Source organism: Sodiomyces alcalophilus (genome assembly GCF_042370955.1).
Source record: "Sodiomyces alcalophilus JCM 7366 unplaced genomic scaffold ACRALscaffold_7, whole genome shotgun sequence".
In the NCBI taxonomy this organism is placed as follows: Eukaryota; Fungi; Ascomycota; class Sordariomycetes; order Glomerellales; family Plectosphaerellaceae; genus Sodiomyces; species Sodiomyces alcalophilus.
In genome coordinates, this window is record NW_027263538.1 from 1,525,316 (window position 1) to 1,662,924 (window position 137,609).

Consider the following 137,609-nt stretch of genomic DNA (forward strand, 5'->3'; position numbering starts at 1 on the left):
TACTATGCCTTCTATAATAGCGTAGATATCGTCCTCCTATAAGAGCCCTGGTACTTACTTAATAGAATAACTAATATTATAAAAACACACCCCTTATACGATTACCTATCCCCGGTCTAATCCTAGGACTCTATAGGTATATAACCCCGAGTACTTATATACGTAAAGAAAGGACCCGCCACCCCCGAGTCCTTTAACCTTTATAATATACCCTACTAAGATATACTCGGTATTAAAGTATATAGCTTCTATATTATTAACGTCTATAGGGATAGCGACGAACTCTATATATTAGATATCCTGGATAACTAGGAACCACTATAAAGGACCCTCGTTATAAGAGACTTTAACGCCTACTACTATACCTAGTAACTAGGTATAACCCCTAATAGAGGAGCCGCCTAGCTCGCTAACTAAATAAAGGACCGAGCCCTCGCCCTCCTTAACACCCTAGGAACCCCGATACACGACGCGGGTAATACCCTTAATCTCGCTTTCTTTAATATCCCGCTAGCCTCGGTATAAATAATAGACTATCTATATACCGGATCCGATCACTATACGATTATAATCCTGCTCCCGGACCCTCTACGCCCCCTACCGGCGATAGAGCGCTATCGCCTACCCCTAGATAAGATCCTAGTATTCGCCGCCGAAATCTAATAGAATATATAACTACTACCTAATACCCTTAACACGATAAAGGACCTAGACCACGCCGCTAAGGCTATCTCGACGCTTTTAACTAGCTCCCTACGGCTAGTAGGCTAACGCTACCGACTAACCTATAGGGCCGTGACCTAGTGGACCGACGACTATACCTAAGCTAGGCGCCGGTACTACTATGCCCGGAGAAAAGACCCTACCTCCCCCCACACTATAGCAGCCAGGGCTGCCCTAAGGTCCTTAGTCCGCTCGGCTAAAGCAAGCTTCTAGCGCGAATAGATAGAAGGTATTAGAGAAGATAAGGACTTATATAGGATTATAGGCTAGCACGCCCCTAGGACCTAGCTATAGTCGCCCCCTTTCTAGGACGGTAATAGGATAATCACTATACCTAATAAGAAGGTAGCCTCTTTACGAAGGAGGTTACTAGAAAGGACGTTATTATTTAATAATATCCTATCGCTTACCCCGACCTACCCCCGGCAGACCCTTCCCTGGCAGGATAAGATCCACCCCGAGGAGGTCCGGAGAGCGGTGCTATTTATTAGGAATACCTTTTTAGGCGCCGATAAAATCACTATAATAATACTACGGGCTATATAGCCGGTAATCTAAGCCCCTGTTATAAGACTCTACTAGGCCTGCCTTTAATTTAGCTACTACCTATAACCCTTTAGGGAAGCGGAGGTGGTAATAATCCCGAAGCCGAATAGGGACGCTAGCACTTATAAGGGCTAGCGCCCTATCTTACTCCTCTCCTGCCTCGGTAAAGGTCTTAAGCGACTAGTTAGCCGCCGACTTACCTAGACTAGTATATCCTATAAGATACTAAACCCCTAAACGGCTAGCGCCCTACTAAGACGCTCTGCTACTAATATAATAATAGCCCTTATACACGATATAAAGGCGGTATTCGGTAGACGCTAGGTCGCTACCCTAGTTACTATAGATATTAAGGGAGCCTTTAACACCGTCCTCTATAATAGGCTCTGCTATAGGCTTAGGGAATAAGGCTAGCCCTATAACCTTATATCCTGGGTCTATAGCTTTATAGATAACCGGCAAGCCCGGGTCCGCTATAAGGGCTATATTACGAATATAGCCCCGCTATAGTGCGGCCTCCCCTAGGGGTCCCTAGCCTCCCTAGTCCTCTTCCTGCTTTATACTAAACCGATCCACCGGATTAGCCTAGCTACCTTACGCTTTAGATACATAGATAACTACGGTATCCTCTATATTAGACGCGACCTAGAAGAATCGATAAAGGCGGCGTAGGAACTCCTAGATAGGATAATCGAATAGGGCCGCCTAAACGCTATCTCCTTCGACCCCGGGAAGACTAAGGTTATACACTTCTCCCGCTATAAGGAGTCCCCCTCCCCCCCTATATAATACAGGGATAGATAAATAATAGCTACCCCGGTAATTAAATAGCTAGGTATCTAACTAGATAAGAACCTATTATTTAAAACGTATATTAAGAATAGAGTAGCTAAGGTATAGTCCTCCGCGGGCTATATCCACGGCCTTAATAAAGTCTATAGCGGTGCACTACCCGCTACTATACGTAAAGCCGTTTATACTATTATCCTCCTAAAGGCGTTATACTGCTCCGAGATCTAATACCCTAGGCTAACACGCCCCGGCGTAAAACGGAGATATAGTATCTACCCTAGGGTTAGTAACGGACTCCGCGACTAAATCTCTAAAATCCAGGTCGCTATTAACTTCGCTATCCGGGGCTGCCTCCCTATATAAAAAACCACCCTAATCCCTACTATACTCAGGGAATCCAGTATACCCCCTACTAATCTATTACTTAATGCCTCCCGCTCTAGGTACTCCCTCCGCCTTAGCACCCTCGATAAGTCCTATCCCCTCCGGACCCGACTATACTCCCACCGACCCCTCCGTAATAGGGGTAATACTGTACGCCCGACTATCCTTACGGAAACCGGCTAGCTCGCGCTTAATACCCCCCCGCCCGTATTAGCCCCCCCGGACTACTCGGCTTACCTAGGCGCCCCTAGACGGCTCCTAGATAAAGAGTCGGCTACTACGGCCTTCCGCGCCTAGTTTAATACTAGGACCCCTAATAATATCACCGTCTTTATAAACGGCTCGTAACTAGATACGCTAACTAGCGCCGGGATAGGCTATAGGTACGCTATATATAAGGGCACTAGTCTTATATATACCGGCTATAGACCCCTCCCCGCCGTTAAGGTATTCGATATAAAGGTTAAAGGGGCGAAGGCCGGAGTTAATACGGCCTTTAACGAATCGGACGCGTAGATACAGGTAATTATAGTCTACCTTAATAACTCTATAGCATTATAGGGGATTAATAGGCCACTTACCCCGATATCCTTATAATAGGCCTTCCTCGATATTAGATAAGCGGCACGGTATAGTCTAATCCTAATCGAATTTCGATAGGCCCTAGGGCACTCTGGTATTAAAGGGAATAAACTAACGGACGCCCTCGCGAAGCGAGGCGCCTAATAAATACTCTACTATAAACGCCGACCCACTTATAGCTATATGTAACGAAAGGAAAGTCCGTAGACTTCAGTCAAGGAAAAGATATCACAGAAAAGGCTCGATAGCTTGATACCGTAGAGTAGTCGCAGTATATTCGTCAACCAAGCGCTGACTTCAAACCAAGACTTTAACTTGAGGGATTAAACTGATCCCTTAACGTACGCACAGAGATAGGTTCGGATCGGTGGTCCGTGCGCGGCCATCGGTCCGACTGCATGCCGATGGGTCTGCGATCATCTCGTTACACTATACTAAGCGGAAAGCTAGATAAGCCAGGCTTACGGCTTTCCGTGAGTAGTAGGAGAATAAATAACCCTAGAGCTATAGGCCACTTAACCTAGACGCTACTCTTTGCCTGATAAGTAAACTCCTTATACTAGATAGATAACCGTTATATAGGCTACTCGCGGCCCGCTTTAGCTATAGAGACTTCGCGGTATACTATAACCGCTTTAACTACTAGGATATATACACGATATACTCTTATAGTAAACTTAAGACCCCCGCCTACGTACTCTTTTATAGGAAGGCCTATAGTAGGGTAATCCTATAGATAGGCCGCCGCTAGTATATAGCGTAATAACTCGGGCACGAATAGCCTAGCTTTATATAACACCTATACTCAACCCTTTTCTTCGAAAAGGTCTACCCTAGATACAGGCCCCTAGACTAATAGAAATATTCCCCCTCCACGACCACCTAGGCAGATTAACGCGTCTAGAATGCTCCCCCCCCGGAACGGCGCTTAGGGCCTTTACTCTAGCCTGCCCCCCTAACAGGGTTAGCGGCTATATAAGGCTTAAGCCCCGGTAACCACCACGCAGGCCTAACCGGTAGTATAGAATAACACTATATAATAAACCGGAGGGTGTTTAACGCCCCGCGGTTCCGTATACTATAACACTTAACCGAAATCCCGAACCTTTCCTCTTACGCTATAGGCGATTATAGTAGTATAATACTCTTTATCTCCCCTCCTCCTCTTTCCTTACGTTTTTTACTTTACTGCGTTTATATTAGTTCTTAATAGAAAAGTACTATACGGTATATATACTACCAGGGTACGAGACACTATACGAACACTATATTTACTTATAATATAACGGAGGACTGCCGTTTTAGGCGTCCTTTGCTCTAGATAGAGAGATACCACGACGTAAAAGACTATTACTACTACTACTACTACCGTGTTTGCGGTTCTTTGACTGGCCCTGGAGTCATCCAAAGCGCCACGACATACGATCAGCATGGTACACCGAAGGTCTCCACGCACCGTTCTTAACCAGGGGGTTGCCATCTCGGACTAAGCGACGGATTCCTATAAACTGGGTTGGAGTGGTTATATTCGACCACATGGACCGCAAAAGACCACAAGTATATCTATCCACGTGATATGGGTTAACAACTCCCTTTACTCGCGCTCGTGTAAGAAGACCGATTTGTCCCCGTCAAGAATTCAGCTTCCGAGATGAGGCATAAACGCAACGTTACCGACTATCGTCAGCCCGGGATTTGCGTTCTGATTGGCGGAGGCGCGGTCCAGGTGGAGCCCGCGCCATTCAGACGAACGGCGTGCTAGACACCACCTGGCTCACATTTTCATATCGAGTATTCGTAACGAGTCGCACGTCGTACCTCGACTCGACGTTGTGTTACTTTACCCTCAAATCCGAGAGGCTGCAGTTTTCATCCATTACCATTCTGAGAAGCAATCTTCGCCTAGGAACACAATCCTTTCAGTCTATCAGCGCCCTCGAATCTCGCTCAGCACACTACACTACAAGTAACACATCTACGTCACTCGGTCACCGTTCTTCCCACGCAAACATTATAAAACTCGGGGTTACCCCACGTTCTGACCCTTGGGCCCTGGAGAGACTTGTGTTTGTCATAGAACCATCCGACAAATCACTTTGAACATCCATCATGACGTCCGCAAACCAGTCACCTGAAGTGACATCATCCCTTTCCAAACTCACCTTAGAAGGCCCCAAAAAGCCCGGCAAGGGAGCCAAGATTTCCAAATCCAAGGAACCTGTACTGGACTCGTGGGAAGACGAAGAGACCGACTCGGATTTAAATTCGGATTCAGAGGCCGGGGCGGGTTCTGGCCCAGGCGCCAATAAGACTCCAGTACCCGGGGATAGCGAAGAGAAGCCAAAGGAGCCACCTCCAACGCCCATTTCCTCGTCAGACATACCCCTGAATCAGCCATGGACCCCTTCCGTCCCCATTTTCGCCAGGACCAACGATACATCGCACCCATCGTCAGAACGGCGGCGGCCGGAGAAGACAGACGCGGTGGCCCGCAGGATGATCGCTAGTGCATTAGGCGTCAAGGCGCCGAGGATGACGGAGGAGCAGAAAGCATACGACAGGTCGGTCAGGGAACGGGAGCGCAAGAAGCGGGAACAGGAAAAGGCGGCAGAGGCGAAGAAACGGGAGGAGGCTGAAAAGGCCAAGGCGGCTGTCTGGGACGACTGATGAATGGCCGATGGTCTTCGTGGTTTGGGCACACCAACTCCGGTTAAGTTGTCGTGATGTTTCCGAATGAAGCGGGAGTTTAGGGATAAATTGGCAGTATAAGGTAACAGGCAATTCAATTTGAAGCTCTTATCGTCCCGGCTATTGGTAAGGGGCTATGCTACCCACTAACCTGCGATGATCCATGCGATGGTGCAACCCAACTGAAACTCAGCATCTGCTAAAGTGCCGTGAAGCCCAGGAGGCTTAGGATTGGCCGATTTGGAACCTGCTCTTCAGGGCTCGTGATACCAGGCGTCAGCCTCGGGGCATACTTGTGCTGTAATGTCAACCACGAGTGACCCCAGGACATCGGCCTGTCTTAACCCATAACCATATGTCTGCCTAACAGCGTCATCAAAGACCGTCGGATGATGTGCAAATTCTGCGTACTTGTCTCATAGCTGTCAGAGGGAGTCTTACGGTTGCCGCAAGGCCCGCAACCCCGGGTTATTATAGCAACGAGGAGGCGGAGAAAATTATGATTCCGTATTGATGCTCGGGTTTTACCGTGACAGGACCATGACTAGACAGCGCAACTTTTCGTTCTTCTTCTCCTACATACCCCGACTCTCCGTAGCACCAGACATCATCCTTAAGCCTTCACGTGGCCGATATACGATCCCAGGGTGCGGTTGAGTCCCGAAGCCCCCCGAGACCAAACGTGCGCTCTAGAGGCGAATGCGAATTCCAACGCAAGGCAAGGGAGGCTGGTTAGATATCAGCTGGATGTTAGATGAGATAAGACGCGTGGCTTCGCGGTGTACGAAGACGATTCGGAATCGGCCGCTTCTTCTTGGAAATTGGTAATATTCTGAATGACAGAAGGGAACGATTACCGGCCCAAACACCTGCCCACGATGTCCTGCTCACGGTTGCGATCCAGGGCAGTCCCAAACGGATCACCTGTTGATCATTACAAACTGAGTGGTGGCGCATTTGGACCCCGGCTTCCAATACAACGTATACAACGTACACATATAACAAACAACCAAAGAATCAATTTACCTTTATCTCAAATAATTAGATGTGTCCCATGGTATCGGTCGTCCATGGGGCACCCGCCTAGGCGGGACGACGTTGCTATTCCGGAGGGCCTGTGTGGGGGTTATGTACATACGGATACGTTTCTGCGGTGAGTCTACGAGATTATCGAACAGCCGCCCCACTTCACGAGGTACCGGCGTTTTCATAGAGAATTACCCTTATGGGTTGGAATATGAATAACTTGACGAAGCTTACCCCGATAAGTTTAGAGAATCTCTTGCTATATAGCCTAGGAGATATACGTAGCGCATACTCTTTCCGCAGCGTTATAGGAAACATATTTAAATTATTATGATTTTCTGAATTGCGGGACTAGGTCGGAAGATAAGGGAAGATCACTTGGTGACATGTTACGTGAGTAGATTACTCGACACTTGTGTCGAACCAGTGTCGTTATTACCTACGACAGTTCTTCGTACCGAGTTAGATACAGTGACGGGTTGCCAAGGTGGTTCATTTCCTTTCACACCCTTGCCACGTGCGCACCCTGCTACGCTTCATTGATTCGACCAGGCCAAGAGTCAAATTCGTCGCACAGACTGCCCCAGGCCGTCCCATACCTATCCCCATCGAGGTCCATATAGCTGGGTATACTTCGCATTACCTGTCGGATTCCCAAGTCGCAATCGGGCGCTGAGTCGATGGGGGCCATGGCAGTCCTGCAGGGAGCGCTGGTACCATTCTGATGAGCCTCCAGACAGATAGAAAAAGAGCACGGCGGCGACATGCAAAGTAGGAGTCAAGAGATCCTCAAGCCCGGGACCCTGCCGCGTGGCAACGGAGAGGCGGAAAACCTTGCCTACTTGGTATAACGCCTCGGTAGTTCGCCTGCTGTAGCTTGCAGTGATTTGCCTCTTCTTTTTCTCAAGATTGCAGGGATGAGAGACATTTTTTTCTGTGGCATTTCCATAGACTTGGCTGGCTTCTTGCACATTTTCACCTTCACTGGCCGCAAACGATGGTTGGCAACCAGATTCAGAACCAGATGGTTTGACCATTCCCGAGTGTGGAATCGAGTGAAAGTGCAAAAGTTTTGAACGCATTTGAAAGGCTTTACCAAGTATATACACGCTGTATACCGAATGTCGAACCCGCCGTACTGACAGCAAGATGGAAGTGACTTGCGTGTTTGCGTGGGCGACAATCAGCACTAACCCAGCCACTGGCAGGTGGAAAAGCGGCGCGGACGAATAAGACGACCTTCCCCATCATCACAAGTTTGTCACTCCCGAGTCGGTACGAATAGGTATGCCGGTGAAGTTAGTCGAGAGCTTAGAGATTCAGTCATGCTGCTTTAACATCTCATCTAGTGAATTATGAAATCGGTGGTTGCCAATAACGTGGCGTATAATATCCTAGGTGGTTTAATGAGTTCTGCAGGGTACCTGGCACACGGCTGAACAGGACCCATCGTGAACATGATGATCCGGGGTGAGAAATAGGTACTTATGTGAAGTACTCGTAAAGTATGGTACCTCGGGCACTTCGTAGGCAAATTGATGGATGCACTGCTGAGACAGTACTTCTCTATATGAATCGTTTCTAGGGGTAAGGTGGTTAAAAGAAGGTACTCGAAGTATTCCTGTCACCTCCCCTGGTGGAGGAACGAATCCACGTGTCACTCCCAAAGTACCGGGAGATTAAAGTACAAGCTAGGTACCCTTCGACCTGCCTTATGTAAAGCAAGTGTTAAAACCTAAGGTACTCATTATATAGGTACGTACCTAGGTACTGTGAATACGAGTACAACGTAGGTGCTAGGAAATGGCCGCACTATCCCGTAGCCCTTTTAGCGCCATATTACGCCTATTGACAATCCCACCCCCAACATCCGCCCTGTCATTCCCGGGCGTTGATTCAATCTCCTTACCTCGTACACCTGCACCTGCGTCTTGAGTACGACGACGATTTCCCGTGGCCTGGCTATCTTTGTCTTCCGAGAATCGACACCTTTCCCCTGCTCGCCCTACTCGGTCGTCCGTGCGTGTGCGTGTGTGTGTGGTCTGTGTGGTCAGCACTGCACAACTGGTCCTTTCGGCATTTCGATCCATGCCTATCCGCTACCTGCTAGGCCTCCCGAGTCCCAGCCCTTTGTCATCTACATACACTCTTCGGCCTGACCTCTTTTGTCATCGCGATATTCCAACTGATTGAGCCGGCCAGTCCTCACTCTGTTAGTCTCCGTTGTTATCATCAATCAAGCGTCTTCCTCCCTTTCGCTGCCGACGACTCGTTCATGACGTCGACGTCGGCCTTGTTTGCCCTGCGCGAGAAGTTCCGGCAGGTTGTCTCTACAATCACCGACAGTTGGCTAATCGAACAAGGGGGCACTAGAGACTACAACCTGAAGAAAGCTACCTAATTCCTCGACTTCCCGGGATACCATTGCGCTCCCGACTCCTACCCCTCGAAGTCGCGCCATCTTGTGGCGATGGGTCCGTGAAGAGCTCTGATGCTTGAAACCGAAACTCCGTCGCGGAGCACGATACCTTCATTCTTATTGCGCGACACCATTCTCTCCTCAGCCTCCCCGCCCAGCGGTACAGCGACACCAGCCCCTTCCGCCTCGTGCCCGACGTCGGCCGTCCACTGTTCACCATGGGTATCTGTATGAGCGCAAACCACGAGCAGGTGGAGCAGAAGAAGAAGAGCCAGGCAATCGACCGACAGTTGGAAGAGGATTCGAAAAGGTTGCGGCGGGAATGCAAAATTCTTCTTCTCGGTAAGCTACAGAACGACGTGTCCACCTCGACTCGAGTGACCGGAACGATCGACTGACCTTGTTTGGCTCGTAGGTTCCGGCGAGAGCGGCAAGTCTACAATAGTAAAACAGATGAAAATAATCCACCTCAAGGGATACTCGGAAGATGAGCTATACAACTACCGCCCGACCGTCTTTAAGAACCTCGTGGAATGCGCCAAAGCCGTTATCCTCGCCATGCGCCAATTCGGCATCGAGCCCGTCATCCCCGAGAACAGAGAATACGCCAACTTCCTGATGGAATATACCGCCGAATCAGGACCGCAGGCACACATCGACCCTCAAGTCGGCATCGCAATACAGTCTATCTGGAATGATGATGCAATGGAGCAATTGATGAACAGGCAGACCGAGTTCTATCTGATGGACTCGGCAGAATAGTGAGAACATCCCGGCTCTGGTTCACCCATTGCTTTGCGAGCTCATCTCTGACATATTTCTTGTTCAGCTTCTTCCAGGAAGTCATGCGCATTGTTGCGCCAGATTATCTCCCGTCCGAGATGGACGTGCTTCGGGCCAGAACGAAAACGACGGGCATTTACGAGACGCGGTTCCAGATGGGCCAGCTTAGTATCCAGTAAGTCTGGTGGGCGCAAATCAAGATGGGCCGCGGTTTTGGGCCTGTTCTGAACAGACAAAGCTAACCGGCGGTCGTAGCATGTTTGACGTTGGTGGCCAGCGCAGCGAGCGCAAAAAATGGATTCACTGCTTCGAGAACGTCACGTCTATCATTTTCTGTGTCGCGCTGAGCGAATATGACCAGGTCCTTCTCGAAGAGAGCAGTCAGGTACGTATTGAGACCGTAGAGGCAAATGAGACGCTTGCAGAACTTGGATGCTGATGGGCTCGATCAGAACCGGATGATGGAGAGCCTGTTACTTTTTGACTCGGTGGTCAATTCGCGGTGGTTTATGAGAACGAGCATTATCCTCTTCCTCAATAAGGTCGATATATTCAAGCAGAAGCTCAGCCGTTCTCCCATGGCCAACTACTTCCCGGACTACTCTGGTGGAGACGACGTCCACAAGGCTGCCAAATACCTTTTATGGCGATTTAACCAGGTGAACAGGGCACATTTGCACTTGTATCCGCAGTAAGTATTCTTTGGCTTTCTCTGTTCCGTACCATATCCAGTGCGCTGACCCATAGGACAAAGTCTCACACAAGCGACGGACACGTCAAACATCCGACTAGTCTTTGCGGCGGTCAAGGAAACGATACTAAACAATGCACTGAGAGATGTCGGGATTCTCTGAGAGGAGATGGAATCTCTTCGTCAGCGGCGGCAGCAGTGGACTGCGGCATCGAAAAGAAATGTTTCCTATGTTGTGCTGTGAGCGACTGTTGCATGGCTTTGGCGTTGAGGAATGATCACCCTGCGGTCGGCGTTCGATTCGGCTTTTTACGGTCACTACCCTTGAGCCACTCCAGACATGAATGCGATATAACTGACACTATACTTTTTCCTTTGTCTTATTCGACGGACATGGCAGTTATCCGAAAGACAATACACATATATATAATGCAAGCTAATCAACCAACCCCTGTTTGGCCGTGAGGTTTTACCCGTGGGGAACTAGGAAGGATACTTCCGCTCTATCGTCAAGCTATAGGCTTGTGAGCAGCATTGATCACCACGAAATTTGCGTCTCATCAACCAGGGCGTGTATGCCATACATTTTCCCCTGGTATTTAGCTCCCCTTTGCGAATTCTACGGAGTGTCTCGTCTCTCTGGGTGAGGCTGGCAGGGCACCAGTGTTCCATGGAGGGTGAGAAGGACACTGGCATTAGAAGTGGAAGGGTAGGTCCTTGGAGGTCCAACGTGACCTTTTGGCTATGAGTTGTTCCACGAACAGACGAGCAGGCTTAGAACTCGAGCACAAGCAGGAAATGTAGCATTATTTGGCCTCCCTCCATGCAACACGGTTCGCATTGCCCATGAGCGAATCAAGGAGCCTCGATGGATGTAGCTTACACTTCATAAATACGTTGATTTCTAACAGCGAGCCCTTGCTCTTTCGGGGAAACTCTACCTACACACATATATACGTCTAGTCGGAATGGTATCGGATAAGGGACCGAAAGTGAGGGGTGAGGGGATAGGAAGAGGAGATGGCGCGATCGAGTAAACCCACCAACTGCCAAGATCTAAGAACTATCCCTCGTATACCTAGGTAGGTAGGTAATTATAGTACAGAGGACGCCACATGGTGGAGAGGCATATAAGGTACCTGGACAGTACCTGGACATGCATCCTCAACATGCAGGCGATGCACGTGTATATGCTGCTGGTTACCTACCTACCTACCTCGCCCAGGCGTCGTCCCACGGCTATTTGTGTCTTGCAGGTTGGTGAAGTCACAAGTAGTACGAAGGACATAAACCCCATCACGGTACTCAACACCCCCCTTCAATGTTGTATACATCGTGAGAGTCCAGAACACCCATAATGCCACCCTACTAAGTACCTAGGTAATGATGTTTTCCCCAATCTCCCAGTGGCTCTCGCTTTAACCAGGGTGTGTAGAGTGGGGTCGGCTATCCACGCAGACCCAGCTCCTGAATTTGTCAGTAGTGCACACCACGATAAGAATATATTGTAGAACTGGTTTTGATTTCTGCTTATGCAGAATGCACCAAAGAGACGGAGGCCGGGGCAGACTGAGATGGCGGCAAAAAGCTCCCGACAGCCACCACCCTGACGAGTCTACCCGCTTGCGTACGTGTCGGTGTACCCTGTGATATTTACAACGTACAAAGTGATAGACCTATGCTTGGTGAGGTCATACCGGTCAGAGGCCCGCACTTTGGTGGCATCCCAGATCCGTTGCTGAATGCACACAGGCTAGACTCGTTCATACCACCCGATGGCCCGATGGCGGCAGGACTAGGTAGGTAGTTATTACTGGGTCGATAAAAGATGGGTCGTCTGGCTTCGGATAATAGGTAGATTCGAAGATATTACGGTGCAAACACGGTGGTATGGCTGTATCTGTATCGTTCTACCCGCCCACGCCACCGATCTTGATCTATCCACACCTTGAACCAAGAAAGTTCTGGGTTTATTATAAGAAAGTGCGCTCCCAAAACGCTCCCTTGAAGTTGCCTTTTCTTCTCACTTTGCATCCCTTGCCTCTAGGATCCGCCTCTGTCCCTAGTCTTGGGAAAGCATCGCGTCCCTCTAGTAAGTTGCGGGCAAACTAGGTCCTTGCTTGCCACTACGCAATTGTCCTATCAGCTGACTTTCTATTACCGGCTCAGTCGAATCTTTATTTGGTTATAGTAGTCGGCTGCCTCGTCCTATTTCCGTGTTTCGTTTCAACGCCCGCCAAGTTCGCAGCTGAGCTGGACCGGTGAAGGAATCGGAACTGGATTTCGTCCGTCCATACTGTCTCACCCATCGGCAATATACAATCACCTACCTACTTCAGTTGACGCACTGGTACCTACGCTTGCATATCGAATTCCGTGTCTGTACAAGGGCAACACAGCATATACTCCAACCCCCCAAGGAACGTCCTTGGATCTAAGTAGGTGGGCTCTGGGATGCTCCCTCCCTTCATTCCTCCCCTCAAGAATTCCGGCAAGGCGCATTGATGGATTCGACTTGGCTCCCCGCTATTTCGACTCCGCGTTCATTCCCCATGTTTCTTTGAGGGAACATATATCTTCCTATTGTGTCCCAACTTTAGGTGAACTGATAAGCAAAGCAGCATCACCAGCCAGCCTCATTCAGCTATTCGATTAATCGTCGCAAACCATGTCCAAAAGTCCCGATCGGCTCCCTAGCCGTGAGCGCCGTCCTTCGACGAGCGCGCCTATCGTCGATATCCAAGGTTCCGTCGGGCCAGCTGGAATCTCCCGTCCAAAACACAGGCGGACATATACGGGTTTCAGTGTTGGTGAGATTAAGAGTGTCGAGGGTATGTACATTTTTCTTCTTCAAAAACAGCGTTCTTCGTGTCCTGTTTTTCTTGGCATCCACAGCGTGACTATGGTAGAGCAATGGAGCTTTTGAGGTGGACAGCTTCAATTGATTCGGCTCGATACCGAAGGGGGAAAAAAAAGACAAGAGGGACGGAGGGGTCGTCAGCTCACGCACAGCGGGGTGAATCCCGCTGAGTGGCGCGAGCGAGCCCCTCAAAGGAGCTTGGGCCTCTATGAGGCCCAAGCTCAGCTCTGGACTTGGCCGAGTCATTGCTCCCATTTTAGCGTCGGTCCAGACAGCATTCTGATACGACGTACGGTTACATACACATGTACCCACGGAAACCATCGGCGCTGCTTGCAGAGGCGGCCTGAAACCAGACCTCCGAATAACACTGGGAGAACGTTACAGCCTGCCACACTTCTCATACACACCCCTTCATCACCATGTCACACAGACGGCTGCCATCTCAATTCGCACAATTTGCACACTGTCCACAGGACAATTCGCTTGCTTTCTCACTCTCCAACATCTCTTTTAGCGGGTGGAGCTCCAGCTGATCTTCCTCTGCTATCGTTTAGCCTCGATTCCCGAACCCCAGCGCGAGGCATGGGCGAGAAACCATCACAAGGCTTTCCAGACCAAAGAAGACTTCGAGAAGGAAGTAGTGCGCCATGTCGAGACCACCCTTGCCCGGAGTATGTTCAACTGCGATGAGTCGGCCGCCTACTCCGCCACCGGCCTGGCCTTCCGCGACCGCCTCGTGACACAGTGGAACAAGACACAGCAGCGCCAGACTCTCAACGACAGCAAGCGTGTCTACTACCTCTCGCTCGAGTTCCTCATGGGTCGTGCTCTCGACAACGCAATGCTCAATGTTAACCTCAAGGACGTGGCCAAGGGTGAGTCGATGACGAGCGTGTCAACGTTTTTCCTTGTTACTTCCTTACCCGCTGTCTTCGAATTTCGTCCCAAGGCTATACTGTATGATTTATGACCTAATAATTGAGTCGCAGCGGGTCTCAGTGATCTTGGATTTCGCATCGAGGATATCATCGAGCAGGAGAGTGATGCCGCTCTCGGAAACGGTGGTCTAGGCCGTCTTGCTGCTTGTTTCCTCGACAGTCTTGCCACCCTCAATTACCCAGCATGGGGATACGGTCTAAGGTACCGCTATGGCATCTTCAAGCAGGAGATTATCGACGGCTATCAGGTTGAGGTCCCCGACTACTGGCTCGACTTCAATCCCTGGGAGTTTCCGCGCCACGATGTGACGGTCGATGTGAGTATCTCTCATGGGGCGTGTGAGACTTGGGAGTTTTTTTTTTTTTTTTTTTTTTTTTTTTTTTTTTTTTTTGGATCGGACGTCGACTGACTTGAATGACGCAGATCCAATTCTACGGTCATGTCCATAAGCTGACTGACAAGAATGGCAAGGCCTTCTGTCACTGGGAGGCCGGGGAAACTGTCCGAGCCGTGGCGTATGATATGCCCATCCCCGGATACGCCACCTCTTCCACCAACAACCTCCGGCTCTGGTCTAGTAAAGCGGCCAGTGGCGAGTTCGACTTCCAAAAGTTCAATAACGGTGACTATGAAAGCTCCGTTGCCGACCAACAACGGGCCGAGACCATCAGCAATGTCCTCTACCCCAACGACAACCTCGAGAGGGGAAAGGAGCTCCGGCTCAAGCAGCAATACTTCTGGGTTGCCGCCTCCCTGTATGATATCGTCCGCCGCTTCAAGAAATCTAAACGCGCCTGGAAGGAGTTTCCCGATCTAGTTGCCATCCAGCTGAATGACACCCATCCGACCCTGGCTATTGTCGAGTTGCAACGCATCTTGATTGATCTCGAGAGGCTCAGCTGGGACGAAGCATGGGATATCGTCACCGCGACTGTCAGTTGCACCCCGTCCAGCGTCGTACTTTGATGTGTATTTGCTGAGTGATGGCTCGTTGCTAACACTTTCTACTCGCCTCCAGTTTGGCTACACCAATCACACTGTCCTCCCCGAGGCATTGGAAAAGTGGCCCGTTACTCTTATGCAAAACCTCCTTCCGCGTCACTTGCAGATCATCTACGACATTAACTTGTTCTTCCTTCAAGCCGTCGAGAAGATGTTCCCCGAAGACCGCGACATTCTCAGGCGGGTTTCCATCATTGAAGAGTCGCAGCCCAAGATGATTCGCATGGCTTTCCTCGCAGTCGTGGGCACCCACAAGGTAAACGGGGTAGCCGAGCTGCACTCCGACCTCATCAAGACCACCATTTTCAGAGACTTTGTCAGCATCTACGGCCCCGACAAGTTCACCAATGTCACCAACGCCATCACGCCGCGCCGCTGGCTGCATCAGGCAAACCCTCGTCTGTCCGACCTGATCGCATCCAAGCTTGGTGGCTACGATTTTTTGAAGGACTTGGTTCAGCTCAACCAGCTTGAACTCCACGTAAACGACAAGGCGTTCCGAAAAGAATGGGCCGAGATCAAATACGCCAACAAGGTTCGGCTGGCCAAGTACATCAAGTCGACGATGGGCATCCGTGTGAATCCGACTGCGCTCTTCGACATTCAAGTCAAGCGGATACACGAGTACAAGCGTCAGCAGCTGAACATCTTTGGTGTCATTCACCGGTATCTCACCCTCAAAGCCATGTCCCCCGAGGAGCGCAAGAAGCAGCAGCCACGCGTGTCCATTTTCGGTGGCAAGGCTGCGCCTGGCTACTGGATGGCCAAGCAGATCATCCACCTGGTTAACAACGTGGGGGCCGTGGTGAATAAGGACGAAGACATCGGCGATCTCCTGAAGGTGATCTTCCTTGAGGACTACAACGTCAGCAAGGCCGAGATGATTATCCCTGCATCCGACCTCAGCGAGCATATTTCTACGGCGGGAACTGAGTAAGCTGCCGTTTGACATTATGCAACCCCTACGTTGAAAAGCAGTGACTGACTTTGCGACAGAGCATCTGGAACTAGCAACATGAAATTCGTTCTCAACGGCGGTTTGATTATTGGAACCTGCGACGGAGCAAATGTAATCCCCCTCCCCTCTCTGCCGCCTCCTACACAAACCCCATCCCTTTCTTGAGTGCCAGATAAGCGAGTCGAGCTTGATCTTCGTACATCCATTTCTTGTCATGAGGATGATCCACCATACTAACGTTTCAACCTCAGATCGAAATCACCCGCGAGATCGGGGAGAGCAACATCTTTTTGTTCGGGAACCTTGCCGAAGATGTCGAAGACCTCCGCCACACGCATACTTACGGCTCTCATACCCTTGATCCGGACCTTGTCGCGGTCTTCGCTGAGATCCAGAAGGGCACCTTTGGGGCACCGCATGATTTCGAGGCGCTGATCTCGGCTGTCAGGGACCACGGGGACTTTTACCTCGTATCGGACGATTTCCACAGCTACATCAAGACACACGCCCTTGTCGACGAGGCGTACAAGAACCAGGAGGACTGGATCACCAAAACCATCACGAGCGTGGCGCGGATGGGCTTCTTCAGCAGCGACCGCTGTATCAATGAGTACGCCGAGGAGATTTGGAACATTGAGCCCCTGCGGGTAAAGGAGTGATATTAAGCATCGGAATGGTATTAGGGTGGAAGACGCTACGCGGGCTTGGCAGGGGCAGGGTGGCATGGGCCATTGATCTTTCTCTTCCTTTGGTGATAGCATCACCACATACGTAATGACCTATCTGAGCATGTATCCCACGAGCTTTTGATAACATATCGACACAATTGAACGGATGCTAAGCTATTTGATTCCACATCTGTCTCGATGCGGTTGTCCATGTACGAAGTACTGGTGAATGCCATTCCAGATTCCTATCTCCGAATACTGTATGGAGGGATGAGAGTTCCATTCTGAACACCGAGGCCTGATGTGGAGACAAGAGTTCGACCGGCTCGAAGCGGGGAAACACCATGGTTATGGTTACAATGACGACATTGTGCTCCATTCCAAGGTGTTTATGTAATAAATATGCAGGCGGACCTTGGTATTGTTTTCGTCCCCCCTTGTACAGTAGGAATTTGTACGTGGTCTCAGGCTGTCTAATAAAAAGCAATGGCGTCTCAACCTAGTACTCCGTACACGTACGTTGTAATTACATGATAAGCTACGTGTCTAGGTACTTACCTATCTTTTCTAGTACCTATGTCGGCTTTCTCGTGATATTATTGGATTATTGGATATTTGGTAAGGGAGAACTGGTCTATGTATGCATTGTATGCATGCACAAAACAAACCCCAGCGCACTGAGGAGACGAAGGAAACTATGACTGGCGAAACCCTACCGACAAGGACCGTAAGGATAATACCCTCCGGTGTTTCGTGTAATCTACGGCGATTTCACTCTCAGAATATACTGTACAGTGACGTCACGTCCCAGACGGGACAGGACTTCACGATGGGTGGGACAGGGGCCCGGGTGTCAGGCTGGCAGACAGGAAGCGAGGGGGTTGGATGAAATCTAGGTCCTGAAGGGGGTCTTGGCTATGGAAACCGCCGCGAAGCAAACCATTGTTTTTCTCTTCCTTTTCTTGGCCAGGGGCAAGGTGGTGGGTTATTTCGCTACTCTTTTGCAAGGGCTTGTATCGGCACGATGCGGAATTGGGAAACCCAAACGATTCTGTAGTGTAATAACCGCGTCCCTGTTGCGCCGTAGTGACTAGCGACTACCTACGATAAGAAAAAGTTCCAGAACATACAAAGAAGGGCCGGTATCCGGTCACAGGGAACCAGAATGTCCAGCGATATATACTGTATGCAGCTTTCTTGTACCAAACCGTCCCACGCCACGGCGACAGGCGGGCAGCAACGATCATCGATAGTCCCGACCATAACATACCAAAACGTTGAGAAAGGAGGCCTTGTAATTATATCCATGCCGCTGCAAGACGAGCGACAGGGCAGTGGTACACCGGATGTGTCGGGACGGTACACTACCTATCTGAAGTACGTTTGTTAGTACAGAATATCAATCAATTAAGGTAATCACGGAGTCTATTGTAATTATAGGCCCCGTTCGTCAATTCCATCTTGTTGTTGAAATTCGAGGACTTATTAGCTACCTACCCTAGTAGATACAACGACCCCATACTGATCTCGACCTTTCCAAACTGTGACGTCATTGCCGTTTACGCCCCTCCCTGAAATATCGATATGGTCTGTGCTGTCGCGCGAAAAGTACATGTACAAACCTCCTCGTTTGCAACCTGAGTGTCAAACACATGGAGTCGAGTCCAACGTATCCATCGCTTGGGGACTGCACATACACAATATATAGACTGAAGGGTCGTTTTTGATATCTGAACATTTGTTTTCTCGCTTCAACTGCCGTGTCTTACTCCACCTTTGAAAGCTTGGTAGCCAGGTAAGACAAAATATCAATCGCCGTCCTATGTATATGCACATGTCGGTTGCGAATGTCAAGAACGGTTGGCTTAGGGACAATAATGCGATGAATCGTGGGACGAAATATGATAGGACAACGACCCGTCTCTGGGCCCTGGTCCACTGGGAGATGGCTTTCTTGGCCGGAGACGGCTTTCGCGACGAATAAGCATCAAGTCGCAATGCGGGTTTATCAGCTACACGGTAATATGTACGGCAGCAGCAGGCCAGGGACTGGAAAGTGGGTGAGGGCAAGCTGTCTTTCAGCTTCGCAAAGTTGCGCGTCTGAGGCTTCGACGAATTCTTGGCCGACTCTCCGATGACCGGGATCAGGGAACCTTGGAAGCTGGGTGCCACAGAGTGATCGGATCGGATCGTGGACACTTCCAGGTCGTTGCGATTTGATACCTACGTAATAATACCCTTCCTACAACACCAAATATATCCTCCTCCACCCCCTTTCCCCCTCTTTCCTATCGGTTTCTTTCGTCAAATTCTTCGTCCACCGAACCTGAAAACAACCTGCTACGGCTGTCATCGTGGCATCGCATTTTTGCTACAGTCGCCTACTCCGGGAGATAGCGAAACAGTGCCACCAGCGTTCCCCTCGCTCGTTGTTCCAGTCGATTTCCCACTGACCGATTCGCAACTCTGCAAAAATTCCAACGACTGGCGTCATTCCTCGAGCGTCCAATTCTCACCTTCTCGCCCAGACCCTGTGGATCGCCAGGGCTGACGAGAATTTCGGCTTGGTACCATCAATCCATCCATTCCGTACCCGTCCGAGCTTTATTCGTCCCGGATCGTTGCAACAACAAAGTCAGTCACCTGGGAGCCATCAAGGCGTTTCTTTTTATAAACCACGTCAAGGGCCAGAGAAAAGACGTGGCGACCAAGGGTAAGGGCGACTTCCGTCTCCGGAGCATTCCTGTCTTCTCGTTTTCGTCTCGTTTTGGCCCTGGTACCTCGCACTGCCCTGTTCGTGTTCATTTGGCGCCGAACTTAGCCAGCGCACATCATCAAAACACCGGGGGGCGGCAGCTTCGATTTGTCTACATGGACGACTTGGTCGGCGTACATTTTCTTGCCGACCTTGGTTCATTCTTTCTGTTGGTCGCGCTGCTCTACGTGGCCGGGTCAAAACGACATCAACTCCAGCTCAAGGCACGACAATTTTGTATATTGACGGTTTCTCCTCCGTCTCGACCATCTCGGACAAAAAGAAACCCGAGGGTTTTAGGGATTGGACGGTGTCAAAACACCCCTCGGTTGTCGCCCTTCTCGTCCTGGTTCAGCTTACTGTTCCCACAGCTCGCCGAGTTGTCTCGGCCCCCGACTCGGACATCACAGTACGACTAGTCAGTAACTGGACGGCCCCGCAACCCCACGCGCCCTCAGACCAATGTCTTCGATGCCTCGATCGTTCCTCATTCAATTCGTCGCAAATTTAACCGGGAACTGGATTCTTTTTTACTTGCACTTGCTGATTTTTTCTTCTTCTTTTCTCTTTCCTTTTTCTCTCTTCTGATTGAATTGGGAGGTTCTGCGCAAATACCTACAGACAGCTGACGCGTCCTGCTGCTACAGCCCAGACTCTGCTACCCCGCCATCAGTTCAGCCACTTTCGCACACTCACTCGCAGCCGCAGCCGTGCAGCGGTACAGTTTCTCCTACTGTAGTTCCTTCCCTTGATTACCCCGCCACCACTGCCGCCAACACCGTAGCACCCGACCCAGCTGGAGCCCTGACCCACGCCTCTCGTGTCCCGCCTACTATTACTACGCTACCTACCAACCATCGACAACGCTTTCGACCATCAAATCTCGGTTTTTAGCGCGCTTCCCGATTACTTGCCATTCTGAACATTACATCTCTTCGGAAGTCTTTACTGAGCAGCCCGGAGGAACAACCCGCGTCACTATATCGCAGTCAGCAACAACATTGCTCTCCCGCCGTATCCTTTGGACAAACTTCGATACGGCCTTGTGCCACTTTTGGATCAAGCAACCAAGTCCATTCCGACCGGGTTTTGAAGAGGATTCCATTTTTCGGAGAGAATATACCACCGACAAGTCGCATAAAAATGGCGGAATTCATCAGAGCACAGATTTTCGGGACTACCTTCGAGATCACCTCGAGGTATTCAGACCTGCAACCCGTGGGAATGGGAGCCTTTGGACTCGTTTGGTATGCCCGACTCCCCTCGTCACCAGTCCTTGGACCTCCCCTTTGATTGCGCGCAATTAGCGGCTGACACGCCATTCTCGTGTGATGCTCTAGCTCCGCCCGCGATCAGCTCACCAACCAGAATGTGGCCGTCAAGAAGATCATGAAGCCTTTCAGCACGCCCGTCCTGGCGAAACGAACTTACCGAGAGTTGAAGCTTCTTAAGCATCTGCGACATGAAAATGTGCGGCTTTCCTTTTACTCGGCCTTCTCGCCGGTAGCCCCCGGCGAAAAGAAAAATCGTGTGTGCGTGTGCTAACAAGCACGTTGTCAGATCATTTCGCTGAGTGACATCTTCATCTCTCCACTCGAGGACATTTACTTCGTCACGGAGCTTCTCGGTACCGACCTGCACCGGCTACTCACGTCCCGGCCACTGGAGAAGCAGTTCATCCAGTATTTTCTTTATCAGATCATGGTATGACTGGTCTCCGTTCCACTGTAGACAGGCGAGAGACGGGATTATTGACGGAGAGAATAGCGCGGATTGAAGTATGTGCACTCGGCCGGCGTGGTGCACCGCGACCTGAAGCCCAGCAACATTCTTGTCAACGAGAACTGCGACCTGAAGATTTGCGATTTCGGTCTCGCCCGCATCCAGGACCCGCAGATGACCGGCTACGTGTCAACGCGGTACTACCGTGCGCCCGAGATTATGCTCACATGGCAAAAGTACGACGTTGAGGTCGATATCTGGAGCGCCGGATGTATCTTTGCCGAGATGCTTGATGGCAAGCCGCTCTTCCCCGGGAAGGACCATGTCAATCAGTTCTCCATCATCACCGAACTGTTGGGTACTCCCCCGGATGACGTTATCAACACCATTGCCAGCGAAAATGTAAGTTGCCCTCAGGACCATGGATGAGTGGCAGGTTGAGCTGACTTGCCGGTTCTCTTCTGAAGACGCTACGATTCGTCAAGTCGCTACCCAAGCGCGAACGCCAGCCCCTGAAGAACAAGTTTAGGAATGCCGACCCTGCCGCGATTGACGTACTCGAGAGAATGCTCGTCTTCGACCCTAAGAGCAGGATAACGGCCACGGAGGCCTTGGCGCACGAATACCTCGCCCCTTACCATGACCCGACGGACGAGCCCGTAGCCGAGGAGAAGTTTGACTGGAGCTTCAACGATGCCGACCTCCCTGTTGACACGTGGAAGATTATGATGTGCGCAGCCCCCTTACCATACACTCGTTCCATCCTGATCGTCCCGGGTTGAGGTGAACAGAGCAAGGCTGACTAGTTTTGACGATAGGTACTCGGAGATTCTCGACTACCACAACGTGGATACGAACATGGGTCAGCTGGATGAGCCGATGAACGGGCAGGGAGAAGCACAATAGCCGGAGAGTGAGGATGCGCAACGCGAAAGATCAAGTCAACGTCCAAAAGACTGCAAGAAGAGCCTCGGAAGGAAGCCGGGGTGGTCCGGTCGAGAAGTTACTCGGGAAATGCCCTTTGATTACGAGGAAATCCCACAAAAAAAACGACACGATACCACGCGACAGGGCAAGAGGCCGGGCGAGGTGTTCGGATGCCTGGTACATCATGGTGTCTTGGCGTTTGAAGAGACGGATGGAATAGGCGGTGGTGGGAGGCGGGTTGTTTTTCTTTCCTTATTCGTACGTAAGGTTCTGATATGACATTCAAACAAAGGCCAGCGACAAGACGATAGTAATTGGGTCATGTCGCTGACGGCCCCTTACGTCGTATATATAACTGGCACGAGTTCTACATACGTACGTGTTGGGAGGCAAGAAGTGACATGGCGGAGAGAGGAGGGGGAAATTGAAAAGAGACAGCTGATGAAGCTACATTTGATAATATCCCCTTGGGTATGGTGTTTTCCCGATGGAGCTTCGAAGGTGCACTTCGTCCTTGCTGCGTTGATTTCCCCTGAGATGTAATGGAGGTACCGGTACTGTAAATTGAGTTACTGTACACTGAGATGGCTTCACATGTTGGACTTTACTTGAAGAGCGGGGAGGCTGTCGGAGTACCTAGGTAGGTAGGTAGATGGAATACAACGTAGTGACTTTGCGTAACCCGTAACCCAGGGCCTTTTTGATTTGATGTCCATCTCATCCTCAATACACGTGCATTACACTACAGTAACACCAGCACGAAGATAATACTTGCGCTTCCGGCAGGCTGTAATGTAGACCATATCTTCTCCAAACGACAAATGGAGTGGACTATTCGTCGACGACTCGGGAATTGCCAACTCAACTCAACATCCTGTCATGCAACCACAGTATGCTCACAATGTACGGAAGCGTACTCGGTACCTAGGTAGGCCTTGTAGTGTACGAATATGTACCGGACATCGGCGGCAGTATCGCATTCACCCCTTCAGCTGGCCTAGTTCCGACATACGAATATTCGTACGAATAGCAACCTAGTGGCGATTTCTTCACCGCCCTCGCAGTGGAAGCATGGAAGCAAAGTGGAAGGGAGGGGAGAGTGAGGCGCCAAACCAAAAAGCGGTCTCGTCCTCGACCGATTTTCTTGGCAATCTTGGGGATATTACTTACCCCTTCAATATACGCTACACGTATGTTCGCTGTCCATCTGGCCTCGACATCGGATTGGACCCCTTTCGGTTGCCCTGCTGCATCTGCGTCCTGCACGAACAGCTGTCGATCTACAGGTGACCCCGCCGAAATCAGTATAACCTCGAATCAGAAGTAAAACCACCAAGGAAAACCTGTCGCTCCGTGCTAAAGAAAAAAGAACAAGAAGGAACAAAGAAAAGGGGGGGTTCCCTTTGCAGTCTTTGTCGAATCCAGCCTTTACGGCCGCCTCCATCTTCAATTGGAACTATTCCCAACGACATAGATGGCAACCCTCTGAAGGGTTTCCACTCTCCGCCACGTCCCCCAACGGCCCAAGAATCGACGCACCCCGCTCAATCAATCCCTAGGAGAACAGGGAATTCTTTTCTCGGAAAGCTCCCGGGCAGCCTTTCGTTTGCGCCGGCTGCGATTTCGTCGTCATGTCCGCCTTAGACGACGCGACGAACCCGGCTCCGGCTCCCGCTGCTGATGCTGATGTAGCTTCTGCTGCTGCGGCGGCGGCGACACCCACGACGAGTGTACCGCCAACCCCCAAGACACCGGCCAAACCAGCCTTCGTTCCCCTCGTCACCGTCGTCGGCTTCCATCATGCCAGGGGACCCGAGGTCGAGTCGTGGTTTGGAGTGCCCGAGGGTAGTGACCCTGCCGCAGAGTTTGGGTGGTCATTGCTGCCCTTCATGGCGCTGAGCGACGGCGCGCACGCGTGAGTTTGTGTTGCGACCGAGTGTTCCCCTTGATTGAACTCTGGTTTTCATTTTTGTTTCCCCATTGTTTCATGCCAGCTGACCAACTTCGAACCTGACAGCTCCGACGAAGACTTCTCCTACTTCACCCTCCTCTACCCAGCTACCGAAACCTCCCCCGTGGCGACCTCGCTCTTTGGCATCTCGTGCACGCGGCAGCTGGACGCCTCGCAGCTCCTCAACCGGCCCGCCGACGTGACTCGCTCTACGGTCCAGAAGGCAGTCGTCGTCATCGCCGACAGTCCCCATTCCTTTGGCATGATGCGCGAGCGCCTGAGCGTCGTCACGCAGGCTTGGTTCGCACAGCGCGAATTTGCAGACACAGAAATCCTCCGTCGCTTTCAGGAGAGCCTCGCCGAGGAGAAGGAACGCCAGACGAATGAAGAGGAGGACAGAGATCAATACCTTGGCATGAGCTTGCGGGAGCTCGTCAAGGAGTTCCGATGGCAGACCCTGGTGCTGCTCAAGTCTTGCTTGTTACAACCCAAGGTGCGATCTATTTTCCTTTTCCTTTGTTCGGCACCCCGTGATTTGAACGATTTTGTTCATGGCCAAGTCGTCTGTGGCCGGTCTTGTACGGAAAACCTGCTCCAGAGTGATGCTGACCTGTGGCCTCTCATCTCCACCTACAGATGCTTTTCTTTGGATCACGGTGTGAACGGTTATGCATGATGCAGTTTTCCCTGATTTCTTTAATACCCGGCCTTATCCGTAACCTCCAAGACTGCGCCGACCCGGAGTTAAACGCGTACGAGTTCAGGCTCACCACGCCAACAACATTACGAACAAGCGATCGCAATTCCCTATTGACTTATATGGGATTGCCCCTTCAGATATTCGGAAAGGTATTACGCTCTGACCTGTAGCGTTCGCAAGTCGCTCGAAGGAGAGGAGAGCTAGGGAGGAAAGAAAAATGAGTGATTACAGAGCCAACTGACAACCTTCTATAGGGCAGTTTGTTCGGACCTTACACCCCACTTCAGCAGCTCGACATCCTTGCCGACTTTGGTACCAAGGCGTACGTTGTTGGCAGCACCAACTCGCTTCTCCTCCAGCAAAAAGACCGATACAGCGACATCCTTATCAACCTCGACGAGAAAACCGTTAACATATCATCCTCCTCCCTCAGGATGGCTCTGACCCTATCCGCAGCGGACCGTCGGTGGATCGACTATCTGACCCAGGAGGTGAATGAGACGTGGGACGACGCGAACCCCGGCCGGCCCAAAACTATGGGATACGTGGGCAGCGAGGAGTTCATACGTCTCCAGTTCGAGGAGTACATTCTCGCTCTCCTTTCTTCGTACAAGTATCACAAATACCTCAAAGCCAACCACAACAACCCACGCGCCCTGCTTCCTCACATCGACGGCGACCCGTCTGTCGACTTTGGCGCCGAGTTCATCGAAGCCTGGTCCCGCACCGAGAACCACCGAATGTGGAATGCCCATACCGACTCGCACCTCTTCGATGTGGTCGAGCCCAAGCACCCCTGTGCGGGCGGCCTCACCGTGGAGGACGTCCAACGGCGCATCACCCAACAGGTCCACGACATGCATCTCGACGCGCGCTTTGCCCAGGGCCGAGAGGTCCTAGGACGGAATCTGGCCGTTGGCCGCGACAAGGCCTCCAGTCTCTTCAACAAGCTCTATGCCGACATGGAGGCCTATCGGGAGGCGCAGCGGCAGAGAGCCAAGGAACTGGAGCAACAACAGCACCGGCAAAGCGCTCTCAACAGTCCCGCCTCTGCAGGTCCCGATAAGAACGGACCGCACCAACAGGGAGGATGGATCCCAGCCGGGGGCATAGATGCTGCAAAAGTTCAGAACAACCTCCATACTGCCGGTGCCAAGGCGAGCACCTACATGGGTAGCTGGGTTACTTGGGCTGGAGAGAAGCGCAAGGGCTGGGGCACCGGGTGGGGCAAGAAGACGGACAAGAGCGGCGCGCACTCGCCCGGCGTCCTCTCCCCGCGGGAGAGCATGGCGCCAACGGAGAAGGACGGTCGGGCCTCGGGCTCGTCCTTCTTTTTCCCGAGGAATCGGGACGACAGTGCCGGGGATGACGGGCATTCGCCCGTGGTGAATGGCAAGACGCTGGATCAGAGACCCACGACGGGTGGCTCGTTCGGCGAGTCTATCATTTCGGCCGCAGAAACCACGAGCGACTCGATGCCTGCGAGCCCGCTACGGGGACGACCGCCTTTCTCGGGGGAGGCGCTGGATGCGGATGCCCTGGGTATCTATCCCGGGTTGGAGATCAGGGACGTCACACATGGGAGAAGTGACGACGGCGACGCGCCCCGGAAGCCAGAGGCTGGGTCTGACGGGGCGGAAGGGACACCTCTGCCTGGGATGGAGGAGAAGTCGATACCTGAGCCCAAGGAGAAGGAGAGCGATAAGGGGAAGGGCAACGATGAGGGAAAGGAGAGTGAGCCCAAGGTGAAGGAGGACGATGAGGGAACGGAGGATGAGCCCAAGGTGAAGGAGAACGATGAGGAAAAGAAGAGCGATAGGGGAAAGGAGAGCGATAGGGACAAGGAGAGTGATGAGGCGGGAAACAGTACCACCATTGCCACAGATGATGTTGTCGCTGCAGAACCAACAGCAGCGGCAGCGACATCAACAACATCAACGACAACAGGGGATGGAGATGTGCCTAAATCATGATAACAGGAATGCACAAGTTTGGTGAGAGTAGAGTTGCGTCGACACGACATGTAAGCCGTTGCTCTTAGCAATTTGTTGTTGATTGGCAAGAAAACAAATCCATGTAGAAGCAGCAGAGGGGATGGTATGGTTCGTATCGCGAGCTTTGTCCAATTTGACCATCCCACTGTTTAAGGGATATATTCCAGCTTCGCCGTTGCAATCCGACTGGCTTAGCTGTAATTCGTGTCGTATTCCCGACGACTATCCCCCTTATATGAATCAACTTGGCCTCATGTAGTCCTCGAGCGAGTGTCAGCAATCTACGCGCATCGCACGAAAAGATTATGACCGTGCTTCTCCGGGAAGATCATGATCAAGAGAGAGGACGAGGATGAGAATAAATGAATAAATAAAATAAGTACCAAGAACTCTTCGCCCCCTGACGCCAGATACATGCACATGCAGCTGATGAGAGAAATGTTCCAGCAGAAAGAATCACCTTCAACGTCTACTATGCTCGCTTGACATTGCCCACTCGAGTTTTTCCTTGTTTCCAGCCTTCGAGCCCCAGTCATGTCGCCGCCCACTATAGTGCCACTGCAATATTCTCCTCCAAAAAGACAACAAAAAAATAAAACAAAATCGGCCTACTTCCACGCACTCAGACCTGCCCACGGGTCGTTCGAAGGTCCTGGCTGCGAGCTAGGCACGTGCGCACCTTGCGGGTACGACCCGTGGTACGATCCGTGTTGCGCGACGGGTGTTTGCTGCGGCTGCTGGAAATTCTCCCCGTAGAACGTCTGCTGCGGTCCAAGAGGGGGAGGGCCTGGAGGGGGTGGCGGTGGGACGAAGCCGGGAGGAACGAAGCTCTGCGATGAGCTGTGCGAGTGCCCCGGCTGATGTTGGTGCTGCTGAGGCCCCGGGTAACCTCCGTATGGTTGTTGATGCTGCAGCGGCTGTGTCTGTCCAAAGGATGCCTGGGTCGGCGGAGGTGAGGCCGGGCCGCGCAGCACGGCGGGGCCAAAGGTCGACTGGTGAGGCGGCGGGGAAGTCGGACCGGGCGTACGGCCGTACTGGCTTGGGTTATATGCCGGCTGGCCGTACGTGTTGGCGGGTTGCGGCGGGAATGATTGCGTGTTGGGAGGAGGGGCGAAGCTGGCGTACTGTTGCATGCCGGGCATCTGTGTGGCTGGAGGGGACTGTGGGACCTGATATTGCCCTTGGAAATTGGTCTGCGGATATCGAGGGATCGAGCCAGAAGACGACGTATTCGAGGCTAGGTTGAGAGGAGCAGGCGTGGGGCGGGACTTGCTAGGCTGCTGAGTGGCACCGTTGGGCTCCATGGACATGCGGTCCATGAGCTCCCTGAGGCGTTCCCGTTCCACCTCGGCGTGCGCATCCTTCCGAGACGCCTTGTCCTTTTCGATCTGGTCGAGGAGCTGTGCGCCCTCGGATCGTCGGTTGTTTACGAATGTCATGACATTCTTCTCCAAGCTCTCCACCGTCTCCCTCATTTCCTCATACCACCGCTTCGCGCCCTGTAGACCGGTTGCGAGATCGAGAAACTCCTGGTACGCCCGCTTGTATCGATTGACGGCCGACGATCGTTGCCGCTGAATGGTCTCGTACTTGCTTTGCTCTGCCCGCACACGTTTATCCTGCAGGAGGGTGTTGAAGGCCGAGTTGAGTTCTTTCATGAATGACGACTGCTTCTGGTTTGCTTGGAGGAGCCTATTCTGCAGAGGACGGAACTTTTCGAGCTCGGACTGGAACAGCTGCTGCTCGTAGTTGGAGATGTTTTTCTTGTTCAAGATGAGAATCTCCGAGATGTCATCGTTGTGAACCTAAGACACGTTAGCCAACAGTCGCTCTGCAATGCACGCCCCTGGGACGTCAGGAGGCAGGTATCACCTTTTCTTTGAGATCCTTCAGGGTCTTGTTGCGCTCTCTCTTGACGAGGTTCAGCTTCTTCATAATGTCCTCGACGTGCCTGATCTGGTCCAGTACGCTGGGCCCCCCCTCGTCGAAATCGGCATCCAGAAGATTGGGCTCGATGGCCACGGGACTCGTGGTGTTGCTCGACTTTGCGCGCGCCTTGTTCACGGCCCGCTGGAAGAGGGCGTCGACGTCGCCATTCTCGACGGCCGTGCGCATCTCCTCAAAGTCGCCCTCGTTTTGCCTCAGCTTCGCCACCAGCTGTGCGTCGCTCCGGGACGCCTCTTCCAAGGCCTCACGGTAGTTCCGGATGTCGCTCCGCAAGGTCGTGGTCAAACGCGAACTAGGCTGTTGCGACCACTCGCTCTCGTATTTCGACCTCATTTTCTCGCAGACGCTCTCCTCCATATCCAGATTCTTCGTGCTCTTGTCCAGAATGGACACGATTGTTTCCTTCTCCGACCTGAGGGTCTCGAGAATGGCCGTCGGGTTTTCGTGGTTGGCAACGTCGTCGCACCACGTCTTGAATTCCTCGTCTGGCAGGATCTCTTGATCAAAGCCTCCTTTGAGAATTTGAAGGGCACCGGGTAATTTCAAGTAGTCGAAACTCGCAGCCAACTCGCCGTTGGCCAGGTCCACCTTCTCGGTCTCGGCCCTGATCAACTTGGCTTTCTCCTCGTCGTACAGGCTCGCCATCTCGGTCACGGCAAGGGGAACTATCTTGGCGAACAGATCCGGGCCCGTGATACGTTGGATGTCCTGGCCGGCGTAGAGCTCGCTCACGGGAATGGGCTTCGCAGCAGGGAGTTTACCTACCGGTGCTAAGCTCGCCTCGGCCGGCACGTTCAGCTGGTAGATATAATCGTTGTCCCTGACGGCCACCTGAAGCTTTTCCTGTACTGTCGATAGGTGCCGCTTGGTTGACTCGGCTAAGATAGCCCCAGTATCCGAGGATAGGTTGGAGCCTGGCGGGCACGAGGATGGGAAGCTGTTGGCAATACGGCTGGCTTCTTTGGCGGATTTCTCGGCCGCTTCCAGTCGGGCTACAGCCGCGCCGTGCTCGTTGCCTTCCATGTCGGCCAGGGCCTGGTAGTACTGCGCCATAGATCCGAAATAGCTTGCCTTGATCTGGGACATGGTCAGTTATCAGTTGTAGTAAGAGAAGTACGAGGAAAGGGACAATTGGTAACGGGAGTTGGCCAGGGGCCTACGGCTGCCATACCTGTACCACGAGAAGCCAAACCCTCTCGAATATGGCTTTGGTTACGTTCTCTTGAACCCCATCGGCCGCCTGAGTATATAGGGTCGAAGCCTGGCTGGCGAGCTTGGCCAAGAGGCCCGCTTTCTTTTGGTCGGCGACCTGTTTCTCGAGGAAGACCTCCTGGGCTTGAGCTAGGTTGATGCTAATGACGGTCTTGACAGTGTCCCGGCTCAGGTCGGAGGAAGGGGCGTGGAGGAAATTCTCATTGATGTAGGTGAACATGCCGGCAGAGGCCTGAAAGTTGTGATATGCAGTCTTGAGCCCCGACTCTTCGGATCGATCCTGATGAGCGGCATAGCATGAGAGGATTGCGGCAATGTTGAATATGATGGACGCCTTTTCGAAGGCGAGGGAATATTGTGACGTGGCTTTGTGTGTGAATGCGTCGAACCTGTAGGCGGAGTTCCCATGTCAGCTGGTGAACAGTCCCCTTTTCGGGCAGTAAAGGGCCAGAGCATAGGCAAAGATGGCAAGACTGGGGAAGAGTGGACAGACCATGTGAAAGAGATCTTGATGTGCTGCTCGTCGACGGGGAAACGCAAGTCGAGGAGCTCAAGCTGGCCGTAATATCGGTAGAGCATGTCCCGCCCAGCGGTGCTGTCCTTGCCCGCACCTCGTACATCCTGCCTGAGGCGGTTGAGAGTGGCGCACTCCTCTGCATAGCGTTCGGGGTCGTCTCCGTACGTGTTTCTGATGTAGTTCTTCAACGGCATGACCCAGTCGATCTCGTTGGTGGCCTTGAGAGGCACCGAGATCATGGGAGACTGCGCCATGATTTAAAGAGATCTGCCCGTCGACCTTCCTGCCCTACAGTCCTTCGTCGTTCTATTCCGATTCCGGGCCTGTCCGTCTGCGGCTGGGTTGGACGCCCCCAGCAGAGCGTTCGGATCCGGTTGGGGAAAAGCAGTCGTTCGATGGAAGACGAGACAGGAGGCCAGTACGGGAAGGAATCCAGATGTATGGGATGTCGAGGATTGGAGGGACGGTGTGCCGAAGACGGCGGCAGAGATATCGGACGTGGTGGGATGGCTGACGCGGGGTTGTGAGGCTCGAAAGCAATCGAGGTGGCGGGGCGGAATCAGGCAGTTTAGGTACCCTTAATGTTCTGCGATCGATGTGGAGAAGGGAAGAAGTTGATTGTCTGGTTCGATGCTGCGGCCTGTTCTAGCGGCCCTGGCTGCTCTCGATAGCTGGTGGCTTTCGTTGCAGTGGCGGTAAGAAACTCCTAATATGATATTGGGGGTTAGAGGGGAGTAGAGGAGGGGAGGGAAGACACCCGAGTTGTACGTATAGTCTGGGCAGGGGAGAAAAAGTGTACCTAAGGTACCTACCTAAGGTATGGAGCTTACAGGTGGGATGTCCCGCAGCGGGCAGAATACGGCATGTACGTTGTACGTTGTATGTACCTTGTACCTGTGCAACCTCCAGGGAAATGTAGCTGCCTGGAGCCAGTGAGGTCATAGTGTCCTTATTGTACCTATCGCGTACAGGGATGGGATTGGAGAACTGGCCGTCCACTAGGTACCTATTCAACAGCATGGGATACGAAGAAGTAATAGCCGCTACCTACTTCGACGCGTGACTCTCAATTTCGAGGATTACTAGCCATTGGATTCTGTATGTACGAATTACTAGCATGTACTACGAAGTACATACGAAGTTCCCGCATGTTGGGCGTATCAGTACAGACAGCCAGCCAGTCTACCGGGCCAGCCGCAACGTCCATCCACCGAAAACTACCCGTGAAACATACAGCCGGACAATATCCAAGCAGGGACGGATACTCGAATAGTCGGTAGAAGGGAAAGAAAGGAAACCGACAAGCGGGGGTGAGGGATGAAAGAGGTGCTGTGAGTGGTGGGGAAGGATATCATCGGCGCTTAATCCTCCACAGAACATGCTGAAGGACCTGGCCAGTGCCCAAGCCCAAGTCAAGCAGGAGGGAGACGACGGATGAATACAGTCTGGATAGATTCAGACACACATTTTACATTTGTTGCTGAGCCAGGAACAGGAACGAACTGAAATATAACCGCCAACCTAACGACACTAGAACTTCCGCCCTTCCACTCAACGTGTCAAGTCGGTTCGTCGGGCAGCAACCGCAGGATCCCACATGATGAACCCCGTGGACACCAGCCGCATTGCGGTTGCATCGCGTCAATTTTCGTGTCCTTTGGACAACTTGACGCCTGGAGAATTCCGAATCCCCATCCGACGACTACTCCATAAGCCAGCAAGAGGTGAGTGACTACAAAACTCGAATGCGACGACAGCGTTCGTCCTAGTGGGTGGTAGTCAGGTCACCAGTCTCCTCGCCCTCATGCAGGTGACGAGCCTAGCAGCGGCAACTTCTCTAGCCTCGTCACCCCCTATTGGCGCATTACATGACTTTCTTCACACTCTTCGCCGACGGCGTCTAGGGTTCAACGAAATATGTTTGTGTTTTTCTTCTTCTTCCTCTCTTCTTTCCTTTTTTTCTCGAGATTGACCCAGCGTGGTGTGTGTCGAGAAGAGCCGAGAGACTTAAGGGCAAAGCCACTGCATTCATGCCACCACGCATGCCGCTCGGCTTGATCTGTCGTCTCACCCATCTCTTGTCGAACCTCTGTGGCCTGTTCTGCGACCTGCTGCCCAGCCGCGCGGGCCGGCACTTGTGCAGCCCCTATACATGCAATCCCCATCGACGAGCTTACATTGCATCGCCTCATGTCTGGATTCTTGTGGCTTGAAACACAGATTGTTTGCCCGCCAACCGAATCCCAGGATGCAAATTCCGGCCATCGCAATCCTGGCGTCAAAAGGAACCCCTCATTCAATGACAAGTGAGGCGAGGTTTCGTTACTTTTGAAGGTGTGAGGAGGAAGTGGCTGGTTTTGCCGCGTATGCCTCCGACGTCGCCCTATTCTATTCTATGGGGTGTATGCTATTAGATCTGATTTAGTATACATGATTGCGAACTAGACAAATTTTACCTAGACACAGTTCTCATCCTCAAGTGGTGGTGGAGATGATCGTAGAAGCAGGCCCCGTCCGTGTTCCGCATACGCCGATGTACATGACAACAATATGCGGTCGCCCCTCATAGTTATACAGTATCACTCGCTTCTCCGTCTTCTCATCGAGGACGGTTGCGTCACGTCTCCTTCGGAAGCGAAGACGAAACAACCAAATAGTACAGCGGGGAGGGATGCGGCATGTTGTGCCCCAGTTCCCAAACTCCCGTTTTTTCTTCTTTTCCCTGGGGCTCTATCACTCCTTCTTCGAGCCATCTCCTCCCTTCTTGTCCGTCGTGGATGCATCGGACGACGGCTTGTCGCCGCTGCTAGTCTTCTTGTCGCCGCTGCTGGTCTTGCTCGAGTCGCCCCTCAGCTTGTTCCCCATGAGCCGGATGGTTCGTCAGGCTGTGCCAAATCGACTTGAGGAACCCCTCGTTCTTATGAGATTCGGCATCGTCCGCCGGCTTGTTGGACCTGCAACGAGAACAGTCAGCCAAAGCTCGTTGCGATCCTCCCAGCCGGAAACGCCGGACACACACACACACCACACACTGGAATCTCTTACCCTCCCGTGGGGATATTCATGATCCTCTTGGCTGTCTTGTCCCCCATCTCATTCGCTAGCATTTCCACCAGCGTGCGCTGGTTCGCGCTGAGGTACTTGGGCATGTTGACCCGGAACTCGACCTTCAAGTCGCCCGAGCCCCGCCGCCCGTTCAGCTTCTTCATCCCCATACCAGAGAGCGTCATCCGATCACCCGTGTTCGTGCCCGTCGACACCTTGACGTTGACCTGTCCATCCAGCGTGGGTATGGTGGCCTCGCCGCCGAGAATGGCTGTTGTGATGGGGATGTTCGCCGTGTATAGGATATCCGAGCCCGCCCTCTTAAACTTGGCGTCGGGCGCCACCCGGATGAAGACGTAAAGGTCGCCTTGATGTGTGCGCACGTTGGGCTCGGCCGACTTGCCCGTCACCGGCGCATCGCCCGCGCCGTCCACCCGCAACCGCATGCCATCCTCGATACCGGCCGGAATATCCACCGTAATGGTCTTGCGCTCCCTCACCACGCCGTTCCCACCGCACGGCCTACACTCCGAGCCCCTCGGCACCGCGGTTCCTGACCCGCCGCACGCACCGCAAGTCGACGCCATCTGGAACCCGCCGTTCATGAAGTGCACGCGTGTTCCCGATCCGTTACACGACTTGCACTGCGTCCTCTTGGTCCCCTGCTTGAGCCCACTACCAGAACAGGTACCGCATGCCACCAGAGGGGTGATGGTGAGCGTCTTCGTCGTACCCTTGGCCGCTTCCATAAACGATATGCTCGCCTGGACCTCGATGTTGTCACCGACAAGCACCTCTTCCTGGAAAGGATTCCGGCCCCCACCACGTCGTCCGAAAGGAGACCCCTGGCCGCCCGCGAATGCAGAGAATATGTCCTCAAAGTTGAACCCGCCGCCGAAACCACCCTGAAAGCCACCCTGGCCGCCGAAGCCATGGAACGGGTGTCCTGCTCCGCCGAAAGGATCGGTGCGCGGTTGTCCATTGGAATCGAAACCGGCAGCACCGAACTGGTCATACTGTTCCTTCTTTTTCGGGTCGGAGAGGATCTCATATGCGGATTGGATGTCGGCGAATTTTTCCTTGGAAGATGGGTCCTTGTTCGTATCCGGGTGGTACTTCTTCGCCAGCCCGTAGTATGCCTTTTTGATATCCGAAGGCGACGCTGACTTGTCAACGCCCAGGGCTTTGTACGGGTCCTTCTGCGCTAGGGAGACTGCGCTTGCATGGAATATCTGGCCAGGCAAACTCGCAAATCAGAAGCAGTCCTACAGACCTCACTGCACAGGATAGATCAAGTTACTTACACGCTTCGGTGATGAGACGGTGCTGGTGATCCGCGACGGTGAGCGGCTACAGTGTCTTGGACCCAAGGGCCCAGTATGTATTGATGCACGACTGCAAAGTGAACCCCTCAGCTTGGACCGCCGGCATATGCGGCCGGGGAGGAGCCAGCTGGGAGCTGCCACGGCCTTGGTAAAGACGTTCGAATTCATACTCGGCGTGGACAAAACATTGGAGGCGGTAGAACTAAAAGGACCTATTGCAGCTGCACGAGACAAAGAGATGAAGATACGTGGACGAGGAATATCACCAAATTGCGCCGATAGAATCTCGAGGAAATTCTTTGCGATTCGAGACGGTCCGTGATATCAAACCAACTTTTTTTCGTTGGCCCGGGCTTAAGCCGAAAGTGGATACCTGAGGCAGCTGCTAATTGGACGCGTCAAGCGGGGCCCCAGCGGCAGAGGTGCAGCTCTGAGTGGCGGAGGACTCGTAACGCGGTATGACGCGTGGTAAGGCAGTCTACAACGTATTAAAGCTAGTACGGATACCTCGGTATTTCTTTATGCAAAAGTACTCACCGAAAAGTACACCGTATACTGTGCCGACCCCGTTATAACAGCGAGGATGGAGCGTTTGTGGGAAGGGGCAGAAGTGGACAAAGCCCAAAGCCGAGGAGTAGACCACAGCAAAAAAAATGTTTGAGGAGTTTTCAAGAAGGTAGAGCAGAGAAAGACGTTTTCAGAACATAATATGCATCATGATGAGTTACACCAAAATTGCTACTGAGGTATCCATGTCCCGTCAAATCCCATGCCAGATCTATCCTGCCAAACGCCTGAAGTGCAATGCTCCGCATTCGATGCTCAGGCCCAAGCCACTTGAGGAGCAAACCCAAAAAGGACCCCTAGTATTTCCCAATGTAGAGTGCATGTGTGATTGTATCCGTGTAACCGCTTTCCCACTCTTGTACCGCCCGACTCTTCTACCTCTCGAGATCGAACGGAGGCGGCGGGCGCCTCATTCTGTCCGCCTTCGATATGGTGCGACACCTGACCTTGTGAATGAAGTCGACAATAACATCGTTCTCCTGGATCCCCACGCCGTTGAAGTGCTTACGCACCAGCAGGGCTAGCTTGTCCTTGCCTTGCCTCCTCTCTTCTCGTCTCCTGGCCATTGTGGGAGAGTGCAGGCCTACGCTACCGGGCTGTGACAGGACCATTTGACGGTACGAATTCGAAAAGGAGACTGGGGCGCTGAGGTGATTCTCTCGGCAGTAGGTGTGCAGGGCTTCTCGGTCGAAGGAGTTCCAGTCGATCTGCGAACGCGCTTGAGTGTCAGAAACAGAGCAATTGGCAAAAGCATGGAAAATCCGAGACGTGGGAAGAGGGCTTGGACTTACCCGAGGGGGTTGTGGCTCTTCTTTTGTAGCGGCTTTTGTGTTGGCATTACGAGTAGACGCTTCCTTGGCTTGGGCGGCCGCAGAGTTCGCTCCACGACGGCCTTTGGTGTTGCCGCTGTGGTTGCTTCCGGACGAGGTTTTTTCTTTAGCATTCGTGGGTTCGGATTTGCCATCATCGTGGCCAGCTCTGGAAGATTTGGGCGGCATTGCGATTTTCGCCGGGGCGGCTAGCGAGCGGCAACGAGAACTGTAACGATCGGAGAACTTTTTTCTTTTTGGAGAGGAAAAGGAGACACCCGTAGTGCCGATAGACGACTCTGTGTGAAAATCCTTGACGCTGAGTGAGACGGTGATATACTGCAGCCGGAAGAGGAGAATCTGAACGGGAGAGAGAATTCAGAGAACTTGAAGTGAACGATTAGTGTAATTGCCGGAGTGATGAATGGTTTTTATTTTTATTTTCTCGAAAAGGCTGGTAACTGAAATGGGGGTTGGCGACGTCACCTCCGAGAGTGACTCGGCCCCACTCAGGGTCTACCGTTTTGCGGGGTAAGTAATTAGTAATAGGCACAGTTGAGTGTAATTACCCGAAGCCCTGCTCCAAAGAGCCCAGCACTGTTTAACATTGGCCTTTTAACAAAAGATGACCCTATTATTCAGGCGGGCTGCTGCCCATATGAAGAAGTGTGCTTCGGCGTTTACCATCAGACAGCTGCGCGGCCCAGTTTAATGCGCATTGGATTCTGTCGAGTACTAGTACCCATTCGTACAGGCCGGCGGGGAAACGCTGCAGGACATAGCGCGCCGTGTCGCACTTTGGACTCGCGAGCGGCGTACGAATACGAATAGGCCGTTAGTAATATTTGCGCCGCCGGTCACGTTGAACCGTTTTTAGCCTGTCCCGCCTCACGCGGAGTACGGAGGACAGCTCGGTGGTCGGGAGAAGACATCCCGACTGCTTCCAGGTGGACAGCTGCCGCGCCTCGACAGTCGCCGCCCGAACATTTATTTCAATAACAGCAGCAACAGCAGCTGGGTCTACAAAAGTACGGCCTCGCGATATTGCTTTGCCGCCTTGATTCTTGCGCTCGGATACGAAGATATAAACGATTGTCCCGCCCGCTATAATTCAGTGTCGAAGGACTAAAACCAAAGCCAGAAACTACCCCGTGTACGCCACTTGGAAAGACTGGCTGCGCCTTTTCTAACCTGACCGGTATAGTCATAACTGTTATGCAAAAGATTTCTACTTATTCCGGCAACATTAGTACTTTTTTTAATCGGAGTTTCAAGGTTTGTATGTCATGAAAAGATCATGATACTAATGCTTATTCCCTATAGAGATGATGATAGTAATTCTAACTTCTTTATCGGCGGACTCGTGCGAAGCAGCATCGGACGTGCCATCGACACCGACAGCGGCCGAAGCAGTAGCAGCATCCGCAGCGCCAATGAACTCCTCAGAAGCCTATTATGGCTGGACTAAAAACACCTCCCGGAGAAGTGTGTTGGTGATGACAAGGTTGATGCACTTGCCCAAGCACTGCATGACGCTCAAGTTCCACACGACCCGAACTTCAAACCGAAGAGCGAGGACATGGCCGAGATCAAGGTCAACAACGCGATCGACAAGCGCCTCAATGGGCAGCAGCAGCTAGCCACCCCAACGACCACTAGAGCTAGTACTCCAGCAGCCGACCGAGCTGGGAGCGCAGCCCCTGCCTCCGTCGCTGGACCTGCCTCAACTCCAGCCCCCCGGGATGGGGATCACTTTTGGCCGCTAGCGGCTCCAAGTTTTAGCTCCCCAACACACCCCTGCTAAGTTATGCTGTCCAGTACACATGGAGTCTTGGAGCGAGTCGTCGGGTTTACGTGAGTTATACTTACCCAGTAGATATCGGGCACAGCCTCAACGTCATCGCACGTGCATTGCCGTGTGCTTCCGGAGCCGCACCGCGATACGTCATGCCATGGGTCCATCCCTCAGCCAGACGAAGGTGGTTTGGGGTTGGGGGAGCAAGAAGAGGCCTCCCTAGTATCACACTCCAACCCCCTGGCCCACAATTCATCCCGTGCACGCATCCGCTCGTAGTCCGGCATCGCGTACCTGGTCATCCACTCTGAGCCGAGAACCTCCTTAACGCTGCAACGTTGCTCCGGCCTGTACGCCAGCATCGGCCGCAACATGGCAAGCAGAGCCTCCTTCTCGGCCGAATCCATCGTCTCCATTTTATATCTTCTGCGCCCTTTCTGCATAGCGTCCTCAAACTGGTAGTCGAATGTATAGACAGGACTGTCATCGGCTCGGATAGGCTGGCCTTCCTCCGTGAAGTCCTTTGAGCGCGCATCCCATTTCTCCCACCACTCATCAGGCAGCTTTCCGAGCGCTTGGACCTGCATCGACGTCACGGTGTCCTCTACACCATAACGTCTCGAACAAGGACCGCTGGGCGAGGGTGGCCTATACAGCACATGCGAGGGTCCAGATGTCGCTAGGGAACGACTTCGGCTTCGTTGGCTCAACCCTATTCTCTGGTGGGCGACAGTGCACCGGCGTGCAACACTCGAATTTCGACTCTTGCGAAGGGCGGTATGACTCGCCGAAATCAGCGAGGACGATGTAGGCATTCGACAGCGGAAGCTTGTTGATTCTCTCCATAGGGAACCATACGGGCAGCGTGGCGACGGTTGGGACACCTGGTGGAATCGGCTTATCATCAAATGTCTGAACCGGCTCTAGTTCCGGCTCCCCACAGCGCTCCAACAGCTCCTCGTCAGACCAGAGACGGAATGCCTGCGGGACTCTGAGTAGGACATTGCCGAGATGAAGGTCTGGATTCGGCTAGGTCAGTCGGGATAGCGGGATAGCGAACAGGTACTAGCACTCACCTCCGTGGACCAATCCCTTGCCATGCAGGTAGGCAACCGCAAGAATTAACTGAGCGGCGATAGCACGCGCAACGGGCAGTATGAGAGGTGCGTAGGACCCTCTGCGTTTTGCCTCGTTCACACTGCACCGTGCAACATCAGTGACCAGGCACGTATGGGTGGTTCGGTCAGGGAATGTCGGAACGTACGAAGTAGACAGGTTCCAAAATCCATTCCCCGAGGCCCTCGCAAACTATACACTCTTTCTTCCCTCTAAATTGCCGGAAGGTTTGCGCTATGCAACGCTCGCCACGGCTTTCGGCGGAGGAGTATGGATAGGAGGTGGTGGTAGCGGCCGTGCGCGGTAGCTCTGCTGCCTCTGCATTCGCTCCAAGCCCTTTATAAGGTCAGCCATTTTTATTAGAGTATGACATATTAATCGGGCACGTCTGCCTGGTATTGAACTGGATATATCCGTTTATTATAGTTGGTCGTTCTGGACCGGAGGTTTTCGTTCTCTAAACTTAGTGCGCTGTTCACTTCTAGTATATGCTTGAGTTTTTGCTGCGCTCGATGCTGGCCCTGCGTATACTCATCCAGCAGAACGCTGGATCGAATCAAGCACGGAAAGACACATGGACGGCGAAGTCCGCATCGACTTCGTCTACTACCAGTTCTTCCCACTTCCTAATGATCTCGGGGACGGCAGCGGACCAACAGAGGCGCATGATAATTGGCCTCCTGGGAGCGGGACAGGGGTCTGACACGTTTTCGGTCTCTTCCGAGCGGGATCTTCTGCCCAGAGGACGGGAACAAGTTGATTACCATGATCCTCGTCCTGCTTCTTCGTACATCGTAGTATGTATGGGTGCTGCTCCCCATCCGTTTTGCAGTGGGTGGCAAACGCCTCGCGTGGGAGATGCACCCACGCCTGTTGGATCCCATTTTGCTCTGGATCCTTTCATGCGTGCCATCATGCTCCCGCGAGAGATCTCTAATCCAGGTTTCCTCCAGTCAGGTCTGCGGGGACTGTTTCGTATGCGTTCCTCATGGTTGCGTAGCACACCCGTACCGCGATAGATACCATCATGCATGCACGTGTAACTCGAAAGCGTCATCTGCCAGTCGGTGTCGCCGTGTGCCACCCCGACCTCCCGCTTACCCAGCCTCGCATGTGTTACCTTGTACGTCTTCCAGGACAGGCCGAATGAATGGCTGTGTGTGGATCTGGGCAGGAGCTTGGGGGCTCCTAGGGTTTAGGCATGCAGGAGGGAGCAGAGCCGAGCCGGCTGAGGGGAGCCAGCACACCCACAAAATCCGTGCGATTAAAATTCCGATTTATCTCGCATAACTGCAAGAGAAGGGAGAAACACTTCCTTGGGTCATTTCGGACATCACTGGCTGGTCCCCTTTACGCCGTAACATTTGACATGCGCTCCTTGCGTAGTATTTTCCACTTGCCCAGATGACTCCTTCGATGTGACCCTTGGTCGGTCAAAGGTGTCCGGGATCCTCTCGGAGTGATGCTCAAAGGAGGCCCGGCAGAGACGTCTTGTTGGTTGCCGAATTCGTTGAGCGGACACATACAGTATACCACCTCAATTATGTTATTTGCTGCCGCAGCGAGGAACGGGCGTCAGCATCCTGCATTATGTACGTTGTAGGTATTGTACTTGTACATCAAGACCGAGAGAAATAGGGACGCAAAGGGTACAACACGGTCGAACGAGGAATTTTGCCCATGGATTGGATGTTCTGCCGGTGCCATAAAACCTGTGTGCACCGGGGCAGAGGGAACTCGCTTCCGCCTCGACCAGCCACCCCATTTTACGTGAACTGGCCCCGTTATAGTACTCCTTAATCCTTGCGCTTAGTGGGCCAACCCCAAGCGACACCAAGCTGGCCTTGAATGTCTTTGGTCGCATCGCGGTAGCGGTAGGCCCGGCATTGACCCTCGCAGAAAGATGGGGATATCGACACTTCACCAACCTCGCCCAAAGATGATTGATCGAGACCCCAGCGTTTCCTTCCCTGACCCCCTCCACGGATTCAAGAGATACCCTAGGATAGGCCTATAACGTATTAGATGGTCTCTCCTCGTTTCGTGCTAGTGTGCCTTGCTCCAACAGGGCCCAAGCAAGCCTTGCACGGATCGCCCCCTCTTTCGCACGGAACGGTCTTGACACGGACAGTCTCCATGGTAGACAAAACCTCTAATTATGTTATACCTAAGGTTGACACGCACTGCCACATATTATTGCCCGGTATCGGCCACTTTTGTCTTTTCTTTTCTGTGCTCGTTGATTTCATAGAGGGGGAACGGAAAGACGACGGAAAAAAAGAAAAGAAAAGAAAAGAAAAGAAAAAGAACCCAGACTTCATACTTCGTACACTGTACTTTCTCAGAATCCGGGATCTAGTGGGCTCGGCTGGCCAGGAATCCTTGTCGTTTTCCTATTCCCCGAGTCCTCCCCCTTAAATGCGCAAGGACGTGTCCTGTCCCCGTACAACGTAGGTAATGTGCGTTCAGCATGAAGCGGGAGGGCATCACGTGCAGTACACATATCTTGGCCTCCTAAAAGCAAGCTTTCCTGTGCACAACGTATATTACAGCGTAGGCAACAAATGAGGCAAGTCGACAAGATTGTATGTTGCAAGTACACTACAAAGTAATTCATGTGCGTTAAATCCGTGCCCTCGCCCATGTGCTGTGCGTTACGGGCCAGAGCAAAACATATGTACAACGTACACATACTCTGTTTATATCGCACATGAATAGGTAGAATGTTCTAAGAAACGAACGGGGTGAGACATTCCGACGTCAGGGCTCGGCTTTTGTTCCACAACCACACCATCGGGGCTATCGATTGACAACGCATTCCTACTTTCGGCTGTAGAGAAACCTGGATATTGACGGCTAGATAGTCTGGCTCGGTACAAATCAACAGCAGCATATAGGAGAAATATTCGGCCACGTCTTACCGATGATGAGAATTACCGGCAGCGTACAACGTATATTTCGTCGTTTGAGCCAATGGCTCAAATGGGTGGGTATTCGCATGTCAAGTCCGCATACAAGGTACAACGTACCTATCCCCTATTCTTCTCGCTCCATTCTCAGCAACAAAGTCGCGAATAGGAAACTACAACCTACCATCTGCCGACGAACGGCACAAGGCCTTGGGCATCTCAAGGGCCCATACGTCTGTCTCAACGTCATCGGCAAAGGGTGAACACACCTGTTTTTCGAACTGCCGACCGGCGGTACGGAACACTACATACCTACATACAGTTAGTTATCATGTAGCCAACGAAGGACTTTATGTTTAGCTTCCTTACCACGTTTTCCAACGTGCATTCGATTTCCATCGGCTCGTCAAAGGTCCCCTCTTCGCCAAGCGATACGGGAGAGACATGGCCTATCACCCCGCTAGAAGGCTCATGCGTTCTGCACATCTAATGAAAGCCACTTACTTCGTACAACGTACATCGTCTAGTCTTAAACAGGTACCTTGGGTACCTACCACATGGTTCGCTTCTTTCTCAGCTCTCGACGCCACCTCGACGAGCGACGACCCGCGTCTCCCCAGCCGGTGGATACGTTGTACTAAGTACGTTGTACATCGACAGCCATATCCACCAACAGACAGGGTCCATGGAGGGTCCGTGCGAAAGTACAGAGGATAGGTACATTTATTTTTCTTTTCGTTTCCCTTTTTCTCGCTTACCTACCTACTGAAGTGCTGGAGAACCGAATTACCTAGGTAGACAGAAACATCATCCGACAGCCAAAAACACAGTCCCTGCTCCATCTCGCGGAGCGGAAACCCCTACGTACCTATTAAGAATACCTAGAAAGTCTGGACATGTACGTTGTACAGCGCACATTGTAGGTCCCACCGTAATTACTTCTTCCCGCCCCTCCTGAACCGATAAGAACTTACTAGGTAGGTACGGTACCGGTGCTCGTGCATGTGTTCATCGAAACTGTGGATCGCTTAAGGAAGAGCCGGGTCGGGTCCATCCTCCGTTAAAGTCGTTAGAAGCGAATAACTCCACCGGCGCCTAGGTAGTTGCGTCCGTAGTGCCAGGGGCCCCGTCGTCCAATTCATGGAGCTTGGTTCGTCTACATTGGGAAGTACTTATAGAAAGATTCGTGGTAGGTACAGGTACAAAAATTAGCACATTAATCTATGTACATTGTAGGTATAGGTACAGTACCCTATATGTACATACGTTGTACCGAGTTGATGCTCCTGACCCACCGTTACCGGCTGCTAAGGGACGTGCGTGGTGCCTCATGGGTACCGACCATTCGTTACGAACGTGCCTTCTCTGAAAAGTCCAATCCCCCAGACCAATCTCTCTCCCATCCATCCCAGTTAGCGTTCCCTAACGTTTCCCCCCTCCCTCTTTTCTCATAATCCTTCGGCTTTCGCTGCCGCTTGCGTTCTACACTACCCTATTCATACAGCACCCCTATTTGTCCTCGGCTGTCAAACAGTTCTGTTTCTTTCCCGAACCTCTCCCAGCTGCCCCTTTTCGACCACCTTTCAGTCCAGTCAAAAGAACACGAACCTGGAAGCGCAGAGTGTCATCTCAAGACTTACTATTGCTCCTCAACACAGAGCAGAGTAGGACCGGGTCAGATACGGGCAGAAAGACAATAGCGGGACGGGACATCGCCATCTATGACTCGGGACTCCCTCTTTTAGCGCTATCATCTGCTTCATCACACCAGCCCAGTCATCCATACCACATAAGGGGTGCTACAGATCGACGAGCCCTCCCGACAGGACCGAGACACGTTTCCTTCCCGACCAACTCGCCCATCCGACTCGTTACCGCCTCCGTTGTTACATACCATCACTTTTCCGTCAGAACATCGCCTCCCATTTTACTCTGGCCATCTTGAACTCCTGGGTTTGCGCGCCGTTCTCCACGCGACTCTCCTGGACAGACAATTGATTCCTCCAGCTCTTCGATTCGCGCAATAACGACTTGCATCATGCCTCATTAGTGCCTGCCGAGCCTTGACAGTCAGTTTCACAGCAATCTCGGTACATTCAGACGGGGAATAAGCCATTCAGCATTTATTAGGAGTTTCGTTCCACCCAGCCACATCAACCCGATAATACAATAACACTCATCCCCGTTTCAACCCCGCTCCCCAACAATCAAATCAATCACATCAGTCACTCGCCTGGAAAGTCATCAAGAGTGCCGGCATCTCCGCAACTTCTTACAAAGCCTCAGCCCCTGGAGCGACACTCCTACAGACCTCTTGTTTCAGCTTTTTAGGGGTGTTCTGGCGTCTTTGTCGAACAACCGACGCCTGTTGAATCGAAGGGCTCAAGAAGGGCTCATTTCCGCGGCGAGGTATCTGATTTCAGTATAGTATTACCAGCTACGACCAACGCCGGTTACCTGGCAGCGCCCCATGTTCAGTCGATCGCGCAAGGGGCCAAAGGGTTACGGAAGTGCCAACTCTGCCAACTACGCCGAATCCCCTGGGCTTGGGAGGGACACTCAGTTCGGTTTGCATGACCCGCTGGGTCGCTCCAGTCCCAAATTTCCCAAATATTCTGCCACAAGTGTGAACCACTACGAACTGGATGGTTCAGTTCCAGTCGAAAAGGGTAAGTGCCTGTTTATGACTCGATTTGTGACTAGACAACGCCTCGTCTTCCCACGTATTGATCGCTATTGCGGCGCAGCTCCCCTCTCGCGCGCATTACACGCGGATGCTAACAATTTCACGACGCCATGTAGCCAGCTCGATAGCCACCGGCACTTTCCGTGGACCTACGCACCGTTCTACCGCTTCCGTCAGATCAGGGCGCTCTGCTGAAAGCACATCACACACCATTCGTACCTCCACCACCATGGCGACCAACGCGGACAGGCGCGGGAATAGACGCGAACGGACTTTTGTCGGGAGCGAATGCGCCGTCTGCGAGGAGCCTCTTGAACATACTCTTCGGGGCGAGCGAATTTTACAATTCTCGTGCTCCCATGTCTCTCACGAGGCGTGTTTCTACGAGTTTATCCGCGAGTTCGAATCCCAATATTGCCCGACATGCAACGCGCCCCTACATCTAGACACGAGCCGCGGCGGTAATGTTCTGGATATCGGTGAGTACCGAGTTTACACCTCGACTCACGAGAATGTGCTAACAACACGGTGCAGAAAAGATAAGCCATCTCGTGCGATCGGCATCAATCAGTGATACGAGGTCGAACCACACGACGACAACGACGCCAACGACAACTCCACACTGGGATAACCCAACAGAACCAAGCCAACGACAGGTCTCCGTTCACGGGAGGGATGGTGTGGTACGCGGAAACGCCAGGGATCGAGATGGACCTTCGTCCGAACGGTACGGCCCAGCGGCAAGGCATGCTCATGCCCGCAGCGACAGCGAAACTACCGGCGTTGCCTCCTCGGGAGGGTACCCGGAAACGGCCCACACACACAACGCACCGGCACCACGACGGCACGACTACGACGTCCAAGCTATGGAGACGACCCCGACTAGTCCTCGGGCAGTCACTCGGAACCCGATTCCAGCCCCCACTGTGACTGTGCGATCCGAGTTCCCCACCATCAATAGATCGAGGCAGCAGCAGACGCTGACCTGTCTGGTCACCGTGGAAGTTCCCGATACCAAATGGAGGCCGGACCCAGAAGACTTGGGCTCAGCGCCTCCCATCCCCCCGATGACGGCAAAGATCGAAGATGCCTTTGCACGGCCACCGTCTCCCGCCCGAAGTGCGCCGCGTTTCTACCCGTACGAGTCACCCGACGTCTTGGAAGAGATGACGGAGAACCTGAGAAACAGAGTCGACAACTGGCATGGTCTTGATCTCGCAAAGTAAGTCTTAGGCCTTGAACGGAGACCACTCGGTCAGTTCGCACGTGGCGAGAATGCTGACAGTCGCCCAGGTTTGGAAAACTACGGCTTTACGGCACGCTGAAAGTCGGCAAAGACAAGGTCTCCTGGCAGGAACTCGAGTGTTTCCTATTCGCCGAGATGCTCATCTGCGTGAAGGAGAAACGGATTGCTCAGCATGCCAATCAGTGGGACGAGAACGGACAGCCGAGGAAGGCGACACGCTGTACGCTTAAAGGCTCTATCCTTATCAAGAAACATCTGAACGAGGTTTCCGAGACGGGTAACAGTAAGTTCACAATGTTCCGGACCCGGGGGAAAAAAAAAGGGAGAGACATCGCTGACCACATACAGTTGATGAGAACATACTTACCCTCAGCCTGTCTGTTGCCGAGCTCCCGCAGTTCCATTTACGATTCGAGAATCGAAACCAGTTGAAACTCTGGCAACAAGCCCTACTTGACCTGAACGCTGTGGAGACGCCACCTGTCCGCAGCCCGGAGTACGACCGTGGCGATTACTCCGAGACGGACGAAGAAGAATGGCAACGGGCACGGCCCCAACGAGTGTCATCATCAGCAACGTCGTCTTGGGGTGGCGCCCGGTCGGTCAACACCGCACCGACCGAGTACACTACGTTCCAAAAGAGCATCCCTTCGACGATCCATGTTCCCATTGACGTGGTCGTGGTTGTGCCGATTTCGTCGTCGATGCAAGGGGTAAAGATTAACCTCGTTCGAGATGCTCTCAGGTTCATGATCCACACTCTGGGCGACCGGGACCGCATGGGCCTGGTCACGTTCGGCTCTGGAGGTGGTGGTGTGCCTCTGGTTGGCATGACCACCAGAGCCTGGCCCGGCTGGAGCAACATCTTGTCTTCCATCAAGCCAATCGGTCAGAAGAGTCATAGGGCCGACGTGGTGGAGGGCGCCAATGTAGCTATGGATTTGTTGATGCAGCGCAAGTACAACAATCCAATCGCGACAATCATGCTGATCAGCGATGCCTCGACTTCGGACGCCGACAGCGTCGATTTTGTGGTGTCCAGAGCCGAAGCCGCCAAGTAAGTCAAGGCGAGGGCCGGGCCAGGTTCCTCTCGGATTGATTCATGCTGACCATTTCGTTATCAGGATCACGATCCATTCGTTCGGATTAGGAATGACCCACAAACCAGACACCATGATCGAACTGTCCACGCGGACCAAGGCCTCTTACACCTACGTCAAGGATTGGATGATGCTTCGGGAGTGCCTCGCCGGCTGCCTTGGGGCCATGCAAACGTTATCGCATCAGAATGTCAAACTCAAACTGAAGCTGCCCGAAGGGTCGCCTGCCAAGTTTCACAAAATCAGCGGCGCGCTCCAGATCACGAAGCGAGCCACCGGTCGGGACGCCGAGGCTTCCCTTGGCGATCTCCGGTTCGGCGACAAGCGGGACGTCCTCGTCCAGCTGGTCATCATGCCCGATAGCGCATCGCAGGAACAGCTTCCGCAGGACCCTTGGGACAACATTGTCTCTGGTCTCGAGGCCCTCGGTGGGTCAATGGAGGGAGACGATCAAAGGGTCGCTTCAGTTGAGGAAGTGCCTCTCATCCAGGCCGATCTGACCTGGGGAGATATTCTGAGGGACGGTACTCTGTCCCATCTTCCGCGACCAACGCTGCTAGCCATCACCATGCTACCTGCCCAGTCTTCGAAGCAGAAGAACTCGTGGACAGGCTCGCCGCCCATCCCACCGCACCCGAGCATTGTACAGCGCCGGATGGAACTTCTGACCTCGGACATGCTCACCCGGGCATTGACCCTCGTGTCGCGAGGTCAGCATGACCGAGCGCACACCCTTCTCAATGAGACCCGATCCATCCTCAAAGGGCTCGGTAAGGGGGGCCTGCCACCCGTCCCTCCCATGCCTGGCTCGAGGTCTCAACCCTCGACGCCACATCCGGGTAACGAGGGCTCATCGACGTCTGGTACGCCAGACCGGAAGCACACACCGTCGCCTACGCAGTCGGCACATTCCTCTGCCATGGATCGCTTCCCGGCCCCTGGCATTGGGCGATCCCGCTCAACAGACGCCCTCAGCCTGAGCTCTGGTATCGACGCGAGCACCGTTTCTGCCCTCGATAACGAGCTCGAAAATAGTCTCGAGTGGATCAATCACCCGGCGGTCTTTGGCCGAGACAGCCGCAAAGCTGTCCTCCAAGCCATTGGCGTCATCAGTTCCCAGCGTGCTTTCACCTTCCGTACGCCCATCGAATCCATTTGGGCGGGTCGCCTCAATGGCGCCAAGCGACTGACGGAACGGAGTCGCGAGTGGAGAGACGAGGGCGGGGGCGAAGGTGGCATCATGGAAGAAGCTTGAGCGCCTTCCTTTGACCTGTCCTCCCCCTGATGTCGACGACAGATGGGTCAGCGGTCCTCTTATTTCTCTTTTATTTTCCCTTCCCCGAAAATAATTCTTCCAATGTTGGCCCACGTTGGAATGCCTACGTGCGGGACAAACCAACCCCGAGAACGCATATGAGCGGTGGTGGCGCATTGGATCAGCACTTTCCCGAAGGCTGCATTGTTCTCTGTAGTCGATGCATTTTGCGGCGCGTCCGTTACGGCCGCTTAGGTTCTACCGTATCATACCCCTCGCCGCATCGTTTAGGCTCGACTTGTTTCTTGCCCTGATACCTCTTCTCCTTTGCTCGATCATTCGAAAGGTCTCTGTCGCGTTTACGCTAGACTTTGTCCTACGGTTGCCTTCTTATGTGCCCACAAGGAAGATACCACGCAGATGGCGTTTTACTTTTTTCCGTCTTTTTTTTTTTTTTTTGTTTTGTGTTATCTACCAACATCTACCATGTCTCATTTATGCCATGACAATCATGCACGTCTTGAGCTATGTATATGTTTCCCATTTCATGTCTTGTCTTAAGGTAGTTATATGTGGGAAAAACGGCCGGACTTTCTGGATCGGAGGGCCAGGAGTAGGGAGGGCGTGGAGGTTGAAATGGAAGAGCAAGACAGACTCCAAGGGGAGGGGATTTTTGAGTGATTCGTACAACAGACTCCCATGTTTTTACACGGCAGTGTGCATGAATACACAAAAATACAACATTTTGACAAGTAGATTTCATTCCTTGGTGCAATCTGTGGGTGATGGATACGACATGATGGAAGATCTCATGGCCAATTAGCCATCCAGATGGTCAATCGCCCAACGGCAAATGATCAGGTGGAATTGACTCGTAGAACATACTGGGCATCCGGTGACCATGATCATGTCGCTGTTTGAAGGCAGTTGTTGGAAGATGATCTACTGGGACTTGGGAAGACGACGGGCAATATTTACCTACGTCTTGGACACATCACACACTCATCAAACCAAGTTGGGGACGCATTATGGTATTTATTCACCTCGATTACGGCAATCTATTGCAAGACATGCCCTTTTGCAACACCCTCCACCATTTTTCGTGTTTCTCATAACCCGAGGCGGTCCCCATGAAATGCCTTTTCACTTTTATTTTAATCCTCATCCCAGTTCTTGGTGGGGAAAGAACAGCGTTAGTCAAAGGTCTCTCCCATGCCCAATAGAAAAGAAATATCAAAGCAAAGGGGAAGAACTCACAGGGTTGGGACCGGGGGGCTTGGGACCACCCGCTTGCCGAGAAACGATAATCTGATCAACAGATAGAACCGTCCGGGCAGCCTCGGTGGCTAGCTTGATGGCCCAGCTCTTGGAGACCAAGAGATCGAGAATGCCCTCGTCCTGGGCGTCTAGTGTGCCTGTGCCATCGGCGTTCTGGAAGGGAGTTAGGTAGGGAAGCAAGAGAATTGTAAACGGGACGCGGGAACGAAATCTTTCAGAGGGAGAGAGAAAAAGGGGAGGAGAGAGGGCTTTAAATAACTCACCTCAATGTCGACACCTGTCGTCCAGTCATCCTTCTTGTGGTGCGCCATGTACAGCCTGCTGAGGACCTCGGTGGCATCCAGGCCGGCACTGTCGGCCAAGGTCCGGGGAACCACCTCAAAGGCCTCGCCGTACTTCTTGATGGCGTACTGGGCGAGGCCGGGGGTCTTCTCGCCTAGGTCGGTGAGCCGTTCGACGAGCTGAGTCTCAGTAGCGCCGGCGCCGGGGACGAGCCTGGGGTCCTTGGTGATGGCCTTGACGACGTTGACGCCGTCGTCGACGGCCCGCTCGACGTCGTCGAGATGGTTCTGGGTGGCGCCGCGCAGCACCAAGGTGGCGGTCCTGGTCACGTCGTTTTCCTGGCGGAAGACGGTGACGCGGTCGCCGCCAATCTCGAGCGTCTCGATGACGTCGATGGAGCCCATCTCGTCGGGCATCGGGGCGCCTAACCGGGCCAGAGGGGTGGCGCCGACGACGCGGCATATTCTCCGGAGCTCGAACTTGCTGAGGATCTTGATGACGAGGATGCCGTAGCGGTTGAGGTAGTGCATGGCCAAGTCGCCGACGGTGGAGCCGGCGACGACGGCGCGGAGGCCGACGTCGTGGAGCTCCTTGATGGCGGCCTCGAGCTGGTTCTCCTCGCCCGTGGTAAAGTCCATCATCTCCTTGGCGTTGTGCAGCAGGACGGTGCCCTTGGTCTCGGTCTGGCTGGTGTCGATGGGGCAGGAGAAGACGCCGACCTTGGCGCGGCGGGCCTTCTTGACGGTGCCATCGGGTTCCTTGGGGAAGACCATGCCGCGGACCACCCTGCTCTGCTCGAGGCTGCCGCCCATGATCTTGACGACGCGGATGTTGTCCACGTTGAAGCCGGCCGGGTTCTTGGGGAGCACGGCCAGGACGGCCTCGGCGACGAGGTCGGCGAGGAACTCCTCGCTGCCATTCTGTTTGCTGCCGACGACGGTGCGGATGGCCTTGCTCAGTTCTTCCTGGGAGTAGATGTCGCCGACCTTGTCGACGGAGAGTTGCTCGAGGGCGTCGAGGGCCATCTTCTGCGCCTTCTCGTACCCTGTGACAATGTCGGATGCCTTGAGGCCCATCCGTAGCAGGTCTTCGGCCTTACGCAGGAGCTCGCCGGCCAGGACGATGACTAGGTTGGTGGCATCGCCCATCTCGGCGTCTTGTTGCTGGCTGGCCATGACGAGGAGCTTGGCGGCCGGGTGGACGACGTCGAGTTCTCGCAGGATGGTGGCGGCATCCGAGGTCAGGATCATCTTTTGTAGGTGGTTGATGACAATCTTGTTGCGGCCAAACGGTCCAAGAGAGGTCTGGACTGTCGACGAGATGGCCCGACAAGCGTCGATATTCCGTAGCACGGCGCCATCTTCAGAGTCGTAACTGTAAGGAGTGGCATTCCCTGTCAGTATACAAGCCGGGAAGGTCTGGGATAAGGAGGGGCGGGGGCTGGAGGGTAGGGTAGCGAGGGTACCGACTTGTTGTATCCTTGCTTGAAGAGCGCCGAGTTGGGGGCGTTGGGAATATTTAACGACATATTGCCAGCATATACACTACTCGCAATTCACGGAAAGGTGAGTAGGAGAGTGTGGTGTCGCCTTGGCTTCAAAAAAGGTTGTAGTCTGTGACCTGGCTGACAAGGGGAACGGTCAAGAGATGATGCACGAGGCTATCGTAGTGTATCCTATAATCAGGAAAAAATAAGCAGCACCTCCCCTTAACTGTCCCGCAGTATGAGTGGGCTGGCCCCATGCCTTAGTAAGGCTTTCTACTGCCCATGTTCATTAATAAGGGAAGGTACCTTTTTTGAACCCTGAGTGGACGAGGTACCTGGTTTAAACTGTCACTGGCCGACCCAACGGTAGTAGTAGAATGTACCTTAAACTGAGATGGATTCAGTCAGCCAACGTTCTGTCAAGAGGTGGTTCGGGTTCCGACTGGCGTGTCAATTATCGCCAGCCATGGTGCATTTGTACTTCTTCAAACCTCCAGCTAAGTATTAAATGCAACTTGTTCCCAAACACACAAGGCCATCGCTTCTTCTCCCCTTCCTCATCGTTTTATACCATTGAAGACTTGGTTGTCCCCCCATCTTTGGAGCTTATGTCTCGGATACTCCACCTCTTATAGTGAGCATCGACAATTGTATGTACTCGACTACCATCCAACTACTTCGGACTACAACTACAACGTACAATCCCTTCCTTCCCCATGGCTCCGCATTCGATGGGTGAGTTTGCGCATTTCAGTAGTTCCACCTCTACCACATGCTTATGCTGCCCATCTTTCGTGGATATACCGGGTGTTTGCTCCTTCTACTCTATCGTCAGCTTCAGAAAATCTTTTTCACCTGTCACAACCACCGACCGTTGAACCACTTTTTCCTTTTACTTCATTTCATGTTTTAAAGTCACCTACCCTTCCCGAGATCCCACGAGTCCCTATTACCTTTCGTCGCCTTTTCGACCGCCCTGGTCGACTCTCAAAATGCCTCCTAAAAAGGTCGTAAAGCCGAAAGAGAAGAAACCTCAAGCTGACCCAGATATCGACCTGACAGCCATCCCGCCACCCTTACCTCCGTCTGTGGAGGAGGCGTACCGGAGAAAATGCATCCAGTTGAAACAGCGCATCAACGAGGTGGAAGAGGAGAATGATGCGACCCGCCTCCGTCTTGCGCGTCGGAAGCGCCAGATTGAAAAGGCACGCGTTGAGCGCGCCTTCCTACTCGAGCAACTGAGTCGACGCACCAGCACAAACGTCGAAGACTCGGACGGCAGTCCATCCCCTCCACCCACCGTAAGTCGCAATCTTCACCCAAGGAGGCTCGCCGCCATTGTGCGTGCATGCCACGGCCGCCTCTGCTAACCCGACCGACCCTAGCCCAAAGAAAAGCCCTTGCGCACCAAGCGCGGTCACCGGAAAACCTCCATGCTACCCGGTGTCGACGACACCACCAAGGCCGGCGACGCCTCCCCTTTTATCAGCCAGAACCCGGCCACCTTGTCTCCCAACTCCGAAGCCTTCTCCCAACCAACAGCCGAATCATCTGCCGCTCGCGGCACCACGAACGACGCGGCCAAGGCGCCCAAACAACCACACAGTGCATTCAAGATGTATTGCGAGGAGGCGCGCCCCGCAGTCGTCAAGAGTCGTGGCGAGAAGGCCGACGGTGAGAAGGGCGGCGAAGGCGAGTTGTCGGTTGACGAGGAGCTAGCCCGTAACTGGGCTGGCTTGCCCGAGACCGAGAAGAAGGCTTTCGAGACGCGCCACGACGAGGCCATGGCCCAGTATAAGAAAGAAAAGGAGGCCCACGAGGCAGCAAAGAAGAAGGCCAAAAAGGACCCGTCACCTGAGGGGAAGAGTGAGCAAACCGGTGATGCCGAACCAAAGCCCACACCAGAGAGCGGAAACAAAGATACAAAAGCCGATTCACCGGCAGTCCCTGAAGCGACCATGAAAGACGTGGATGAAGTAAAGATGGGGGAAGGGGCTGACAAAACCGATAAAGCCAAGTCTGCATCGACCGCTGGCAATGACCCTACCCCAGGCGCGCAAGATGAGGATGTGGAAATGACCATGGACGATAATAATGCCGGCGAAGCCAAGGAGAAGCCTTCGGAGGGGAATAAGAAGGGGGAGACTGAAAAGAAGGAGCAATGATAACTGCTAATGGGGAATCAGAATACCGGATAGAGCGGGTTTGGCGTTTAGGATATGAACGGGAGATGCTCTCTTGCTGGGGAGGACAACATGGAGGACAGAGCCGCCACATCTCCCAAATTATGTATTTCCACATCGACTGCTATGCCTATGCGCCCACTGTACACATATCTATGGAATGGAAAGCGACTGATCTTGTACTATGCTATCTTGCTGTTTAGGATAAGGTATCGCGAGTGCCATGAGAAGATGAAAGAATCACGTCGACACTGCCTCCATTCCTCGAGTGTCGATGTTCAGTTACGTTGTAATTAACCCAGCGCCGTAAGGCGAAGCTATCTACGCTATATACACAGAATTAACGCCCAAGGTAAACATGCTTTCCCGCCGCTCAATACAGCTTTCCATTCCATGTTTGAGTACAAGCCCAGTCATTCTTGTTACATGCTTGCCGTGAGATGGGAATCAGTAAAGTCAACGTCGCTTTACACAGAAAGGTAACATTGAACAACCCGTCAGCCTCAACCCACCCGCCAGGGGCTCCCGGACCAAGGCATGGAACATTCAGGGTGGATTATTCCCCGACATACACGTCCACGAGAATATTGACGGTAGCGACGACTATCTCTGCAGCAATGAGGATGATGACTAGACAGAAACCAAGTCAGCATGATCCCACCAATTGTCTTCGGCCAAATGGCATTGTAATCAGGCAAGGGCAAGGCAGCAAAACCCAGGACATACTGATCCACTCCAACTTCTCGCCGTGGCGGTGGCTCAGCTGCTCCTTGAGCACGGCCAGCAAGTCGCCGATAACATCGAGTCGCTCCGTCAGGAGGTGGACGCGCTGGTCCATCTCGAGGTAGCTGCGAACAGCGTCATACAGGGGTTCGAGCTGGGGTTCGACCCAGAAGAGCTCGGGTGTATCGAGGACGGACCCGTTGAGGTGGATGTTGATGCGGAGAATGAAGAGTTCGCCAATCTGCATGTTTATCTGCTTCCGGTTGAGGGCGATTTTCCCCGTGAGCGCAATATTCGTAGGGATATCCTTGCATTCTTCAATGGTTGAGGTTATTAGTTCTTCAAAGAGGGAGGTCTAGACGCGAAGTCAGCTATCGGTCAGTTCCGGTCTTATTGGGAAAGGGCGGGAAGGGGGACAATAGGCCACGGTACCTTGACGCTCTGCGCGAGGGCGTGCGATATGGCGAGTTTCGTCATGTAGTTGTTCCTGTCACTTAGCGTGATAAAGTCGTTGTATATGCGTGGCTGGTAATCCCTCGTGTAGTAAAAGTTGAAGAACTCTGTCTCAACGTCGTCCTGGGCGAGCTTCTCGGCTTCAAACTTGGCGATCTCTCTGAGAAACCGTTGTTCCTGCGCAATGCTCATACCCCAGATGACCACAACACCGTAGGCGAAGAGGAACACTTCAGGTGTGTGGATGTACGTGTCGAAATCGGGGCCGTCGTCATGATCGACCTCCGTGTCTCGGGCGCCGTCGCCGAGGTAGTCACCGTCGCCAAAACCGGAGTCCTGCCGGTTTTCTGGCTGCAGGTCAATGAGGTCCTGGCGGGACGGGTCGCCGGATTGTTCACCCGTCAAATGTCGCCTTTCGTAAGCCTGGGCAGGGTCTGGCCTGCCGTCCGCAGCACGATCCGGTCTGTTCCCAACCCTCTTCTCGTAATTATAGGGCGAGTAGATGCACTCGTCGAAAAGCTTTGGACTCGCGCCTCTCGACTTAGCCCTCCCCTTGAGGAACCGCATGACGGATTCCATGTCGTAGCGGTTCGCTGTACAATAGGCCGTGACGCGTGGCAGCTTGTCGCGATCCGATTTGCCTAACCTTGCGGCGTGCCGTCTTGCTGTCGGATCCTTGATGCGCATATATTGCGAATAGACGTCCCGGCCGGTCTCTTCATCGGGGCTCTCCTCGCCAGGTTCTGGGGTGGGCAGGAGCTTGAGCTTCTGGGCAGTCTTGCTACTTCTCTGCGGGCCGATCTTGGAGGCCTGCTGAGCTGGCAGGGCCATTGTAGGAACAGAACCATGGCTACCCCTCCTACGTAACCTATTATTGATGGCGGTGATGGCTCGCGGACTGTTGGGCAGTTGGAAAGAATGGGACACCCTCTGTTTGGGCGCGTCGAACTGTCGCGCCGGTTCGATGGTTCTCGTTATCGGGTTCGGATCAAAGGTAACGGTTCGAGTGGCTTTCGGCTGTGCAGGGGCAGTATCGGGAGCTGATGTCGAATGCAGGAGAGGCGTGCTGTCGCTGGCATCCGACGGGCCAGATAACGCCTGTTCTTCCATTTTGGGCACTTGTGTAACCCAGGACAGCCTGCCAGGGGGGAGATCAAGATGCTAAGCTCACTCAAAAGGGGACCGCAAGATTAGTCAATTGAGCTACTGCATGTGACACTGGAGTGGTGGCTGTTTCTCGCGTCTATTCTGGATTGCAGTAGTGAGATGGGGGGGAATGTGGTTTCTTCAGGAGACGCGATAGGCCTGGCATTCAATCACAGCCATTGATGACGTCTGAAAGTTTAAACTGCATGTACCTCACAGAGGTATTACACCGTACAGCGCAACTGCTGCTCCGAAACGTCTTCGGATTCCCTTCATTGGGACGTTTTGAATGCCCCACATTTCGTTCAGTTCCGCGGTTTCGTACACTGCGCCGTCTAGTAGGTACGTACAAAGTACACGGTACCACACAAGAGGCATTGACAGCACCGCCGAATGGGCATCCAAAAGTTGTATTACACCACACAGGTTGATTTTGTGACTCCATTGGAAGACTGACTGAAATTAAAGGTCAAAGAGATTCTGTATGAAACTTCATTTTACACAAATCATCGGGGAATCAACTTGGTCTCCATTTTGAGGCCGGCTTTGTCAAGCCTGTCAATGAACTGCTGCCCCAGGCATGACGCGGTAAAGATACCGCCAGGTAGATCAACATCATCCTCCAGGATGGTCAGGGCAGCTTCTGATAGTAGAATCCCGGTCACTGCAAAAAGGGTGTTAGCAGAGATAGAACCGCAATCAGGCAGCGGCCCATGACGAAATTCAACTTACGACAATACATGCTGCCGTGAAACCAGGCGCGGCTGGTGGCAATCTGATCGAGTCTGGGCTCTGCATCGGGAATCGCGATACCGCGTTGCTCCATTTCCTCTTTGCTTCTACCTTCCTCGTCCGGACCCTGCCCCGGCTGGGTCACGAATTTGCGAGCAACACCACGAAGAGGTGTCGCCATGAGGATGCCCAGGAGAGCGATGGAGAAATGCACCACAATGCCGTGGAACCAATTCCGAGCCCTGTAAAACTCGGCGAAAGAAAAGTTGGGGCCATACGATTCCTTTTGCCTAGACGGCAGCGACTCATGGAGACCCCATGACCTCTGTATGATGCTCGTGTCGGTCGTCCCGGCCACCGACGTTGTGAGGGTACCCAGCTGGGGGATCGTACGCACCCCAAGTAGCTTCGTCACCAACGTCTCGCGGGATGGCACACTTCTGGGGTTCGGAACGGGTGACAGGGCATAGGGCCGGAAAGCGTTTCGGACTTCTCCCAGGGTAAAGTGGTCGAAAAGGCTAAACACTGTTGCCAGCGTGCCTCCGGACGGAGTGGCACTAAGGTGATGGCAGTCCATATTAGGGAAAGCAACAGGCAAAGCAGAAACATCGCACAGCAACTCACCTCAGCTTGTGGATCGAGAGTGTGACGTCCCCTGTTTTGGCCGATAGCTTCTCGCGGATGATCTTGACCAACGACCAGGTAATGAGGTCGGGAACGGCCGACTCGAGGCCATTCTGGGGGAACATCATGGCAGCATTGGCTTTGGCAGCATCCTCATACTTGGCGATCATCTTTGCGACCCAAGGAACCTCGCCAGTGGCGTCAAAGTAATGCGTGCCATTTTCAGCACATGCGCGAAACGCGTGCTCGCCGTATTGGCAGTACGGTCCCACCGTCGTGATGAGGATGAACGTCCGCTTGGCGAGAGCGTCGAGCTCGGTCGCATTCAGATCACAGACCTCGATCTCTACGTGATTGCACTCTGGTCAGTTGATGCTTTGCTTCGACGATCACGCAATATACATATTCTCGGTCTTGGTCGGCCGAGAACAGTAGATGCGACCATTATCATATTGGCCAGGCCCAGGAAACCGTGAGCATCTCACCTGGCTGAACTCTGTTGGGGTTGAGTTTCTTGCATTCGGCAACCAAGTTTTGGAGCTTAGCTTCAGAACGGCCAGCAACGGCCCATTTCAGATTGGATGGAAGGTGGGTAGTGATATGTTCCGCTGTCAAGGCACCGGTGTAGCCTTATAGTATGCGAGCAGAGAATGTCAGGCTAGTGAGAAGGCCACCATGAAAAAAATGGCATGTAGCTCACCTGTCGCGCCGAAGACGACAAGGTCGTATTGGCGATTGTGCTTTTTGAACGACATGTTCGCGGTCTCGGGTGGCTGCAATGGGCTCGAGGAAGGATGGCAGGGCAACGAGCAGTGCGTTACAAGGGTCTGGATATGAAACCCGACGGCCGTTGTGGGTTAACGGATTTTATACTTATCGTCGATCAAAGAAGATGGGAACAACGAAGGCTGACACGCGATTTGACCAACACATCAATTGGATTTATAGAGCCGTACCACCAAGAGTCACTCTCAGTGTAGGCTGGAAGAACACATGATGTCATGGTTCACAGAAATATTGAGGGAACTATTCAATGTGGGATGATATTTTGAGACAGCACTGGGACGCAAAAGGGGGACAGGAGGTCTTGTACCTAAGAAGAGGGTAGGTACTTTACACGCCGTCTTCTTTGGGCGCTCACCATCTGTCCAGCAAGTACCTCGTACAGTATAACATCTTGATGATAATGATTTTCAATCTTGGAGGTAGCCACCAGTTCGTCTAGAATCTGTTGCTTGGTTCAAAGCTCGGTAAATTGTAACAGTGATTTTTACTCGCGGCTTGGAGTATCACGTGATAAATATGTCCACTTACATAATCCCCTCTAGACGAGTGCGGAGTAGCGCTCTGTTTGCCGTCTGAGGCCTGGTCTGTGCACGCACAGAAAGCCCTACTGGCGAAATCCCACCACTACGCCCAAAATTCTTTCATAGACGAGGCCGACGCCGAACTAACCCGCCATTTTCAAACAACCCATCGCCGCCATCTCAACCTCGACTTTCTCCTCACATTCGACAAAATGGCCAAGCGCACCAAGGTTCGTTGCCTATATTTTCATACTCCGTGTTTCGTGCTGCGCATCGCCCGCCAGGCCACTTCTCTCATGCGCACCGATCTCCTCATGCCTGCGCCCAAGTCCAAGTGCAATGCCCAAGACGTCCCCTGGACTCTCGAGATAATCAATACATTGCCATTCTCAGAGGCATGCTAGTTCTGTCGAAGAAGTGCGATTCGCCATGGGAAGACGCTGTCATATGTCCGGCACCATGCCCTGGATGCAACCCGCTTCCAGGTGCCATGGAATGCCTGGGCGACAGATGGGCTCTCAGTCGACGCGGAATGCCTTGAAGAACAACAAATCCCGCGGCCACAACAACAACAACAACGACGACGACAACAACCGGCTTCCAATTGAGTCTGGTGTCAAGTGCCGCGTCTTGGATCGATAACAAGCGGCCGTTGGCCACAACACCTACACCAAACATCGCACTAGGGAACTTGGGGCGCAGGCTTTGGAACGGAACATTGCACACTACGGCTTCTCGCAACACCGAGCGCCAAATCCATACATGTGAGGCTAACAGCTGTGTAGAAAGTCGGCGTCACCGGCAAGTACGGTACCAGATATGGTGCCTCGCTCAGGAAGCAGGTGAAGAAGATGGAAATCTCGCAGCACGCCACCTACACCTGCACTTTCTGCGGAAAGGACACCGTCAAGCGTCACTCCACCGGCATCTGGCACTGCAGGGGCTGCAGGAAGACTGTGTACGTTCCTAGATTGACAATCCGAACTGATGAACTTGGGAGTGCTGACTTTATGCTTGCTCCAGTGCCGGAGGTGCCTACACCGTCGCGTATGTTCTGTCCCGATCGAAGCTTTGCCGCCTAACCTTCCTTCCAGCCAATCCACTAACTTGCGTTACACAGCACCCCCGCCGCCGCTGCCATGCGCTCGTCTCTGCGTCGTCTAAGGGAAATTGCGGAAGTCTAAACGAGGGGCAATGGAATTGTGGGATGGGTTCTGCTTTGCATTTTCGGGCGGTGTATGGGAAAAACCTCGGGTTATGCAGCCTATATCACCTGGAGGAAGCTTCAGGGCACATGGGTCTTCGGTCAGTTACCCTAACAGACCACATGGTTAGCAATGGAAAAGGACACTTGACGAACACTCCCTACGTCCCCGCATTTTTCGAGCGTTGTCGAAAGGAACAAACGGCGGATCGCCTTTGTCAGGCTCAGAAATGCGAGCCCTTGACACCTTTGTCATGGGACATGGAGTTGCTTTATGGCCAACCCTTGATGCGAAGGTCTCCCAGAATTGGACGCCAACGAGTAGCCACTAGTGCCCCAGCACCGTCATTTCGGGTGCATGCGGTCCAGAAGCCCTAACCCGAGACCTTGCCTCGATACAAATACTATTGAATGCAATTTTGGGTTTCTTGACTCGAACCAACGATGAAGGAGCAGTACACGAAATTGGCGCAGGGCAGCTGAACCAACGAGGGCGAGTGATCCATTGTAGATCTTGTTGGTACAAATGCCCAACGTAGCAGGAGAGCGTGCCCGGAATCAATCTCAGACCTCAATTGCATAGCAGCATGGAGCTGTTCGAGAACGCACAGTCGAGATCGACCATGTGCATGCCTGAACGCCCCAAGTGTTCTACCTGGCCAGCCAATGTCCAGGCTGTAACCATAGCGAGATGCGGCGCCAGCGTTCGTCCTGCTCTTGTTAGGCTTATTTGAGCAGTGCGATTACAAAGTAACATAGGTAGCCTGCGTACATTTGGCTACTACATTTATTACCCAACTGGAAAAGTACTTCGTACATTTTAGACGATAAAAAAACCCATGTATGGGTTGCTCAAGGCCCGGAAGAACACCCATCTGTTGGACGAGCACGGCAGGTAACGCAGAATGGTGCCCCAGAATGGTGCCGCATGCGGCATACCCATCGACTAGAGCCGTAGCCCAGGATACGCATCCCCCGTTCCCTACCTATCTACATTGCATCAAACCGCTTTGGAAACCCCCCAGCTCCTTTACGCACCCATAACATAACGATGAAGCCCAAGAAGAAGACTCAAGTCATGCCATGCGTAAGTCTGGTCTACAAGAGGCAGGAAGGGACAAAGGACAACAGATCCAAGATGCTGGTAACACCGTATTGCATACTAATAGGTAATATCTACAACGTACGTTGTACTAGCCAGCTTGACACCTGGGTGCGTCACTGTCGGTACATGGAATGGCCTTGACTCTCAACTTGACACGGTTTGGAGGTTGATCAACCAACAGGCAAATGAGCGAGACGCCCTTCTGCGGCTGGATGGAGAGGGGAGGGCGAGAACGGGAACAACGCCAAGAATATCTTTCGCCTAGGCGGCCGAGGAGACCCAAACAACACGATCCGCCAGGGGAGGACGTTCTGCGGACGTGGCCTCCGTGACGTCTTCCTTCCGCCAAAGGGACGCCCACATGATCGGGGTATTCGACCTGGCAAGCCGAACCGGAAAGTGACTCGGAAGCACCAGAAGAACTAATACGGATATACGGGAGAATGAGAAGCCTCAGGGGAACCCATCCCAGGCTAAAAAAGCGAGGCGTGTGGGGATTATTGGCCAGGTTCCCAGCAGATAATCACGGTGATGTCTGATGAAACACCATTACAGGCAACTGCCACGTTCAGATCATTGGTATTCTTCGTGACTTGGCCACCCTACACTTTGGTCTGTTCCAGGGGGAGGCTGGGTATGACTGAATGAATGCGTTGTAAACAACCCGAAATCATTCTCCTCCTGTACCTGTTCAGCGATATCGTCTGTGTACGAAGAAGGTCTTTGTACCGAGGTGCAGGTACGTTTGTATGTCTCTAGGTATGTGCATACTCCCGTCCCGTGACTTGTGCACCCTGCTCTCACTGGCTGATAATATAGTCGTGATTGATTGGGGTGTTAAGAGGAGCATTCCCCACAGTTTCTGCCAGTGAGCCACTGAGCCCTGTACTACGCCTTCCTCCTCCACCGTAACAGCCTCCACAGTCCCCATACATTCATCCTTCGCTACCATAATCATCTCGACTCTTATGCCGGAGGCTTCGGGGGCATGTCCGTATAACGTACATAGTCTGACCTGAATTCATTAGGCAGGCGTTGACAATTTATATGCAACCGCCGAGACCCTATCCCTTTCTATAGGTAGGCAGGAAATCTCAAGTTACGTTGTAGGTACCCCCGAATCATAAGTACCAGTTCGCTGCCATCCCACTTTTAAATTAGCGAAGTCCCCGCCCATCTACCCCAAAATACCTTGCATTACCTACCCTATATACATTCAGACCTACCTCGACGCATCACACATAAAGCACGTTGGTTGTATACCTACAACACCGGACAAAAGCTTCTACTCTCAACCTCGAGGTCATTTGTTTGGTGTTACTCGTACGTGCAACCATTCATAGCCACGAACCGGGGTTCTGCCGGATACCTTAAAGGGTTTAGGGACCTGGCTGTGATCGAGACTCTCACGTCTTAGAATATGTCCCGCGGTCCACAATCGCCTCCTACTACACCACCCAACATTGCCTACCTGGTAGTCACCTAGGTAGGTATTTGCCTCCGTTCACCTGCACCGGCCGCACTAAAGCCATATGCTTTGCCTGCTACAATCTGCACATACACGCACCTCATTCACCCCGGCCACTTCTCGTGCTTTACACAGTAACGAAACGCCAAAAGTTCGTCGCTTCCTCTCCGAGTACCTCACCCCCATTACTCCACTCACTTCCGATTTATTATTCGCCCACGGCATAGCGAGTAGCGATATCGTCAGCACCCAGGCAAAGGTGTTATAGTCCTATAACTCCCGTCATTGACTGGCCTTTTTATTTTGACGGAATTTTATGAAACCTTCAAGTTTCCATCGCGTCTTTACCTCTTGCCAGGATGACTGATCCAGATCAATGCATCATATGCCTGGAAAGCTTGGAGCCGGCGTCTGAGGGAGTGACCGGTTCGGTGGCGGCAGGTGCCCTTTCATCTTCAGACCAAGCATCTTCCGAACAATCAGCCCAAAAATCACCACGACAGAGATGCAAGACATTATCTTGCACTGCTACCGGCAACCAGCCGGACAAGCAAGGCAGTCTCTGTTCCTCCGATGAGAATACCTTCATCGCGACCCTAGTCGGCTGCAATCATGTTATCCATGATCGCTGCATCAGGTGCTGGGCCAACAACTCGAACACATGTCCCATTTGTCGAGCTACCTTTAACGAGGTCAAGCTTTCCACCAAGATCGACGGTAAGTGCCTATCATGTGTCCTTTCATTGCCTTGCTTTGTTTTTCGTCACTTCGTCCCCAATGGGATATCCACCTCTGGATGTCAACATCAGCTAATGCGTCTGCAATCAACAGGGCCTACCGTAGACTCGTACGCCGTCCAAGACAAGATACAAACCCAGGAATTCGACCTTAGCGAGTGGCTTCAGGAAAATCCCGACGAATCCGACGAAGAAACTCCATGTCCCATTTGTGGCACGGCTGAACGACCTGACATCCTTCTGCTCTGCGATGCCTGTGACGCCGCTTATCACACCCACTGCATCGGCCTAGATCATGTCCCGAGTGGTTCGTGGTATTGCCTCGAGTGCGTCGATCTCATCAATCCCCAGCCGTCTCCCGACAACGCTTCCGACTGGGAGAACCAAGCAACGTCGGTTCCTTCTCGTGGCGGGTCCAACGGGAGGCCGTTTACCCGAACTCGCCAGCGGCAGAGGCGAGCTCGTCGCCAGGCGCGCTCCGTCGAGTGGCAGGGCGCTTGGGGCCGGATTGCGGGTCGAATTTTCGACGCCACGGATATTGACCTTGACAACCACGAGGACGACGATACTCTAGAGAGTTTCCGACGGTCCCTGCAGCAACGAGAGCGGGAGCTTCGCGAGTACCAGCAGTGGGAACGGCGCCTAGCGATTGCCAGCCGCCAGGGGGCTCGGGAGACCTTTGCCATGGGCATTCCCAGGGCTATCGGCGAACGGCTCGACCTTGTCCAGCCTGTCGAACAAGAAACTCCCGAAGAGCAGAAGGCCTGGAACGAACTCGACAAAATCCGGGAGACTGAGAACCCAGGTGCACAAAACAGGCGGAAGCGTAAATCCGCCACAGCGTCTCCACGCGAGCCTGCATCGGAGGAGCCACAACGCAAGTTGAAACGACCACGCACTCGCCGACTTGTCCTGCATGGCGACGCATCAGGTTCTGGGAGTTCGGCCCCAGGAGCTGCGGCCGCCTCGGCCACGTCGCCCACATCTACCAATCCACCCGTCGCGCACGCACAGCGCAACACCACCGAAGAACCCTCGTTTCTATCGTCGTTGCTCCGCGAGGTCGAAACGAGTCCGCCATCTGACGACGAAAACGTCCGCTCCTACTTCACCTGGGGAAATGGCGTAGAGGCGTCGTCCCCGGCAGCCTCTCCCGGCGCCTCATCGCATAATTCTCCGCGAAACCTGTCTCTTACACCGCCCCCGTTCCCTAGACCTACCTCACCCAGCACACTTAGCTCGCATATCGAACCAATCTTCCCCAAGGCCAACTACTCTCCCGCCCGTTCGGCCGGCGAAGCTAGCGATTCGGATAATCCCTCCCGCAGCATGACTCTCGAGATACGACAGCCCCGCCCTCGCAGGCCCGATCGCAGGCAAGGATCTCCGCGGCAGGCTCGATCTCCAGACAGTTCGCCGACGAGACAGAACATAAGCCTGCAGGCGAAGGAGAAAATCAACGGCATCGTCCTGGCCGCGCTGAAGCCCCATTGGCGAGCTAAGAAGCTCACGGTGGATCAGTATTCCAACATCAACCGCGATGTCTCGCGCAAGCTCTATGATAGCATCCGTGACGCTTCGGCGCTGGACGACAATGCCCGCAAGCAAACTTGGGAGAAAGTAGCTGCCCAAGAAGTGGCTCGAGCCATTTCGGATTTGAGGGCTTGATCGATTGGCGCTTTTGTTGTGTCACCAAGGGGAAATTCATCGGCGTTTTGGACCACGCGAACAGCGGGCAAGGAGCACGGGAAGCGGTATAGATACCCAGGCGACATCATCTAGGGCATGGTGCCCGGGTTTTCCTGGGAACGGCAGACTAGCAGGGCGTAACCCATGGTTCTTATGTTCTTGTTCTTATTCCCTTGTTCAGGTATATGTCATGCCACGGCTTTTTTATGTTCGGACTTCTAGCATGGATGGTACTTTATGGACTTTGTATTTTGAGTGTTCTTCGCAGCTGTTCAACGCAAGTGGGTAAATGGACGGAAGACGACTAATGATCATCTGACGAAGAACTTGGGACTCGGAATGTGAAGCGGGCAGCGTCTTGTTTTCGATGTGATCGATTATAATCAGTCTAAGGCGCACACATAGTTTAGCCAAAAGTCTCTCGCCAGAAAGAAGAAGCAATATAAACGATGAGGTCACGGAACAAGGCGGTTTGGTTGGACTTGATTGAACAGTTGAGGTCGTAAGGACACCCGATGTGCGGCAAAAGCATTCCCGCCTTGCGGGCAATGTCAGCAGCATCTATCTAACAGCAACCCGGTGGGTTCGTAAAAACGGCAGGTACCGCTAGCGAAAATAAGACTGCTTTCTCACTCTGGGCACCAAAAATGACCAAGACGTTCTGTAGGTAGAAACAGGTCTTGGAGATAAGGTTATGGTGACACGTTTGTTGAGAGAAGAGGAAGAAGAACAAGGGGACAAGCTGTGCGTGGAAGGTTTTGTGCTGGGTGGGCGCTCAGGGAACGGCTCCACTCTGCCTCAGGCAGCTATGAACATTACCTAAGGCAAGCATTGGGTTATGTAAGCTTGAGCCTCGGAGGGACGGCGCGGTACGTACCCGCGACAGATTAACGACTGCAAAAAAGTTCATTCCAGCATTTCACCCAACTCAATTCGAAGCACGCGAGTAGAGGGGAGTGAAAGCCCACTCTCTTGCCACAATAACATCCGAATATGTCCGCCTCAAGTAGGGGAGCGATTATCGTTCGCGGTATTCTGCGAAGTAAGAACAATCTGATGTTCCTCAACCGGGGAGGAAACGGCTGACCTGGGAACTCTTATAGCATCGTCAACTTCGCCGAATGTGTGTAGACAATGCGCTAGGGGTGGCATCCGGAATCGATTCCCGGCTACGACTGCGTCTCCATTGACATCCTGGCGCTCCTACTCTGGGGCTGCGGCCGCCGCATCAATAACGACCGGCAACACCCCGATTGACCCGCCCACCGATCCGAACGTGCCGCTTGAGCCCGTCAAGGGCTCGGCGAAACAGCAGTACCGCATAAAGTCGGGCATCATCCTGACGCGTCCGCCGCTCCTGACGGCGGAACCTACTCCCTTCGAGTCGGCTTTCTACTTTTACCAGAAGCGTCTCAACGAGCGTCTGACCATGCCGTTCGTCACGTCCGTGTACTTCAAGCCCGACACCCCTGCGCTGATCGACTGGAATCTCAAAGTCAAGGACCGGAAAGGCACGGTTGCCAAGGAGCTGGGCGTGTACAATGGCAAGGCGTCTCGGGCGTGGGATGACGAGCTCAAGGTCGGCGATCCGCTGAGCAAGCACCAGACTATGTACAATGCGCTGCTCAAGGACGCCGAGATGCGCGTCAGTGACGATGCCGAGATCATTCCCGAGGAGGACCGGGTGCCCGTCGAGGCGCCTCAGGATCGTGTGTCCGAGGCCGACAGGACGGGTGATGTTCGGAGGTTGGACCGCGCCATGGATAGGACGCTGTACCTGGTCGTCAAGAACAAGGACGGAAATTGGGTTTTCCCAAGCTCCTCCGTCGGAACGGACGAGAATCTTCATGAGGTGAGCATCCTATTTCTCCTGTCTTACATACTGCCAGTGTCTTCTCGGCCGGTTGGCAGCGCTGGGACGGACCAAAGCTAACATGGCACCGCAGACGGCACAACGCGTCCTAGACCAGGGCGCCGGTGTTGACATGAATACGTGGATTGTAGGCCGCATGCCTGTTGCGCACCACGTCGTCCGCCCCGTCTTCAATGAGGACGGCACATTGGAGACGCGAGGAGAGAAGACCTTCTATCTCAAAGGCCGCATCATGGCCGGGCAGGCGAACCTTGAAGGAAACCCGTTAGGATTCACTGACTTTAAGTGGCTTACGAAGGAAGAGCTCCAGGCGACGCTGGAGCCGAAATACTATCACAGCGTACGGAATATGATGGCCGATAGATAGTGTCCAACCTGGCCAATTCAGGTTTTGTATTATACGATCTGTACCACAATGTCTTGAGCCTGGCTCGCTATTAGTACCTAGCCCTCCGGCCCGGTAATGTACTCTTGCAGCATGGAGATTTGGCTGTCTCTTATTGAACCTTATGCTGGATGTTATCTCTTGTGTTCGACATTCCAACCCTCTGTTCGGCGTTCTTTTGAAATTGGAGGTCTACATCATGCCTTGTCACAATTGTGCGTGGCTTGGAGTTGTGTGTCTTGAAAAAAGCAGTACGATAAAAAAAGTACGGGGTTGTAGAGTGTACGCCGAGGCAAAAGAAAAGAAGGCGGAAAAGTGCAAACAAAAAATGAGTCCAACCAAGACAAGAGCAAAAAATGATGGCCTTGGAAGGCTTGAATCTCCTTGCGTGAACTGGGAATCGAACCCAGGGCTCCCCGATGGCAACGGAGAATTTTACCACTAAACCATTCGCGCTTCTCAGGAGTTGAAAGTACGTTCGCAATTCGACTAGTTGTACTTCCATTGGTGATGCGCTAGACGGAAGTGGATCGTCCGAGGTCTTCGATGTAACGGCAACGCCTCGAGCAAAGATACGGAGCAGCGACGCAACGACGCTAACCAACTTGTGTGTGATGAGTTGCAAAAAGTCTACTCTCGAAGACACCTGTTCCTTTCAAGTTGCCCAGAATGCCGCGGGACTGGTACGAGGTGGTTCACTGGTCTCGAAAGACGGGGGAGCAAAATCTAGTTCACTACCTGGATATCTGAGCAATTCTGGTCCGCGAGCGCTTGGCAATGACCACTAAAGCACGATGCAGACATTCGGCTGGGGATCCGGTTCGTCAAGTTTGACCATCTGGCCACGCCCTATTCGAATGACATTGCGGCAGGCGTCCCAGAAACCGTCATCCCACTCCGGGAGACGTTGTTCCATGCTTCCTTGTCCCTCGTGACAGATTGCCAGAAAAACCATGGCCGTCATGTAGCCTGGTGACCGTTAGAGCCAAACCTCCGCAGAAAGAATGATGAAGAGGGTAGGAAACGCGACCTACTGTCGAAGCCCGCAGAGTGTGCAGCGGCCTTATGGCCGTAACCTTGGGCCTTTTTCCACTGAACCGTCGGTCTTTGAGCCTCCCACCGCTTGTACAGATCCTCCAGGGGGTCGCCACCCTCGATTGGGTTGTCCTGGAGGGCAAGGACTTTCGTGTCTATGATGCGAGGAAAGTTATCGAGCACTTCATCCTTGAATTGGGACCAGGTGTTGGGAAGGGAGCCGATGAAGGTATCGTACAGAAAACACAGATCGTAAAGGAGATTGTGGCCTACAAGAACGGGCCGGGACATTTGGAGCGTTTTCTCCCACTTTCGCAGCTTACGCTGCAGCTTCTTGGACTTTTGTCCAGATGCCCCCGGGGAATTGATGTTGTAAACGAGCTCCGGGTCAACAAGGTCGGCGAATTTCCCTCCGCAGAGGGCTTCAACCACGATTCGTAGGCCAACTTGCTTCTTCAAGGCCCTTTCGAGGTCGCGGGTTCTCCTTTTGAGGCGCTAACTCTGCGGTCAGCTGCGTGTTGCTTCGGACTGGCAAGCCTGGCAAACCTACCTCTGCCTCTGCCGCCTCATCCTTGATTTTAACCCTCATTCCATGGTTGGAATTGAAGGCGAACGTTTCGCAGAGCGGGTAGTTCTCGTAGACAAGCTGCCGTACGATGCGCTGATAAAGAGAATTACGACTCACGCTCTCCGTGGGAAGACATATCACGAGATTTTCGGTGCTCTTGGGACAAGGTCAGCTAAAGGCCGGCTTCACGTGGGTGGGCAGTAGATTACATCACCCCTATGGGACCACCATTGCTGGATGGTTTCAGCCACCTCAGCTTGAAAGGCATCCGCGACATTGTCGAGCTCACTCTGTTCGACGGGATCTAATGGTCGATCTCTGTGAAGACGGGCGACTCCTTTGGCATACTCCTGACGGCTCAGGTAGGGGACACCTGCATTGTGGTAGGTCTCCAGCCCAGTCAAACTTATAGGGTCGACTCCGTGAGCCTTGAGGAACTTGAGCGTCGAGTAGGAGAAGTCGATGATGCGATCCTGCTTCGATGCAAAGTCATACGCGGTCCTTGTGTCTTCGAGAAACAAGTTGTTGATTTTGAAAGCATAGGACGCTATGTCATATGATCCTGCGCTCGCTTTTAAGGATAGATTAATCAGTTGGATGATTCAAAACCGTTCACCGCCAGACTCAGACCCCAACGAACGAACCAGCGGAGGAACTGAGCAAGGTCAAGCCCAGCTCGAGCGTGTTGTGGATGGTTGCAGCTTGGCGAGCGAAAGCGTAGGCCCGATCCTCCTTTGGTAAACCCGTGATTGTAGGATCATCGTGGAAGGAGGTGACACCTCCCGACATCTCCAAGTCGATGACGGCATAGTCACAATGGGCGATATCCTGAAGGATTGTAGGCAGCTTGGCCCAAAAGTTATCAGACCCAATGTTCATATTGACGATTGACCGCTCTTGGAATGAAGAGACGTAAGAGAGTCAATGGTCCTGGGTATGTTTGACTGGCCGAGTGCCGGAATTGAGATGTGTTACGGCAATCAGTGTTGGAGATGTTGCTTTCCTGTTTGGCGGCCTTGTCACTGGTTCGAGTTCCACGGAGTATAGCCATAGGCGAGGAAGGGAAGTTACATACGGGTCCTATTTGTGAGCCTACATACCTACACTATATCTGACTATAATGGAAGGTATCGCTGGTCACTACCGTGATGTAAAGGTTTAATAGCCTGCGACGGACGGACCATCTGAACATTGTGCATACTGATCTAGTTATAGATCGCATTCATGCACGACTCGGATGATATTACATCCTTCGCAAGCGGCTTCGTTATATCAGACAATATCAGATATGCGTGGAGTGAGCGCCTCTCGAAGCAAGCAAGCATTCACCAAGTCCGTAGAGGTTATAGGTAGGTATCCATCTCGGACCAGATTATAGCAAGTAATTGTCGAACCACTGTGCCAATGAAAACAGCAAACACGGCTCTCTGTCCTTTCCACACCAATCCAAGGGTCCATCCTTCTGAAAAATATCTGGCATGGCTACCTAATGAGGCCAGGTCCCCTTTGGACTTGCGTGTCATGGGACACATCACGTCCGATCTAGGCCATGACTAACTCGTGCGCTCTTTCCTATACAGCTAAAATAGCTAAATAGGTAGGTAGGCAAGCGGAGTCTCAGAATTAACAACTCATCGTCAATACTTTGGCCAGGCAGTAGGAACGGGCACAGCTAGTCCTTCCCACATCAGATGCCCAGATGTGATGCCGGCGGAATGTGTGAATCGAGAAGGTGATGCCGGAATTATACGGTGGGGCACTGACATCGTGACTTGCTGCATGAAATACGCTAAATCCCGATGTCCGTTAGTGGTCCCTTCACAAGTTATTGTGTACCAGATGACAAAGCGTTGGATATCTTAAGGTGGTACTTTATTTGGAAAGAAACCTACACTAACCTTTTAAGTACCATACTATCATCGGCATGACGCCAAGGTGAGCCAACCGACACGAGGTACCGAGGCTAATCCGGCCGAGCAGCTACACGCTACGGATACTCTGGAATGCAAAACCACGACACCGCCGAACAAGACGAAGAACAGCCCGACTAGCCCACATGAACGTACCACCCGTTGCCATGGTGTAATCATCCCACTCCCCACGTTGAAGCTCCATGACAATGGCTACCATTCAACTTTCGGCCATTCCATAACATCCATCGTCATCATCCCACATCACTTCTATGCTGTTCCCAACTTGTTGATTCAACATGTCGTCTGACGGATCCTCCACCACGACGCTGCGTCCCACAGTTCGGTCGCCAGACGCGTTCTCCTCTTCTTCACACCCGCTATCGAACTCCTTATCCTCCCTGTCCTCGTCGAGACACTCCTCCTCCTCCTCTCATGTGTCCAAAACCTATAAACAAGCATCGACTCTCTTCTTAACGCGACGGTTACCTGAAGCGCTCTCAACCATTCTTCCCGTCATCCAATCGTCCACTGAAACCGATGGCCCGGCCGATCCCGCTCCTGTGGCTAGGGCGTCTCGCTCCACTAGGATCAAAGTATGGACACTCTATCTCACCATCCTGAACGCCATTGTAGAACTCGATCCCGACGAGGGAAAAGAGGCCTTCGGCGCACAGGACTGGCGAGCATTGTGCTCCAAGGTGAGAGATGGCGAGGTTTGGGTTGAGGTTGTTCGGTACGGATACCATGGTGCGGAAGGGGACGTTGACCCGGACGTTGTCGTAAACCTGTAAGTCCACGCGTGATGCTCCCAGACTCCCACGCGGCTGTGTTCCCGCGCTCGATGCAAAATGGCTCCCGCTTACCATCCACGTCCGTTTCCGCAGTGCCACCCTCCTTCTCGCTCACGCTCGAACCCAACATCTCAACCAGAAACGGCTGGAAGACTATCTCGCGGCGTCGCTGGCACCAAACCTGGATCTTACCAACCGCTTCTCCGACTCGCCGAACCCGTCAGGAAGGTTCCATTCCCGACACCGGTCGCCCGCGAAGCGGACTGGCGGCACCGACACGCCGAAAGACTTGAACACGAGAGTCAAGATTCTCGAGCTCTACACGCTCCACGTGTTGCCGCGGAACGAAGAATGGGACTATGCCCGGGAATTCATCAGCATGAGCTCGATACTGGACGACGAGCGTAGGGAAGCCTTCCTGCAAGCATTGCAGAGCCTGCAGGACGAGCGAGACGAGGCGGAGCGCAGGGAAGAAGAAGCACAGCGCGAAGAGGAAGAGCGGCAAAGGCGTGAAATCGAGGAGGCCAGGCGCCTCAGGGCGAAGAACGAGGAGCGGGAACGAAAACGGTTGGAAGAGCAGAGGGCTCTCCGAGATGGAGGTGGGAGCGAAGTGGACTATGGCGTCGAAAAGACGCCGAGCATATCTGGATCGAGTAAAGGATCCCGGACCAACCGGGCGAGTCCGGGTACAGCATCAGGACCTCCGGCTATCTCCAAGGGTGGCCTCGCCCGGCCCAGGGGTAAGACGGCCGCCACGTCGAAGCCCACATTCGGATCTCGTGCCACCATGGTCATGTCTCGCCTGGCGGGCCTCATGGAGCATCTCGGGGCTTCATTCAGGACCAACCCCATGCTCTTGATGCGGTTACTAGCTTTTGTGTTGGGGCTTCTCCTCGTCCTGGGACAGAAAGACATTCGGGAACGGGCGCGGCGGATTCTCAAGACTGGGTGGGACAAAATCAAGGCTACCGCGGGGATGGGAGTCAAGGTTAGCTACATTTAAGCACTTAATCATTATGACACATGGGAGAAGTGGCCAAACTTGAATCAATCCACCCGTTCTTATGATGCTCAGTTTCGATTCTGATGTAGCTCTAGATATGACGATTGTACAGCCTTCACACCCACTGATCTCTGAGAAATCGTGCAAGCCCGAACCATTCCGAGGGTATCTGCATTAACTTGTCGTGAAAGATTTTTCTGCCTCACAGCCGCGTAATCGATCCGGCCCTTAAAAATACCGCATGCCTAACCCAAGACGCCAGACTCCTGATACATGCGAACGTGGTTCATGCCCCCGACGACTGCAAATAGTCTCGTTCTTTTTCGTATTTTTACAGCAATCTCCATAACGGCCACCACCCCACAGCGAACGCGCCCCGACCCGGGCAACACCGTCGCTAGTAATTCGCCGTCCGATTTGTCTTTTTCTGGTAGAACAAGTCTGTCCGTGAACTACCCAGGTTGATGATCTTGGGGCATCCGTCGCGATCTTTTTCTAGGCGGGTGCATTCGAAGCAGTAAAAGGCGTCCGAGATGCCCTCGCCACCGCAGACGACGCACTTGTTCTGGTAGTTGCCGAAGCTGCACTCGTCGCAGATGCGCACTAGGGTCGTGGGACGCACATACGAGTCGCACACGGGGCATTTTCCGTCGCACTTGTCGCAAAGGCGTCCGATGGGCGATGCCGGGCCTGCTTTCGGCACATGACGAGATCACTGGAGGAAGGGGGGACTGTTAGCGAAATTATTTCCCTCGAAAGGGAGCAGAACGTGGACTCACGGATGATGGCGAGACATTGTGGAGAGATATTATCGTTGGGAGGTCTTGCAGTGCGTCCGAAAGAATTATGTGTCAGATCTCTTCGATAGTCTCAGAGTAATGCGCTCGGCAGAGGGAAAAGTAAGACGCTTTGGGGGACAGCTTGCTGAACGGGAAAAACCACGAGATGCATTTGATAGAACTCGGTTTTTCAAGAAGGCAGCGAGGTTCTTGTTGTACTGTCTTCTCGAGCACTGAAAAGAGAGGTGAAAGCGTTTGTTATTCCTATCTTCCACGTGTATAAAGGAAAATTATATACTAGGTCTAAATACATTATAGGATATACCCTTCGGATAAACGTCCCTCCGATATAGGGCCATAGCTTATTATTACCTAATAATAATAGCTTTTCTTTTATTTAGTTTTGAATACACCCCCTAATTAATATACTATTACTTAATTATAACCTATAAGTACCTATACTTCTTCTCTCCGGCGGGTAATAGGTCCGTTATAAAGTCTATTAATAAGTCGCTTCTTATTCGTTCAGGGACTAGCAGTGGCTTTAAGAGTCCTTATCTAGTATTCCTTTATATATAGCTCTAGTTATAGATATAGTAGTTCCGTATAAACCTATATATATTTATATTGATTCCTGGCTAAAAGAAGCGTCTTACCATAAAAGCGATTATATTCTCCTGCCCTAGGTAGCCTCCGATTATAGAGTTATATATAGTCTGTATTACCCGGGTTCGTAGTATACTCCTTTCTTAGGCTCCTCGTATTTATAAGGCCCCGTTCGATAATCTCATCAACTTAATGAAATTCATTAAGATGTCAGAAATTTGCATAAAAGTGACCCACCGATAATATAAGGGCCCCTTTTATATGATATTTTCAACGTAAATGCATTTTTTATGCACACCTCTACCAAACCCCTGTTATTAAGGTACCACGCTAGCAGGGGTCCGAGTTAATAAGATTTTTCATTAACTTAATAAAAAACGGCCGTTTTTATATAGGAGGACTTAATAAAGCAAAAAGTCGCTATTAAGTTAATAAAAATCCTTATTAAGATAGGCTCCACTTTCAGCCGCGCCGCCATAGGCGAGGCTAACGATACTATCACCACCTCCTAAGACGACGATACAGTCCCCGAACTCGATATAATAGTTCTGATACTAATATTAAAGAATCCAGTAGTTAATCGACGCCTCCTAGGGCGTAGAAATACCTCTTAACAAAGGCACGGGAATAATCCTGCTATAACTTTAAGTATTATAAAGGGGCTGCTTATCGGCTTAGATATAGTATTCCGGGATCTATTTAGGATTAATCAGAACGAGTTCTATTAGCTTATAAAATATATCGTAACGAACGGCACCGTTAGAGAGACCTCTTACTATATAAAGGCGCAGAAGGTTATAATCTTCCTCCACGTTATCGGCCACGGCGTATCGCTACGTAATATATACCACCGATTTAAGATATCGTTAAATACCGGATCGCGTATCTTTAATAAGGTCCTAAGTGCTATACGTTAGCTTTATATCGAATACATTAAGCCACCGCTACCAGGATACGTATCTTAATATATCGAACTATCACGACGTAATAATTAATTTAACGGTTATATCGGAGTAATTAACGGTATATATATCGCGGCCTGGATTCCGCCTAGTTTATAGCGGCGGTTCTTTAATCAGAAAGGTTAGCTTATATAGAACATATTAGCGGTAGTTAACTTCGACCTCTTATTCACGTATATTCTAGCCGGCGCTAAGGGTAGTATAAATAACTCTTCGTTGCTTTAAAAGGCCCTTATAAAAGGGTCCTTCTCTATACCAGATAGGCGATTCTACCTCGCTAATAGCGGGTTTAGCCACGATATTCGAGGTATCGTGACTCCCTTTAATAAGGAGAGGTACCACCTTTAAGACTTTTCGGAAATAGATTAAAGGCGGTTAATATTAAAGGAGCTATTTAATCGAATATATACGGGTTACCGGAGTGTTATTAAGCGGGTTTTTAGTATCCTATAAAAGTCTTTTCGTATTATCGATAAAAAGGCACCTAAATATAGCTTCGAAAAGCAGCGTTAGATTATATACACGGTTACTAGGATCTGGAACTTTATTAGGGCTATTAGAGATAATTACCCTATAACTATCTCTGCTAGAGGACTCGGACTTACTAAGGAGGAGGAGTAGTAGCTACTACGGCTAGCTACTAAGTAAGCCGATAAGAATATCGGTTATAAGGCCGGATTAGAAATAAGATATTAGGTAGCTAAGATAATAGAGTAACGGTGGAAAAAGTAGATAGATAGAAAAAGAGATTATTATTTTAGAAAAAGGAAAAGGCGAGATATCAATATATTATTTCCAGCCTTATATAGTAGTCACGGTAGATAAGATAAAGCTATACCCCGCACTATACTACTTTAGGTAGGTAGTAAGTATTTATAGCTAATTAGATACACGTAAAAATAGACTAGTTAGAATCCAGATCCACCCGACGCCTGCCTTGTCGAATATCTTTACTACCACTCTTAACCTCTTTAACCTCTTGTATAAAGCCGTAACTCTTTAACTAAGCCCTTTTTCCCTCTTTATTAAACGAATTAAAGATTAAGGCCAGGTCAGGATTACGCGTAAGGAACTCTTTAAATATAACTATTCTATTAGCGCCTCTTATTTTATCGCGAAAGTCATATTAATAATCGGTAATAGCCTCTTTAAAGATAGGTGCGTTTTAATATACTAATAAAATAACTATTCCGGCTAATAGAGGGTTAGTAGGAGCCGTTGGTTCCTTCCGGCGGTGGCGTCGCTAATAGACGCTATCTAGAAGATCGTTACGAGGCATAGGCGACCCTGCGATACTAGTATCGGGGTCCTAGTCCCTTCGTGTATGTTTACGAGCCGGGGTTAGCGTTAATACCGACTACTAACGCTTATATTAATCCAGCTCGTATACGTCTTCGATATTCTAACCCGTGGCGATAGTATCAGGCTATATCTGCTTTAAGAGACTATCGACCTATCGGACCCCTCCGCGCCTACGAATACGCTTACCGAATTCAGAGTTCTTAAGCTCGAATATATCCCACTGCTTATTAGAGGCTTCGATTATACTAGTCTTATCGTTATAGCTAACGCCGGTCTTATTAATAAGCGTTAACGCTGCCCGGAATTCCTTCTCTTTATTATTAAGCTTCGTTATTATCGCGTTAATCGTTAAATTAGCCGTAGGATAGGCTTATTATATACCGGGTAGGATTATAGTAAGGACTACCCGCCGCGCTAATCGCTTATTACTTATCGTAAACAGGGTATTATCGCGACGTGCAGTAACTAATGCCTTAAGAAGGTAACGTTTAATATAATCCTTTTAGACTACGCGGGACGATTATTTACTAGACGAAGAGGCCGTGGCTTAGGACGCCGAACCGTCCTTTAAGATATAATTTTAACTATCCATATCTACCTTAAAGGCATTATCGTCGCTAGTAGTGTTATTCTAGATAGCGGCCGTTCCTTAATTAAAGGGCTATAACTTAATACCCTGCGTGGACTACTAGTCGATATCCTGCGTGCGCTACGACTCGATATCTCTAATTTCCGGGTTAGGTATATCGCTAAGGGACCCCTCTATAACGTCCTCCACACTTAAAGAACCCAGGGCGGCTATATTAATATAGGTAGGTATTATTATAATACTATACACTAATAAAAAGTGATAGTTTCTGTATCTAAAAGAGATAGTCCCGTATCCCGGATCGGCTCGATATTTCACCGAATAGATTTCTGTATTTCTATATAAATGGGTATATTATAGAAAAGGACCGGCGTTAAATTAGCGTTTTAGCGGCGATATATCTCGCACAAAAATCTTAATGAATTTCATTAAGTTGATGAGATTGTCGAACGGGGCCTAAGTAGTCTCGGAACGTTAGTAGCCCTTATAAGGTAGTCCCGCACTCTACGATCTAAGCTCGGAGACCTACTAAAAGGGGGAATTATTAATCGCCTCCGGATACGGCTTATGTAGCTAAGCGGTATTAGTCGTCTTCCTTCGCCGTAGAGTCTTATAATCTTTATAGCTTATTATCGGCTTCGAATATATAGGGGTTCTCGCGAAAGCGGCGGATTCTTATTAGGATTAAGGTTTATAGGATTAATTATATATACTAGGCTTACCCTTATTCGTCTAAGGAGTCTTTTAGTATATCTTATTCTTTTTATAAGGGAGCGTTAGTAGTATAGTTATTGGCACCTATATAATATTCTAGTATAAAGTCGAATTAAGCTAGCTTACTAGCCTATCGACTTTATCTCTTATTAAGTATCTTTTTTATTCTAAAGTACTTTAATGCCTTATAGTTAAATAGAATCGTGAAGCGATTATAACTTAAAAGCTCGGCTTTTTAATATATCACGTAGCTTATAATCGCTAGTATCTCCTTATTATAAATCGGGTAGTTATACTTAGCTCCTATAAATCGCCGCGAGTAATAAGCGATTATATAACACGTCCTTATCTGTCCTCTTAAGTTAAAGCGCCTCCTAATATAAATCCCGAGTAATCGGTTTCTATTAAAGTCTTATTACTTAGAACCTATTATAGTAAGATTAGTTCTTCCTAGAACTTTATTAGGGGTGTCGATATTATACTTATAATAAGTAATAATTATAAGAATTATGAGTATAGTATCTAAGTTATAATAAATGGTATATAGTTATAGCTATATAACTAGACATCTACTTTATAACCAGCATAACCTATACTATAATACTATATATATTATACGTGTATATATACTTAGCTTATAATATATATTATATAAATACACTAGGTATCGTATATACGATATCTTGGTTATTACTTAAGCTAATAACGTGGCGTGATAACCGTCGCGTAGGCTGTTAATGTAAGAGTCGCCACCCAATCTTCCAGGGTCTTTTGCCAGCCCCGGATCCAGGAAGAAATCCCAGAAGTCAGCTCTTTATATATTCGCGTAACAAGCAGTAATCCTACGATTCTACGAATTTGACAGCTTTTTGCTTGATTTTCCTCTCTTCCGCGCGTACAGCCTACTACTCGTAGCCTATTTTATTAAAAGGTTATAAGCCCGGGTTAGCAAGGAAGGAAATCTACTCTTTCCTACCCTTTTATTCCACGCAAAATACCTAAAAAGACTCCTACCTGCCTTTTCAGGCTATCCCTTTATCCTCCCCCGGTCGTAGATCCTTGTCTCCGACCGTACGAAATCCCTTTGTCTCCCGAAGACAGCTAATCGAATCGAACCGTTCGTTCCGATACCACGGTTTAAAGCTTATTATTCTTCCTAATATAGTTACTAAGAGCTATGCCAAGCTCTTCCTAACCAGGAAGAACTATACGATTAGAATAAGACTCTTTATTATAATCGGATATACTATTCCTTTATTTTATAAAGGACTTTTTAAAAAAGAAGAAGAATAACGATTATGTTGATTAAACGCAGCTGCTTTTATAGTTATTATAGCTCCACGAATAACAGATATAATAATTAAGCTACTTAACCTACCGCGCTGCTATAATAACAGGATATCGTAACGTGGTATATAAGCTTTTAGTAAAAGAGACTGAATATTCCGACTATACCACTAGGATATTCCGACTATACTACTTGGATATTCCGACTATACCACTTGGATATTCCGACTATAGTTCCTCTAGGGCCCACTTTTCTAGCCAATTAAATTTTATTATCTAAACTATACATAACCTAATCTACTATATTAATTACGATCACCACTTCCACCCATTAAGCTATCGTTAATTAACTGTAATTAACGTTAATTAACTTTAATTAACAGCCCCCCGATAGCCCAATAATAATAGCAATAAGGCGAAGATATCCGTGGGCGTGGGCGTGGGCGTGGGCGTGACCGTGGGCGCGGTGGAAGAGGAGTAATTACTGCTGCGGCTGGCTTCAATCGAACTAACGAACTGATGCGGTAATTGCAACAACAATAACAACAACAACAACAACAACAACAACGACAACAACAACAATCACGACAACAACAACAACGACAACAACGACAACAACAACAGCAGCAGCAGTAGTAGGTTAGATGCATGAATCGGAAAGTATAAGGAACTGGATTCTGTAGAGAGGCCTTAATTGGTGGTAAACAGCTATAAAATAGAACCATCGGTCTCAATCAACATCATCCGAATCATTATAACCACTGCCTTCAATTGACCCGAGGGATCAAATTGATCTAACGTCAAAAGACTGTTCGGGCGATTGAACGATTGACGATCGTACTTGGTAGGTAGGTACGTTGTATGTGTGATGTGTGTATTCCGAAAGAGGGAAAAACTGGGTCCATATCAGAACTACAGTCGGAATATCCAAGTGGTACAGTCGGAATATCCAGTCTTATACTTAAACAAACTGCGACACAACACCACACAATGTCCTCAACCTCTGTCTCTTCTCCCGAACACTGCCGGCCGGACTTTGATCCAAACTCGATAAAATCTGCGATAAGTGGGCGGCTAAAGAAAGGTCAGATAAAAGTCCCACTAATCGATAAATACGAATCCAACATATAGAGAAGGGAAGACGCACAATCCATTCGGTTCAGGTCTCCCAGCGTCGCCGGAAATAACGGAATAGGCTCGCCAGTAAGGGGACTACAGAGTCCCTGCAGCGGATCATCTGCTTGTTTGACAAGACTCCCATTCATTAAACGTGCCATCATGTTGACACTCCTACCAGAGGGAAACAAAGAAGGCTATCAGCAAGGGCCTCGGAAAGAGAAAAGGCAGGGGAAAGACATACTCCGCGCGGCTCCGTCGCTCAAGTCGCAGAAGAGATTCAGACATAGACTCCATCCGATTAGACATAGAGTCCATCTGAGTACCAAGGTCCTGTCGCATTCGGGCCATTTCCTGCAAAAGGCGAGTTCCTCCGTCAACAAGAGGCAAATTCTCAAATCTTCCAAACTGCTGCCCAAGCTCCGTAAAGGTTTCCTGAATAGTAGAAAAGTTGGGCGACTCCATCGTCGTGACGACTATAGCTGTATCGAAAGACGTATTTGCACGGCAAAAAAAGGAATCAAGTTGGTTGACGCAAAGCCGAAAGAGTACCACTATTTGCAGCCGCCCTGTCTGGTATTTGCAGCCCTCTCTATCGTATTTTGGAAGGTTACGCGAGCCCGCGCAGTAGTCTGTATACGCCACTATCTTGGCTGCATATGTCGCGTACCGGTACGTACCTGTATCGCGACAAAATTTTCATGGTGTTGAGACTGCCGCTGTTCACTGTGACTTATCTCGAATGCCCTGTACTGCGAAATCACTGCTATTTTTCCATTATTTTCATCCATCTTTGAGTATCTTAGAATACACGATATGCTTTACCTGTCTAAGGGCTGAAAAGAGGGTGGAAAAGAGTAGTGGAAAAGAGTAGTGGAAAAACGTAGTGGAAAAGGGTGGTAGAAAAGAGGGCGGAAAATTTTTATAAGGCCACGTAATCAGTCACGTAATTAGTCGGGTAACCAGTCACGTGATTAGTCACGTGACTAATAGCTAATAATAACGCCTTAATATAATATAATACGGTGTATAGGTGGTTAGGTGACTAATTATATAACTAATTACGTGACTAATTACCTGGCCTTATAAGAAAAACTTTCCGCTCTCTTATTAGGTGCCGGACCTCCGGTACCCAAGTACCGGATAGTGACGAGTTATGATAGGGTTCTAGACCGGGGCGGAGTATAGACGACCACGGAGTATCTAGTCCGGGACCTAACTCGATACTAGCTATAATATAGTCGGCACCTAGGCACGAGTCGAGTTATCGCTATAAACTAATAGATAGTGATCGATTAGGTAGTATAGACTTAATCGGGGACTCTTATACTAGACTAAAGCTAGCTAGTATGTATATAAGAAAGGATAGATAGCCGCCCTTAGGATAAGAAGGCTAGCGATTAATTTAACTTTTTAGTACCCCCTACCTTTTAATTTAAGTATAATCACGTCCTAACCACTAAGTGCCTTTATCCTAATTATCTTTTTACTCTTCGCGATTACCTATTTAATATATTAATCGCTCTTCCCCTCTAAGGGCGCGAGGACCGTTAAGAAGTTAAGATAAGATAGCTAACCTAATTAACGATTAATAGATACTCGATACCGCTAAGTAGCTAGAATAAGTCTAGCCGGATATTAGTTTATTTATACTTACTATTAAGATACCGCCGGGTTAGGAGTATAAACCTATACCTATAATAGAACCTAGTGCCCCCGAACTTTAATAGGAACCTAACCCCGTTTAAGCTAATTATAGACCACCTATAGAAGGGCGTCCGATTATCGTTTATTCGACGCCTACCTCTTTAACGCCCTTAGGCCCTTTAGCCCGTAAGCCGCTTTCTTATAGGCCCCCTTATAAGCCGGTCCCTAAGGAGTAACCGATATACTAGTAACTAGAAGAATGCCTATGCTACCTAGAATAAAATAAGGAGCGTAGACTCGAGCACTAGCTAGAGCTTAAGGAACTAGCCACCTATTAACTTAGTCTTAATTAGGACTAGCTATAGGATTTAGGCGGTATAGTAGTTAAACGTTTTATTAGCGGATAAGCGGTTCTGGTCCCTATTAATTAGTATACGCTTATAAGAGGTCCTGGTATCTAGACTAATTAGGCTAAAGTTAACTACCCTTTTCTAAAATAGGATAGAATATCCTAGGCTAAGTACCGGACCTTTATCTAGGAGATAAAGGAACGGTTTATAATTAACCCCTATAGTTTTCTAACTAACGCTGCTAAGAACTACTTTATTATCTCCTGCTTACCCTACTATCTTAAGGAATATTAGTAGAATAAAGTCCGCTATAAGTATAACGGTTAGTCCGCGCGGGTATCGTAGCTAGTACTTAAGGCCTGGCTAGGCTAATAGGTAAACGACTAGGATACCCGCCTCTAGGAGGTCGCTATTTAGATTATATCCGAGCAGGAGTCCTGCTAGAAACATAACGAGACTTTTTAATAATTTATTTAGAAGTAGGAAACCCTAGAGTCCGAACTACTAAAGGAACTGCCTAAGTTCTAGCGTATTTAGATAGTCCTAACCAGAGTCTACCTAGTAACTCGCGACTATATTATCGCTTAGGGAGTTCCACGGGTATACGGAGAGCTAGCCCCCTTATACTAAAAAGCGGAGGCCTTAACGTAACCTTTAAAAAGCCGCTTTAGGGGTAGGCTATAGTCACGATATAGCTAGCGTAACTAGCATAACGATTAAGGTAATCGATAAGGATACCGGGATTAGTCGGCGGCTTTAGTTACTTAGGCCTAGACTATAGGCTAGTCCCAGAGTTTTTCTAACCTAGTATCTAAATAAGGCGAGCTATCTTCTTCTTCCTCCCGTCTACTTATTAAGAATATTACTTATTATAACTACTAATAGCGAGGCTATTATACGAGTACCTATAATAACCCTCGCGTTAAGCGGCAGAACCTAAGGCAGAATCCGAATAACCAGCCTATAGCCGGGATAAGGCTAGTACTAGGCCGTGTTATAGTTAAGGACCGATAAGAACCTTCCCTGCCTAAGGACGGAAAGGCCCCTATTAAACCCGTGGAGGCCTATATTAGTATCCGTAAAGGCGGGGGTTAGGTTATAACTCTAGCGCGTCTAGATAGCGGCGCTGATAGTAATATAGTGGATCGGTCCCTTATAGGCCTAGACTGGGTTATAACGGGACCCCGATTATAGGTAGGATAGTTATTTAATAGCGTAATAATAATAACCCACGGAATAGTATCTAGAATTATTAAGATAAAAGACCCTTAGGGCCGTATAAAGATTTAACGGGACGAGTTTTATATTATAGACCTTAACCTATCTAGCCCTAAGATTATCCTGGGTCTGCCCTGGCTAGGATAAGTTAACCTTAACGTCGATTAGGCCCGAAAGACTTAGACTTACCCTATTATAAGAGGTGACCTGGAACTGGTTATATCCCGAAGAAATATAAGAAAGGTAAGAGAAGATATATAGTAGGTGTTAATACTAAAGTTACCTAAAGAAGCCTCCTTTCGGTTAGGCTAAATAAGCCTATAATAGGATCTAGATAAGGCCGAAACGGGACTATTAGATAAAGAACCGGATAAAGATTATCCCGAGGCTCCCTTTACCCTACCCGACTAATATAAGGATTTTACTAATATATTTAATATCGAGGATACGGGCCGACTCCCCGCTTACTAACGCTAGGACTATAGTATTAATATAGAGGAGGGGAAAATACTATTATTTAGGCCTATCTACCCTTTAGCGATATAAGAACTTAAAGTACTCTGATAATATATTAAGGATACCCGCGCGAAGGGTTAGATTAGACTATTAAGTAGTCCGGTAGGAGCCCCTATCCTGTTTATCCTAGAAAAGGGCGGAAAGCTGCGACTCTGTGTCGACTACCGCGGGCTTAATAAGGTGACGGTTAAGGACCGTACTTTACTCCTACTAATTCACGAGATCCTGGATAGGCTATCTGCCGCTAATTATTATACTAAGCTTAACCTTAAGGACGCTTATTATCGGCTCCGTATCCGGGGAGGGGATAAATAGAAGACGGCTTTCCGGATAAAGTACGGGTATTTTAAATACCTTATAATACTATTTAGACTTATAAATACCCCGGCGAGCTTCTAACGATATATTAACTAGGCCCTGGCCGGTCTTATAGATACTATCTATATAATATACCTCGACGATATTTTAATTTATAGTCGGGACCTAGATAAGCACCGGGTATATATACGTTAGGTCCTATAGTAACTCCGCGACTAGTCGCTCTTTACTAATCCCGAGAAATATAAGTTTAAGACCCGTAAGGTCGAATTCCTCGGATTTATTTATAGTCCCGAGGGAGTTTATATAGACCCTGTATATATTAAGGCTATCCGCAACTAGGAGGAGCCTAATACTATTAAGAAGATTTAAGTTTTTACCGGCTTTACCGGGTTCTATAGGAGATTTATTAAGAACTACTCTAAGGTGGCCGTACCGTTAATAGACCTAATTAAGGGGGGGAACCCCGGGATTATCGTTTTCGGACTAGAGGCTAAGGCAGTATTTATTAAAATAAAAAGGCTTTTTATAGAGGCACCCGTCCTTCGGCACTTTAACCCTACGTTACCTATACGTATTAAGCCCGACGCGTCGGTGTTTATAATCGGCGTAGTTATTAGCTAACTTAAAGATAGAATATAGCGTCCTATCGCGTTTATATCCCGGGAACTACGTGGACCCGAACTTAACTATAGTATGCCCGATTCGGAGCTAATAGTAATTATTAAATTATTCCGTACCTAAAGGCACTATATAGCTTATAGCTAGACTCCCGTGTTAGTCCTTACTAATTACCTAAATCACCGATACTTAATAGATAAGCTAAAGTTAAAGGCGTAGTATATATATTAGCTCGAAGAGATTATAGCCTATAATTTTAAAATTAAGTACCGGCCGGGCTTATTAAACCCAGCTAATAGCCTCTTACGGAAGCTATAGTATACCCCGAATAACTCCGAAGTTACCTCCGAATATACTAAGGCCGCGGAAGCGTTTTTAAGGAAGTTTATCCTAGGATTAATTACCCTAGGAGCGGTCACTAATCCTAACTCGCCTATATTATATAAAGAAATTATCGAGGCTTAGGCCGAAGACCCGTTTTATATAAACTAGCGAGAAGCTAACGATAACCGGTAAAGGGTTAGCCCCTAGTTATAAGATAAGTAAGGTGTCCTATATTTCTAAGGTAAGATTTTCGTACCCGACTACTCCGGTTTACGTAAGAAAGTTCTATAAGTATTCTATAATAGCCCGATAGCTAGTTACCACGGAATTAAAAGAACCGTCCGATAAATCTCTGGCTATTACTTTTAGAATTATATATCTAAGGATATCCGGGAGTTTATCCCTACCTATCTAGTATACTAGCGTACTATATCCAGGCATTATAAGCTATATAATAAGCTAGTAAGTCTTCCTATTCCTAAACGTTTATTTTTAGAGATTTCGATTAATTTTATTACCGGTCTACCGCCTATAACGGGGGTAGGCTATAAGAAGGATATAATTTTAGTTATAGTCTACCGTCTAACTAAGTACGCATTATATATTCCGACTAGTAGTGGCTTAACGGCGCCCGGGCTCACGGACACGTTATAGATATATATTTTCCGCCGCTTTAGTCTCCTAGATAGTATTATTTTAGATAGGGGGGCCCTTTTTATTAGTCGTTTTTAGGCAGCTCTTTATTATTACCTAAGTATAGACCGCCGCCTATTTACTATATAGTATCCGTAGATAGACGGATAAACGGAATAATAGAATTAGAATTTAGAATACTACCTATAAGCTTATTACACGTTATAGTAAGACGACTAGGTGGATAAGTTAGGGCTCGCTAAGTTTACCTATAATATAGTATAGTATTCCGCCACGAAAATAACTCCTACGGAGGCACTAATAGGTTATAACCCGAGGGGCCCCGATAAAGTGAAGTTATACCGAGCTAGCAAAGTCCGCTCCGTAGAGGCGGACCGGCGTACCGCCTAACTTATAGCCGATTATAAGACTATAGCTAAACTAATCCAGAGGGCTTAGGCGATATACGAATATTATTATAATCGGGGATACACGGCCTAACGGTTTAAGATAGGTGACTATATCCTGCTCTCCACGAAGAACCTAAAGTAACGCCGGCTATCTCGTAAACTAAGCGATAAGTATATTAGACCCTATAAGATTATAGGAGTAGTAGGTAGCCACGGACTAGCCTATAGGTTAGAGCTACCCGCTAGTATAAAGATATATAACGTGTTTCTTATTTCGTTACTTAAGCTATAGAAGTCTTATAACGGATTGCTACCTAAACCGTAAGAGGTCGTGGTCGAACTATAAGAAAACGACGAATATAAGGTAGAAGCTATCGTGGCCTACCGCTACTAGGGTAAACGATATAAATATCTTATTAAGTAGGTAGGTTAGGGCTATAAAGATAATACCTAGGAATCTATAAGGAATATACCAGCGGAACTAATTAACGGATATTTTATATACGTTCTAGCGACGACTACGGTATAGCGGGGATTAGATTAGGACGATATAATAGTGGATTAAGGATACACGGAGTGCCTTAAAAGGATTTTTTATTAAAAAAAAAAAAAAAAAAAAAAAAAAAAGGAATAAAATTCCTTTCTAAAAAAAAAAAAAAAAAAAAAAAAAAGAGGAGGAATTAGTCGGCGGCGAGGCCAGCGAGACTTAGCTATAGGTTATCGTCGAGTTCCTGCACGGGGGTATTAGCGGTAGGAGGAGGAGGAGGAGTCGGGGTAATAGGCGAGGGGGTATCTTTACCCTCGTTTTTATCGTTATTATTAGTTATAGTATTATCCTTAACTAGAATAGGAGTGGCCTTCTTCTTAGCCTTACCCTTTTTCTAGGCAGATAACGGTCCCGGGGTAGGTATACTATAGACGCTATTACCGGCGCCTAGGTTAAGGAGTATTACCCCGGTATTACCGTTTATAATAGGACCGGTAACCGATCCCGTAGCGGTAACACCGCCCTAAACCCCTAAGAACTGCTTTAGTAGATCCGGGATTTCCTTCTAGGCCTTTAGGGAGGCCGATATTTCCTTTAATAAGGCCGCGACCCGCTCTAGGGTATCTTATTTAGCGGCGGTAATCTCTTTATTATCGCGCCGCTTAGCCCGCGCGCCCTTACCGGAACCACGGGTAGTCTCGGCCTTATACTTACCGAGGCTAACCTTTAAGATTTACTAAGCTTAGAGCGTAGCTTCCTGTTATGGCTATTAGTATATAGTCCGGCCCGGGATAAGATATACTTATAATACGGGCTTTATTAAACCCGCTAGGCCGTACCTTAGCGGCCTTTAGGATATCCTATAAGACTTTAGCGGCGGCCTTACCCGTTATCGGTAATTAGTTAATGGTTAGTATTAAACGGACTATAAAGCGGTTTATAGTAGAGGGAGTATAAGCCTATATTAAGGTATAAACGATTACCGTTAACCTGGTAGTAGTAGTATTTTACTAATTTCTTTATAAGGTATATAAGTAAGGAGTTAAACGGAGGCTAATAACAGGATACGCACTAGTATTATAACGGCACGATTCGTATAAGATAGTGCCTATATCCTTTAAATCTAAGTCGGCTAGATAGCCGGCGTACCGTAAGTATAGGGCTTATAGAGCCTTACCCTCGCTTATATTAACGAGCTTAGCTATACCGGGCATAGCGGTATTAGCGGCCGGGGCAGGGGCGGCGGCGGTCTTTTTCTGGCGTTTACTAGGCGTTCTAGCTGCACTATTACTACTAGTGGCGGTATATTTCTTATTACTCTTAGGAGCTATAGTGGTCGGATAACGCTAGAATAGTGGTTAGCTTATATTCTAACTACGCGTTAAATAATAAGGGAGGAACTTATAATACTATAAAATAAAGATAGCTATAATAAAAGAACGAGGTTAGGACTAAGATAAGACCGGAGTTAGTAGCGAGATATATAGTAGGGCGGATAGAAGAATAAATTATATAAAGCTATCGTCGGCTAGTCTTAACTTTATCGCGGGGTAGTACGGGATTACTTATAAAGCTAGGTATCTAATCTAATAAAGTTAATTAGAATAGGGTGGAGAGAGGAAAATAACACGAATAGGATTATAGGAGAAACAGAATAGGATATCTATAAGGTTAGGTAGGACTAGTATTTAATTTTATTTATATAGAAGGAATAATAAAGGTGACCCTATAACTAAAAGGAACGACCACCCTAGTATTATAATAAAGGCAGTCACGGGCCAGCCTAGCTAAAAGGACTTAGGATAATAAAGTAATCGGTAAAGGATTATATTACGACTAGAATCGGGTTACTATAAAGGATAATATTCCGGAATTAGTAATTAAAAGGAGGAACGCTATAGGCAGATTAGGCTAGAGTTATAATAGAATTATTAGGTATATTAGGGGTAGAAAGGATATAGAGGAATACCGGGTCGGAGGAAGATATAGGGATATTAGATTAGTATTAAGGTTTCCGGGACAGAAACTATAAAGACGGGGCGCCCTATTAGGTACCGGACCTCCGGTACCTAAGTACCGGATAGTGACGAGTCACGATAGGGTTCTAGACCGGGGCGGAGTACGGACGACTATAGAGTATTTAGTCCGGGACCTGACTCGATACTGGCTATAATATAATCGGCACCTAGGCATAAGTCGAGTTATCGCTATAAACTAATAGATAGTGATCGATCGGGTAGTATAGACTTAATCGGGGACTCTTATACTAGACTAAAGCTAGCTAGTATATATATAAGAAAGGATAGATAGCCGCCCTTAGGATAAGAAGGCCAGCGATTAATTTAACTCTTTAGCACCCCCTACCTTTTAACTTAAGTGTGATTATGTCCTGACCACTAAGTGCCTTTGTCCTGATTATCTCTTTACTCTTCGCGATCACCTACTTAATATCTCTTTTCCACTACTCTTTTCTATTACTTTTTTCTACTACTCTTTTCCACTACTCTTTTCCACTACTCTTTTTTCTACCTCTAAGTAAATGTTATATATTCGTATCGCCTAGAGATTTAGATTATAACTAATACCTTCCTATTAGGTAGCACCTAGAGGTCTATAAATAAGGATCTCTATATCTATATCTTCTTAAAAGAACTTAACGAATAGTCTTAGTATAGTACCCCCTCCTTTAGTCTACTAATAGGCCTCCTCTTTATAAGCAGCTGGTTATAAGTTGTTTATAGAGTGAGGCCGAATAATTGAATTATCTAAAGCTAAGGAGAAAAGAAGGAAAAGGAGAAATCTCTGTAGGCACTTATAACCTAAATATAATATCGCGGCGACCCACTAGACGCGCGGTGTGATTAGTCGGAAGATCCGGTGCTTTACCGGATTATCTCCACGGGGTTAGCCTATAACATTACCCCCCACCTCCCCTCGGTAAGCCGTTAATTTTCGGTATATTAGTAAAGCGTTATTATTTAATTAAATAATATCTCTTTATCGATTAAATAATAACCCTTAGTAGCTCCTTTGCCCTAAATAACCCGTTTATTTATTAAAGGGCTCTTAAGGCGGGCTTTCTTTATAGTTATAAGGTTAATTAACGTGTTATATAAGGATATTATTATTATTCGTAAACGGGTTATAGGGTCGTTCCTTTTATATAAGGGACTAATATATATACCTTCCCTGGCCATGTAACTCGCTTATTAATAACACTAACTTTACCGTTACCTCCGTTATTCTGTTTTTTTTTCTCTTCTTTAATAATATCCTTTACTATTAGTAGTATATTTTCTATCGCCTACTACCCTTTCGCACGCCGTTTTATTATTCTAACCTATTATCTCTCTTTTTAGAAGATATTTAAGTTTTTAGGATTATCTCCGGCCCCTAAGTGTTACGGGCTGACCCCGTGGAGATAATCCGGTAGAGCACCGGATCTTCTAACTAATCACACCGCGTGTTTAGTGGGTCGCCGCGATATTATATTTAGGTCGTAAGTGCCTATAAAGATTTCTCCTTTTCCTTCTTTTCTCCTTAGCTTTAGATAATTTAATTATTCGGCCTTACTCTATAAATAACTCGTGACTAGCCGCTTATATATCTAAAGCTTAGTAAAACCTATACGCTACGCTAATAAAGATAGACTATCACTTCGATCCACCTCCCGGCGCTCCGTTACGCCTAGTAGGCGAGTCGCCTAAGGCCGCGGAGTAAAGGAGGGAGATTATTAACCCTTTATAGACTTAGGTCGCGACCTTAACCACCTAGATCTAAGAATAATAGAATACTATTAACTAGCTACTATAAGCGATATAAAACTAATAATATATAGCTATGCCTTATCTTATTATATTATCGGAAAAGACTATATAGGGCCCTTAGCCGCCCGCCCCGATACCTATACCCGATATAACGCCTATTTTAAACCTTAGGACTAAAGTACTTTTATTATCCTAGAAGTTTAATAGTAAACGCTTAGAGTATACGAGCTAGTTATCTAAGATTCGCGAAAAGCTCCTACTCGATTAATACCTCTTTTAAAGCCCTCGCAAGAAATAGTATTTTATTAACGCCTATTTAAATAAAGCTCCCCGCCACGTTATCGCCTCCTTCTAGGCTATAGGCGGAACCGATAGTTAATACGACCCTAAAAACTTCCTTAATTACCTTAACCGTATATATAAAGACGTTAATAAATAACCTTACGCGGCTAACGCCCTAAGAATATTATACTAGTATAAAGATTAAGTATTCGGAAGCTTTATACCCGGTTTTAAATAATAGCTCGCTATCACTAATAAAGGCTAATAGGATATTTACAACGGTCACGAAGAGATGGAACGGAAGAGGAAGATCTAGAGGAAAAGAGGCAGTTTGAATTGTGGAAGACTGTGAAGACTGCAGAAGTAAGATACAGAGAGAGAGAGAAAAAGGAAAGGAAGAGGGAGGCGGGCAGCCTGGTATATATAGTCCTTTCCTACGGTTTATTTAAGCTACTGATTTGGTATCCGGACTCTCGGAGTATGGGCGAGGGTCCGTGGGTTATTCCGAAGGTCCTGAAGGTCCGTGGGTCTACCTGAAGGTCCGTGGGCCTACCTGGAGGTCCGTGGGCCTACCTGGAGGTCCGTGGGTCCACCTAGGGTCCCGGGGGACTCGGGAGGACCCTGGAGGACTCAGGAAGTCCCTGGGGGACTCAGGAAGACTCTGGGGGACTCAGGAGGTCCCTGGGGGACTCGGGAGGTCCCTGGGGGACTTAGGAAGTCTCTGACTTACAGGAGGTTTCGTATATCGTACTATACCGTATATAGATATATTTATTTTCTGGGTATAGTACTAACACCCCCCCGTAAGCTGACTCCTATATAATAGGTGCAGCTTAGCTAGTTATTTTCACAGTCTATATATTTTTAAGGCGAGGAAAAAAAAGAAAACCTCTATCTTTGTTATAGTGTAGGGAAAAATTAAGAAAACCCTTTTAGTTTTATTCTAGGAAAACCTGTCTATAGGTAAAAAACCTAGTATTTAAGTTCTTTTATTTCTTTATAAAGTGGTAGGTTATATTCGGGTAGTGTATCGTCTTTATGACCTAGGTTCATATAGCCGCTGAGTGTATTATAAGTCTCTTTTGGTAGCCCTTTAGTTATTATATCGGATATATTATATTTAGTGTTTATATACACTACCTTTATATTATTTTCCTATAGTTATTATCTACAGAAGTGAAACTATCTATCGATATGCTTTACTCTTTTATAAAATTCCGGGTTTTCAGCGACCTTTTTAGCACTCTCGCTGTCTATAAGAATAGTAGGAATCCTCAGTTTATTATTACTGAATCTTATATTAAGGTTATCCGTGAGTTCAGTATATAGATTATATATATAGATTCCTTCTTTTATAGCCTCGGTTAGAGCCATATATTCGGCTTCTGTTATTAATAAAGCAACGACTTTCTGTTTCGATAAGGTCCAGCTAATAGGATTATTTATTCCTACGCAGTATATATATCCTAAGGTAGACGTTCTATCTTTAAGAATATCTAAAAAGCTGGCATCAGAGTAACCGTATATATATAGGTTATCTCTTTTACAGTTATATAGAAGACCTATATTAGGATATGCGTTTATATAGGCCTAAACTCTATTTAGTGCCATAAAGTGTTCCTTCGAGGGGTTACTTATATATCGGGCGCACTTATTAACGGCATAGGTTATATCGGGCCTTAAGTGAAGAGCTAGATATAGTAAAGCTCCTACTTCTTATTGATATTTCTTCATATCTTCTTTTAACGCCTATTCAGGGTTTGGTATTAGGACCTGTTTATGAATACATAGGGTATCTACCTTTTTAAGAGCTCGTTTATTATACCTTTCTAGTATTTTATTTATATATAGCAGTTAACTTATAGAGAGTGTCTTTTTAGTTATATTTATATTTATTTCGTTGCCTAAAAAGGTATATACTTTACCTAAGTTTTTTAGTGAAATATCTTTAGACATCTCTTTATAAAAGTGATCTATTATAGTATCTAAAGGACTTATAACCACGATATCGTCTACATAGCAGAGGAATATAGCTCGGTCTTCTTTATTATGATATATAAAGAGTCCTTTATTAAACTCGGAGACTTTATAACCTAGTTTAGTAAAGATTTTAACCAGGAAGTTATACCAGAGTCTAGGGCTCTGTTTCAGGCCGTATAAAGCTTTATTTAGCTTATAGATAGTTATACTATTACCTTCTTGTTTTTTAAAACCCGTTGGTTAAACGGTATATATCAGAGTATCTATATTAGCATATACGAAAGCGTTTATTACGTCGAACTGCCTGAATTTCTAGCCTAAGGAAACGCCTAATAGGAAGGTAAGTCTATATATTTCGGGTCTATAGGTTATGGAAAAGGTTTCTAAGTAGTCGATTCCGAGTACTTAGTTAAAGCCTTATATAACCTATCTTGCTTTGTATTTTATTGGTTCTCCTTTATTATTTAGTTTTATTTTATAGACCTATCGTCCGCCTAGGACATTGTATTTTTCCTTTATTTTATTAAGGGGCGTATCTTTTATAGTTATTAAATCCTAGGTTTTTCTTTTTTCTAGTTCTGTTATTTCTGCTACTATAGCGTCTATCTATTATAATTTATCTAAGCTTTGCATGGCCTTTTTATAGGTAGCTGGTTCTGATAAAGAGTTTGTAGTTAAGAGGTAGTAAGGCTCTATTTAAAACTATAGGTTTCCGAGAGTGGTATCTTCTATTAAGTATAATAAGCGCTTATTATTTTCATCGTCGACTAATATATAGTCTTTAAAGGCTGACTTCGGTCTCGAAGGTATTTTAACTTATATACTAGAATGGCCGGAGTGTATAGGTCTATCTGGGTTATCGTAGCCTATTACTGCTCGTAGACTCTTTAGTCTATTTTATGGGTTATTTTCTTCTTTAGTTTAAATAGACTTAAACGGTTGTTTTAAAACCTATTATTATATAGTTTTTTCAAGAAGCTGATAAGGCTCTAGGTTGGAAACCTGTTCTTCTTGGAGAGAGATATTACTAGTATTTAAGTCTAAAGAAGAGTATATAAACTAATTTTTAAGTATATATACGTCTCTAAACTAACCGATCCTTCTTAAGACTGGGTTATATATCTTATAGTTATAATCGTTAAAGCCGATAAGGGCACCGCGAATAGCTCTGCTATCTAGTTTCTTTTAGTTCGGGTTATTGTTTTTATAGTAGGCTATAATAGAGCCCTAGACCCGAATATTATTTATATTCGGTTTCTTCTTTTTAACTATCTCGAAAGGGGTCTTAAAGCCTATGGCTGAATTCGGGGTCCTGTTATATATATATACTACTGAATATACAGCATCTCCCTAAAGGTATCTGGGTAGTCCTGAGTGGAAAAGCAGGCTACGAACCTTTTCTATTATAGTTCTAATAGCTCGTTTAATCGAGCCTTGAGTCTTATGGGTATATAGTGGTTTTATATTATGTTTTACGCCTCGAAAGAGGCGCTTAAAGGAGGCGTTTATGAACTCCTTTCCACCGTCCGTATCCATTTCTTTTATTTTTATATCATAGTTATTATTTTCTACTGGTATTTTCCACTCCTTTATGGCTAGGACGATAGTTGCTTCTGATTTATTAGGCAGTAATTTTGCCTAAAGGAACCGGGTAGAACGGTCTATAATTAGTAGAATCCAGCGCTTCTTATTATAAGTTATTGGTTCTATTAGGCCGTAAAGGTCTATATAAACCTTTTCTAGGTAAAAGAAGTCTTTATATTTATTAACTAAGTCTTTATTAGCTAGTATAATAGCCTTACTTCGGCGATAGGCATTATAGCTGTTTATATCTATGATTTCTTATTCTAAGACTTTAAAGTCCTTAAAAAGAGAGGTATTGTTATATAGGTTTTTTAAGGCAACAGGGTTTATATGGCCCATTCTATTATGCTATAGTTGTATAGTCTCTTTTATTTTTGCAGTTCTTTTCTTATTATTTTGGTCTCTTTGTTTCTAAAGGTCTAGATTTTTCTGATTTCTTTGTTTCTAAAGGTCTAGATTTTTCTGATTTCTTTATTTCTGAAGGTCTAGATTTTTCTGATTTCTTTATTTTCTTATTCTTTGTTCTGAGCTTTATGGGATTTCCTTTGTTATATTGATTTCTTTATTCCTACCTTTTAGGATAACTGGCCTAGCTATAGCCTAGTAGAGTCCTCTAAAGAGTCTAGCTCTTATATATATATAAAGGGACTCTTTTACTATTTTATTTTTAAAAAGGATAAGCTATTTATTACCTAATAAACCTCTGACTTTGCTGTCGAGGTTTAGGAGACTTATTATATTAGTTCCTAGTTTAGGGATATAGAGGCACTCTTTTAGAAACAGTGTTTTTCTAGTATCTTTAAACTTTATAATATAGTTTCCTATACCTGTTATCTTTATTATATTTGCTTTTCCCTAATTAGCGAGCCTAGTAGTGGTTTTATATATAGAGAAGAGAGATTTATTTATTATTATATAGGAGGTAGCTCCGCTATCTATATAAAAATTTAAGTCTAAACTAAACCTATTCTCTGCCTGAATCCTGAAAATACTTTTAACTATCCTACCTATATTTAGGTTAGTATTTAGAGTATTCTAGGGATTTTAGGTTATTATATTTACTTCTTTAACGTCTATTACATCCTCGGCTTCCGGGTTCGGGAGGACGTTTTTAAACGTAATCGATTTATCTTCTTCTTCTTCGGGTTCTTTAGGTTACTTTTTAAGGATTATATTTACGGAATCCTTATTATTTATAAGCGTCTAAAGCAGTTGGTTCTTTAAGAGAGCTATAATAGCGTCCTCCCTTTTCTTATACTAGGGATTTAGGGACCTAGATCGGCCCCTACAGGAGGAGGAGGACTTAGTATTCTTAGAGACCCGGTTCTGCTTTTTTCCGGTATTTTCCTTTATAATCCAGCCCTTAGGAGCCTTATCTGGGTAAAAGAAATAGCAGTTAGAGGAGACGTGGCCGGGTTTCTTATAGTTCTTATAGAACAATCCCTTAGTCTTTTTCTAGGGTTTTTTAGACCCTTTAACAAGGAGAGTGTTGTTTACTGGGGAACGCTCTATTTTCCGGGAGGTGTTTATTAATTTAGTGACGATTTTATTTAGTGTATAACTCTGGATATCGTTACAAAGGGACTAAGTGATCTGGTTAGTGATAGAGTCGTATCTCTTATCGAGGGCGTTAAGAATCCACGTATAAATCACCTTATTTAAAAAGGAAATCTCCCTTCCTTCTAAAGCTATTAGATTTTCTTAAACCTTATATAGGAAGGATTCGAGGGTTTTATAGTCTAAGGGGGAATTATTAAAGAAAGTTCCTAGGGTATTAAAATCAGCTTAGAAGCCTTTCCTTTTATATAGGCCTTTTAGCTTCTCCTAGACTTCGTGGGCTGTATCTAGGCCTTAAACCTGGGCGAGGGGTCCTTTAGAAAGGGTGGAGAGTATTTTACTAGTAGCTTTTAGAGAGTCTTCCTTCTGCTTTTAAAAGGGATTCTATAGAGGTTTAGTTATTTCGTTCAGGAATTTCCCTTTACAGGCAAAATAGGCATACATAGATATCCTCCAGAAAGGAAAATCGGTGCTGCCTTACAGTTTCTTAACCGTGGGGATAAAATCCTTGCTACTTATCTTCCTAGCTTTAAAACGGTGGTCTTTTTACTAGTATTAGAAGGGGGGAAGTGGAAATACCCGATTTCTGGTTCTAATTACCCGAGGGGTTAGATATAGGGGTGAAAAGTGGGTCTAAAGCGGGGAAAGGTGGGGCCACGTAGTAGTATAGTTTACGGATATTAAAAAGGTAGAGCCGTTTCTTATATATCACGAAGGAGAGATTGGCTTTTTTTAGAGACTAGGGTTTATAAGCTATATAATATTATAGCCTTTATAGGGGTATAGTAGGGCGGTATAGCTGGTATATAGGGGGTATAGATACTAAGACTTAACTGTTTAGAACGGGGTCCCGCTATGATATTTTTCTATTTTTTCGGAAGGAAAAAAGGGAAAAGGGGAAAAAGGGAAAAAGGGGTTGGCCTAAAGAGGGCTTTGGAGGTGGCCTGAAGAGGGCTTTGGAGGTGGAACTGGTTGACGGGGGCCTGGAGAGGACTTTGGAGGTGGCCTGAAAAGGGCTTTGGAGGTGGATTTGGGGTAGAAATTGCCTGAAAAGGACTTTAAAGGTGGAAGAAAAAGGGGATCTAGAAATTCCTTTGCTTTTCCGGGCTTATAACCTTTATAACGGTCACGAAGAGATAGAACGGAAGAGGAAGATCTAGAGGAAAAGAGGCAGTTTGAATTATGGAAGACTATGAAGACTATAGAAGTAAGATACAGAGAGAGAGAGAAAAAGGAAAGGAAGAGGGAGGCGGGTAGCCTAGTATATATAGTCCTTTCCTACGGTTTATTTAAGCTACTGATTTAGTATCCGGACTCTTAGAGTATAGGCGAGGGTCCGTGGGTTATTCCGAAGGTCCTAAAGGTCCGTGGGTCTACCTAAAGGTCCGTGGGCCTACCTAGAGGTCCGTGGGTCCACCTAGGGTCCCGGGGGACTCGGGAGGACCCTAGAGGACTCAGGAAGTCCCTAGGGGACTCAGGAAGACTCTAGGGGACTTAGGAAGTCCCTGGGGGACTCTAGAGGACTCAGGAAGTCCCTAGGGGACTCAGGAGGTCCCTAGGGGACTTAGGAAGTCTCTAACTTATAGGAGGTTTCGTATATCGTACTATACTATATATAGATATATTTATTTTCTGGGTATAGTACTAATAGGATAATATTATAAAGATTATTATTATAGGATTTAAGTAAGGAGTAAAGGAAGCTATTATAAGACGAATAAGGAGGTCTACTAGTGGACTAAGGGAGGGGGTATTATACTAAGATTATTCGTTAAGTTCCTTTAAGAAGATATAGGCATAGAGGTCTTTACTTATAGACCTCTGGGTGCCACTTAATAAGAAGGTATTAGTTATATAATCTCCTCTTAGAGTAACTAAGGGACCTTTATAAACGAGGTAGCCTTGCTATAAAGGCTACCACCCCCTCTATATACTCTAAGCTAGCTCTTATATTCTGAATACACGATAAGCCTTCTCTAAACACGAAGCTACCTGGTGGTTAACACGTAAGCCTCTAGAACCTCTTCACGAGAGGCCTCTATGGCTTACGCGATAAGCTCGTACTAGACACTAGTAGGAAGCCCAGAGACTTAACACGAATTAATAAGACCTCTTTATGCCTCTTATAGATTACCCCCCCTTTCTTTAACTCCTGCCCTTAGGAGTAATAAAGGTCTAGAGGTGATAAAAAAGAACGACTCCCTTAGCCCGGCCACTCTTCTATATAAAGAACTCCGCCTAATCTAGAAACCTCCTTTTATACTACCCGTAGAATAACACCACTCCGAAAATAAGCATTAAAGAATAAGAGATAAAAGTAAGAGATAAAAAGAAAGGGGAATAAAGCTTATAAATATAAAGATTCCTCTTAATACTATATAGATAAATATAATTATAGAGAATAAAGTGGCTTAATAAAGAAGATTATTCTAAGAGACCCTAACTAGCGGCTAATATCATAAACACAAAGACCCTATAATAGTAAAGAGACCACTACTAAAGAACTATTCTAAAGGATTCCATTATAAACTCCTAACTTATCGTCTAATCTTTAAATAACCCATATAATATTCCTTTACTTACTAAAGGCCTATAATCATAACTTATAATATATAAAGAGAGAAGGTGCTTTTAAAGAGGGAAGTTATAAGATATAAATAAGTCGAATTCCACGAGAGATCAGGCTGCCAGGCACCTATAAGCAAATCCTAACTTATCTATAAAAACATTTTATTAACTCCTAACTTTATTATTTTTCTTCTTCCTCTTCTCTTCTTTAGTTATTATCTAACTTTATAATTTTAGACTTTTAGATAACTATATATATAAGTCGATTCCCTGCTAGTAGTATAAAGCTATATATACAGCTTAAAGTCTCTTATCGACTTCGCGGACTCGGTCGTCGGATTCGAATTCGTTCCTGGCGGCCGGGTAGTAGAATATAATAAATAGAACTGATATAGAGACAGTTTCTTATATAATAATAATAATATCTCCCTTAACATCGTTAATATAAGTGCTATAATAGTGCCCTATACGTGACCGTTACTAATAATATAAAAGCTACTATACCGAACGTTAGTAATATTAAGCGTAAGGCGGCTAAAGCGGCACGTAAGTTAGCTAAGAAGAAGGCTAGGAAGGTAGTAAAAGCTATTAAAAAGTCCTATAGGGCGAATAGTAATAATACTAGTAATAGCGTTAATTAATCGAGTATATAAGATAATATTAATATCACGATAAGCGGCGCTAACGGCGGCTATAAGGATAAGCACTATAAGGGTAATACTACGGGCAGTAATACCGCTATAACCGATACTAATAATAACGCTGCTATTAGCGATAATAATAATAGTGCGGGTGGCTACTAGAATACCACCTATAACGATAACGATAATATAGCGGATAAGGGCCTGGTCCCTTGTGTTATATATGAAAAAGTCGACAGAATAGAGGTTATTATACTATATAGCCGGTGTGCACGTTAATGGCTAAAACTAAAGTTAGATAATAAGAGCTAAGGCGAAATTCGTTTCGCGGCTTACCGTGACAGCGTTATAGCGTCGTTAAAGTGCTAACGCTACTAAATTCGTCGCTTAAAATATTGCTAAGTTATAAGTCTGCTATTCTAATAGGCCACTAGGCGGGTGCTGATAAGTACGGACTAGCTTTCGGTGGCCGCGGCGCGGGCAGCTTCCGGGCTATAGAATATTCTCCTAAAAGCCGTGGAGGATAGCGGTCTAACTAACCGCGAACGGGTATATCGAACTTAAACGTGGTGCCCTACTGCTACTAACTATATAATAGGTTAAAGCTCTAACTAACTAAACTAAGCTCCGGAAAGCCCTATCGGAGTTTAAGGAAGAGAATAAGGATAGGTCGAAAGATAAGGCTAATAAAAGGCGCCGTGCTAAGCAGAGGGCCGCTAAGGAGGCGGAGAAGAAGGCTTAAGTTAAGTAAGAGTGGCGGGATAAAATATCCGACTATGCCTAACGGATTGTCTATAGTCTCGAGTATCTAGTGCAGCGCGCTAAGCGGGAAGATAAGCAGTGGGAGTGAGGCGCGGGGGGGAACTAGGCACTATAAGTGCTATATAATAAACAACAGGAACCAGGTTTTTTTTTTTTTTTTTTTTTTTTTTTAGAGTATAAGATACTAATAATTAACGGAGCTACCACTATATAGCAGACCTATACTAATAACGACTAACTAACTTAACGCGGTGCCTGACTATAGTACTATTATAAAAGGGAGTCCGGCAGGTGGCTTTAAGGTTCCTAAGTATAATCTTCGAATCCGTAGTCGGTCCACTTAATAAGATACTCGCGGCGTTTCCTATTATAACGGTGACTAAGGATTTTTTCGACTTTATATTCGTCCGACTCTTAAGGCTTAACGTTAACTTCTATAGGAACGGGTAGAGGCTAATTATCGCGAGAGACCTAAGGTTCTAAAAGCGAAATAAGGAAGACGTCGTGAATCTTTATAGATAAAGGGAGTTCTAACCGGTAGGCTAACCCGTGGTTACCTATAATACTAATAACTTTAAAGGGACTAAGGTACTTATCAGAAATTTTATAACTTAGTCGGCCTTGCTTAATATTCTTCGAAGAAAGTAATACGTAGTCACCTACTTAGAAGTGCTGATATATGCGTCCGGTATTATAATAACGTTTATAGGTCCTTTGCGCGCGCTGGATAAGGACTTATATAGCTTAACGATTTTATACTAGGTGACTAGCGCGCTATTCGGCTTATACCGCGCGGACTTCTCCTGATTTAGGTAACTTAATCTTATCGGGACCTCGGGGGTTAAATCCTATAAGGGCGAAAGCGGGGGTTTAGCGAATAGCTAAATACCAGGCTATATTATATATAAACTAAGCGAGGGATAACTTTTCTACCTAGTCGTCCTGCTAAAGGTAATAGTAGGATCGAAGATAGTATTCTAAGTTCTGATTCTAATATTCCGTCTAACCGTCGGTCTATAAATAGAAGGCGGTAGATAACCGGCAGTTAATACTAAGATAACGATAAAGGGTGGTCTAAAACTTACTAATAAAAAGGGACCCTTAATCGGAGATAATCCTATTAAGAAGACCGAAAATACTAAAGATATATAACTATAGGAGGTTAGCGAGGCTATCTACTAATAATCCACTACTATAAGGGATATATAGGGCGTACTTAGTAAAATAGTAAATAATAACTAATACTATATCTCTTTTTTTACCCTAGTAGGTAACCGGGGGGAGGCTAGTAATAAAGTTAATAGAAATCTCTTAAAAAGGACGGCTTAGAATAGGTAAACTAGTAAGACGGCTATAGGGCTTATAGTGCCTAGGCTTAGTATACTAATAGATAGGATAACTCGGGATAAACTTCTTAATATCCTAGGATATAAACTCCTAGAAGAAGGTATTAGAAATACGCTTATTGGTTCTGCCTATACTATAGTGACTAGTAATAGGGGCGTCGTGAAGGGCTTATATAACTGCTTCTCGAAGGCCGGACTTATCGGGGATAAAAAGACGATCACGAAAATAGACTATACTATTAGCGTCCCGAGTCTACTAGGTGGGTAGTTTACTATTAGCCGAATAAAAGGGGTTATCTTTCTATGCTTTAATAACTTCCTCCCTTAGACTTAGCAGAGTGGGCTTCTCCCTATTAGCGATCTTTAGGAGGCTAATAACAAACTTCTTCGTAAAATCTTTAACTAGACGGCGCCTTTCTTAATCGATTTCGGCGGGGTTAGCGGCGTATTAGGGCTTTTAGGATAGCCTATTAGCAGGGTTCTAGATACCCGGACGGTATCGAATTTTAAAATTATAAACAGCTAACTCTTCTAACTAATAGGCGTGCTATGCCTTAATACGAGGCTTATTTAAGAGGTATCGATGGTTTAAATAGTCGGTAAGGACTTTAACTAGGGTTTAGGCGTAGGCTATATAGTAACGCTAATAACGGAATACTTTATAAATAGCTATAAACTTAGTATTAGGGGTTAGGTAGTTTAACTTAGCTCCTCGAAGCTTATAAGAGAAGAACGCGACGGGTCGCTAGGTACGGTCCTTTAGTTAGCTAATAACTACGCTAATTACGAAGTTAGAGGCGTCTGGCTTGATTCGAATAGGAAGACGGGGGTCGAAATAGTAAAGGACGGGGGCGTCTTAGAACGTATCTTAGAGCTTCTCGAAAAATACTCTTTGTTTATCGGAAAGGGTAAAGACCCCTAGCTAACCACCCCCTTTTAATAGGTCGGTAAGTAGCCTAGCTATCTTAGAGTACCCCTTAATAAAGCGGCGGTAAAACCTAATAAACCTAATAAAAACCTATACCTTATTAACGGAATTAGGCTCCTCCTACTCACGAATAGCTTTTACCCGTATAGGGTCTATATAGACACTATTAGGCTTATAAATAAAACTAAGAAACTCTACTTCCTAATACTTAAAGATATACTTTTCCGGGTTTATATATAAAGACTAATCTCTTAACCTCTAGAGGACCTCGCGTATATATACGCGGTGGGTCTCCTTATCTAAACTATAAATTAAAATATTATCTAAGTAAATAATATAAATAGTATCTATAAGGCCGCGTAGTGCCTTATTAATATATCGCTAAAAACTAGTAGGGGTATTATAAAGTCTAAAGGGTATAACTAAATACTTAAAGTAACTATACTTAGTACGAAACGTAGTCTTCTACTTATCTCCTTTTCTTATATATAGCCTATAATAGGTATCTTTTAAATCTAACTTAGTATATACCTTCGCTTTAGATAAGCGATCTAAAATCTTATAAATTAAGGGGAGGGGGGTACGATCCTTATAAGTAATCTTATTAAGTCCTTTATAGTCGATATAAAGACGAAGCTTGCCTCCTTTCTTTAGGATAAAGAGTATAGGGGCACCGGTAAGGCTAGTAGAATTTCGAATCTAACCTTTAGCTAAAGCGTCTTTAATATACTATCGCAGAGTCTCTAACTCTTCTTTGGTAAGGGTATAGATAGGACTAAACGGTAGAGTCTAACCGTCTTCTAACTTAATAGCGTGGTCCTACCTATAGTACGGCGGGAGGCGACTAGCCTTAACGATATTAAAGATATCTAAAAAATCTCGATACTATTCGGGTAAAAAGGACTCAGGTAACTTCGGGAGGGTATTAGAGGTAACGTCCTTTAGGGGGATATTAGGTTCGGGTAAAACGGAATCGGAATAGGCGGGCGGAATAGAATCGGAATAGGCGGAGGGCGAAACGGAATCGGAACGGGCTACTAGGTCGGAATCGGGAATAATAACACGGCCTATATAAAGGGTATCCTCCTAGGGGGCTATTACTAAATTAACTAATCGGATAATTACGCGGGCGCGTTTTCTTTCTTTTTTAATTTCTTTAGGGCTTTAGACTATCCCTTTTTTATTAATAGCTAATCTAAAGTCTTCTTTATCGATACAAAAATTCTAAAGGCGGTTAGACTAATCGATATAAGGATTATAGGTAATTAACTAAGGGATACCTAAAAGGACTTAAGAACCTTTAGTAAGGTTAATAATACGAAATAAAGTATGATATATATAAGTATAGCCCTAATTATCGGTAGCCTTAATAAATAAAGTAATAGAACCGTAGGTATCTTTTTTAACTTCGGAAAGTCCTTAGTTTAGACGTTCTAAGGGGCTAGTTAGGTTAATACCTAAAGGTAAGGCGTGGCGGTTAATAAGGTTAATACTAGCTTTATAATCTATAGACGTAAGACACTATTTCTAACTATTACCTAGCCGTACTAGGAGATTAGTCTTAAGGGTCCTAGTTTCTAGGGATAGCGAGCTAGGTAGGGACTATTCCTAGGGGGCTACTAATAGGTTATTAGCTTAAACTTAGCCCACGACTTATTTCTTAATAGGCTGGTTATTAGGACTAGACTAAGGCGGAGGTATATAGCGGGTTAGCGGAGTATAAGTATTATACGGCTAATAATTACTACTACTAGGCGTATTAGAAGCGGAGGCACTAGCGGAAGATAAATTAGCTAACTTAGGGTATATAGACTTATAATAACCGAACTAATAATAATAGTAATATTCGACTTCTAGGAGGGGCTAGTATTTAATAGGGTCTTAGGAGGGACTCTCCGTTAATAAGGTAATAATAAGACTATTTAAAGAAGGCTAAGTAGAAGTGGAGGTAGACGGGGTAGAGGAGGATAAGGCGGCGGGGGTAAAGGTAAAGGGCTAAGAGGGCTATAAGCTATTATTAGTAGCTACGCCTTAATAGGAAGCTAGATAATAGGCTAAGGTGCGGCTAAAGGCAGGTAACTCGACCTTTATTAACCGGGATAAATTAACTTTAGCTTAATAAGCTAAAACATTAAGGTGCTTATAGTCCCGAGGGAGGCTACTAATAATAATCTAATCGCGAAGGGGCTTTTATAGCTTTATAAGAATAAGCTATATACGCCACTTATCGGGGAACTCTAAGGAGACTTCGTTAAATAGGGAGTCTAGTCGATTAAGGAACTAGCTATAGGATTAGTTAGGGTGTTATATAGACTAATCTAAAAAGAGCTATTCTATAATAGATATCTTATAAGTATCGTGGTCTATTAGCTGGCTAGTAAGGAATTTACGAATATCGACTTATTAAGCGGGCTTCCCCCCTTTTATAGGGTTATAGACCCTCCGCTAATAGGCACGCTACCTAGACTTTATTAAAGGCGGGAGACACCTATTAGTAAAGTATACTTTCTGCCTTTTAGTAATAAAATAACGACGATCTAAATTAAACCTTTTTTATAGCTCCTCTACGAAGGTCTAGAACTAATTATAAGACTTAATATCCTACTTCGGATTAGGGTAATTAATTTTAGCCTAATTATTACGCTCGCGCCGCGGTAACGATAAACGGCCTTAACTAAGGGGCGAAAAGGAGTCTTAACGGCGATAACGCTTATAGCGGTCGGATAATAAATAGTCGTTATCTGGGTTTTCCTTATATTATAGATAACGCAGCTTTTTTTCCTGTTTTTCTTACTTTTTTTAGTCGGCGATATATAATAGGATAGCCTTTAGTTATTTATCGGTAAGCTTTTTAGGGGGAGTATCCTCCTACTAAGGATCGTAATATCCGACTAAATAGTTAAGCGGGACTAGAGCTTAAGGCCTAGGGTTAGCCGGGGGTAGGGAAGTCTTTTTCCCTTTCCCTTTCGGACTTCTTAATAATAGGTCAGAATACTTAACTTAGGGAGGGCGAGCCGCTTTTAAGGGCTCTCCCTAAGTATAATAAGTAGGTAGAGGACGGAACTATTCCGCTAGACGATATAAGGATAGTATAGTAGCGATAATAGTAGGACTAAGGGTTCCTGGGGATTAGCTATTAGGAGGTAAAGGATAGGAGGCCACTATAACGGCGTTATTATTAGAGTCTTCGGGGTCGGAAGGCGGGTTACTAAGTCTAGAGCTCTCGGGTTCTAGTTTAGGACTAGGAGGAGGACGGCGTCTAGGGCCTATATCGTAATAGGAGGCGAGTTCCTATTAGGAGGATAACTAGTAAAGTGCTTAATCGAAGTCTGCTAATAGCTTCTGATAGTTATTATACCCGTGTAGAAGGGGAGAACGAATAAAATATTATAGGATTTAAGTAAGGAGTAAAGGAAGCTATTATAAGACGAATAAGGAGGTCTACTAGTGGACTAAGGGAGGGGGTATTATACTAAGATTATTCGTTAAGTTCCTTTAAGAAGATATAGGTATAGAGGTCTTTACTTATAGACCTCTGGGTGCCACTTAATAAAAAGGTATTAGTTATATAATCTCCTCTTAGAGTAACTAAGGGACCTTCGTAAACGAGGTAGCCTTGCTATAAAGGCTACCACCCCCTCTATATACTCTAAGCTAGCTCTTATATTCTAAATACACGATAAGCCTTCTCTAAACACGAAGCTACCTGGTGGTTAACACGTAAGCCTCTAGAACCTCTTCACGAGAGGCCTCTATAGCTTACGCGATAAGCTCGTACTAGATACTAGTAGAAAGCCCAGAGACTTAACACGAATTGACAAGACCTCTTCATGCCTCTCACAATTATATTCCTAGAGGGAGCTTTTAATAATCGCCTCCGTACCGCCCTTATTACTACGAAACTTCTAAATAATTACTATACTTAGGTAACCGAAGTATAAAGCATCGCTTAGAGACTTAAAGCCCTCGCTATAAGGCTATAGTTCGGCTAAGCGCTATATAATAGTAATAATAATAGTTACGCTTATAATCACGATAGCGATATAAAGATAGGAGGAGTTAATCGGGTATAAACCGAGAAAAAAAAGATAAGAGAGTGCTATAACTACGGAAAAAAGGGATACCTTACTAAAAGATATCGCTTAAAGAAAAAAGACGCCGAAGATTATAAAGAGAACCGTGTAACGAAGGTCTTAGTAGCCTTAGACGATAAGACGATCTATATAGGAGTCACGAATAATAATAAAGACTCGGAAAAAGAATAGTTCTGGTATAAAAACAGGTATTAAAGCCTACTATAAAGGAATATATAACGAAAGGAAAGTCCATAGACTCTAGGTAAGGAAAAGATATCATAGAAAAGGCTCGATAGCTTAGTATCGCAGAGTGGTTATAGTATATTCGTTAACTAAGCGCTGACTTTAAACCAAGACTTTAACTTAAGGGATTAAACTAATCCCTCCACGCGCGTATAGAGATAGGTTCGGATCGGTGGTCCGTGCGCGACTATCGGTCCGACTATATACCGATAGGTCTACGATTATCTCGTTATACTGCCCCCCCCCTGATAAGTCTGGTCCCGTAGACTTATCTTATCGTGATGCCTTTAATTACGCGTTTATCGCGATTAATTATTTCTATCTGGTTCTATACGAGCCCTTATTAAAAACCCGTAGGAAAAAAGAGTGGCCGCTCCTTTATTTACTTACTCGTCGGCGTTCTATCGCCGACTATATACCTCGTGATTTATCTAAATATTACTATAGAGACTCCGCGATGCTTATTATTATTACCTATAGTTATCTAACCTTTCGCTGATATTATACCTGGCCTTAGGTAACTATTCGGCGATAAGTATATAGTCCTGTCACGTAGTTCTCCTCGTAGTATTTAATTTTTCCTTTATAACTATCTTCTATTAACATACTCGCCGATCGCACGGCGATACTTAATTTACTATCTTTATTTCTTCGCTATCTTCTCCTATTATCGTCCCTTCGCCGTTCCGTCGCTATATCCGTTGTCTCTCTTTAGGTTATTATCGCTATAAGCGAGCGGCCCTTTAATAAAGCTTAAGGATAGTTCGGCGTTATCGCCGATAACACGCCCTGCTAGCGTTATATTACTCGCCTAGGCAGCTATATCGAGGTTAAATGCCTTAATAAGTCTATTAGCCGTGTAGGTGCTAGTCGTTATATCACTTATACTCGTGACTAGTAATAATACACTACCGTATATTCGATAATTCCTTAGCAATTATTTTTATACTAAAAAAATTTATTAAATTCCGGAGTTTTTAATAGGTATAGTATAAAGGGGTGGATCGGAGACCCAGTGCCATGTCGTTAGGACATCACGTGACGTTATAGGACGCGCGCGCTTTTTTATTTTGTCTTGTACATTATATATACGTGGCGACGCCACCCAGACACAGAGGATGCTCACCATCCTATACAATCATTATCCTTTTGACCCTAAGTTTTGCCACGTTCATTATATTCACTTCGTTCAAGCTACGTTGCCCTGATCAGAGCAGCGCGCACCTCTAGGAACCTTTTCTGAAGGTCTCCTTGTTATGTGTGTTGTTTTGGTTATATGCACTTCGTGGTCTTAAGCACTCCTGTTGTCGAAGACTTATCCGAGATCACACTGCCTAAGCCGTTCTGTATAGTGACGGCTTCGCCTTTCTATAATAGCTTAGCTGCTTTAGAATTATAGTAAGCGTATACTTAATAAGAATAACGACCTAACGCCGATCTAGCGTTAACGCGCCTATGCCTGTATCGCTAATACCTATAAGTGGTTCTAGGCGGTTATCCTATATAGCGACTATAAGCTTCCTATTAAAGCTATAAGTTTTTATTTCCGCTAGGCATTCGGCGATTATATACTAATTATTAGTAGAATTAGTAGCTTCTTTTAGATAAGGTTACCTCCCTTTAGTCGGTTATAACGCTTTAGTTTATATACTAACTCGGTCGCGTTACCGATAACGACGCTATAGTCCTCTTAGACTAAATTCGCCCTCCCCGCGAAGATAACTTACGGGATATTAATTCCTTCTAGCGTTATCTTACCGACCTCTAGGTAATATATCGCCGCCCCTATCCCGATAAGGATAATTAGGAAGGTATCGAGGCCTTCCCGACCCTGCCTAGTCTCGCCGCTCTATTAGCGGCTATTAATAAGCCTCGCCGCCCCCTCCTCGGTTATCGTTTTACTAGCCGTATAGCGACTCCTCGCCGTAATTATACACCCCGGGCTAGTCCGTCCGTCAGCCAGCTTCCTACTATTAAGTCGGCGCCTAAATCTCCTTAACCTCCTTATCGATATACTCCCGTCTCCTCGCCTGCTATTAATACTAACGATAAGGAGGAAGTAGTCCCCGGACCCTTCCGTCCTAACCGTTATTATCGTTTATCCGGCGCCACCTTAGGCGCAGAAACTAACTTCTATGGTTTTAATGATTAAGTCCGCCTTTATCCGCCGAGCCTTTGCTAGTATTAATCGCCTATAATAGCGTTAAACTTTATACTAATAGTTTAGGATCTTAGGGCTAGTCGGGGTATTAACCTCGTTTATTAAGTTATTATAGGGAAAAGGTTATTATAGCCTATAATCGAGTTTTTTATCTTTTATATCCGATAACCCTTCGGCGCCTTATACTATCTCGTAGTCGTCCTACTTTTTATATATATATTTTTTATACTTCTAGTACCTTTTCCGGATCCCTAGAGTATTCTTTAGATAGTCCTCTGGTTCCTAGGTATTATACTTTATTAGCTAGCCTGCCTACTTTATAAGATAGAACGTTTTCCTTTATTCTTCTTTATAACTAACGATATCTTCTACCTCCTATTTACCTTACTCCTCTTCTAAAAGCGGGAGATCCTTCGCCGATAGCTCTACGGCTACTTAGTCTTTCCACGGTTCTAATAAGGATACCGGGAATATATTATATATCCTCGTATACTACGCAGGAAGGCGAACCCTATACGCCTACTCGCCGATCCTCTCGGTCACCTATACCCGAATATATCGCGGTACTAGCTTTAACCCTTACCGGAATCGGAAGTTCCTTATAGATAGTCTAATAACGTCGCCCACCTTATATTACTACGGCTAGTAGCGTTTATTATAGTGCCGAGCCTGGTATTCCGTGGCACGCGCCTAGTATTCACGGACCTTTCGCCGAACTTCCGCTAGCTTTTTAATACGTTCTCGAATACCTTATACCCAGGTATCGTCCCTAGGGCGGATATATTCTACTATACGTAGATAGTACCCGTATAACGCTTTGTATAGCGAAATACCGAGTAAGGAATACTCGCTATTATTATAGGCGAACCCCGCTTCTAATAACTAAATAGGCTATTACGTTATCGTATCGCCAGCGATTATTTATAGGTACTTAATTAGGAACTAATATATTCGTTCCGTCTAACTATCCGTCTATAAATAGTATATAGTGGATAGTCGCTAAGCGTTCGCCCGTTTACGGCAGAACTCTATCTAAAACTAACTAGTAAATAGCTTATCCCGGTCTATTACTATACCCTCCGGGCTACCGAATCGGCACTTAACCTCCCTATATAGTAATACCGCTAGCTAGGGTGCTATTAGGTCCTTCCGCGTAGGAATAAACAGGGTATATTTTATATACCGGTCGATAACTACTAAAATAGCGTTATACGTTTACCTATCGGCCCTTTTTATAGGCGGCAGGCCCGTAATAAAATCTATACTAATCTCTTAGAACGGATATATAGGTAACGGCAGCGTCTATAGCTAACCGTATAGCTTATATTATAGCACCTATACCCCTTAACACGCCGAATATACGGCGACGTAATCGCGAATATCCACCGCTAAGTCCACCTAGTAAAACTTTTTTAAAATCAGCTTAAGCGTCTTATTCGCTTCTACGTACCCGGCTCGGGGGTTATTATAGTGCTATTATAGGACCTCCGCCCTTAGGGCGCCCTATATAGGTAGTACTTTTTGATGAATTGGGCTACAAGTAGTAGGCTGTACGCGCGGAAGAGAGGAATATCAAGCAAATAGCTATTAAATTCGTAGAACCGTAGGATTACTGCTTGTTTCACAAAACGTGTAAAAAACGTGTATATAAAGAACTGACTTCTGGGATTTCTTCCTGGATCCGGGGCTGGCAAAAGACCCTAAAAGATTGGGTGGCGACTGTTACGTCAACAGCCTACGCGACGGTTATCACGCCACGTTATTTGCTTAAGTAATAACTAAGATATCGTATTTACGATACCTAGTATATTTATATAATTATTACTTATTATAAGTATAATATTAACACCCCCCCGTAAGCTGACTCTTATATAATAAGTGCAGCTTAGTTAGGTTATACTTATAGTTATATTATATTATAACGCAGTAATCCTAGTCTATCTAAGACTAGAATATATAGAGGAAAAATTTAAAAAAACCTCTTGATTTTAATTCAAGGGAAAATTCAAAAACCCTTGTTATTGTTATAGTATATTATGTAAAGGAAAATTTAGAAAAACCTTTGATATCTAGGAAAACCCGAAGGTAAAAAACCTAGTTATTCCCCTTATAAAGAACTAAGAATGCTAAGTATTAAAACCTAGTATTTTAATTCTTTAATATTATTATAAGGTGGTAAATTATACTTAGGTAACGTATCGTCCTTATAACCTAGGTTTATATAACCGTAAAGAGTATTATAAGTCTCTTTTGCTAAACCTTTAGTTATTATATTAGCTATATTAAATTTCGTATTTATATATACGATCTTTATTTTATTATTTTATAGCTGTTGCCTGTAATAGTGATACTGCCTGTCGATATGCTTTACCCGTTTATAAAATTCAGGGTTTTCGGCGAGCTTCTTTGCACTCTTACTATCTATTAAGATAGTAGGAATCTCGAGAGTATTATTATTATTATTATTATTTTTATTATTATTATTATTGCCTCTTATATTAGAATCTAGACCTAGATTCTGTAGTATATCTTTATATAGATTATAAAGATAGATTCCTTCTTTGGAAGCTTCTGTGAGAGCCATATATTCGGCCTCTGTTGTTGATAAAGCAACGACTTTTGGTTTAGTTAAGGTCTAAGTAACGGGGTTATTTACTCCCACGCAGTAAATATATCCTAAAGTCGAGGTTCTATCCTGGATTATATCTGAAAAGCTAGTATCAGAATAACCGTAAATACTAAGGTCTTCTTTATTATAGTTATATAAAAGACCGATATTAGGATATGTATTTATATAAGCCCAGATTCGATTTAACGCAGTAAAGTGGTCTTGCGAGGGATTACTTATATAGCGAGAATACTAGTTAACTGCGTACGTTATATCTGGTCTTGAATGTAAGGCTAGATATAATAAAGCCCCGATTTCCTATTAGTATTTATTTATATTATTAGTTAACGCCTGTTCAGGATTTAGTACTAGGACCTTCTTATGTATACAAGGGGTGTTAACCCTTTTTAGACTTCGTTTATTATACCTTTTAAGTATCTTATTAGTATAAGGCAACTGACTTATAGAGAGAGTCTTATTATCTTTATTTATATTTATTATATAGCCTAAAAAGGTATTTATTTCACCTAAGTCTTTAAGTGTAATATCTTTAGATATCTCCTTAAAGAAATAGTCTAAGGTATCTTCAGAAGGGCTTAGAGCCACTATATCGTTAACGTGGCATAAAAGAATAGCTCGTTCTTCTATTCTTTTAATTTTATTATATTTATAAAAGGTAAAAAGTCCGTTATTATATTCAGAGACTCGGCAACCTAGTTTAGTTAATATCTTAACCAGGTAATTATCCCAGAGTCTAGGACTTTATTTTAACCCATATAAAGCTTTATTAAGCTTATAGAGTGTTATATAATTATTATTTTTATTTTTATTATTTTCTAAGTTACCTTCTCTCTCGAAGCCTGTAGGTTGTATAGTATATATCAGGGTATCTATATCAGCATGAACGAACGCGTTTTTAACGTCGAACTGCCTGAATTTCTAGCCGCGTAATACGCCTAGTATTAAAGCTAGTTTATAGCTTTCTGGCCGGCAGGTAGTTAAAAAGGTTTCTAGATAATTAAGACCTAGAACCTGATTAAACCCCTAAATAACCCACCGAGCCTTATATTAAATAGCTTCGCCAGAGCTATTATATTTGATTCTAAAGACCTAACGACCTCCTAGTACGTGGTAGTCTTCTTTTATTTTATTATAATTATTAGGCGTATTTCTTATACTTATTAAGTCCCAGGTCTTTCTCTTTTCGAGTTCTGATATTTCTGCTACCATCGCGTCTATCTATTTATCTTTATCTAGGCAGTTTATAGCCTGTTTATAGGTAGCTGGTTCGTTAATCGAATTTATAGTTAAAAGAAATAGGGAATTCTTTTAAAACTATAGGTTTCTAAGTATTATATCTTTTATATGATATAGTAAGTGCGCACTATTATTATAGGATATTAAATCCTTATAGTCCGGTTTTAATGGTTCTGAAGGTATTTAGACTTCTAGCCTAGTACTCTGGCTACTATTATTATTAGCCGGGCTATAGTTAATATTATTATTATTATTATTATTATTATTAATAGCTGGAACTTCATAGCCCGCTGCCCGCAGACAAAGACTCTTATATCTGTTATTATTATTATTCTCTTCTTTAGGTTAAATAGACTTAATAGAACGTTTCGAAACGCGCGAAGGAATATTTTATAAAAATTAACCGGTATTTTTACTAAAAGTGATTCCTTTATTATACTTAACGGGTTAATAAGGCCCGCGGTTGGAAACCTGATTATATGCCTGAGTATTAATATAAGGAGGGAGGTTATTATTATTTTTAGGCGTATAGTTATTATTATAGTTATCTAAAGAAGAGTGAAGAAACTAATTCTCTAAGATATAAACGTCTCGAAACCAACCAGTCTTTCTAGTTACTGGGTTATAAACCTTATAGTTATAGTCGTTGAAACCTATTAAAGCACCTCGAAGTGCCCTTATATCTAGTTTCTTTATATTCGGGTCGTTGTTTTTATAATAAATAATAGAACCCCAAACCCGTATATTATTAATATTAGGTTTCTGACCTTATAAAAGCTTAAAGGGACTCTTATATTTAAGAGCTGAATTAGGTGATCTGTTATATATATAAATAGCTAAGAGCATAGCTTCACCCTAAAGGTATCGAGGCAGCCCTAAGTGGAAAAGAAGAGCTCGAACCTTTTCTATTATAGTTCTTATAACTCGTTTAACAGAGCCTTAAGCTTTATAAGTGTACGGTGGCTTTATATTATGCTTTACACCTACGAAGAGGCGTTAAAAAGAGGCGTTATTAAATTCTTTTCCACCGTCTATATCTACTTCTTTAATAAAGAAGTGATATTTATTATTATTATTATTATTATTATTATTGTTATTTTCCACCTGAGCTTTCCACTCTTTTATAGCTGTAACTACCGTCGTTTCAGACTTGTCTAAGAGTAGTTATGCCTACAGGAACCGGGTGGAACGGTCTAGTATAAACAAAATCCAACGCTTTTTATTATAAGAAAGAGGTTCGATCGGTCCGTAAAGATCCATATAAACCTTTTCTAAATAGGAAAAGTCTTTGTATTTATTCACTGAATCTTTATTCGTAAGTGTAATAGACTTGCTTCTCTTACAGGCATCACAGCTCTGTATTTCAGTTAACTCTTCGTTGGTTATATTATATTCCTTTTAAAGAGTATTAGTATAGAGACTTTTTAAGGTAATAGGGTTAATATAACCTATCCTGTTATGCCATAGCGTTGTGTTTTCAGTTATAGAGGTAGTTTTTCAACGGTTATTACGGTCTCTTTGTTTATAAAGCTCTTCTTAAGGTTTCTTTATTATATTATTACTTGGTTGAGGTTTAACCAACCCTTTTCTTTGTTTATTTAGTTTCTTTGAAACCTATTCTTTGAACCTCTGAAACCTCTTTATTCTAGTTGAGTCTTAAGACTATTCTTTAGGTAAAATACCTTTTTGTAATAGTTTCTTTGTGTTTTTTCTAGTATTTATTGTATTTATTTTCTGAGACTTAACCCCCCCGTACGATAGTGCCCGTGCTGCAGCCCAGTATAGCCCGTTATAAAGCAGAGCCGTTATATAAAGAAAGAGGGGCTCTTTATTATTAAATAATAAGAGCTTCTTGTTTCTAGTAAGACCGCGAGCTTTACTATCAAGACGAGAGAGACTGATAATATTCGTTCCTATTTCCGGTATATAAAGACACTCTTTTAAAAGCAGAAGCTTTCTAGAGTCCCGGAATTTTATCACGTAGTCTCCTTTACCTTATATTTTTATTTCCTTTACCTGACCCTAACGAACGGTTCTTTCTTTTATATTATAAGTAGAAAAGAGTCTTTTATTAGTTATCATATACGCCGTAGCCCCGCTATTAACACAGAAATTCAGATCAAGCTTAATACTGTTTTCTGCTTGTATTTTATGAATCTTTTCTACTAACTAATTAATATTAAGGTTAGTATTGTTCTTATTATCTTTGTTATTAATTCCAGAACTGCCCTGTGGCTTCCAGGCAGAGACATCTTTGATAGTCTCTTGTTTAGCCATTTTTAAGCAGCAGAACGATATTTTTGGTTATTTATTTGAGTCAGAATTAACTAAGTTATTTAACGATTTGTTTTTATTATTTTTATTCGTTTTCCTTTATTCCTTTTTCTTTATTGCGTTGTCGATAAAGGACAGAAATAAAGAATACTAAGCTAAAGGTCTAATTCTGATTGGCCTAGCTTCGAAAAGTGGGTCCAAAAGTGGGTCTAAATAGTGAAGCTATTTATAGATCTCGCGGTAGAAAAGCGATACTCGTGTAAAGCGAATAACAGGATTTCCACGGGCGGACTTTTTGCTAAAAGCTTATATACCACGTTACGATATCCTGTTATTACAGGCAGCGCGGTAGGTCAAGTGGCTTAATTGATATAGCTGTTGTTCGTGGAGCTACAACAACCATAAAAGCAGCTGCGTTTAATCCACGTATTCGTTATCCTTCTTTTTTAAAAAGTCCCTTTATAAACAAAGGAACAGTATATCCGATTATAATAAAGAGTCTTATTCCGATCGTGTGGTTCTTCCGGAACAGGAACAAAGAGCTGGCCTCTTGGCACGACTCTTAGCGACCGTATTAGGAAGAATAAAGAGCTTTGAACCGTAGTATCGGAACGAACGGTTCGAATCGATTAGTTATCTTCGGGAGATAAAGGGATTTCGTACGGTCGGAGATAAGGATCTGCGACCGGGGGAGGATAAAGGGATGGCCTGAAAAGGCAGGTAGGAGTCTTTTTAGTATTTTTACGTGGCCTAAAAAGGCGGGAATCTTTTTAGTATTTCGAGTAGAATAAAAGGGTAGAAAAGAGTAGATTTCCTTCTTTGCTAACCCGGGCTTATAACCTTTTGATGAATTGGGCTACAAGTAGTAGGCTGTACGCGCGGAAGAGAGGAATATTAAGCAAATAGCTGTTGAATTCGTAGAACCGTAGGATTACTGCTTGTTTCACAAAACGTATAAAAAACGTGTGTGTAAAGAACTGACTTCTGGGATTTCTTCCTGGATCCGGGGCTAGCAAAAGACCCTGAAAGATTGGGTGGCGACTGTTACGTTAACAGCCTACGCGACGGTTATCACGCCACGTTATTTGCTTAAGTAATAACCAAGATATCGTATTTACGATACCTAGTATATTTATATAATTATTACTTATTATAAGTATAATATCAACAGTACTAACCGTCCCTTAAATAGTAGTACTTCCGTATCTCTAAGAGAGTACCGCGCTCTCTTTCTGGTCCCTCGGCGATTATTCTTAATTAAGGATATATAATCCGGGTTAGTGGTCTATAGCCCTCTAACTAGATCTTCTAGTTCCTCGCTAATAGTACGCTAACCTGCCGTTTTATTCCTAGCTAGCTCTTTAGCTATAGAACGTAGGATATACTAATCCGGTATTATAGTAACCCTAGCCTTATTAGCCTTAGGCGTTAGCGATATCTTATCGGCGACCCTTCGCTAGGTAGTCGCCCTATACCCTATATCTCGCGTCTAGGAGCAGGTAATAGTAGCGATAGTAACACGCCGGGTACCGTTAATAAGACGTAAGGGTCGTAGCCCTTTTCTATCCCCGTATTCTCTTAAGCTAGGCAGGGCCCCCCCTATAGAGTCTATACCCGTTTACGTTTACTAGGCCTATATTCGGGTAGCGTTACCCGAGTAGCTTAAACGTATACGATCTTTACCGCGTTACTTGTTAAGGTAAGATAGATACTCGCGATCCGTTAGCGAATACTTATCGGGAGGTCGCTAACTAGTCGTAATCTTTACGATAAGGTAGGAAGTATATTATTGTACGGCGTTTCGTCCACTATATAATCCGGCCGTCTCGATAGGCCGTCTACCGGGTTCGTCTTACCCGGGCGGTATTAAACCTCGAAGTTAAATAACGATAATCGGTATACCCACCTAGCGAGCCTTCCGTGAAGGTCCCGCGCCGGTGCGTTTAATACGCCTTTAAGCGCCTAATAGTCCGTTAGCACGGTAAACGCCTACCCTATGCCTTTAAGATAGTAACGCTAATACTTAAGGCTTTCCACTATAGCTAATAGCTCCTACTGCCCCGTGCCTTATCGTTACTCTATCTCGGAAAGCTTCCGCGAGAAATAAGCGACCAGTCGCTATCTAGTCTTATACTTCTAACTTAGGATCCCGGAAATAGCTTTATTTAAGGCGTTTATCTCGACCCTTATATCCAGTACTAGATTCTAATACCGTAGAATAGTCGCCGAACCGAAAGCGACCTTTAGTAGTTTAAACGCCCGCTTAGCGTTATCCGGAAACTTAAAAGGTCCCTTCTTCTTACCCGCTTAACTACCCTTTAGTAGCGTAGTTAATAGCGTTATAACCCGGGAGTACCCCTTAATAAACCTTCTATAAAAGTTAGTAAAACCGAGGAAGACTTAGATATCCCGGAATAACTCGGGCGCCGGCTATTTAGTAACCGCACGCACACGTTCTGGATTTATCGCGATGCCTTCGCGGGTTACTATAAACCCTAAGAAGTCCACTTAGTTATAGTAGAATTCGTACTTTAATAGCTTCGCGTATAGCTAGGCCCTATAAAGCCGATCCAGGACCTTCTTTAGGTCCTTCGTGTACTATTCCCTTAACGTAGAATATATAAGGATATTATCTAAGTAAGCGATATAATATATATCTAATAAACCAGCGAGTACTTAGTAAATATATACTTAGAAAGTAGCCGCAGTATTTATTAGCCCGAATAGTATAACCGTATACTTATAATAGCCGTATCGTGTTCTAAACGCCGTCTTCTAGCGGTCCTCCTTCTTAATCCAGATCCTATAATAGGTATCTCGGATATTTACCTTAGAAAAGTACTTTACCCCGGTAAGCCTATCTAATAGCTCGCTAACTAGGGGTAGAGGATACCTGTTTTTAATCGTTATAGCGTTTAACCCTCGATAATTAAATAAGCTACTATCCTTCTTAGGCACGAATAGTACCGGTAAGCCTACGGGGCTTATCGACTATTAGATACGACCGCTCGCTATCCCTTCGGCGATATACTTTTTTAGCTCCTCTAGCTAGGCTTAAGATAAGGGATATAACGGCCCGAATAGCGGTTCCTTCCCGTCTTATAAGTTAATCGTGTATTCGGCGTCCTTTAGTAAGGGCGGCTCCTTCGCGGCTTATTCCGAAAACACGTCCTAGTAGTTAGCGATTTCCGGCGGCAGTTCAACGACTAGTCCGTATATCACCTTATCGTCTATAGACGGAATAGTTATATCCGGCGTCCCCGGTACGATAGTAATAACGGCAGCGATATATATAATATATACCTTTACCCGCTTTTCGATAACCTTATAAGCCTATAGCTCGGGGTCCGCGATTAAAATCGGCCTATAAACGAACGTTCGGCGAGCCGTATTAATTATAATACCTTCCTAACCTATACTATTATTCGAAAGCAGTAATTATCCGGTACCCTTAGGTCGATCCGTATATAGGAAAACCCTTATTAGTAGGCGTGGCTATCCCTCTACGTCTAGCAGATAAAAAGCCAAGCCGTACGCTCCGCGAACCCTCGCCGGGCTACTATTAAAGCCTTTAATCTCCGGAGTCTCCACCTCTAAGAGCGGTTTTAACCCTAGGCGTCCTATTAACGCCAGGCTAATAATATCTACCTACGTATAGGTATCTAAGTCTATACTAAACTCGATCTCCTTCCTATAATAGATTACTATCGCTATAAATCTCGTTACCTTACTAACTACGATTACCGGCCGGTTATCGGGTATAGGTCCGGCCCCCTTATTACCTACGCCGACTTATTTCCCGACGAATAGAGTTCTCTAACCCGAATATTATTATTAAGGTCGTTATATATAGTATATATATTACTAACGCGGGCGCGAGCCTTCGCCGCCCTGTTATTAGTCGTCTATCGTTCCTTATTACTATAATAGTCCTTAGAACGGTAACCCTTTTTACCGTAGTTATAGTACTCGCCTATAAAGGCACGCGTACTAGGCTACGCTTATAGAGGCTCTAGGCCCGAGCCCGATACCTTTTAACCCGTTAAGGGCGCCCCCTTCGAGTCCGTCTTACCTGGCTCGGCGGGCGTACACCGACTAGTCGCCGGGGTGCTTACCCGACTTAAGCGACTATCCGAACGCTAGAAGTTTAATAGGGTCCTTTTATAACCGGTATCCGATCGCTTACTACTCGCCTTCTTAATAGGGCTTATATCCTAGAATAGCTACGCCTCTTAAGCTAGCATCACCGCCTTATCTAATTCGGTTTTCCGCTCTTATATCTTATCCTTAATATATAGAGGTAGCCGACTAAAATAATTATAGGCACGCTCTTCGCTTCCGCTTATCTCCTAGCCTAATAGCCTATATAGGTTATCTTACCGTTTAAATAGCTTTATTAGCGTTATATTACCGGTTATTTATAGCTTACGAAGTTCCTTACGGTAATAGTACCGTTATATATCCCGGGAGAGATACTCTCGCTAAATAAACGCCGTAAAGTCGTTCTAATTCGGGTCAGTAATCTTCCGGGTATAGTGCCTCTAGGACGTCTAGAAGGTATATTTAAGCTTCGTTAAAGCCTATTCGATCTGCTATAGCACTAGGGCACCAGGTCTAAACTAATTCCTAGCTTTAATCGCTACTAACTAATCGTCGATTTCTATAACTATAGATAACTCTCTAATTAGCTTATAATTATATACCGGCGGTTTTCGTAATCGCGCCGGGGCGCCGGTTATTTAGTAAGCTTCTCTATAATTACTCGATTAATCTCGCTTTATTACTAGAGATATTACGAAAATATTATAATTAACGCCTCTTACATTAACGTTAAGGGGCCGGCGACGGATTACCGATCGACCTATAAACCACTATCTTTAGGACCGAGCATAACCGGCGTATCCGTGGACCCCTTATTTTCGCCCGGTCCCTGCTTAGGCACCGTTATTATTAGTTTAGGCACGACGGGCGCCTCCTGCCCGGCGTCCGCTTCGCTAGCTCCCCCCGGGGGGACGCTTATCCCTTAAGTCCTTCTCGGTGGCATCTTCGGCCTGACTACCTTAAAGGTATAGAAGTTAAAGAATTATAATAAAAGGAAAGTCCGTAGACTCTAGTTAAGGAAAAGATATTATAGAAAAGGCTCGATAGCTTAGTATCGCAGAGTGGTCGTAGTATATTCGTTAACTAAGCGCTGACTTTAAACTAAGACTTTAACTTAAGGGATTAAACTAATCCCTCCACGCGCGTATAGAGATAGGTTCGGATCGGTGGTCCGTGCGCGACCATCGGTCCGACTATATGCCGATAGGTCTGCGATTATCTCGTTATAGAATAAAGGGATTAAAAAGAGTTTATAATATAATCGCGTAGTAGTTATTTAGCTTTTATATAAGGGCGGATTAATAAAAAGTTAATTACCGCTTTTATAGATACTAGATATAACTATTACGTAGCTATAAATAAACGTCTTATAAAGTCCCTTCGCCTCCTATTAGTCGATAAGACTAGAAGACCCCTTTTAGGGTTCTCCGATACTATAGGGTCTACGAAAAGCTCCGGTATCGCCGTATACGATCTTAAGATCGGTGGATATATATAACGATTATTCGCCTATATAATACTAGGATTAGATTACGATATATTCCTTAGGAAACCATAGATAGAATATAACGATATTACTTATTACGTAAAGAGACGTCGCCTTTACCACGGAGTGGCCCGGATAGATATCCGACTCTAAGGCGAAGAAGAACCCGATAATATTAGAGCTATCCGCGGAGCTTAAGTAATGATTAGGTCGGTATTCGCTAGTATTATACGGCGATTATAAAGGAAATAACGGTTTAGTAAAAAGGAACTCGCGCTCTATGTAGTTAGTATTAAAGATATCGATAAGGCCCTCTAAGGCAAGTCTCTAGTCGACCCCCGTAAGTATATTCTAGAAGAGATACTATAATGATTTCCGGACTTATTCTCCGACTTATAAGCGAACCGCCTTCCCCCTTATCGACCTAGGGTGGACCACGAAGTGAACCTTATATAAGGGCCTAACGGTAAGGAGCTAAAACTGCCCTAGAGCCCTCTTTATAATATATTTAAAAAGGAACTCTTAATCCTACGGAAAACCCTTACCGACCTTATTAATAAGGGGTTTATATAAGCTAGTAGCTCCGCCGCTAAAGCTTTAGTTCTATTTATAAAAAAGCTTAAAGGAGGGTTATAATTCTATTACGACTACTATACCCTAAATACGATTACTTAAAGAGACCGTTATCCTTTTTTACTAATTATAAAGACACTCTAAAACCTAGAGCGAGCTAAGTGGTTTATAAAGCTTAATATAGTCGCTGCGTTCTATAAGATCCGAATAGCCGCTAGCTATAAAGCGAAGATAGTGTTTTAAACTCGATTCGGCTTATTTAAATAGTTAGTATACCCCTTCGGACTTAGTAGTGCCCCCGTATCCTTTTAACGATATATTAATAAGACGCTATAGCGTTACCTTAACGACTTTATTACCGTATATATTAATAATATCCTAATTTACTTAAACGGATCCCTACGCGACTATAAGAAGAAGGTTAACCTAGTATTATAATCGCTAAGCGACGCAGGGTTAACGCTTAACCTAGCGAAGTACGAGTTTAGCGTAAAGACTATAAAGTATTTAGGGTTTATAGTTACCGCTGGCTAGGGCGTTTTATATAACCCCGATAAACTAAAGGCGATCCGAGAATAAGAAGCCCCGACCTTAGTAAAGGGAGTCTAAAGCTTCCTAGGCTTTATAAATTATTACTATATATTTATAAAGAACTTCGCCTATATTACGGCCGCCCTAATAAGACTAATAAAGAAGGATCGAGTATTCTCCTAGGGTCCTAACGAATAAGCGGCCTTTAAAGAGGTTAAGAAGAGGTTCTAGGAGGAACCGATCCTACGATAATAGGTTTTAAGTAATAAGACCTTTATAGAAACTAACTACTCGGGATTCGTACTAGGAGGTATATTAGTTTAAGAAGGCGAATAGGGATATCGTTATATAGTCGCTTACTACTCGAGGCGACTTATAGGAGCCGAGTATAACTACCCTATCTATAATAAGGAGATATTAGCGATTATAAGTTATATAATATATTAAAGAGTAAAGCTCCTAAGTTATAGTCGTTTTATAATCCTATCCGACTATAAGGCCCTAGAATACTTTATAATAAAGAAGATACTTAATAAAAGATAAAGCCGATAGGCTAGCGAGCTCGCTTAGTTTAACTTTATACTAGAATACTATAAAGGTACTAATAACTATACTACTAATACTCTCTCGCGAAAAGAATAGGACGAATTAAAGGACTTCTCCGACGAATAGGAATAGGCGCGATATATATAGTTAATCCTAAAGACCTTAATCCCCCTAAAGATCCGCCTCCTTCGCGAACACCTATAAGTATTCGAAGCTAATAACGAATTATAATAGCTATAGGACGCTATAGTAGAAGAAGATAACTAGTATCGCTAAGCTATATAAGCCGTATCTAAAGGCGATTAATAGTTTTCCCTTTTATTAGGTCTCTAAGCCTAGATTACCGAATATAGGATTACCTTATAAGGGCTACTAATATTCCGAGATCGCCTATAGATGCCGGGAGCTTAAGAAAGGAGTATATTACGAATATAAGTAATTTAATCTATACACGACTCTATAATTAGAGGTTATCCGGGGCGGGATAATATAATTACCCTTATAGCGAGACGCTTTTTCTGGCCAGGAATAAACCGAGATATACATAGGTTTATATATAACTATAACGTTTATAACTAAAGCTATACGTGGAGGAACGCTTAATAAGGACTTTTAAAACCGCTCCCGATTCCTAAATAGATAAGGAGCGACCTATTAATAGACTTTATAACGGATCTGCCTCCCGCTAAAAAAAAGAAGTCCAGGTACCTTTAGGTTATAACTAATCGACTTATAAAGGCTATTACCCCTAAAGCGATAGACTTTATAAAAGTAAAAGTATACGCCGAACAGTTCCTATACTATTATTTTTATTTCTATAATATACCTTATTTAATTATAAGCGATAAAGGCTCTAACTAAATAAGTCGTTTTTAGCGATACTTTTATAAATTAGCTAGAATCGAATAATAATTAAGCACGGCTTATTACCCCTAGACCGATAAAGCCACCGAATAAGCGAATTAAGAAGTATAGGCGTACCTCTAAGCCTTTATTTACTACACCTAAGACGATTAGGATAAGTTACTACCCGCCGCCTAATTAGCGTTAAATAACTAGGAGAGCTCTACTACTAAGATAAGTCCGTTCTTCTTAGAACACGGATACTATATCGACCCGATCTAGATTTATAAAGAACTAAGTAGCGATACTCGGGAGTTTATAGCCTATAACCTACTCCGCCGCCTCTAAGAAGCTATAGAGTTTACCTAAGCCTCGATAATAGCTATATAGCTATAATAGGAAGAGTCGGCGAATAAGCGTTATATCCCTACTAAACGGTTCTATAAAGGCGACCTTATATAGCTCTTATTTATAAACTATTCTACTCTATAACCGTCGCGTAAATTAAGTTAGCTATACTAAAAGTATAGGGTTATTAAGGTTATTAACCCGTATATTATAAAACTAAATATACCTTCGAATATATACCCGAGGTTCTATATAGACCTCCTATAATATATAAGTAAAGACCCGCTCCTTAGTTAAATCCTATATAACCCCTAACCCGGGACTAATTCGTGACGGTCTAAAGGAAGACGAATAGATAATAAAGGAAATCCTATATACTAGGAATAGGAAGGTAGGCAGAGGCGTGGTAAGAGAGGCGTTAGTAAAGTAGGAAGGATACGCCTAGATATCTTAGGAACTAACGGATTCCCTATAAGAATTAACCGTCCTAGACCGTTACGAAGATAAGTATAGTCCGATTAAAGTTAATAACGGACTACGCGAACGCTATAAAAGGAAGACGGGTTATAGAAAAGACGGTAAGGATTAAATAAAGGTTAGAATAACGGTAAAACCGCCTATATTAATTAAATCGGGGCGGATAAGCCCCGCCCCTAGCTACCGGGTTTAGGCGTCGAGATTAATATTATTACGAATATCCTTATAACTATTAACGCTTTCCGTGATAATAGGAGATAATATAGACGCCGCGACCTTAGCCTACCTATCCGTTTTCTTTCCCTTAAAGGACTTAACGTCCTCTACCTTAACTATAACCCCTATTATATTCTTAACTACTTATAGGAACCGGTTAAGCCGGTATAGGCCTTTTACCCCTATAAAGGTAATCGTTATACTAGGAATAGGCGTAATAATAATAGGAGGCGCCGTGATAGGTATAGGTCTACCTACTATAATATAAGAGTCTACGCGAGGGGGGGAGGCGGTGGCTTATACCGATAAGTAAGGCTTACCGGTACCCGAGTCGATAGGTATTAAGATAGGCTTATCCTCCTATAAAGTGTAAAAGGTCTTTTTCGAAACCCCGGACGCCTTCTAAAAGGCCGAATAAGCCGCTATAAGCGCCTTTATTACCTTAGGGCTATAAAAGGGTTTATCGTTAACTACCTTCGCCCCTTTAGGAGTGCTACTAATAAACTAGTTATTTTAGGCAGAGGAGGAATATACCTATAACCACCCTTTAAGTAGTTATAGCACTTAGGATCGGGTATCCTTACTCCGGGTCCTAATTAGTCGCGGTAGCGCCGCCTATCCTAGCTATTAGTAATTACCTTTATATAAGCGAAGTAAAAGACTAAACGGGTCCTTTTAGGAGGATATTTTATTCTATAAGCGTGCTTCGCGGGGCTCTTAACCACTATAAAAGCTTCGCCCACGGAACGCTTACCCTTAGCCTTAGCGGCTTAGGCTAGCTAGGCACGGCGGTCTATAGCCGAGGCAGGAGTAGTAATCTCCTTACTAGCCGGGGCGGGAGTAGGTGCCTCCTCGCCGGTATTATTATTATTATTATTATTAGCCCCTTATATTATATATATAAGTTAGTAAATGTCGCGCGAGGCTTATAAGAAGAATAAGGAAGTATACCTTAGGGGCCGGAGATAATCCTAAGAACTTAAATATCTTCTAGAGAGAGAGATAATAGGTTAGAATAATAAAACGGCGTGCGAAAGGGTAGTGGGCGATAGAAAACGTACTGCTAATAGTAAAGGATATTATTAAAGAAAAGAAGAAAAAACAGAATAATAGAGGTAATAGTGAAGTTAGTATTATTAATAAGCGAGTTACACGGCTAGGGAAGGTACGTATATCGGTTCTTTATATAGAAGGAACGACCCTATAACCCGTTTATAAATAATAATAATATCCTTATATAACACGTTAATTAACCGTATAACTACGAAGAAAGCCCGCCTTAAGAGCCTTTAACGAATAAAAAGGGTTATTTAGGGTAAAGGAGCTGCTAAAGGTCGTTATTTAATCGATAAAGAGACGTTATTTAATTAAATAATAACGCTTTACTAATATACCGAAAATTAATAGCTTACCGAGGGGAGGAGGGGGGTAATATTATAGGCTGACCCCGTAGAGATAATCCGGTAAAGCACTAGATCTTCCGACTAATCACACCGCGCGTTTAGTGGGTCGCCGCGATATTATATTTAGGTTATAAGTGCCTATAAAGATTTCTCCTTTTCCTTCTTTTCTCCTTAGCTTTAGATAATTTAATTATTCGGCCTTACTCTATAAATAACTCGTAACTAGCCGCTTATACTAAGGTATACTTCCTCGTTCTTCTTATAAGCCTTACGTAACGTTTACTAACTTATATATATAATATAAGGGGCTAATAATAATAATAATAATAATACCGGTAAGGAGGCACCTACTCCCGCCCCGGCTAGTAAGGAGATCACTACTCCTGCCTTAGCTATAAACCGCCGCGCCTAGCTAGCCCGAGCCGCTAAGGCTAAGGGTAAGCGTTCCGCGGGCGAAGCTTCTATAGTAGTTAAGAGCCCCGCGAAACGCGCTCGTGGAATAAAATATCCTCCTAGAAGGACCCGTTCGGTCTTTTACTTTACTTATATAAAGGTAATTATTAATAGCTAGGATAGGCGGCGCTATTATAACTAATCAGGACCCAAAGCAAGGATACCTAATCCTAAGTGCTATAACTACTCGAAGGGTAGTTATAGGTATATTCCTCCTCTGCCTAGGATAACTAGTCTATTAGTAGTACTCTTAGAGGCGGCGAAGGTGGTTAATAATAACCCCTTTTATAGCCCTAAGGCGATAAAGGCGCTTATAGCGGCTTATCCGGCTTTCTAGAAGGCGTCCGGGGTTTCGAAAAAGACCTTTAGTATTTTATAGGAGGATAAGCCTATCTCGACGCTTATTAACTCGGGTACTAATAAGCCTTACTTATCGGTATAAGCCACCGCCTCCCCCCCTTATATAGACTCTTATATCGTGGTAGGTAGACCTATACCTATTATAGCGCCTCCTATTATTATTATACCCGTTCCTAGTATAACGATTACCTTTACGGGGGTAAAAGGCCTACGCCGGCTTAACCGGTTCTTATAGGTGGTCGAGAATATTATAAGGGTTATAATTAAGGTAGAGGATATCGAGTCCTTTAAGGGAAAAAAGACAGATAGGCAGGCTAAGGTCGCGGCGTTTACGTTATCTCTTATTATCACGGAAAGCGTTAACGGTTATAAGGATATTCGTAATAACGTTAATCTCGACGCCTAAACCCGGTAACTAAGGGCGGGGCTTATCCGCCCTGATTTAATTAATATAAGCGGTTTTACTATTATTCTAACCTTTATTTAATCCTTACCGCCTTTCCTATAACCCTTTTTCTTTTTATAGCGTTCGTATAGTCCGTTATTAACTTTAATCAGACTATACTTCTCTTCGTAATAGTCTAGGGCGGTTAATTCTTATAGGGAATCCGTTAGTTCCTAAGATATCTAGGCGTATCCTTCCTACTTTACTAACGCCTCTTTTACTATACCTTTACCTACCTTCCAGCGACTACGAGATAGCTAAAGGCTAGAGGCCGATCTCCCTCCTTAACACGATTAGAAAGCTGCTTAAAGGTATTATAGCGGACCGCTTCGCGGCCGTAGCGGAAGAACACCGACTTCTCCCTAGCGGCCAGATAGGGAACCGACCGGGGCGTAGCACAAAGACGGCCGTATAGCGCGCGACAGAGGCCGTCAGAGCCGCCTAGGCCCTTAGCGGTGCCCCCGCGATACTCTAGCTAGATATACACGGGGCCTTCGACACCGTCCCCTATACTAGACTCCTTAAGTCCCTTAAACATAAGGGGTTCCTAGACTAGGCCGTCTAGCTAACTAGCAGCTTCCTCTAAGACCGGATAGTCCACCTTCTCTTTAACGGCTAGGCGGCAGCCCCGCGGCCCCTCTATACCGGTATACTATAGGGGTCCCCGGTCTCCCTAATCCTCTTTATTCTATATATATCCACTCTATATAAAAAACTTAAGCACGCCGCGAGGACCACTATAATCGGCTTTACTAATAACACGAATATTATTACCTTTAGTCGTATAAAGGCCTAGACACGGCACCGCCTTACCTCCGCCTAGCGAATATATAAGGCTTAGTCCTAGGTAAGTGGCCTCTAATTCGAGCCCTTAAAATACGTGTTTATACCCTTCGCGAAGTCCTACTCCCCGCCCCTATCACCTCTCTACCTTAGCACTATACCGGTACCCCCCTTAACGGAGGCTAGGTTCCTCGGGGTATAGCTAGATCGGAAACTTAACTTCTTACGGTATAAAAAGGAGATCCAGAGTAAACTAAAGATATAGAACTATACCCTAACCCGGCTCGCCGCGGTAGCCTAGGGCTATAGCTTTGCCGACGCCTAACGCCTTTATATTACTATAATCCGCCTAGCTATCTCCTACTACGCCCCTACCTTTTATCGGATTATTAACGGGCCCCGCCGCGGCCTCGCTACGGCCCTTAGCTCGGCCTAGAATAAGTGCCTTAGGACTATCGCAGGAGCCTATAAGGCTATACCGATCCGGATCCTAGAAAAAGAGATATATATCCCCCCCCTTAATCTATATCTTACTCGCCTCGTAGCTAAGAGAGCTCTTAAGTACTAAAACGCCGGAACTAAGGGGCTTATCCTAGCTAGCACCTAAGCCGCCGCGAGAGCGCTAGCGGCACTAAGGCGTCGTTATACTACCTAGTAAGCACTCGCCTAGCCCGCTTAATCCTTTACCGCCTAAAATTAAGTAAATAATAGTAACCCGGACGCCGCCCTTTAGGAAGAATAGAAGAGAAGGTAGAGAGACTCGGGGCCTACACGGAACCCGACCTGCGCCGCGGCGGTACCGGACCGAAACCCCTAAAAAAGAGACCTCTAGAGATATATAGGCCTTCTAAAGCCGTAAAGCTCCGTCCTTACCTAAATCCGATCTAAGAAACTCGGCCTTAGAGCCTTCCTCTTTAAAGCGAGAGTTCCTGGCTTTACTACTACCCGGTGCCCTTACGGGGATAGAGGGGCTAAGATAGCTAAATATATTATCCTATAATGCTAAAACACTATTCTAGAGTCACGGCGAGACCTCCACGGCGCTATAGGGAGACCGATCTTAACTAGGGGAGATCTTTTCGACGCCCTAAACCACCCTAAAAAGGTAAAAGTAATTATAAAATAGTTCCTATATCTCGGCCGCCTAAATAACTTCCGCCTTACCCTAGAAATTATAAGCAGCTACGTACTAGAATCCCCGTAGCGGGACCGCCCTAATATAGACTATACGAAAACCGAAAATAAAGGCAGCACCTAACCTAGACTTTATATTTACTCTAGGGCCCTATAAGCCGGGGCCCCGGCGGCACTAAAGGGGCGCACTATAACGGTATAGTAGTATCTATTATCTACTCGGCCTTAGTCTCGCCGTTCTCCTCCTTATTATTACTTCCGGAGGCATTATCGCTATCCGTATAATATTCACGTCCCTATCCTACTATATTAGCACCGCTATACTACTAAGAGACCGTAAAAGAACTTATAGCCACCTCTAGCAGGATAGCGATTATTCCCTTTAACCGGTTTAGACGATATTCTAGACTAGCTAATATAATATTACCGCCGTGGCGGCGGCCAGCGGGGCGAGCACGCCTTACGGCGCGCTTAAAGGATATTACCGCCGCCATAAGCCGACCTCGGGCCTACCTAAAGTCAGCGCGGTATAGCTTTAGCACCCTAGGGACACTTATAACCACCCCGTCTCCGCCCCTATTAACGGTAGCTATAAACTCCTAGTGATATTCAAGAACGCGTTGCTAGTGCTTTAGGGCTATAGCCGGGACCTACTAACTATTAGGATCCTACTATTACCGTCCCGGCACCACTAAGACACTACCACGAGACCGACTTATATCTTTATAAGTCCATCGACTATTAGTATACTAATAGTATACTATACCCTTCCTAGTAATATTAGCGCACGCTTCTATATCCTCTGGTTTATCGCTACTAAGACGCTTAGTATACCTAAGATAACTATTTATAGTTAGTAACGGCCGCTTACCGGTACTATACCGGTACCCTAAGGGCGTCCCTAGGAACACCCACGGTAGAACTCGTAGAGCACTAGCCTTATAACGACGAGCATTACTCTTTTTCTTAGGTTATTTTTTCTTAGGCGGTATCTTAGAGGTAGTTAGTATCGAATCCGAAACCGATACGCGCCCCCTACGGCACCCCTTTACTTATAGCGACGGTCCCTTTAATTAATCTAACTGTTATTATTATATAACTAACTATAACCTATCTTATTAGCCCGCTCTAAAACCACTAGCCTCCCGCCCGCGCTACCACTTATAAATTAATAATATTAACCCTCTATCTTCGCGGACCGCCCGATACGTATTATTAGTAACTACGGTATAAAGACGGGCACGGAGACGGGAATAGAGGGGCGGGCGGCTTATAGGCAAACCTACGATATCGTGACAAGAGGGTTAAAGGAGGAAAAACAAGAAAAAGAGCAGAGGCCCTTAAAATTTTAATTAACCTAACTATAATTATAGAAGGCTGCCGAATTCGGCAGGCATATATAATAAAGGCAGGAGCGCCTGCTAAACCCCCGCCTAAAGGGAAGGTGTAAATAAAGCCGGCCACCCCGATACAGGGAGACTCCCCGGAAAACGGGACCGCCGCGGCCCTCTTTCGGCTCCCTGTATAGTATGCCGTACCCTAGGCTAACCTAAATCCCTAGCCTGCTACTTTCCCGTTAGCCACTAGACTAAAGGTATGATCCAGATACGTATTAAGTCACTACCGGGACCCCCGAGGTCCCGACACGGCACTAACCCTAACAAGGAGAGTACAGGGGTTTTTCTACCCGCCCGGTTTTTTCCCCCCTATAACCAGCTAAGAAGGACCGTATAGCCCAAGCTAGGCTCCTAGATTAGGTTAGCTAGGATAGCGGAGTAAGAGAATAATAATAATAATAATACCTACCTTCCTATTCCTAGTATATAGGATTTCCTTTATTATCTATTCGTCTGCCTTTAGATTATCACGAATCGGTCCGGGTTAGGGGTTATATAGGATTTAACTAAGGAGCGGGTCTTTACTTATATATTATAGGAGGTCTATATAGAACCTCGGGTATATATTTAAAGATACGTTTAGTTTTATAATATACGCGTTAATAACCTTAATAACCCTATACTTTTAGTATAGCTAACTTAATTTACACGATAGTTATAGAGTAGAATAATTCGTGAGTAAGAGCTATATAAGGTCGCCTTTATAAAGCTATTCGGCAGGGATATAACGCTTATTCGCTAACTCTTCCTATTATAGCTACGTAGCTACTATTAAGGCTTAGGCGAACTCTATAGCTTCTTAGAGGCGGCGGAGCAGGTTATAGGCTATAAACTCCTAAGTATCACTACTTAGTTCTTTATAAATCTAAATCGGATTAATATAGTATCCGTATTCTAAGAAAAACGGACTTATCTTAGTAATAAAGCTTTCCCGGTTATTTAACGCTAATTAGGCGGCGGGTAGTAACTTATCCTAATCGTCTTAGGCGTAGTAAATAAAGGCTTAGAGGTACGCCTATACTTCTTGTTGATATTATACTTATAATAAGTAATAATAATATAAATATACTAGGTATCGTAAATACGATATCTTAGTTATTACTTAAGCAAATAACGTGGCGTGATAACCGTCGCGTAGGCTGTTGACGTAACAGTCGCCACCCAATCTTTCAGGGTCTTTTGCCAGCCCCGGATCCAGGAAGAAATCCCAGAAGTCAGTTCTTTACATATAATATCAATATTATTATACGCAGCTTTAAGCTCGCGAAACAAGCAGTAATCCTACGATTCTACGAATTCAACAGCTATTTACTTAATTCCTATCTTCCGCGCGTACAGCCTACTACTCGTAGCCCAATTTATCAAAACTTCTTAATTCGCTTATTCGGTGGCTTTATCGGTCTAAGGGTAATAAGCCGTGCTTAATCGTTATTCGATTCTAGCTAATTTATAAAAGTATCGCTAAAAGCGACTTATCTAGTTAGAGCCTTTATTATTTATAATTAAATAAGGTATACTATAAAAATAAAAGGAATAATATAGGAACCGTTTAGCGTATACTTCTGCTTTTATAAAGTCTATCGCTTTAAGGGTAATAGCCTTTATAAGTCGATTAGTTATAACCTAAAGGTACCTATACTTTTTCTCTCCTATAAGGGGCAGATCCGTTATAAAGTCTATTAATAGGTCGCTTCTTATCCGTTTAGGAATCGGGAGCGGTTTTAAGAGTCCTTATTAAGTATTCCTCCACGTATAGCTCTAGTTATAAATATCGTAGTTATATATAAACCTATATACGTCTTAGTTTATTCCTGGCTAAAAGAAGCGTCTTACTATAAGGGTAATTATATTATCCCGCCCCGGATAACCTCTAATTATAAAGTTATATATAGATTAGATTACTCGTGTTTATAATATACTCCCTTTTTAAGCTCCTGGCATCTATAGGCGATCTCGGAATATTAGTAATCATTATAAGGTAATCCCGTATTCGGTAATCTAGGCTCGGAGACCTAATAAAGGGGAAAACTATTAATCGCCTTTAGATACGGCTTATATAGCTTAGCGATACTAATTATCTTCTTCTGCTATAGCGTCCTATAGCTATTATAATTCGTTATTAGCTTCGAATACTTATAGGTATTTATAAAGGAGGCGGATCTTTAGGGGGATTAAGGTCTCTAGGATTAACTATATATATCGCGCTTATTCCCGTTTATTAGAGAAGTCCTTCGGTTCGTCTTATTCTCTTCGCGAGAAAGTATCGGTAGTATAGTTATTAGCACCTTTATAGTATTTTAGTATAAAGTCGAACTAAGTAAGCTCGCTAGCCTATCGGCTTTATCTTTTATTAAGTATTTTCTTTATTATAAAGTATTCTAGGGCCTTATAATCGGATAGGATTATAAAACGACTATAACTTAGGAGCTCTGCTTTTTAATACGTTACGTAACTTATAATCGCTAATATCTCCTTATTATAGATAGGGTAGTTATACTCGGCTCCCATAAGTCGCCTTAAGTAATAGGCGACCACGTAATAATATCCCTATTCGTTTTTTTAAACTAATACACCTCCTAATATAAATCCCGAGTAGTCGGTTTCCACGAAGGTCTTATTACTTAAAACCTATTATCGTAGGATCGGTTCCTCCTAGAACCTTTTCTTAACCTCCTCGAAGGCCGCTTATTCGTTAAGACCCTAGGAGAATACTCGATCTTTCTTTATTAGTCTTATTAGGGCGGCTATAATATAGGCGAAGTTCTTTATAAATATATAGTAGTAATCTATAAAGCCTAGGAAGCTTCGGACTCCTTTTACTAAGGTTAGGGCTTCCTACTCTCGGATTATCTTTAGTTTATCGGGGTTATATAAAACGCCCTGGCCGGCGGTGACTATAAACCCTAAGTACTTCACGGTCTTTACGCTAAACTCGTACTTTACTAGGTTAAGCGTTAATCCTATATCGCTTACCGATTATAGTACTAGGTTAACCTTTTTTTTATAGTCGCGTAGGGATCCGCTTAAGTAAATCAGGATATTATTAATATATATAGTAATAAAGTCGTTAAGGCAACGCTATAGCGTTTTATTAATATATCGTTAAAAGGATACGGGGGCGCTACTAAGTCCGAAAGGGTATACTAACTATTTAAATAAGCCGAAATAACTTTAAAACGCTATCTTCGTTTTGTGGCTAGTAGCTATTCGGATCTTATAGAATATAATAACTATATTAAGCTTTATAAACCACTTAGCTCGCTCTAGGTTTCGGAGTATCTCCGTAATTAGTAAAAAAGGATAGCAGTCTTTTTAAGTAATCGTATTTAGGGTATAATAATCGTAATAGAATCGTAACCCTCCTCCTAGCTTCTTTATAAACAGAACTAAAGCTTTAGCGTCGGAGCTACTAGCTTATATAAACCCCTTATCGATAAGGTTAGTAAGGGTCTTCTATAGGACTAAGAGTTCCTCTCTAGATATATTATAAAGAGGGCCCTAGGGTAGTTCTAGTTCCTTACTATCGGGCCCTTATATAAGGTTCACTTCGTGGTCCACCCTAGGTCGATAAAGGGGAAGGCGGTTCGCTTAGGAGTCGGAGAATAAATCCGGAAATCGTTATAGTATCTTTTTGAGGATATACTTATAGGAGTTAACTAAAGACTTACCTTAAAAGGCCTTATCGATATCTTTAATACTAACTATATAAAGCGCGAGTCCCTTTTTACTAAACCATTATTTCCTTTATAATCGCCGTATAATACCGGTAAATACCGACCCGGTTATTACTTAAGCTCCGTGGATAGCTTTAATATTATCGGGTTCTTTTTTACCTTAGAGTCGGATATCTATCTAGGCCACTCCGTAATAAAGGCGACGTCTTTTTATATAATATATAATATTATTATATTCTATCCACGGTTTCCCTAGGAATATATTATAATCTAATCCTAGTATTAAAGAAAGGCGAAGCCGTCACTGTGCAGAACGGCTCCGCTAGGGCCAAAACAAACAACCAACCAATAGGCTAGCCGAAGGGAGGGTCAGGCTCGTCACGGGTCCGTATCTAGAGCTAGGGGTCCCGAGGAGACGGTCGCCGGGCCTCTAGAAGGGTCGGCAGTGGTCCGATCAGGGGAACGAATAGCTAGATAGGCAGGCGGGCCTACGGTCGGCTCTTCTGGATCGTCTAGATAACCAAAAAGGGAAGGATAATATAAATTATGATTATAATAGGTGATAGGTGATAATTATAAAAGATCGGATAAAAAGCTAGCTAGATATAGTGGGTCTATTCCGAAGAATAGCCGTATATAAGACCAGATCTCTAGGACCGAGTGGTCACGTGATATCCAACGTCCTGACCCGGAACACGGGTCTACCCCTCTATAATCGGCCCTAAATTATTAAGCCACGCCCCGTGGTCTTAATAATTTTATTATAAATAACAGCATATCCATCCTAAATATATCTCCATTACCCTAATCAGGGCATCTATAAGCAGTCCTTCTTTCCTCGCGTGTATATTCCTAGAGACGTCTCTCGAAGACGGAGGCTCGAAGAACGGTGACCTCAGAGATAGAGGTGACCTCGTAGGTCCTTCGTGCGTAAGCCAGGCGGCGGCGGCGGCGGCTTCCTCGGTTCCGTAGAAGGAATAAGTAACGCGGCGGCGGCGGTGGTAGTGGTAGTAGGCGGCGGTAAAACAGGCGGCGGCCCTAGCATAGTCTTCGATAAGACCGTGACGACGAACGCACACACAGGGCAGGCGGCGGCCTCTTCGGTTCCGTAATAAGGAATAAGGCAACGCGGCGGCCCTAGTAAAAGATTAATAACGTAAAACGCAGAACCAGGTAATAGCGCAGAGTATATCTATCTCTTTCCACTGCCTATAAGGCAGGCAGTCCATTTCGGGTTCGTAGGCGTAAAGCACGCAGGTCGGATCTTTTTCGGCGGCATAGCACGGCACGCAGGAAAGCAGGTCGGTTCGTTAAAGGCAGGAAGGTATCGCGGTTCGTCGGTTCTTCGTAGAGTCGGTAAGCAAAGAACAGAACCGGGTCTCGCGGCAGGACTCTTCGAGGCGGCAGAATCATAGCCGGGCTCGAAGGAACAGGAAGAGGAAGAGCAGGATCAACGGGATTAACCATAGGCAGGCGGATCAGGCTCGGGCCGATTAGAGGAATAAAGATATCGGGAATAAAAAGAGTAGTAAAAGGAGTAGGAAAAAAAGAAAAAAGGGAAAAGCTCGTAGTGACTCTGCCGGCAGAAAATAACAGGCAGGATTAGGATCTAAAAAGAGTAGGCGGCAGGAATAGTGGCTAACTAACCCACACATAACTTAATAACCAGCAGGCCAAATCAATCAAAATCGGAGGCGTTCGACTCGTCTTCTTTTAATCAGGCTAACGTGGCTATAAGCGAAAAAGAAGGTGAAGAACTATAAAAGATATAGTCTAAGGAAGAGGTAAAGTGCTAGGTGGAAAAGCTAAAAAAAAACTAAAAAATCGGCAGGTTACTCCTATAGACTCTTAGCTAGGCCCCGGGCCCAGTTATCCATCGGCCCTAAAGCTATACGAAGAAGCTCCTGCGCGTATAGCTTTCTATATAAAAAGAAAAGAGGGTGAAATCGGGGGAAGGGCAGGACTCTATATTTATCGGCCCTAAAGCTATACGAAGAGGTCCCCCTTAAGGGCAGCTTTCTAAACAACCCAAAAACAATAAACAAAAACAAGAGGTCCTAATCAGGTTAACGGAGCAGCTTCGGGAAAAAAAAATCCGGCTCCAGGGCGTACTTAAGAAGACGCGGCCCTAGATATAAGTCCACGAACGCGGCCCCCGTTAGGAACTATAAAAGCTCCCACGGACTCCACGAACGACTTCTGCTTCCGAAAACGATTCTGTTACCCTAATCAGGTAAAGGTAAAGGCAGGAAAAGGGAAAAGGAAAAGAGGCGGGAAAAGGAAAAGGGGAAAAAAAGGTAGGAAAAGGAGGAAGATAGTAAGGAAAAGTCCCTTAGCCCTAAAGGCAAATCTACTAACACGGCCCCCCGTTAGGAACTAGAAAAGCAGCTCCTATAGAGTCCACGAATATCTTCCTCTCCCGAAAACGATTCCCTTAACGCCTAATTATAGAGGCTCTGCTTACGCTATACTTTAGCTTCCATCACCTCTATTACCTGCTATAAAGCTTAGATCTCCACCTTCTTCACTTCCTTTTTAAGGGAGCTACCGAATATCTCTTCGATATATAGCCGGCTTAACGGACTATAATAGCCTAGATACCACTATAGATAAGGATTTTCGAAGGTATTAGGTAGAAGGAAACCCGTCTACTTAGGTAGGCGGGCCAGGAGGTTAACGAACGGATCGGTAATAACGGTCTTTATAGTAGGAGGCAGGCCTATAGTATATCGCCGTTCCTCTTCTTCGTCCTCTACCGTATACTTATCGATATATACCTGTATTTCGTCTTCTAAGCCCGGAGGTAGGCGGAAAGACTAATCGACGGGAATAGTAGGAGTAGGGGCAGGGGAGTCCACGGGAGGACTCTAGATCAGAGGAACAGGAGGGGCGGTGGCGGCGGTAACCGGAACCGGCGCTATAGAATCGGTGGAGGCGGTAAAGCTAGTATAGGAGCTCTACGGTAGAATAGCGGGAACGGCGGGAACGGTGGCGTCCACGGGAGGACTCTGGACCGGAGGAACGGGAGGGACGGTAGCAGCGGTAGTAGGCGGCTCCTCCGTGACGGGGTCCACGGCGGGACTCTTTAGAACCGGTGCTATAAAATTAGTAGAAGCAGTGGCGCTCTTTAAAGCCTCGGGCGTAATAAAGCTAGTATAGGAGCTTAGCGCCGGAATAACAGGATTAACGGAACCAACGCGCCAGTTCTTCTAAAGCGCGGAGCTATCACGGGAGCTCTTCCGGATCATAGAGCCAACGGGGCTCTTCGTTTCCGGGCACGCACGCCGACGGTAACTATCCTAAACACAGGAATAGCACCTAATTAAACGAACAGGAATATACCGGGCGGCGGGACTCTTTTCCTAACTCTACTATTAAACGGCAGGGCTCGGTTCCCGACTCTTCTATAGGGTCGTACTTCTACCGCGGCGGCGGCGGCGGCTCTTCCGACTACTACTTCGGCTACCCGGAATAAAGGGCTGCCTACGTATAACGACGTCACCGTTAGTCTAATCAGACTAACAGGAAGCAAATAGCAAAGAGATATTGTGACTATCGCGGCAGGACCTTAAGGAATAAAGCTCTTATAGGGCTGCCTCGCACGCCTTTAGTACGACTCTTGTAAGGACCTTAAAACAGGAGGTTAACCCGATTAAGAGGAATAGGAACGTATCCCACGCGCGGCTCTAACCACTCTAACCCTGGTATCGTATCCTCCTCTTACGACGCTAAGGTATCTTCCTCTTATATTACGGCTATTAATCTATAGGTAGCCTCTGCGTCGGGATAGACTATTCTTTCTAAGCAGGCAGTCTCTACTCTTCCGGATCCATGGTACTCGGGACCGTTAAACCGGATCTTTAGGACTATTAGTATACAGGCAGTCTCTGCGTCAGGATGGTTTATAGCTATTAATAAGCAGGCAGCCTCTACTCTTCCGAATCCATGGTACTAGTAAAGAAAGGCGAAGCCGTTACTATACAGAACGGCTTAGGTAGTATGATCTCGGATAAGTCTTCGATAGCAGGAGTGCTTAAGACCACGAAGTGCATATAACCAAAACAACACATATAACAAGGAGACCTTTAGAAAAGGTTCCTAGAGGTGCGCGCTGCTCTAATCAGGGCAACGTAGCTTAAACGAAATAAATATAATAAACGTAGCAAAACTTAGGGTTAAAAGGATAATAATTATATAGGATAATAAGCATCCTCTGTGTCTAGGTGGCGTCGCCACGTATATATAATATATAAGATAAATAAAAAAGCGCGCGTCTTATAACGTCACGTAACGTCCTAA

At 46.7% G+C, this 137,609-nt stretch overlaps 23 protein-coding genes and 1 non-coding gene across 24 annotated transcripts; 13 read left to right on the plus strand and 11 right to left on the minus strand.

Annotated features, from left to right (window-relative positions):
• The first annotated feature begins 4,690 nt into the window (after positions 1-4,690).
• ACRALDRAFT_1065258 (uncharacterized protein) lies at positions 4,691-5,860 on the plus strand. The gene has a single exon (XM_071017120.1). The coding sequence runs from the start codon at positions 5,137-5,139 to the stop codon at positions 5,692-5,694; it is 558 nt and encodes a 185-aa protein (XP_070872478.1). The 5' UTR covers positions 4,691-5,136; the 3' UTR covers positions 5,695-5,860.
• A 2,788-nt stretch (positions 5,861-8,648) lies between these two features.
• ACRALDRAFT_1065255 (uncharacterized protein) lies at positions 8,649-11,519 on the plus strand. Its single transcript, XM_071017119.1, has 7 exons — positions 8,649-8,953; positions 9,105-9,502; positions 9,576-9,921; positions 9,990-10,118; positions 10,199-10,328; positions 10,396-10,634; positions 10,698-11,519. The coding sequence occupies exons 2-7, from the start codon at positions 9,379-9,381 to the stop codon at positions 10,795-10,797; spliced, it is 1,068 nt and encodes a 355-aa protein (XP_070872479.1). The 5' UTR covers positions 8,649-8,953; positions 9,105-9,378; the 3' UTR covers positions 10,798-11,519.
• Positions 11,520-12,588: 1,069 nt separating this feature from the next.
• Positions 12,589-17,639, plus strand: ACRALDRAFT_1065253 (glycosyltransferase family 35 protein). The gene is made up of 9 exons (XM_071017118.1): positions 12,589-12,726; positions 12,804-13,072; positions 13,256-13,465; positions 14,052-14,372; positions 14,487-14,752; positions 14,860-15,369; positions 15,455-16,371; positions 16,435-16,507; positions 16,648-17,639. Exons 3-9 carry the CDS (start codon positions 13,303-13,305, stop codon positions 17,053-17,055), a joined length of 2,658 nt encoding a protein of 885 aa, XP_070872480.1. The 5' UTR covers positions 12,589-12,726; positions 12,804-13,072; positions 13,256-13,302; the 3' UTR covers positions 17,056-17,639.
• A 544-nt stretch (positions 17,640-18,183) lies between these two features.
• ACRALDRAFT_1065250 (uncharacterized protein) lies at positions 18,184-18,730 on the plus strand. The gene has a single exon (XM_071017117.1). It carries the CDS (start codon positions 18,230-18,232, stop codon positions 18,452-18,454), a length of 225 nt encoding a protein of 74 aa, XP_070872481.1. The 5' UTR covers positions 18,184-18,229; the 3' UTR covers positions 18,455-18,730.
• A 2,232-nt stretch (positions 18,731-20,962) lies between these two features.
• ACRALDRAFT_2110909 (uncharacterized protein) lies at positions 20,963-22,447 on the plus strand (the record flags this gene model as incomplete). Its single annotated transcript, XM_071023501.1, has 6 exons — positions 20,963-21,066; positions 21,160-21,289; positions 21,380-21,523; positions 21,587-21,943; positions 22,009-22,271; positions 22,360-22,447. 6 exons carry the CDS (start codon positions 20,963-20,965, stop codon positions 22,445-22,447), a joined length of 1,086 nt encoding a protein of 361 aa, XP_070872482.1.
• A 1,652-nt stretch (positions 22,448-24,099) lies between these two features.
• Positions 24,100-26,336, plus strand: ACRALDRAFT_2110863 (uncharacterized protein; the record flags this gene model as incomplete). The annotated part of the gene is made up of 4 exons (XM_071023500.1): positions 24,100-24,383; positions 24,486-24,912; positions 25,056-25,268; positions 25,374-26,336. Coding segments are annotated over 4 exons (1,887 nt in total), but the record flags the coding sequence as incomplete, so codon positions are not given.
• A 1,097-nt stretch (positions 26,337-27,433) lies between these two features.
• ACRALDRAFT_1051974 (uncharacterized protein) lies at positions 27,434-31,639 on the minus strand. Its single transcript, XM_071015708.1, has 5 exons — positions 31,602-31,639; positions 30,766-31,495; positions 30,232-30,661; positions 28,986-30,137; positions 27,434-28,918 (listed from the first exon to the last, which is right to left on the minus strand). Exons 2-5 carry the CDS (start codon positions 31,041-31,043, stop codon positions 27,722-27,724), a joined length of 3,057 nt encoding a protein of 1,018 aa, XP_070872484.1. The 5' UTR covers positions 31,044-31,495; positions 31,602-31,639; the 3' UTR covers positions 27,434-27,721.
• A 1,460-nt stretch (positions 31,640-33,099) lies between these two features.
• Positions 33,100-35,434, minus strand: ACRALDRAFT_1044209 (uncharacterized protein). Its single transcript, XM_071015345.1, has 3 exons — positions 35,139-35,434; positions 33,835-35,066; positions 33,100-33,743 (listed from the first exon to the last, which is right to left on the minus strand). The coding sequence occupies exons 1-3, from the start codon at positions 35,325-35,327 to the stop codon at positions 33,596-33,598; spliced, it is 1,569 nt and encodes a 522-aa protein (XP_070872485.1). The 5' UTR covers positions 35,328-35,434; the 3' UTR covers positions 33,100-33,595.
• A 353-nt stretch (positions 35,435-35,787) lies between these two features.
• ACRALDRAFT_1077491 (uncharacterized protein) lies at positions 35,788-36,961 on the minus strand. The gene is made up of 2 exons (XM_071018651.1): positions 36,518-36,961; positions 35,788-36,433 (listed from the first exon to the last, which is right to left on the minus strand). The coding sequence occupies exons 1-2, from the start codon at positions 36,722-36,724 to the stop codon at positions 36,101-36,103; spliced, it is 540 nt and encodes a 179-aa protein (XP_070872486.1). The 5' UTR covers positions 36,725-36,961; the 3' UTR covers positions 35,788-36,100.
• Positions 36,962-37,988: 1,027 nt separating this feature from the next.
• Positions 37,989-39,800, minus strand: ACRALDRAFT_1072061 (uncharacterized protein; the record flags this gene model as incomplete). The annotated part of the gene is made up of 6 exons (XM_071017929.1): positions 37,989-38,171; positions 38,405-38,456; positions 38,625-38,978; positions 39,022-39,349; positions 39,407-39,638; positions 39,690-39,800. The coding sequence occupies 6 exons, from the start codon at positions 39,798-39,800 to the stop codon at positions 37,989-37,991; spliced, it is 1,260 nt and encodes a 419-aa protein (XP_070872487.1).
• A 1,987-nt stretch (positions 39,801-41,787) lies between these two features.
• Positions 41,788-43,359, minus strand: ACRALDRAFT_1072060 (uncharacterized protein; the record flags this gene model as incomplete). Its single annotated transcript, XM_071017928.1, has 9 exons — positions 41,788-41,976; positions 42,188-42,288; positions 42,540-42,590; positions 42,625-42,667; positions 42,725-42,804; positions 42,860-42,878; positions 42,910-42,992; positions 43,146-43,215; positions 43,330-43,359. The coding sequence occupies 9 exons, from the start codon at positions 43,357-43,359 to the stop codon at positions 41,788-41,790; spliced, it is 666 nt and encodes a 221-aa protein (XP_070872488.1).
• A 1,911-nt stretch (positions 43,360-45,270) lies between these two features.
• Positions 45,271-48,642, plus strand: ACRALDRAFT_1035774 (uncharacterized protein; the record flags this gene model as incomplete). Its single annotated transcript, XM_071015005.1, has 5 exons — positions 45,271-45,520; positions 45,576-46,263; positions 46,335-46,570; positions 46,636-47,344; positions 47,412-48,642. 5 exons carry the CDS (start codon positions 45,271-45,273, stop codon positions 48,640-48,642), a joined length of 3,114 nt encoding a protein of 1,037 aa, XP_070872489.1.
• Positions 48,643-49,653: 1,011 nt separating this feature from the next.
• Positions 49,654-51,871, minus strand: ACRALDRAFT_1094716 (uncharacterized protein). Its single transcript, XM_071019733.1, has 4 exons — positions 51,672-51,871; positions 50,184-51,576; positions 49,900-50,073; positions 49,654-49,814 (listed from the first exon to the last, which is right to left on the minus strand). The coding sequence occupies exons 1-4, from the start codon at positions 51,728-51,730 to the stop codon at positions 49,797-49,799; spliced, it is 1,644 nt and encodes a 547-aa protein (XP_070872490.1). The 5' UTR covers positions 51,731-51,871; the 3' UTR covers positions 49,654-49,796.
• An 809-nt stretch (positions 51,872-52,680) lies between these two features.
• On the plus strand, positions 52,681-53,853 carry ACRALDRAFT_1072057 (uncharacterized protein; the record flags this gene model as incomplete). The annotated part of the gene is made up of 2 exons (XM_071017927.1): positions 52,681-52,989; positions 53,074-53,853. The coding sequence occupies 2 exons, from the start codon at positions 52,681-52,683 to the stop codon at positions 53,851-53,853; spliced, it is 1,089 nt and encodes a 362-aa protein (XP_070872491.1).
• A 54-nt stretch (positions 53,854-53,907) lies between these two features.
• Positions 53,908-54,492, plus strand: ACRALDRAFT_2021847 (uncharacterized protein; the record flags this gene model as incomplete). The annotated part of the gene is made up of 5 exons (XM_071020073.1): positions 53,908-54,050; positions 54,110-54,147; positions 54,224-54,306; positions 54,347-54,445; positions 54,469-54,492. 5 exons carry the CDS (start codon positions 53,908-53,910, stop codon positions 54,490-54,492), a joined length of 387 nt encoding a protein of 128 aa, XP_070872492.1.
• A 25-nt stretch (positions 54,493-54,517) lies between these two features.
• On the minus strand, positions 54,518-56,157 carry ACRALDRAFT_2111196 (uncharacterized protein; the record flags this gene model as incomplete). The annotated part of the gene is made up of 2 exons (XM_071023510.1): positions 54,518-54,949; positions 55,027-56,157. 2 exons carry the CDS (start codon positions 56,155-56,157, stop codon positions 54,518-54,520), a joined length of 1,563 nt encoding a protein of 520 aa, XP_070872493.1.
• Positions 56,158-56,699: 542 nt separating this feature from the next.
• On the minus strand, positions 56,700-58,304 carry ACRALDRAFT_1072055 (uncharacterized protein; the record flags this gene model as incomplete). Its single annotated transcript, XM_071017926.1, has 5 exons — positions 56,700-56,857; positions 56,926-57,482; positions 57,550-57,910; positions 58,035-58,178; positions 58,250-58,304. The coding sequence occupies 5 exons, from the start codon at positions 58,302-58,304 to the stop codon at positions 56,700-56,702; spliced, it is 1,275 nt and encodes a 424-aa protein (XP_070872494.1).
• A 626-nt stretch (positions 58,305-58,930) lies between these two features.
• ACRALDRAFT_1065236 (60S ribosomal protein eL43) lies at positions 58,931-60,807 on the plus strand. The gene is made up of 4 exons (XM_071017116.1): positions 58,931-59,086; positions 59,642-59,814; positions 59,880-59,903; positions 59,977-60,807. Exons 1-4 carry the CDS (start codon positions 59,069-59,071, stop codon positions 60,038-60,040), a joined length of 279 nt encoding a protein of 92 aa, XP_070872495.1. The 5' UTR covers positions 58,931-59,068; the 3' UTR covers positions 60,041-60,807.
• A 1,633-nt stretch (positions 60,808-62,440) lies between these two features.
• ACRALDRAFT_1077486 (uncharacterized protein) lies at positions 62,441-65,770 on the plus strand. The gene is made up of 2 exons (XM_071018650.1): positions 62,441-63,350; positions 63,465-65,770. The coding sequence occupies exons 1-2, from the start codon at positions 62,993-62,995 to the stop codon at positions 65,036-65,038; spliced, it is 1,932 nt and encodes a 643-aa protein (XP_070872496.1). The 5' UTR covers positions 62,441-62,992; the 3' UTR covers positions 65,039-65,770.
• Positions 65,771-65,976: 206 nt separating this feature from the next.
• On the plus strand, positions 65,977-67,464 carry ACRALDRAFT_1077485 (mitochondrial 54S ribosomal protein mL46). Its single transcript, XM_071018649.1, has 3 exons — positions 65,977-66,101; positions 66,163-66,911; positions 67,006-67,464. The coding sequence occupies exons 1-3, from the start codon at positions 66,053-66,055 to the stop codon at positions 67,297-67,299; spliced, it is 1,092 nt and encodes a 363-aa protein (XP_070872497.1). The 5' UTR covers positions 65,977-66,052; the 3' UTR covers positions 67,300-67,464.
• Positions 67,465-67,702: 238 nt separating this feature from the next.
• On the minus strand, positions 67,703-67,773 carry ACRALDRAFT_t258. Its single transcript has one exon. It is a non-coding gene; the product is annotated as a tRNA-Gly (tRNA).
• Positions 67,774-68,031: 258 nt separating this feature from the next.
• On the minus strand, positions 68,032-70,176 carry ACRALDRAFT_1065232 (uncharacterized protein). The gene is made up of 5 exons (XM_071017115.1): positions 69,565-70,176; positions 69,130-69,491; positions 68,903-69,076; positions 68,352-68,847; positions 68,032-68,286 (listed from the first exon to the last, which is right to left on the minus strand). The coding sequence occupies exons 1-5, from the start codon at positions 69,797-69,799 to the stop codon at positions 68,102-68,104; spliced, it is 1,452 nt and encodes a 483-aa protein (XP_070872498.1). The 5' UTR covers positions 69,800-70,176; the 3' UTR covers positions 68,032-68,101.
• Positions 70,177-71,129: 953 nt separating this feature from the next.
• ACRALDRAFT_2043877 (uncharacterized protein) lies at positions 71,130-72,627 on the plus strand (the record flags this gene model as incomplete). Its single annotated transcript, XM_071021385.1, has 2 exons — positions 71,130-71,620; positions 71,718-72,627. 2 exons carry the CDS (start codon positions 71,130-71,132, stop codon positions 72,625-72,627), a joined length of 1,401 nt encoding a protein of 466 aa, XP_070872499.1.
• A 245-nt stretch (positions 72,628-72,872) lies between these two features.
• On the minus strand, positions 72,873-80,773 carry ACRALDRAFT_2049086 (uncharacterized protein; the record flags this gene model as incomplete). Its single annotated transcript, XM_071021560.1, has 12 exons — positions 72,873-73,054; positions 73,081-73,230; positions 73,263-73,342; positions 73,403-73,450; positions 73,534-73,639; positions 79,384-79,555; positions 79,629-79,761; positions 79,838-79,940; positions 80,014-80,156; positions 80,227-80,551; positions 80,628-80,695; positions 80,736-80,773. The coding sequence occupies 12 exons, from the start codon at positions 80,771-80,773 to the stop codon at positions 72,873-72,875; spliced, it is 1,548 nt and encodes a 515-aa protein (XP_070872500.1).
• Between the last annotated feature and the right edge of the window lie 56,836 nt (positions 80,774-137,609).

What these genes read in the sequence shown, in the direction of transcription:
- ACRALDRAFT_1065236 (XM_071017116.1), top strand. An exon ending in AGGGGCTGCAGGAAGACTGT is followed by an intron (nt 59,815 to 59,879) that starts GTACGTTCCTAG and finishes TGCTTGCTCCAG; the next exon opens with TGCCGGAGGTGCCTACACCG. An exon ending in GGAGGTGCCTACACCGTCGC is followed by an intron (nt 59,904 to 59,976) that starts GTATGTTCTGTC and finishes TGCGTTACACAG; the next exon opens with CACCCCCGCCGCCGCTGCCA.
- ACRALDRAFT_1065258 (XM_071017120.1), top strand. Translation starts at nt 5,137, where the DNA reads ATGACGTCCGCAAACCAGTCACCTGAAGTGACATCATCCCTTTCCAAA.
- ACRALDRAFT_1094716 (XM_071019733.1), bottom strand. Translation starts at nt 51,730, where the DNA reads ATGTCGTTAAATATTCCCAACGCCCCCAACTCGGCGCTCTTCAAGCAA. An exon ending in TTCAAGCAAGGATACAACAA is followed by an intron (nt 51,577 to 51,671) that starts GTCGGTACCCTC and finishes CACTCCTTACAG; the next exon opens with TTACGACTCTGAAGATGGCG. An exon ending in CGACAGGTGTCGACATTGAG is followed by an intron (nt 50,074 to 50,183) that starts GTGAGTTATTTA and finishes ACTCCCTTCCAG; the next exon opens with AACGCCGATGGCACAGGCAC.
- ACRALDRAFT_1065250 (XM_071017117.1), top strand. Translation starts at nt 18,230, where the DNA reads ATGTCCAGCGATATATACTGTATGCAGCTTTCTTGTACCAAACCGTCC.
- ACRALDRAFT_1077485 (XM_071018649.1), top strand. Translation starts at nt 66,053, where the DNA reads ATGTCCGCCTCAAGTAGGGGAGCGATTATCGTTCGCGGTATTCTGCGA. An exon ending in CGTTCGCGGTATTCTGCGAA is followed by an intron (nt 66,102 to 66,162) that starts GTAAGAACAATC and finishes GAACTCTTATAG; the next exon opens with CATCGTCAACTTCGCCGAAT. An exon ending in CGGACGAGAATCTTCATGAG is followed by an intron (nt 66,912 to 67,005) that starts GTGAGCATCCTA and finishes ATGGCACCGCAG; the next exon opens with ACGGCACAACGCGTCCTAGA.
- ACRALDRAFT_1044209 (XM_071015345.1), bottom strand. Translation starts at nt 35,327, where the DNA reads ATGAATTCGAACGTCTTTACCAAGGCCGTGGCAGCTCCCAGCTGGCTC. An exon ending in CCGTCTCATCACCGAAGCGT is followed by an intron (nt 35,067 to 35,138) that starts GTAAGTAACTTG and finishes TTGCCTGGCCAG; the next exon opens with ATATTCCATGCAAGCGCAGT. An exon ending in ATGAATATCCCCACGGGAGG is followed by an intron (nt 33,744 to 33,834) that starts GTAAGAGATTCC and finishes TTCTCGTTGCAG; the next exon opens with GTCCAACAAGCCGGCGGACG.
- ACRALDRAFT_1051974 (XM_071015708.1), bottom strand. Translation starts at nt 31,043, where the DNA reads ATGGCGCAGTCTCCCATGATCTCGGTGCCTCTCAAGGCCACCAACGAG. An exon ending in TTTGGCTTCTCGTGGTACAG is followed by an intron (nt 30,138 to 30,231) that starts GTATGGCAGCCG and finishes ACCATGTCCCAG; the next exon opens with ATCAAGGCAAGCTATTTCGG. An exon ending in TGAAGGATCTCAAAGAAAAG is followed by an intron (nt 28,919 to 28,985) that starts GTGATACCTGCC and finishes AACGTGTCTTAG; the next exon opens with GTTCACAACGATGACATCTC.
- ACRALDRAFT_1065232 (XM_071017115.1), bottom strand. Translation starts at nt 69,799, where the DNA reads ATGAACATTGGGTCTGATAACTTTTGGGCCAAGCTGCCTACAATCCTT. An exon ending in CTTGCTCAGTTCCTCCGCTG is followed by an intron (nt 69,492 to 69,564) that starts GTTCGTTCGTTG and finishes TATCCTTAAAAG; the next exon opens with CGAGCGCAGGATCATATGAC. An exon ending in ACACTCTGCGGGCTTCGACA is followed by an intron (nt 68,287 to 68,351) that starts GTAGGTCGCGTT and finishes AACGGTCACCAG; the next exon opens with GCTACATGACGGCCATGGTT.
- ACRALDRAFT_1065253 (XM_071017118.1), top strand. Translation starts at nt 13,303, where the DNA reads ATGTCCAAAAGTCCCGATCGGCTCCCTAGCCGTGAGCGCCGTCCTTCG. An exon ending in TGAGATTAAGAGTGTCGAGG is followed by an intron (nt 13,466 to 14,051) that starts GTATGTACATTT and finishes GCTATCGTTTAG; the next exon opens with CCTCGATTCCCGAACCCCAG. An exon ending in ATTTCTACGGCGGGAACTGA is followed by an intron (nt 16,372 to 16,434) that starts GTAAGCTGCCGT and finishes ACTTTGCGACAG; the next exon opens with AGCATCTGGAACTAGCAACA.
- ACRALDRAFT_1077486 (XM_071018650.1), top strand. Translation starts at nt 62,993, where the DNA reads ATGACTGATCCAGATCAATGCATCATATGCCTGGAAAGCTTGGAGCCG. An exon ending in GCTTTCCACCAAGATCGACG is followed by an intron (nt 63,351 to 63,464) that starts GTAAGTGCCTAT and finishes TGCAATCAACAG; the next exon opens with GGCCTACCGTAGACTCGTAC.
- ACRALDRAFT_1077491 (XM_071018651.1), bottom strand. Translation starts at nt 36,724, where the DNA reads ATGCCGCCCAAATCTTCCAGAGCTGGCCACGATGATGGCAAATCCGAA. An exon ending in AAGAGCCACAACCCCCTCGG is followed by an intron (nt 36,434 to 36,517) that starts GTAAGTCCAAGC and finishes GCGCGTTCGCAG; the next exon opens with ATCGACTGGAACTCCTTCGA.
- ACRALDRAFT_1065255 (XM_071017119.1), top strand. Translation starts at nt 9,379, where the DNA reads ATGGGTATCTGTATGAGCGCAAACCACGAGCAGGTGGAGCAGAAGAAG. An exon ending in ATGCAAAATTCTTCTTCTCG is followed by an intron (nt 9,503 to 9,575) that starts GTAAGCTACAGA and finishes TTTGGCTCGTAG; the next exon opens with GTTCCGGCGAGAGCGGCAAG. An exon ending in ATGGGCCAGCTTAGTATCCA is followed by an intron (nt 10,119 to 10,198) that starts GTAAGTCTGGTG and finishes CGGCGGTCGTAG; the next exon opens with CATGTTTGACGTTGGTGGCC.